At 39.3% G+C, this 143,495-nt stretch overlaps 1 protein-coding gene across 1 annotated transcript; it reads left to right on the forward strand.

The window, feature by feature from the left end:
* The first annotated feature begins 2,681 nt into the window (after positions 1-2,681).
* On the forward strand, positions 2,682-118,207 carry GLRA1 (glycine receptor alpha 1). Its single transcript, XM_070736734.1, has 11 exons — positions 2,682-2,828; positions 3,786-3,866; positions 10,749-10,858; positions 43,782-43,912; positions 75,036-75,103; positions 94,920-95,143; positions 99,530-99,612; positions 101,267-101,404; positions 104,605-104,819; positions 108,047-108,193; positions 117,917-118,207. Exons 1-11 carry the CDS (start codon positions 2,682-2,684, stop codon positions 118,205-118,207), a joined length of 1,635 nt encoding a protein of 544 aa, XP_070592835.1.
* The last annotated feature ends 25,288 nt before the right edge of the window (positions 118,208-143,495 follow it).

The following is a 143,495-nucleotide window of genomic DNA, read 5'->3' on the forward strand; positions in this document are numbered from 1 at the left end:
TCTTTCTCTCTTGTTTTCTTTCTCACACTCTTTCTCTCTCTTGTTCTCTCTCTCTTGCTATCTCTTTCTCTCCCCCTTTCTCTCTCTCTCTCTTTCTCACTTTCTCTCTATCTTGCTGTCTGTTGCTCTCACTCACTCTCATTCTCTCTCCGTTCTTCTCAGCAGAGGCTGGCGAAGGTGATATTCAATGTCGGGGGTGCACGGGCAGTTGCGTGCGCTCCCTATCTCCATACCAGCCCACTCAGAACATTCAAAATAAGAAAAGCCTTTGCCGGCGAAGGTTTTTCTTATTTTGAATGTTCCGAGTGGGCTGGTATGGAGATAGGGAGCGCGCACAACCGTCCGCATGCCCCTGACATTGAATATCTCCTTCGCCGGCCTCCGCTAAGAGAACGGCTGCCCCGCCTCTCCTGCAATCCCCTTGCTGAGATCCTGGGACGAAAGTGCTCTCGGCAAAGGGACTGTGAGATGGGCAGGGCGTGCATTCCAGGTGCGGGAGGAGCCGCGCCGAAAGGCAGGAGGCAGCAGAGGAGCAGAGGGAGTGGATCGGGTGGGCGAGGGGCAGCGCCAAAAGGCCGAGGGGGCCGGAGTCACCGTGGGGAGGCAGGGGCGGCCGCGGCTCCCTTCCCTTCTGCTGCCGTCACCTCCCCACCCCTGCCTCCCCCCATGGGCTGGCAGGGGGATGGGGAGCATGCAGCCGTGAAAAAGGGTGCACGGGGGGTATTGGGGGGGCGCGCGCGCATGCACACAGCTTTCAGGGAACAGTGCTCCCTGGTCCAAATAATAGAATTCCAATGTCTAAGCAGTATTCAAATGCCATGCCAATCATTAACTAATTTCTCTGTACTTTGTTTTCCCACTTTCTTTTTAGAATTGAGAAGGAGCAGCCATTTGTAGCATTAAAATGGGGTGATAGAACATCTTAGGAAATATTGGGGACTGGAGGTCTATTAACAGAATGTTTCTCCTTTGAACAACATATATCAGTGTTACCCTACTGTTCTGACCTAGGCTTCCTGATCAAATAATACAGCACAATCTGCATCCAAAACCCGCTTTTATTTTGAAGGCTGTGAATTATTATCGTTCCTAGGTGTAATAAATCCCAAAGTCCAACAACAATATTTCGGGGGAAAGCTGATAATCACACAAACATTTACCTTTCTTGACTAGACTAGACTAGACTAGACTAGACTAGACTAGAATAGAATAGAATAGATTAGAATAGAATAGAATAGAATAGAATAGATTAGAATAGAATAGAATTCTTTATTGGCCAAGGGTGATTGCACACACAAGGGATTTGTCTTTGGTGTGTATGCTCTTAGTGTACATAAAAGAAAATATAGATTTGTCAAGAATCATGTGATACAACACTTAATGATTGTCATCGGGGTCAAATAATCAATGAAGAAACAATCGATATTAATAAAAATCATAAGGATACAAGCAACAAGTTACAGTCATACAGTCTAAGTAGGAGGAAAAGAATGATAGGAATGATGAGAAAAAACTAGTAGAAATAGAAGTGCAGATTTAGTAAAAAGTTTGACAGTGTTGAAGGAATTATTTGTTTAGTAGAGTGATGGCATTCAGGAAAAAATGTTCTTATGTCTAGTTTGTTTATTTATTTATTTATTTTATTTATTAGATTTTTATGCGGCCTTCTCCTTAGACTCAGGGCGGCTTACAACATGTTAGCAATAGCACTTTTTAACAGAGCCAGGCTATTGCCCCCACAATCTGGGTCCTCATTTTACCTACCTCGGAAGGAGGGAAGGCTTGGTGTTGTCTTGGTGTGCAGTGCTCTGTAGCGACATTTTGAGGGTAGAAGTTGAAACAATTTGTGTCCAGATGTGAGGGGTCAGTAAATATTTTCACTGCCCTCTTTTTGACTCGTGCAGTATACAGGTCTTCAATGGAAGGCAGGTTGGCAGCAATTGTTTTTTCTGCAGTTCTGATTATCTTCTGAAGTCTCTGTCAATCTTGTTGTGTTGCAAAACCAAACCAGACAGTTTTACAGGTAAAGATGACAGACTGAATGATTCCTCTGTAGAACTGTATCAGCAGCTCCTTGGGCAGTTTGAGCTTCCTGAGTTGGCTCAGAAAGAACATTCTTTGTTGTGATTTTTTGATGATGTTTTTGATGTTAGGTGACCATTTTAAGTCTTGAGATATGATAGAACCTAGAAATTTGAAGGTCTCTACTGTTGATACTGTGTTGTCTAGTATTGTGGGAGGTGGAAGGATGGAAGGGTTTATCCTAAAGTCTACCACCATTTCTACGGTTTTGAGTGTGTTCAGTTCCAGATTGTTCTGGTCATACCTCCCGTCTGTATGCGGAATTCATCATTGTCTCGAATGAGTCCGATCACTGTTTTATCGACAAGCTGCCAAAGACCAATTAGCAAAGCAAAACAGAAACAAGGGGTCCAAGCTAAAACGGCACGAGTTGAAGAATGTGGCTTCCTGCGACAAGCACTTCAGTGTACTCCACTTATATAGTCTATGGAAGGGGCCAATTTTCTCCAAGCCTTGCTCCCGAGTACTCCTTCTCCTCTGTAACTGATCTTGCCTTCTGGCAGCTCTGTGCATGCACACATTGAGAACAGGCTCCCCCTGTTCCTCTGCCTCACTCATGTCAGCCTCTGGAGGCTCTTGAGTTAGCACAGACCTCCCAGATGGCCCGGGCTGGATCTCTGCCTATGGCACCACACCTTCTGCAGACTTCAGGCCAGGCCCATGTTCCTCCCCAGCCTCCTCGCTGTCCAATGCTGTTGCCAGCTCGGACCACAACACCTACCTTCAAAGCCTTGCCTACTGTTATGGTTGGCTCTGGCCCAGCTCCTGCCCCAAGGAATGTGGAGGTGGATGCAGGGGAAGCATCAACATGTCATAGGCCTGTTTTATTGCCGACAGAGGCAGGTAGTGCAGTTTCCTTGGACGAAGAAGAAGGTGGGGGTGAATTGGAAGACGGGGGGCTTGGCACACAGCCCAGTAAGCCAATCTCCATTATCTTCGATTGATTCGGATGAAGAAGTATTAGACCCACACATGCGCAGAATTATGCATAGAAAAGACCAATTGCAGAAATATTACAGGAGATAAGAGAGGCCACCTGTGTTTGGGTGGGGCTCCAGTAATTAGAGCTGCTGATATAAATAGCAGCGTGTTGGTTTGGCCGTTGTGGAAGATTATCTGATCGTTGTTCTTCAGGACTGTGCCTTGCTGTTTCAGGGCTTTGTTTGTTGATTTTTCACAACTTTGAAACCAAAGCAGAGCAAAGTGCATGTGTTTCACTTTGTGGAAGAAGGAGGGCTGTGACGTTTCTTCACAGCTGCTAGCTAAGTACTTAAAGACTGATTAAGGGGATTGTACAGACTACTGGGTTGTTTTGGGACAAGTGCTCTTTGCAATACAAAAAGCGTGCTTTGTTTCTTTTGAATTTTTGTAATAAAGAACATTGTTTTTGAACTTTCAAGCGTGTGTGTCTGAAATTTGTCCCCTTGAATTTTTGAGAGACTCTTATCATAGAGCCAGGCAGAACACCTACTAGACACAATTAAGACTTTTTTGCATGTAGGGGAAACATGACACTAATGAGGTGTGTAGTTTAGTCTGTGGTTAGAATTTTTATTGAAGTTGCAAGGCGCAATTAAAACATCTATGCAAAAAGTATTCTTGCTAGAAAATCTGCACGTGCTTAGAATTGCTGCAAGAGGAACCATTCCCAAATATATCTAAATGCTCCTTTGGTTTTTATGTTATTTGGTGTCCTTTTACAGATGAAACAATCCTGTGCAGCTCAGGAAATAACTGTTTGTAGAAATGAAATGATGCCTTTAGCAGCAGCTTCAGCTTTCAGGGTAAGTCAATTTGTGGTTTGCTAACCACCACCTCCCTCTCACATCCCTCTCCAGCTTATCAAATATCTGCATCCGTCTGACATCTGATCTAGTGGTGCAGGAGTTATTAAGAAGCCATTCTACATTCCTTGGATGCTCAAAGCCAGAGTACAACTTTCAGGAAAGCATTTCATTACCAGATGTTTGAAAGTAAACTCAAAATTGTATCCTAAAAATTGTTAAAATTACCACATAGTCTCCCAACTTTATTTAAAAAAAAAAAAAAAGCTTCATGCTTGTTTTCTTTTTCTCTTTTTTTAAATTATAAAATTAGCTCTCTCTTTTTTTTTTTGCACCTTCCATGGTATGTCTAAAAATCTTATATGGACACACCTGCTAATCAATTCCACCTTTTCCCCCTTATGGTTTTTGGATCTTTTGGAAATAAGGACATAGAAATTTTATTATTTGCTATCTGGGAATATATTAAGTTGCCTTGCATCAGCTATATATCTGCCTCAATTAGAACAGGAAGAAAAGCTGCAGCCATTAACATCATAGTAAAGAACTTGATTATCACAGATAGTTTTCTTCCATAGCATATATCAGTTATGACGAACCTTTTTTCCCTCAGGTGCTGAAAGTACATGCACACACACTATTGTGCCTGCATGAGTGCCCACACTCATAATTCAATTCCTGGGAAGGGCGAAAATGGCCTCCCCTGCCCCCCGGAGGCCCTCTGTAGGCCAGAAGCAGCCCATTTCCCAACTTGTGATGGGCCCAGTAGGCTCATTTTTCACACTCCCCAAGCTCCAGAGGAGCCTGGGGAGAGTTCCCTGGAGCCTGTGAGGGCAAAAACACCCTCCCCCTCCCAGAGGCCCTCCAGCAGCCAAAAACACCCTCCCAGAGCTTCGGTGCAAGCTGAAAATCAGCTGGCCGGTGCGCACATGCCATAGGTTCGCCATCACTGGCATATATGCATAGCTTGTGGCACACAAACTTTCCATCTAATTCCTTACTCCAAGTTCAGTTGGACTTTTCATATTAGATAAAATGATATTAAACTTAGCAGTGTTAAGACCGCCTTCTGCTGCATGAATCCCAGTGACAGGTTAGGTCCCACAGAGTTGGCCTCCTTCACGCATCCAACTAGACAATGTCACTTGGTGGCACCTAGGGGAAAAGGCTTCTCCTTGGGGGCTGTGGCCCTCTGGAATAAGCTCCCCCCAGAGATCCGTACTGCCCGCACTCTCCTTGCCTTCCGCAAGAGTCTTAAGACTCCTCTATGATGCCAGGCTTGGGGCGATTGGACTCTAGCCCCCTGGCTGATGAATGTTACGTATGGTTGTTGTTTGAGTGGGTATGACTGGTTTTTTTAATAGACTAGTACATTTAATTTTTTTAATTAATTGCAGTTAGACGATTACATTGTATTGTTCTTCTTTTTTATGTGTTGTAAGCATATACATTTAAAATAAATAAATAAATAAATAAATGAATGAATAAATAAATAAACAAATAAATAAGTAAATAAGTAAGTAAGTAAGTAAGTTTAGAAGAACCAACTTAACTTGATAGAAACCTATGTTTCTAATCTGCTATATAATATAATATATAATATATGGCTATATTTTTGAATGCATCCACTTTCCAAATTGCCCTCCTCCCCCCCCCCAAGAGATTCTGTGGGCTTTCATCTATGTTGTTCATCACTAACTACCGATTTGTTTGTTTGTTTGTTTGTTTGTTTGTTTGTTTGTTTGTTTGTTTGTTTGGATTTCTATGCCACCCTTTTCCGCAGACTCAGGGCATCTTACAAAATAAGGATAAAATACAGTACCAAATCTAGTGAGAGAAACCCAAACCTAAAACTATTATAATTTATGTAGGGTTTGTTTGATTTGTATGATTATTTTTATAAGGGTTTTTAACTGTTTTTTAACCATTGGATTTGTATACTGTGTATTTTCCTGTTGTGAGCCGGTCCGAGTCCTCGGATAGAGGTGGCATACAAATCTAATAAATTATTATTAATTGTCATTATTATTAAAACCTCAAAGATATAAAAACCAGACATGCACATTCATTCTAACTATAATCATATCCCTGACTACACTTATTCAGATTCCTAAGACAAGTTTATTTGACTACAAGATCCATGCATGAGATGAAAACAAATTAAACCAACTAGTATCCAGAAAGCTAATGCTATAGAACACAAGGTTCAAACTTGATCGTATCACAGGCCAGATCTGACGTATTGCGTCATTTTTTGCCTTTGTGGAGCTAGGGTGGACATGGCCCGCGCATGACATATCCAGCCCCTGAGCCACCAGTTTGACAGGCTTGCTATAAAATAAGGCCAAAAGAACATGGGCATTGTCACTAAAATTTCCAACTAAAAGCCATTCCTACAATGGTTATTTATTTACCCATACACTCTTTATTTGGCTCTTTAAATGAAGCTGTGTGCCCAGCCCCAGCTGACAATCCCACCCTCCCATCCTCCTCCGAAAGCAGCAGGGAGACTAGCACCGGCAGGAGTTGCAGGGGGCCATTTCCTCCCCCATCTTTTCTCAACCGCTGAGTGGCACCCGTTCATCTAGCTACCCAGCCTGAGGCAGGGAATGACCCAGGAAGGAGAGCACGGGAAACACGAAGCAAATTGTCACCCAAGAGAGCGACACTGGTGAGGTTGTAAGTCGAGGACTTAACAGTTCACTTAAACGATGGTGATCATTCAAGCTACTCCTACTCAGTCACATGGCCAGCAAGCCACTCCTAACCAGTCACATGATCATCAAGCCACACCCACAAAATAAGCCACACCCACAGTGCGGTAGTAAAAATTTTAGCTGCCCATTACTGCTTATTACAATGGGAACATGCCAGAGTTCCTGGGTCAGGTCACATCCTACTGGATCAGAAGGCTTTACTCATACCTGTAGTCCTTCTTGTCAGCACAGTGTAGATTAGTGAGCCCTCTTCTGTACATGGAAGGGGGGAATGTGTGTAGGGTTGTGCATAAGCATAAAGATCTGTATAGACATCTTATCAGGTATCATTGCAAGTAGCTGTGTGGCCAAAAGGTTAGCCCCCTTTGCCTTAGAGCACGTGCAAACAAAGTTCTACATCATGCATTTTGATTTAAAAAGACATAAAGATGAATAATGAATGGAGGATCAATCTGGGCTCTGTTTTCCCCCCCCCCCTTGTGATAGCTCCACTGCCACTGGATGTTGTACTTCTATTAATGAATGTCAAGATTATTTCAATTCAAGCCCAACTCCTTGTGACTTGGGGAATTAATTTGTCATTGCCTTATTCCAGAACATTTCTTCAAGCTTCCCATTTAGTCCATAGACCTACAAATTCCTGGTGGCCTCCAATTCAAGCATTGAACTATGTTTCTATTTTTAGTTTCCACTTTTAATTAAATTAAAGATAAAAAATTATTTTCTTATGAGATACAGGGAGGGGGACACAGAAATTGAAAGGTTGTACCTTCCAGATGGGCACTAATCATTTACAGCCAATCTTATGAAGAATTTGAAAACTGAAGTTTATTCACTTCAAAATAACCAATAATATCTAACGCCCAAGTTTACATCTATGACCGATAATCTACGATCTTTTTAGAAAGTTTCCCAGAAAGGAAATTGAACATGTAATAAAATGAAAATAGTTACTCCTACTGACATTTCTGACATACGCAGGCAAATTGCATATCACTATTCATACAGATAGATACATTAGTATGGTTAAAAATAGAACAATATAAGAAACAAAACTAAATTATAGAATGCGGTGAACAAATTTTAAAAAGCATAACCTTTCTACTTCTGAGAGTACACATTCTATAATCATGTGATTTCTTTTTTGAAAAAAAAGCAAATCTCCATTACACTTAGCTTTTATAAGTATTACAAGGTGTCATCAGAAAGTCATTTTGCTGTAAGCTTTAAAGTATGTCATTTCTAAGGATTTTCACAGAGCTGGATAAATATTCTTCAAAATCCACATTCATGAATGTAAGATTGGGGAAAAGAGACAGAATGTGCATATGTCATTGCCTGCCTGTTATATGTTTTATACCTGGTTACTATGAAAAATTCTGTTGAGTGTCCATGATAAATATGGTTGCAAAGCAAAGAGGTTAATAAAGAGAGAGAGAGATCCATTACATCTCTTATTCCAAGTTTACATCTTTGAGATTTTTTTATGAAAAGCCTGGAGAAGAAGGAAGCATTGCAGTGTATTTTATATTACCAGGTGGATAATCATTTCAATAGAATCTTTCCCTTGTAGATATCTTTTCTTGACATCCTCTTAGCCTCTGAAACAGTTTATAGCAGCAATTAAAACAAACAAAAATATCCCACCTTGTATGAGAACTTCTTACTCAATCCAGCCAACTTTAAGCATTTAACCCTAGATGATTTTAACAGGAGCAATTAACATTTAAATCTCTTCCTTTTTTAATTCAAGAACATCTACAATGCAGCATTTTGATATCTGTAATAGAATACTAAAAAGCATACAAATGTGATTATAACTTGAAAAGACTGTGGGTTGAAGCTGTAAGCATATTTGGGGAAAATCCTTTATTTTTAATCTCACTGGGGTTTAATTCTATTCATAGGAAGGAGGAAAGGATTAAATTGCATTACTTATGTATTTGAAATAAGCAGACAATAAGAAAGGACCTCTCTAATCTTGGCTTTCTCACTGATTTAATTCTTCCCCTTTGGCTGGATTTTTTTTTTTTTGCACATCTATGGACATTGGATTGGTATCCAGTTATGAAAAAAAAATATTGCTCACTACCAAAGATTCCTATTTCTGTTCAATTTAGTCATAAAAGCAAGTAACATGCGTGAACCTTCTTTCATGGAAGGTAACTTATTATCGGTGCCTAAACAAGTAGTATGATACCAACTAATAACACCAAGTACATTCAGTACGAACACAGCTCTCTCTGAACATGCAGGTACAACAGATGGATCATTCTATCATTCAATGATATAAAAAATCTCAGGGAGTGACTCTCTCTTTGTTGTATCGTAACATTTATTTAATGGTCAGGTGTGCAAATGGCTTCAGAGGAAAAGTTTCACGGCTATCTTTCAGATCTATAACCATCTGAGGCACCGAACTTGTGAAAATATTACCAGGCAAGGGAAGATGATTTCTAGCATAGCTAGCGTAGCAAACGTAGCAAGCGATAGCAGTTGAACCAAATCCTGTTCTAGCATCTCTATCCTTCCTCAAATTGAAGAGATAGTTTCAAAGAAGAGAGGCACAGGACCAACATCTGTTCTGAAAATTATTTCTTTTTTCGGCCAAAAAAATGTAAACGATCCTGAAGGCAAACGGAGGCAAAGTTGTTAGATTTTTATGTTCTTCTCAGACTCGAATGCTCTAAAAGAAAAATAAGAATTTTTATCGCCCGCCTTTTTTGTTTGCTTGTTTGTTCGTTTTAATTGTCTCTAGGATTTGGATAAACGGCGCGTTTTCAGAGTACTGATAATTGTGAAATGAAAGATGGTCACATTCAACTGACAAGCTCTTTCTTACCTCTCTTTCTCTCTGTGTGTGTGTGTGTGTAGTTTCCCAACTCCGTTCATGGGGAAATCAGGGGGAGGGACGACAAAAGAATAGGGGGGGAGGAAGGAAGGAACCAAAGAAAGAGTGGGAACGCGCGCGCCTGGCTTTGCAGCTGACGACTCGGTGCTCCTCTGTCCTAGGTGGGGGACGCGTTGAGAAAAAAAAGAGAGAAAGGAAGATACTTCAAAAGATGAAAAGGTGGGCTGATTTCCAAAAGGGATCAAAAAATAAAAAAGCCCGCCGGCGCTTTAAAGGTTAACTCCCTTCTCTGAATAACGAGCACTTGATACAAGCACAACAAAAGGTGGCTTTTCAAGCTCAGCGGCCAATGAAAGGAATTAGCGGGAGGAGCCAGGACGCTCCAGGGGTTGGCTTACGATGGGGTTTTCTTCGTGTTTTTTTCTAAGAAGCTTTTCCTCTCCCCCTCCTTCGCAGCCCCCTCCTCCTCCTCCTCCTCCTTAGTTTAATAAATTAATGCAGCAGGAAAGTCTGAGGATCCCGCGAATTCTATCGAGGAGAAGCGGGGAGGACGAGGCGAAAAATGGACCTGATGGAGAAGCAGCCGAGAGACTTGTCGCTTTTTCTGGCTCTCCGAGCCTAAAGGGGAACCGAAACCCATGAAACTTACCCTTTGCTTCCTTCCCCGCTTTAGCCATGAGCGATGGGACGCCGTCCCTGCAGCAATAATAACTTATTCGCGTGGGATAGATCCCTGGAGGAAGAAATCAAGGGCACCCAAAAAAACACCGGCCAGCGGGAAAACAACATCTCCGGAACAATGCAGCAAAATGCGGAGGATCGCGAATTCCTTTGGATATAACTGAAGGGGGGGGTAACCCTAAAAGACCGAGGAGATCAGCCCCTGGGTTTCTCTGCCCCCTCCACCCTACCCCACATGGCCAATTTATTCTCGTGGCATTCTGCATGGTCCAGACGCCCGGTGGGAGCGCTGGGGTTCCGCTGAAAGAAAGGGAGCTCTTCTCTTCTTTGCAGGAATCTGGTCGCTTTCAACGAGGCTGTTTTAACCCGGAGAGAGCAGCGCGGGAGTTTTAGAGGCCAATTTTTTTTCCTCTCCAAGGTGCTAGGACGTGGGGGAGGGGGGGCGGTTTGCTGTCCAGGGTCCTGAATTCCCGGCGCCTTCATCGGTTCCGAGCTCAGCGTCTTCCTCTCTTGCCCTGGCGTCTCTTATCTACGAGGATTGTATAGAAAATTTTAACAAAGAGGAAATTTCCACCATTTTACTCAGTCTGGCATTGATTGATTGATTATTACTATTCTTATTTTGTTGCTAAGTGCCCATTGGTTGTGCTGACTTTTGTGGACTACAAATCCATCCGATCTGAAAAAATGTGTAACCTCAATGCATTTGGAGTCTACTTTTGGGAGACCGTAGTATTCTTCAGGTAGGCTCTTTCCTAAACCACTCAGCTAGGGGTGTCTGGGTGTTGGAGATGCTATGCTGGATATGGTACGCTTGCCTTAGTTTCCCAAAACATTTCCAGGTTCTTCGTCTTGTTTATTCGTTGGTTGGAAGTTATATGTTTTGTTTGTTTCTAATTATTTAACTCTGAATAGACGGAGTTTTGACAGCTTTATGAGTTACTCGTTGTAATTAGCACTGCATTCTCTGCCTGTAACCGCAGTGCTGAAAACATCGAGTACTCAGACTGGTAAGAAAGCGACAACTAGCGGTGGCAGCAAGCATTTCACGCATCCTACCACAAATCGAAATCTTTCTTTTTCTGCCTTAAAGCATAGAGTTGCTGAAAGACGGGGCTGATCATAAGTTTAAAAGTTTTGATTACGCTTTAGTGGTTTATTTATAATGACATATTTAACAAAAACTGCTTTTTGTCAGGAGAATTGCCACAATTGCTCCTACTGAGCTCCGAAAACCAACCTGTACTGGTTCATTACAATATTTTTTTCACTTTTCAGAAACGTATGCAACTCCTACATAGAATTAAGACCCTTTTATTTCCGTGGCATGTACAAGTGGAGAAATGCATAGAAGATTGAAATCTCTGCATGTTTCTGATTAATCCATTAACTGTATGTGTTTGAACTGGCAGCAGAGCCACATGGTTCTCTTAAAAGTTCCTATTAAAGACACAGGGAGAAGGCAGAGTTACTATACAGGAATTAATATTATAATCTTATATTATGAAAATGCGAAGTGTCATCATCTGGCATTTGTGGATCTATATTTATTTCCCAAACTGCAAGCTTCATCAATCTTACAAATCATTTGCTCCGCATGACTAGAACATTTCATCTTCCATGTGTTTTGGAGGTGCAAAACTGGTTGTTTGATAAAGAATGCTGAATCATTGTATATATCTAGGTACATAAATAAACTACCCATAACCAAATACAAAAAAACCTACAAAAATTATTATTTCTTTCCTTCCTTCCTTCCTTCCTTCCTTCCTTCCTTCCTTCCTTCCTTCCATCCTTCCGCCTTAGCTTTTGAAAATTAATAAATTTGTTCCAATAATGTCAATATCAGTGCTTTCCCAATCTTCTAATGTAAAATATTTTAGATCTCTGGACCATCTAAGAGGTCAATAAAATATTTTAGATCTCTAGACCATCTAAGAGGTCAATTTACCAAGAAAATCCACATTACCAAAGGGCAAACATGAAGCATAAATTCTGCACTCAGTTATACTGCTGAAGTATTATTTACTCCAATAAGCTTTCGAGTGGCTTGTGTATAGAGTGCAATCTTAGTTCAAAACAAATATGTCTATGCTTTAGCACAATTCGCCAAATCTTTTTTTTAAAATAATTTTTATTAACAAATATACAAAACATAAAAATCAAAACAGAAGACAATTCGTGAAATCTTAATTGCTAGACTTTTCTTTGATTCTGGAAATTCAAATCTCCATACAGGATAGCAAACAAATATTATGGGTAGCTTTAGAATATATAATTATATATTAATAAGATTGGAATATAATTAAACTTTATAAAAGCATTATTTTAAATTTTGTCCACTAAGTATTAACAGGGACTTTGTCTTGTGGCAAATACTTTAGCAGCCAACAGAAAAACAGGAAAAAGTATGCAATTTCTCTCTCCTCATTTTATTGACTTATGAATTGCCTTTCTTTTCTATGGAACACGTGTGCAAAGACTCATTTCAAAACTAACTGATAATAGACATTTGTGGATCTATATTTATTTCCCAAACTGCAAGCTTCATCAATCTTACAAATCATTTGCTCCGCATGACTAGAACATTTCATCTTCCATGTGTTTTGGACCATATTTAGACTAAACACACATATACACATGTAGCAACTTTAATGTTGCTATGCTGCATAGAAACCAGGCCTTTCAATTATGTCTGTATTGATGCTTTCCCAATAGTCATCTTGACATAAGAAATTTGAAGCAAATTCTGCAAAAATTTCCAGAAGCAACAAATAGTCTTCTAAAGAAAACATTGCTGATTTTCAACATGTTGCTTGTTTGTCACCTATAATTCCAAATCTATATTTTATTCACAAATCACTTTTGATATTTTAGAATATTGGATTAAAGGAGATTTTGCAAACAACATGCGCTGTGGAATTAGTCAGTCAGTAATCCAATTGCCCATAATGGAACAGAAATATGTACTTAATTAAAAGCACTGAATGATTTTCAAAGCAGAGTTATTTGATACTGGAGTAAATGTCAGTATCACTTCAGTAGATAGCCTAAGAAAAATAAAAGGAGGATGGGGGAATGTATCCATAAATTACATGAAAAAGAAAACTAGGCTTCTGGTTAAACATAAGATATTCTGATAAGCTATTACTAAATTAACAGGGACAAATAACATCTGTTGTGTGATTGTAAATATTGTGACATTCCCAATATAATTTTTTTTGCATTTTATTCAAAGCAGTTCTGAAAGAATTTGCAGTTTATTCACAAGTGCCATTTAAATGAAACAATATATAATCAGTTTACATACCAATCTGTGTTGCTTTTAAAGCTTGAAACCATTCCAGCAAATACTTAAAATGGATTGTTGATGTTAAAAAAGAAAAGAAATAAACCAATTAATTTAGGTTAGCTAAAACATTAAGTTTGCTTACCAACAATGCTGTTGTATGTACTGTACATCCCTGCAAAATCTGGCTGTTTTTTTTTTAAACACACAAGAGTTTTGCTTTTTTCTGTCATTAAATGCAGTTTGTTAAGGACAGTAAATATAATATAGAGCTACATTACTGAATATCTGGGTATGTACACATGTAAACATACTCCTAAAGAAATATTTCTATTATGGTTTTCTATTTAAGAAACAAGTCCACAAGGTACACAGGCAAGAATGAACATGGGTTGTTGATATAGCCATTGTTTTAAAATTGATAACATTTTCCACATTTGCTGAATTTTCAAGGTTTTCAAAAATTATAGCAAAACATAATCAAAAACTAATATCTAAGCAATAGTTTTACAGGGCTATTTTATTGGAATGTACAACTTGGAATATTTTATTGGAATATACAACTTGGAATGTGCTGATGTTAAGATAATTAACATTTTGGCCAGGTTTTTAGTCTATTCAATTGGATTTGGTTTGAATATACCTTTAGGGACTGAAATAAAGTAAGTATAACTTTAGTTTGTTAGCTAGGTAAATTGACAAAACTAGGATTACAGATAAAGTACTATCTGAGGCTATGTAGTACTTTATATTTTAATGGAGGCTTTTGGGGGAGTGAGAGGAATTTGTTAATTTGTTAATTGGTAAATGTGTTCAATATGTTTAATTAATATTTTTCCACATCTTGTCAGTTTCTATTGCAAAATCATGATCTACAAAGTGTACAACTTTTTGTTGTCTTTGACAAGAGAGTTAAAGTAGTGGTGTATCATCCCCTATTTTAAAAAATATATATTTTTAAAAAAGCTAGAGTCACAAAATTGTGATATTGGATCACAAAATTAAAAGGGAGATTCAAATTTCTGTTCTTTTCATTTTCCCTCTGCAATGCCCAATAACACCATAGTGAAAGGATATGCTTCACTCTAAGACCATAACTTTTGTCAGGCTTTGGACATTTGTAGGAATAGCCGTGTCTATTCCAAAATGTGATGTCCCTTCATCAGGGATCAAGTTAAGATGGCTGTCATGACCACGTGATCAAAACCGCACTCTTTTTTTTAAACGCATGTGAGTCTGCGGAGAGGGGCGGCATATAAATCCAATAAATCTAATAAATCTAACTGCCATCTTGATATAGAGGCCCAAAGCCTGTTTGTCATTCTAGAATCCCTTTACATTGATTAGTTGCATGAAAGAATAACATAATGTGTAAACATCTTTATCTTCTTTTTTTTTAAGAGTTTTTATGGAAATATGTTCTCTACTTGTAAAAAAATATTTATTTTAAGAATCTTTTATGTAGCATTTATATAGTGTAATAGAACAGTAGTACATGACTGATACTAGGCTACAATGTTGCATTGGCATCTTGGCTTCTTCATTGGATCTATTACTTTTAAGAACACTGTTACGTTTTTCAGATAATCCAAGAAATGAAAATCAATAAATTCTTCAAATCAAGCTTGGAAATGAAATTAGTCCTAGATGGCCAAATTAATCACAAAGAATCATGGCATACTTCATATAATTATGACCTATTTCTATTTTAATTGCTGTTCGGTTTCTGAAAGATGTAAAAATGGTCAACCAATTTACTGAAAAGGCTTACTGAAAATCTCCCATTCTTTTTTCCCCCAGCAGCAACCATTTTACTGACTCTAGGATATTTACAGGCCTAACACTGCATTGCAATTCAAATTTTGGCACCAAGAACTAAGTAAATGATAGTTCTTCTTGAGGAACCATCCTTAGTTAAATATTAGTCATTTCAAAGCAAATGCCCAAAGCATCTTTATAAAAGGTAATGGCAATTTATAAATAAAAAATAAGAATGTACAGTATACTCTATCCTACTGCTTGGTACATCAAAAATTAAAATATTAGATATTGAGCCAAATGCTAATTTTTGAAGCATCAGTATAAAGTCTTATATTTGTTCATCGAAAGTGATCTTAAATAAATGTTCCAGCAAATTTCAATTTATAGATTTTTCTAGTTAGAGACTTAAACCTTTAGCCATATGTATAGTTTGGTGAGAATATTTCCAATTAAATTTATAGGCCTTGTTTTGTGCTAGGAGTGAAAGTTTAGTTGCTTTTAATGATAAGATATATTAATTATCTGTATTTGCTTTCACGGCAAACTAGTAATTATAACTTAAAGGAATTATTTCCCAAGACATGTTAAACATTAAAGCTGCAAATAGAATTCTACATATGCTTTTTTTGGAAATTAACTTCTAAGCTTCCTAGGATGCAACTATTTTGTATAATTTTTCCCCAGCTATGATTCAAGAAACCTAGACAAATTATAATATACCAAAAAGTATGGATAGAGCATGTACCGGTATGTAGTTTGTATAAGGTAGGATACCTAAATAATTACTCTTTATTCTATTTTCCAAAATTCTGTTAAATGTAAACCTATAGATATTTTACATATATCTGCAATGAGAAACCAGTATTTGCAAGACAACTACAAAAAAGCAAACTAAAGTTTATCATCACTGAGAATATTTAATTGACTAATTTTCCATCTTTTATTCATATAATATTCATAGTTCTTTTAAGCGTTCATAACTGCCAGGTTAGAATTGTAGAGGTATAGAGATTTTGCATAAAATTGTATCAACATGCCTGAATCTATATACAAACATTATTTGTGAAATTATTAGAAGTTATGTCTTAGAAAATGAGTGTTCTTAAGACAAATTTATTACAGAATATTTGCTATTAATGAATTCTAGGTTTTAGTGTATCATGCTTCCCTAAAGCTTGTGCACTCAACTTCATCCCATATATTTGTTTTTATTATCTCATCAACAAATATCAGCAAAGTCCTCTAGGTGCTGTCCCCAGAATCAATGTCTTATGGGGAAAAATACAGCATCTCAATAACTACAGAAAATAAGCCAAAAAACAATCTAGTAATTTTGACTAAAACATTTGACAATTGTGAAAATAAAGACTATGCCCACCTATTCAACCCGTACCAGAATTTTCTTCTCCAAAACTGCAGCACTAACATATTCTGGGAAAGTGTAATTGAGAAGGAAGGAAAGTGTTCTTTACTAATGCAGAGCAAAATGTGTTATGTACAGATCGTTGCTTGTTCAGGATTTTGCACTGAGTAAGCTGCTCACATAATGCTAAAGCATTACAGCATGTAAATATGTTATCTTGGCAGCAAGTAAAACTGCTTTGGTGCAAAGACATCTTGTTTGAAAACAAATGCTCTATGCTTTGCAAATCTCTTTAACAACACAAAAGGTTCAATATTTGTAGAACATCAGAAAGCTGGAAAGCGTGTGTGTCTTTTCAGACAAACAGACATATCATTCACCTCATTCTCAGAAAAGGAAAAGGGGGAAAAACAGTAAGCATTTGCTGACATGAAGATCATCACATATAAGGATAGTGGTTTTTTGCAGTGCCATTCATCACTGCCTGGTGCCTTGAGATGGAAACTGGAAGCAGCAACCAAAAATGCACAGAAATCAAATTAATCTCTAAATACGCTCTACATTTATTCAAATATGATCATAAATCTACCCCTGGTTACTGTGGAAATAAAAGTGTAAGTGTTGCTGCAGAAACCACTATTCATTCAATGATCCCGAATGGGAAAGATGGGCTAGATGAGAACATTTGCAGAAGAGGAAACTGATTCCATCTTGGAAGAAGAAATAATACATTTTGAGGTCAAGTATTCTAGATGTAAACTTTAGCATCACATTGCTATCTCTAGCCTGATGTCAAAATGCTTCAGAATATTTAATATATTAAATAAATGTAATAAATCAAACTGGAACTCATGTTGATTGATTCTTTAGATCAAATGCAAAATCAGTTCCTTGATCAAATTTCTTTTCTTTTTTCTTTTTGCCAAAAGCTCAGACAAATATTCACATTAAATCAGATCGCTGAAACCTTAAGGTCTTTCAAGGCCTTCTTGTGTCCAATATGTTACAATTGGAAGTACAGGAAATTAGGGAAACTTTGGAAGTATACATTCAATAACAAAACCAAGAGTTTCTTTTATATATCTGGACCGGGACTCATTGCTCACAGTCATTCATGCCCTCATCACCTCGAGGTTCGACTACTGTAATGCTCTCTACATGGGGCTACCTTTGAAAAGTGTTCGGAAACTTCAGATCGTGCAGAATGCAGCTGCGAGAGCAGTCATGGGCTTACCTAGGTATGCCCATGTTTCACCATCACTCCGCAGTCTGCATTGGCTGCCGATCAATTTCCGGTCACAATTCAAAGTGTTGGTTATGACCTTTAAAGCCCTTCATGGCACTGGACCAGAATATCTCCGGGACCGCCTCCTGCCGCACGAATCCCAGCAACCGATTAGGTCCCACAGAGTGGGCCTTCTCCGGGTCCCTTCAACTAAACAATGTCGGTTGGCGGGCCCCAGGGGAAGAGCCTTCTCTGTGGCGGCACCGGCTCTCTGGAACCAACTCCCCCCAGAGATTAGAACTGCCCCTACTCTTCCTGCCTTCCATAAACTCCTTAAAACCCACCTTTGCCGTCAGGCATGGGGGAATTGAAACACCTCCCCCGGGCTTGTTCAATTTTATACATGGTATGCTTGTGTGTGTGTCTGTTAGTATATGGGGTTCTTTTAAATCTTTAAATATTTTAAAGTTATTTGAATTATTTATGATTTGTTATATCTTGTTGTGAGCCGCCCCGAGTCTTCGGAGAGGGGCGGCATACAAATCTAAATAATAAATAAATAAAATAAATATCATTAAGTGGATTTAAGGTCACAAAAAAAATTTACTTGTAGCTTTTCTTTTTAAAAATAGACATGTCCATCACTTTAAGTGTCATGTCTTCTTCTGCACTTCTCCTTCATTGGTGGACCTAAATGGGGTTGTCTAACTGCTATCACAGCACCCACGTAGTAGAAAGGGGACACAGAGAGAATGCTGTCAACAATAGCCAGTGATGGGCTCCTACAGGCACGGTCAGGAACACAGTTCCGGTAGCAAAATTTGGAGCTCCACCCCAGAGCACCCAATTTGCACTGAAAGAGATTGAAACAAAATGCATAAGCCACACCTACAGTGTGGAAGTAAAAATTTTGGTAGCCCATCACTGGCAATAGGCATTTTATTTCAAATGAAGTCCAAGAGGATGTTCTGCTGTAAACACTGGAAGGAATTAAAAAGGTTAGTTCCATTCCTTCAAGATAGTTCAGTGGGCTGAGTGGGGACAAGAATCTTTAAATTCATACATTCAAATTTGTGGTTGGGGGGTGGTGGTGTTTATTTTGTCCCACCAATTGCTGAGAACAGGACTGTCATTTATTTAAAACACACAAAACTTCACTAAACCACTGCCTAATGTATAATTCTGTGGGATCTTCTGTTTTATACATTCCAACATCAATAAAATATGAACACAATATTACCATAAAATCAACAGTATGCCGCTTATTTCAAGGATATGTGACAGAATGTATTGGATTTCAAAGCAGTTGTATTTGTTACACGATTTCATGAAATCAAAAGCAAAGATTATGCATGCCAGAAATGATGACTGTTCAATATATAGTGAAATATAGATAAAATCCACCGCTTAGAAAAAGTATGACTCTTATCCAACTTTAACAAATGATTACACTCCCTTAGTTTCATTTTAAAAAATCTATTACAAGCTGCGACATTCATGTGGATATGTTATTAAAATGAAGAAATATAGTCATAATAATAGATACGTAAGGGGGAGTCAAGGGGCATATCAACACCAGAATGCAATAAATGAAATTCTTGCTATTGATTTGAGCGATTACAGTTCCCAGAATTTGCAATAGTGAAGTATTATCTGCAGATACTGTATTTCAGATTTCAGCTGCCATGATTCCCCATTCAGAAATGACCAATACATCTGGAAAGTCACAGCTTAAGAAAAGCTATCCAAAAATGGTATACTACAAAATAATAGCAATACTGAATAGTGCCTTAGAAAATTATTCCATTTCCTACTTTAGGGAAATTTGATAGTAAAGACAAGCCCACCGTGCTTCATATATACAACCCTCTTGGCATATGTTTCCTTAAAACCTACTCTGTCAAACATGCTAGAAACAAACCAGAAAAGCAATCATTGGTTGTTGGGCCAATTCCCAGTTCATTTTTCTTTCTTTTTTAGCACCCCTGAAGCTTGTAAGTAGCATAAATTTAAATCAGGAATTAGCCACAAATGTAATCCTGTTCACACATTTTGCTAAGCCAACACTGTGGTTAGTAAACCAGCAGCAAATTGAGTTTAAAACAAATGTTTACTATCCTAAAACACGAATTAAGGTTTATTTTGTGATGCTGTTCACACATCGTGCTGAGCAAGAAAAAAGGCTATATATAATATGCCGTTTTCACAGGGCAAATTTCAAAGCAGATCCCATCCAGGTTGATACCAAAAAAAGCAACACAAGAAGAAAAACTAGCTGAAGTTCAAGTAAAAATTCCATAAAGAGACACATTTCTACCCTAAGCGAACACGTGATATGGCACAAAGCAAAGAGATAGTTTGTAATTAATGCCATGGTCAGTTGCCTCCTATCAAGGTGATGACAGCAGAGCTCTCCCTGTATGGGCACGTTCATTAGAGAAATGAGAGAATAGCCAGGTGGCAGCAGCACTTAAGGTGATGTGGGACAGAAAGGACATCATGAATTATGGGCCTGAGATTTGGAAAAGCCAGGCTCCACTATCAGGCTATTCAGAGCAGTTGGTAGCAAGAAGCCTTACTCCTATGAAAAGGGCTTCTTTATTCTGGCCTTATGATACTAAGTCACCTTTGCATTATCTGACCTCGGTTAGTACTACTGCATGCCTAATTGGGTTTGGGCTCTTTTCTGGGTTTCTAAGAAGATTTAGCAGGAAGGAAGGTGGGTGATAGGAGGCTCCATTGGCACAAGCAACTTGCTGCAGACTCAAGCAGAGAGCTTCGTGCTTTTCTTTTCCAGGGTTTTAGTTTTGTAGTGGTTTCCTGCCGCAACAGCATAATAACTGTTTACCAGGCAAGGACAATTTGACATCGGCTATCAGAGAGAGCTTGCCCTCTCCTTCTGCCCTTGTGTATGGCCAGGGTGTCATGCCAGGATGGGACATCTCCACGGCATTTTCCTGGGGACCCAAGTGGTGTGGGTTTTTTTCAACTAAGCTCTTTTCTCAAATGCACAAAGATTTCATCTTTGGGTGACAAGCAGCTGCAGCGAGCTAAAGCAGGAAAGGAAGACAGCTCGAGTCATTCTGGTATTTGCATTCTCATGCTGCTCAGGATGTGGATTCAGCAAATGAGCTGTCTAAACCCTAAATGTGAAGTAGTGCCCCATTGTAGATTAATTTACCATTGTAAAAGCATCCTACCTATGATTTTTTTAAAAAAGAGGGATCCTCTGCCATTTTGGGACTGCAGATTAGTATTTGTGTGGTATTCCTGCGCATGTCCTTCCTCCTTGCAGCTCATTTATCATCAATGGTCCCTGCTATCTGTAAACTGACATCATCTCTTTATGTTTCATATAGAATTCAGCATCGTGCCTCCGTCAAGGCCTCTGACTTCGGGACTAAATATATTGGCTCAGGCAAATCCACAAACCCCTAAAATATGAGTCAGCAAATATGATTTCCCAAATCCCCTTCCTTTCAGGTTTTACATCTATGAAATGCGGTCATTTTTTCCTCTTTTTGACACAAAGGCATATAGAATTTTCTCTAGGCAGGTGCATGTTATGTGTGCGTGTTAAAACTGTGGGTACACCAATAGAGGGAGGGTATCTCAGATGCCTAAAGAACAAAATCTCCTTTATAGTAACAGAAGGCTATTCATTCAAAGGCAGTACACAACACACCCCAGAGCATTTAAAAATCTGCCTGGCTTGGTTTATAATTGAATTGCATACAAAATAAGGGCTACCCTGACTATTTTTAATATTTAACCTCTTATTCAACAAACTGTGCATGTTAAAGTCTGTTATTATTTATGCTGCAGAAGCCAAACTAGACCTGAAGCAATGCTAATACAAAATGTAGAAACAACACCCTGGAGAAAGTTTGAATGGACACCAGTTCTTGCAAAATGTAAAATGGTTTATGTAGAAGCCTCTACAGCAGAGGTGTCAAACTCGTGGTCCACGGTCCAGATATGTCACACACTCACCACACCCACACCCATTTTATCAAAGGGGGGGGGAGTTATGATATGTCATGTGACAACAACATAACACCACGAATTTGACACCCCTGCTCTAAAGATTAAAGCTGTCAGTTATTTGAAAATGTTGAATTAAAAATGCAGACATGGGGGAAAGATATGGTTGAATGGGTGATGCCCAAATAAATTATGCAGGTTAAGCTAAAGCTTTTAGGCACACACACAGAGGGGGGGGCAGGGGAAGGGAGACAAAAAAATCTGACAAGCTTAAGTGAATTAGGGGAAAAATAAGAGAAAACATATGTTGGATAGGAAGAGGGGAGGAGGGAGGAGGAGGCTTAAAAAAAACAAAGCAGCTGCAAATATTTTGAAATCAAGATAGCCAGGACTGTTTGTCAGATATTATTTTATTTCAAAGAGGAAAGCCGAGGTCCCTTTCTTTTTGCCCAGAAATGAGGCAGGTTGCCCATTCAGAAATATTTATACAGCCTGCCTCCATCCATTGTTTTTAAACTGGTTCCATTCTTCAAAGGAATTTCCCCAGAGACTATCAGAATGCTGATGTTTTAACATCATTTTAAAGCAACTTTACAAACAAATGTGATACAGATCTCTCCCTGGGGTATCATGATCTCTCTTGTAAGTGTGTGATTCTTCCTCTGGCTAGAATATGCATTTCTGAACCTATTTTGCATCTCATGAGTCTGGAGCTTCCATCATTTATTACACCAAAGTTCTTCACATCAATTTCTTCCAACCTGGTGTTTTCATGAGTCAGAACCGTCACTTATAAGGTAGAGATGCTACCCAGGAATAATTTGATCCATGCTACATCATTGTATGGGGAAGGAACTAAATGGGGTGAAAACTGCTATGTTTGCCATGATCTATGATTTCATCTTTTTAACCTATTGAAAATTGTACTTCTACGTGGGAGATTAGCATTTAAGGCAGTGATGGCGAACCTATGTGGTTGGTAAATCCACAGTAACTGAATTTAAACATGCCTCAGATAAACATATATCCATCCTAAGATAAAATACAGGAAATAGAATAAGGGCAGACAAGATGGACCATGAGGTCTTTTTCTGCCATCAATCTTCTATGTTTCTAGGTGACACATGGAGTCATATCTGAGGGTGTTGTGGTTGGCTCTGGCCCAGCTCCTGCCCCAGGGAATGGGGAGGTGGATGCAGGGGAAAATTCAACATGTCACAGGCCTGTGCTATTGCCGACAGAATCAGTTCAGAGTTTAGTTTCCTCGAACGAAGAAGAAGGTGGGAGTGTCTCGGCAGAGGAGGGCTTGGCACACAGCCCAGGCAGTCAATCTCCCTTATCTTCCATTGATTCAGATGATGACGTTTTGGACCCACACAAGCGCAGAATTATGTGTAGAAGAGACCAAGTAAGAATATATTACAGGAAATAAGGGAGGCCGCCTGTGTTTGGGTGGGGCTCCAGTAATTAGGGCTGCTGCTATAAATAGCAGCATGTGGGTTTGGCCGTTGTGGAAGAATATCTGATCGGAGTTCGTCAGGAATCTTGTGTTGATGGACTTTGTTGCTTTTTCACGCCTTTCAAACCAAAGCAGAGCAACGTGTGTGTGTGTGTCTCACTTCGTTGGAAGAAGAAGACATGTGAAGTTTCTTCACAGCTGCTAGCTAAGTACTTAATGACTGCTTAAGGGAAATTGTACAGACTACCCGGTTGTTTTGGGAAGAGTGCTCTGTGCAATACAAAAAGAGTGCTTTGTTTATTTTGAATTTTGTGATAAAGAACATTGTTTTGAATTTTCAAACGTGTGTGTGTCTGAAATTTGTACCCTTTAATTTTGGGGAGGCTCCTATCAGAGAGCCCAGCAGAACATGAGGGTATGTGAGGCATTACCCTATGTCAGCTCTAGCACGTATGTGTGCACTACCAAGCTGATTTTTGGTCTTCATTTCAGACATTTTTGCAATGGAAAATGGCTCAACAGGCCAACCGGATGTTTGTTTATAAACTTCTGGTTGGCCCATTGGGTTGTTTCTCACCCTCTCCAGGTTTCAGGAGGCTTTCCTGAACCCTTGGGCTGGTGAAAAACAGCCCAACAGGTCAACCACAAGTCCAGAGGCTTTAGTGATGCCTGTGCACATACGTAGGGGGCAGTGAGGGGATTGTGCGCATGCACAGGGGAAGCACAGGGGGTTCTGCACATGTGTGGGAGAAGACATTGCATTGTGGGTATCAGCACGTATGCACGCTATTGCACGCGCAAGTACCTTTTGGGCATCTGAGCAAAAAAAGGTTCACCATCACTGATTTAAGGTCTCCAAGCACATGTCTCTATTTGAAATAGGAAGGTTTAAATTAATTCATTTTATTAATAATTCCCATAATTTTGAAGAAAAAGCCATATAATTTACTCAGGGCTTTTACAAAGATGACTGACTTCCATAGATTCTTCTCTGTGTATTCATACGTAGCTGGAATTCATGCAAAATCTATATTGAACTAAACAAACCACTAGGATTACATAAACTGCAGCAGCTGTATGTACAATCTCCTCAAGCAAACACCTCCTGGTCAGCAGCTTTGCAGTGTCCTTTTGTGTTCTCGCTGTCTTCATGTGAAAATAACTTGCACAGACAAACAGGCTGTAAGTATGCTTAAGGTCAGAGCAGTAGACATCTTCTTCTGTTGCTGGATTGTTTCTGAATTTATCTCTGTCTTGGAAAAGAGAATAGCTAGATGAGACTTGAAATATTACAGCAATTAGTAACCCTAGTAAATAGATATTTACTGACAGTGACGACTACGTAACATCTTTTCATCACTCATCTCATCTCCTGTAGCTCAGATCTATTTGTAGACATGAATGTACTGAAGAAAGGGAATCCTGATTTTTGCTTTTTATATGCTTGATTAATCTTGCACTAGAAGAATAACTTATTTATCTGATCAATTTGTGATGTATTCAGCTGTCAAAAATAGCTACTCTATTCAAAACAACCACTGCCTAGATTCTGGCATGTACATTGGTGTGTATAGAATAAGTCAATGATATGCCAAATTCAGTGGCATTTACTGTTTAATTTATAAGTGAAGTATAATTTTAGCTTATATTAGTCACATAGTGGAAGAACGTCATCCATAGACTGATATAAAAATAGTACATTTTAATGTATAATTCCAAAATCAGATTGCAAAACCAATTTCATATAATGGCAATGAGTATTTCCAAATTAGAAATGTTAGCTTCTGTACATACCATGCCTGACATCTGCAAAGCATATTTTCCATACCTTCATGCAACAAATTCATAGGAGTTCTTGGAAAAGCATATGACTGCAGTTTATATTCATAAGTTTTCTCTTTTTTTAAAGGTATAGGGTAAAATATTGTGTTGGAATGTAATAGTTGTCTACTTTATGTACTTAGACTCTGTGGATTACAGATGACAATTTAGGGGTTTTTCAGTAAAAGTACATTAAGTCAATATTGTCATAGATCATGGATTTTACCAAATAGAACTATCAAATTCTGTTGGTTACTTAAAAATATTTGAGAGAGGTGTGGAATCTATCTATTCTCAACTAACAGAACTAGCCATCATTATACATTAGGTTAAATATAGAATCATAGAATTCCCAGGAACTACACAAGAGTCATTTTGTTCTCAATTTCAGCAACTTTAAGAGATGAAGACTTCAGTTCTCAGATATTTTCTAATTCCCTAGCCATGAAGTCCATTCCCTTGCTTGATGGGTGTATCCATCATATACCATCCCAGATAGTATGCTGTCTACCCTCTACTTGAACACATCCAGTGAAGAGTAGAAGCTTACTTCCTTTGTTTTCTCAGGTTATGTCTCTTAAATCTGCTCTTCTGTCTTTTGAATCCATTATTCTGTATTCTGGACTGTGAAACAATAGTCTTAAACCTTTTCTGTTCTAGTATTTGGACCCAAGATTGTTAAAGATAGAACTGAGCACCATATTGCTGTAGTGGTTAAGGCATAACTCCAGGCTGGAAATTGAGAGTCCAACACCAGCTGGGTGTCTTTGGGTCAGTCACTCTCTCTCAACCCTAGGAAGGAGACAACAGCATACCACTTCTGAAAAATTGCAGTACTTGTCCAGGGAGTCAACAGGAACGAGAAAAACAAAAGAAAAAGAAAAATGAAGCCTGAGTGCTTGGTTTTTTAAATTTCTTAATATTTTGAATTTTTATTTAGATTTTAGTTCAATGATTTTCAGCCTATTTTTCTAACCTATCAATATCATTTTGAATCTTACTTCTGTCTTCTATTTAGAAGACAGATATAGATATCCCATCCAATTTGATATCTGTAAATTTTCTAAGCCATTTCTTCATACATTGAAGAAGAATGGGACAACTCACCATGATCAACTCACTGCAACTAATTCACCATGACCAACTTGCTGTGGGACAACCCACTGCAGGACAATTTAACAATTCAATTCAATTGAATTGTCAATTGTCAGCTATTTTGGCCTGTTTAAATGTTAACTTCTTAATGCATGCATTTGGACATCCTCACATCTTATAATATACACTAATGTTCATAGACAATTATTGGCAAGACACAGTCAAAGTCTTGAATCAATTTCTTGTCTCACAGATTAGAGTGATGGACTTCAAATCACAGAATTTTCCATCAGTATGGATAATGTTTAACACTCCTAGAAGATACTTGGTTTGGAATGACTATGCTGAAGAGTTGATTTATTATAGGCAATCTCCTTGCACTAATAAGAAAACACAATTACATGTGTTTACATTTTGTACTCAAACAAAAAATCCCTTTAGCTTTTACTTTTACTGAAAACTACACAAAGTAACTGAGTGCTGAGTAAATTCCTGCTACCCTATTCCTGATTAAGTAGCAAACAAAAAGTCAAATTGTTTGGAAATTATGCTAATCTATCAAGCAACGTGGGAAGGAACTGGCTCTACTCAACTTCCAAAGTTGTATATGAATGAACTAAGAAAATTTCACATAAAAATTTAAGCATCTTCTCCAAAGTAATGACATTGAATCATCACATATATCCATGCCTTCTATAAGAATGTCTGAATTAAGTAGAACTTTATGTGCCAAGCTGTTTATGTGCTTCCTTCCACACATGCCAAAATCCTGATAGCATAGAGTTCTGGCTAGGGTAGAAGCTGGATCAATAAGCAATGGTAATTTTATGGAGTATGGAAATCAATCCCAAAACTTCATACAGAAAAAAACCCAAGTTCTTAGGAGACTTAAGAAATGTGTGATTTTGCTAAGACTTGCCAAGAATATCAAGAGTGGGTTAGTGGTGGGTTGCTCCCAGTTCAGACCGTTCGCCCATACCAGTGGTGGAAATTTGCCTCCGCTCAGTGAACTGGTAGCAATGAACATCTGGCCAAACCCCCTGAACTGGTCCTCTGGTCACCAGTCGTATAATGTGACTGGCAAGCAGAGAGTCATTTCTGCGTTGTGATGCAGGCAAAGTGCAAAATGTGCACTTCCGACGTGATGCAAACCGGTAGAGAAGGTAAGTAGAATCCACCCCTGCAGTGGGTGCTGAATATCCAACTGAGTCCAAAAGACTTGCAATGCACATAGAACAGATAATAAAATGGAAAACAGCAACCAACATGCACCCTGGTGATACAGTGGTTAGAATGTGGTATTGCAGGTAGCCTGGAGTTTGTTCTTAATGTAGTTCAAAGTTGATTCAGCCTTCCATCCTTTTGAGGTCTGTAAACCGAGGACCAGATTATTGGAGCCAATATGCTGACATTATAAACTGCCCAGAGAGTGCTCTAAAGTACTATGGGGACCAGTAGTAGTATTCACTTACCTTCGCTACCAGTTTTGACATGGGAGTGTTCATGCATAGTGCTTGTGTGCATGCATAGAACCTTCTGCGCATGTGTAGAGCTTCCATGATGATGTCCAGGTGGGTTGACAGAGCCTCCTGCCGCCACTGCTACTGGTGTGCCTGTACTGATCCGAACTGGTAGAATACCACCACTGAATGGGTGATATATAAGTTTAAGTGCTACTGCTATGAACCCAAATCTAAATATTCATTTCTGAAACAGTAGCTGGAGTCACTGAGCTACATAATATCAAGTAGAAATAATAAGCTCTTTGAAAATTAGAGGAAAGGTGACACAGTGACAATACTGCTCATCAGAAAATTTCTCCATGAAGATGCTCCATTTCTTAACAAGATAGCTGGTAATATCTGAAAGGTCATGGAATATTTAAAGATCAGTGAACAAAAAGCACGTTGGAATCCAAAGGGGCTTTTTTCCAAAAGGCAAGTAGACTTTGTTGGTTTTTCTTTGAAAACATTTTGGTTTTCATCCAAGAAATTTCTTCAGTTCATAACTGAAGAAACTTCTTGGGTGAGAAGTGAAAGGTTTTCAAAGAAAAAACCAAGAAAGTCTACTTGCCTTTTGGAAAAAAAGCCCCTTTGGGACCACCATGACTTGGATGATTGAAAATCTCCATAGACACTTGTTGGAAAAAGATCTCCACTTTCTGGGCTCTGTCTAGTGGGATCCACTTCTCTATTTATTAATCATACAATTTATAAATATGGTGTTTAAATTAATTAGTACTCATGTGAGTGGGCATTGCATAACAACCGATCAGAAAGAATGACATATATTCTAATTCCTGTCACTCTCAACCATTTCTATTGTTATTGTCAAGCAAGGTGAATTATAACCATTAGCTTCCATTAGCTCATTAGCTAAAGCAGTTCCCCACTGTCTACTCCTAAATGATTGGCTGGACGGAAAGATCATTACTTTTTATACCAAGGAAAAAAAGTTTTATTACTAGAGCATCTGGTTAATGAATTAAAAATTCACCTTAAAATGGGGCTTAAAACCTACAAAAAATAATATCAAGGTCTTGGAGCATTTTCATAGCGTCATTCAGCTGTATTGAAGCAATGTAAAATCTTGCAACATTTCAGTATTATTTATTTATTTGTTTATTTGATTTTTATGCCGCCCTTCTCCTTAGACTCAGGGCGGCTTACAACATGTTAGCAGTAGCATTTTTTAACAGAGCCAGCCTATTGCCCCCACAATCTGGGTCCTCATTTTACCCACCTTGGAAGGATGGAAGGCTGAGTCAACCTTGAGCCGGTGATGAGATTTGAACCGCTGACCTACAGATCTACAGTCAGCTTCAATGGCCTGCAGTACAGCACTCTACCTGCTGTGCCACCTGAGTAACAATGATGCTTGGATGACTCTATAGGACATTATGATTATTTCAAAACTAATAGCTCATAGGTGGGTTCCTTCTTCTAGACTTCCTGTCAAACATCAGCCACAATACTAATTACTGTTTTGAACAATATGTAGGTTGTATTACACAAATGGCTATTTTATATGTGAAATCATGACTGAAATATTTCTGCACCCATATTGGTTCTCACTTTCAGAAAGCTTCTCCTTAGTTTTAGGTTGTTTCTCTCTTTGTTCAGTTTACATCCATTGCGTCTTGTTTTTCCTCCTGGTGCTTTGAAAAATTAAATTAAATTAAATTAACAGATTAACCAAGTTGGAAGGGACTGCTAAATAGCAGTCCAATCTTTTCTTGAAAGTCTTGAGCGATGAGCAAGCTGCTCCATTGGTTGATTGTTCTCACTGTCATAAAGTTTCTCCTTATTTCTAGGTTGACGCTCTCTTGATCAATTTACATCCATTATTCCTTGCTTGGGAGAATAGCTTACTCCCATTTCTCTGTGACAGCCCCTCAAATATTGGAACACTGCTTGCTTGCGCCTTGGTACCCTCACTTTTTTCTCTTATTATTTTCTCTAGCTCTACCTCCTCCCTAAATAGTGCTTCTTTATTCTCCCTTTCATTCAGATATTTACATATTGCATTTATTTGTAGCCATCTTCCCTTACCCAGCCACCATTCCACTAGGAATTCAAGATCCCTCTCACAGTCACTTCTATTAAGCCTGGTTTCACCCAGTTTATATGTATACTTTTGGGATTTTTTACCTGTGTAGGACTTTACTTTTCCCTACATTGAATTTCATTTCCTTAGATAGGGCATTACATTAAATACATTGCCCCTCTTCTTTCTGGCAGCCCCTTAAAAGTCCGTTGCCTATCACACTTTTGGGCAAAGCATGTGAGCCATTTCCTCTTTTCAATGGTCCATGAAAGTACATCTATAGTATGTAGATAATAAAGTTGAAAAAAGGTGAACAACATTTTTATAGAACTATAGATACGTTGAGGCTGGGTGTGACAAGGAATAGCTGAGAAGGGAGAAGCCAGGTGAGGCACCACTTGATATAAGTGACATTGAGTTGGCCACACCCACACACAGTCACATGACCATCAAGTCGCACCCATAAAATAAATCATGCCCACTACCATTTTTTTCAACCGGTAGTAAAATTTTTAGAATCCAACCCCATAATAGTTTACAGCATCTTCATAGCACAACACAGCCATTATTAATATGAAATAAAGCTTGAATGCATAATTATTATTTTTGGAAAAAATGATAGTTATGGAAGAAACTATATATTGTTAGTGCAAAACTGACTTATATGTCTCTAGCAGGAAAATGACCTTTAGGAACTTATAAAGTACTTGGACTTTATTTTAGACAGCTGAAGCATGTGTTTACATCGTTTTTGTGAAGATCAAGAAACTTTAAAATGATTCATTTTGTCCCTGGCTTTTTACATGATTTTTTTTCTCCTGGTTATAGTTGCCATTTATAAATTTGGCCAGATAGTAAACCTTCTATGCCTTCTTTATCATAAATACCTCTCGGCAACCAACCCAAGCAATACCTGTTAATGGAAAATAAAATTTATTGACAATAACTATCATAATATCAAGTTGTGTGAATTCAAGCTTGAAATGGATAGCTGAAAAATATAAGTGGGTTTCCTTCCATTATTTTTGTAATAGAAAAAAAAGGAATAAATACTTTTTATCTGTCCTGAATTTGTCCCTGGGCTATTAAGTGATGCAATGTTGCTACCTGCATTTTCTAAAATGTAGCATAGCTCACTGTTTACAATAGATATGGTATTTCCTGCATTTAGCTTGTTCTTTAAAATGAGGCAAACATTTGGTAAATGCAGGTTCGCCTTTCCTGTACTTGCTTTTATCCTACTGATTAATTCTGAGGGATCAATTGTACTAGCCTGCAACTCCAGGGACTTTCAGAGAGTAACCTAATAGCCAGGCTATCTTTTGATTCTCCTGGACAACAGGATGAGACTAGAAAACACAATGAATCCAGTGTTTGCCTATGGTTGAAAGGAACAAAGCAGTCTTTATGGAAATGCTGAAATGCCAGAAACGTGGGTTCTACAGCAACCCGAGTCCTTTTTATTTCTTCCAAAACAACTTGAGTTAGGGCAGGATCATACCATTACTGAAGCTGGCACATATTTTTCCCCTCAGAGTCCAATCACTAGGTGTTCATTGCTAGCTATCTTCTAGCAATGTAAGAATACAGAAGGAAAAAGTATATAATAGCAAGAGTCAGATTTGATCTTACTGATTCAAATTCCAAGCCACGTACCATGACATTTGGGAGGGGGGAGACTATTTGAATTGGATTCAGAAATGAATTCTTAGGCCAGGAAAGAGAGAAATGACTAGCATGATAATATATCCATAATCCCAGAGTAAATATTGATGTAATACTTACAACTGTAACTATCATTTCACAGAAATAATATCCTTCTCAGAGACCTCCTGTTCCAGAAAATATGGTAGGCCTTTTTTTGAAGCAGGATAAGACTTTTCCTTCATATTTAAAGCCAAGTTGGTATTCTAGCTCTGTGATGGCAAACCTATGGCACACGTGCCACAGGTGGCACACAGAGCCATATTTGCCGGCACACAAGCTATTGCCCTAGCTCAGTTCCAACGCACATGTGTGCACCAGCCAGCTGATTTTCAGCTCATGTGAAGGGTCTGTAGGGTGTTTTCGGCCCTCCCCAGGCTCCAGTGAAGCCTCTGGAGCCTGGGGATAGCAAAGAATGGGCCTATTGGGCCCACCGGAAGTCAGGAAACAGGAAAGGGGGTAAGTGTGAATGCGGGGGCATTAAATGATGGGTGTGGGCATGCACACATGTTCAATAGTGAGTGCATGCACACTTTTGGCACTTGAGGGGAAAATAGGTTCGCCATCACTGTTCTAAGCACTTGCTTCCCACCCCTCCAAAAGTGTTTTAAAACATAGATCCGTATCTTGCTAAGGGATACAAATGTTTTATTTATTTATTTATTTTGTCCAATCCACAATGAGGGTATATATGAGGGTGTATATATAGTGGGTATATATCTATATACACATAGTAAAATACATGATGAAGGTTATAGAGGAGATGCTCATAGTAAAATATATCTAAGAAATAATAGAAAAGAAGGTATATTAATAGAACATATCAATGAAAGAATAGAAGAAGAGATATAGGAATAGAAGAAAGGTATAGGAGATATAGGAGAGCAATAGGACAGGGGACAGAAGGCACTCTAGTGCACTTGTACTCACCCCTTACTGACCTCTTAGGAATCTGGATAGGTCAACCGTAGGTAATCTAAGGGTAAAGTGTTGGGGGTTTGGGAATGACACTATGGAGTCCGGTAATGAGTTCCACGCTTCGACAATTCGGTTACTGAAGTCATATTTTTTACAGTCAAGTTTGGAGCAGTTAATATTAAGTTCAAATCTGTTGTGTGCTCTTGTGTTGTTGTGGTTGAAGGTGAAGGTGAAGTAGTCGCCCGACAGGCAGGACGTTGCAGCATATGATCTTGTGGGCAATACTTAGATCTTGCTTAAGGCGTCTTAGTTCTAAACTTTCTAGGCCCAGGATTGAAACTCTAGTCTCGTAGGGCATTCTATTTCAAGTGGAGGAGTGAAGGGCTCTTCTGGTGAAGTTGTTGTGAAGTTGTGACGGGATATTCTGCCTAGCTGGAGATTATAATACAATAGTTAACACAATAGCACTATTATAGCACTTAGACTTATAAACCACCTCACAGTGCTTTACAGCCCCCTCTAAGCAGTTTACAGAGTCACCATTTTGCCCCCAATAATCTGGATCCTCTTTTTTTTTTAATCAGCCTCAGAAGAATGGAAGGCTGAGTCAACCTTGAGCTGCTAAACTGCAGGCAACCAGCAGTCAGCTATTCACTGCAGTACTACATTCTAACCACTGCACTACCATGATTCTTGGTATGCACTTTCTCAAACCATTGGCTACCAATCCCCCAACCAGCACTTAATGACCCCCACCTGACATGACCTCCCCATGACAAGATCCAACACAAGACCCTCACTTGACACACCTACACCTGACCCATCATAAGATCCAACACAAGACCCTCACTTGACACACTCACACATCACGAGACCTACTGACCACACAAAGTCTTTATAAGCAGAAAAAAACAAACACATCCCTTAAACTACTGTGAAGATGTTACCTAGCCTGGTATCGAAACTTTCGGAAACCAGCCCACAAGCTCAGAGAACTAACATCCACCCTCGTCCTACACCTGAGCTACAGATACTCACCACCATCACCAACCTACCATCATGGCACATTGATCTCAGAACTGCTAGAGTGAGAAAGTATACTTGGTTTGGGGGCATGAGCACCTAGTGATAAAGATAGAAAATATGGACTCTTCCATATGTCTGGTGTTTTAATGGCTTCTTTATCATTCATAAATACACAGTATATACATTTTTTAAAAATTAATCATTTCTCGCCCTTATGGGTGATATGTCTCTTTCCCAATCTTGATCCTCTGTCCCAGAGGCCTGGGAGTTTGAGGGTTCCACACAGTATCTTAGCTGTTTCCAGTATTGCATTGGACAGAAAACTCTGAGATCATTCATTCATTCCTGTTCCTATAAACCATGGTTTATGAAACCATGATTTATGAAAGGACAGTGTTTACCTGCAAGTATAGCTCACACATAATGTATAACCTTAAATAATGTTAATTTAATGAGCTACCACAATTCTTTTTTGTACCTGCATAGGTTTCATTTGTAATTACAAAATTCAAATTATTAATTTAATAGTAAAGCTGAACTCAGCTGATTTTAATGTCTTCCTCATCCAAACATTTTGCCTGCAAAGCTCTTCCCCAATTCCACCTGCATCTATAGACCCTGGTATATTTTAATGTAGGCATAACTATAAATTCTATATAATTCACAGTACAGCATATAATATTCAATGGATGAAATGAAATGTGCTAGCGTACAACTAGAACTTTTTTACAAAGACAGAGTTGTGCTTGCTACAGATAAAGATGGCCACATGTAGGTGTCTTTACTATTCATAAGGAAATAGTTTGAATACCTACACTATTGGGAATTGCCTTTCTATAGACTTTCATTGCAAGCTAAAATCAATGCTGTACATACAGGAAGAAAAATATCTGTTTTTGCTTTGCCCTTTGCTTCAGCTCATGCATGCAGGATCTTTGGGATGTCTCCTTTTTTAAACAAACTCTTTATATTTTACTGCCTCATTCCCCATAGTCTTTCTATAGCCCATGGTTAATGAGAAGAAATCAGTATATTGCATTTTCTGGCATCTCATTGCTGAACTGGCAGGATTCTTTGGGCACCAACTCATTTGCTGTTAAATTGAATTTTTTCTCCTCCCGGCTCATTTCTATGCAGAATCTTTTTTGGAATACAGATTTATAGCCCACTATTGATTTCCTTTCTCCTCATTTACTCCTGAGCTTATACCAATTTTTAAACTAACCACAATATATTCCCCCAGACTGATCTAGAGAAGATAGTTGCTTTAAAAATATATATATACAAATACAGTGGTACCTCATGATACGAACTTAATTGGTTCCAGGAGGAGGTTCGTAAGGTGAAAAGTTCGTAAGATGAAACAATGTTTCCCATAGGAATCAATGTAAAAGCAAATAATGTGTGCAAATCCTTCAGGAAAATCCCAAACTTTAGAAGGTAGGAGAACAGAGGGCAGGGAGGAGCAGCTAAAGGGGGTGGGTGGAAGAAGCAAGGCTAGGCTAAAGGGTGAGTGGGAAGGAAGGAAGGCAAGGGGGGCGCCCCTCCCTTTTATTTCTTCAAAAGACACAGTTTCAGTGCCTTTGCAAGCACGTTGTTCTCTGCAAAATCTTTCCTACTCCAAGCAGCCCCTCCCTTTTCTTTCTTCAAAAAAGGGGGGGGAAAGAAACCCCTTCATCCCAGCAGCAGCTGCTTGGGTTCGTAAGGTGAAAATAGTTCGGAAGAAGAGGCAAAAAAATCTTAAACACCGGGTTCATATCTTGAAAAGTTTGTTAGAAGAGGCGTTCGTAAGATGAGGTACCACTGTACTTCCTTCATCCTCAATGTACTTAAATATATAACCTAGATTTTTTTAAATCTACGTTTCAATGCCACTACGCTCATTTTTTGTATTTCAAAATTAATCTAAACTGCATGCAATTTACAACAGATACCTTGCTTGAATCAGTAAGACATTTATAGTGTGTGTGTATGTGTGTGTAATTTTTTGTGGGAATGGCTTTGAAAGACAGGAGGAAGAGGAAATGTCTCAGAATGGGTCTTCCTAGTTTCTTGGGCTGTAAAGACTTGACTGTAAAAAATATGATTTCGGCAACCGAGTTGTCGAAGCATGGAACTCATTACATTGACTCAGTAGTGTCAACCCCTAACCCCCAACATTTTTCCCTTAGACTATCCATGATTGACCTCTCCAGGTTCCTTAGAGGTCAGTAAGGGGCATGCATAAGTGTGCCTTCTGTCCCCTGTCCAATTGTCTCTCCTTATCTCATTTATCTTTTCTTCCTTTCAAATTTGTTATACTTTTATATCTTTTCTTCTATTCGTTTCTTTAGTTATATTACTACATATCTATTCTCTTCAATGTGTATTATGTATTGGACTAAATCAGCGTTTCCCAACCGGTGTGCCGCGGCACAGTAGTGTGCCGCGAGACATGGCCAGGTGTGCCGCGAGAAGCTCAAGCTGGGCGGGGCGCTGCCGGCACCCCTGCCTGAGTGTCGTCCTGTGGATGGTCTTGGGCTTCACAGTCGCTTCCTGGTTCCCTCTCCTCCCACCGCCTGTGTCTCCCGCCGTCGCCTCCCACCAAGCCGTCGCCCGTTGCCATGGGTTCCTCGAGTGGGAGCTGCCGCTTCCTTCCGTCCAGCTCAGCCACGCTGCCATAGAAAGCACAGAGGTTATTGCCACCACTTCTGCCTCCACTCAGGGAGCCACCGTGGTCACCGCGCCTTTTCCTCTCCCTCAGCTCAACCACGGTGGCTCCCTGAGTGGAGGCAGAGGTGGCGGCAATAACCTCTGCACTTTCTACGGCAGCGTGGCTGGGCTGCCTGGAAGGAAGCGGCAGCTCCGAGGAATGAGGCGCTGGCAGTAGACACAGGCGGAGTGAGGAGAGGGAACCAGGAAGCCACCGTAAAGCCCAAGACCAGCCACAGGACGACCTTCAGCCAGGGGCACCGGGACCGCGCGCAGCCATGGTGGGAGCAGCATGAGGTAGCAACGAGGCGCGAGGACAAGCAGGCAGCTTGGCGGAGGGGAAGCGCTGAGGGGCTCTCCTCCTTCCCCACCCCCGCGCTTCTCTCCCGCCCTGGCTTTCGCTTCGCCCCATGATTTCCCCGCAATTTCATCCAGGCCACCTCTTGCCTCCTTTTGAACTGCGGGGAAATCTGCGGGCAAAGCAAAAGCCAGGGCGGGAGAGAAGCGCGGGGGGTGGGGAAGGAGGAGAGCCCCTCAGCGCTTCCCCTCCGCCAAGCTGCCTGCTTGTCCTCGCGCCTTGTTGCTACCTCCTGCCTTTTTCCAGGGGCCTTTGGAAGGCACCCAGGGAAGGGGGGGGATTGGGGGTGGCTGCATCGGCTTCTCGTCCTCCTCATCCGGCTGCTAATGCCCGCCCGGCCCCTCTTGCAGTCCCTTCACGGAGCGCTTTTGTCCCAGGCTGTCAGCGAAAGGGCTGCAGGACAGGCGGGGCAGGCGTTCTTCTCACAGCTGAGGCAGAATTTGGAATGTCGGGGGGGGGTGCGTCGGGGGGGGTGCTCCACATCCCCCTGCCACCCAGAACATTTAAAATAAGAAAAACCTTCACCGGCCTCCGCAGAGAAGAAAGGAAGAGAGAGAAAGAGAGACAGAGCAAGAGAGACATAGCAAGAGAGGCAGAGAGAGAGAGAAAGAGAAAGAGAGAGAAAGAGAGCTAGCAAGAGAGAGAGAAAGAGACAGAGAAAGAGAGACAGAGAGAGAGAAAGAGAGAAAGAAAGAGAGAGAATGAAAGAGAGATAGCAAGAGAGGCAGAGAGAGCAAGGGAGAGAGAAAGACATATAGGGAGGGAAGGAGGGAGAGAGAAAGAGAGCAAAAAAGAGAGGAAGAAAGAAAGAGGGATGGAGAGAGAGAAAGAAGGGAAGGAAGGAAGAGAGGGAAAGAGTGAGGGAGAAATAGAGCGAAATGGAGGAAGATTTTTTTTTGTCAAAACATTTCTTTAGCCACCCCCCCCACCCCCCCGTTCAGTGTTCCCCAGGATTTTGAAAATATGAATAATGTGCCGCGGCTCAAAAAAGGTTGGGAAACACTGGACTAAATAAATAAATAAAATAAAATAAAAAAGACAATGGGAGAAAAATGTACTTCCAGTCTTACAAGACTTATGTCAGCCTTGTGAGATAGTCCAGATAAGATGCACACCCAGAAGCACTAGCTTTACTTTATTGTAAGGTTATATTAAAAGACATTTGCAAATCTGAAACTACCCTTCTCTCCCAGTCACTTTTACAGCCAAAGAAATTAGTGAGGATCCTTTCTGAAACATTTGCCACATCCACATTCCTTTTGTGGGCTAAGCTGCCTCCTATCCAGCAGTGGGTTGCTATCAGTACAGCCGAGTTCTACAAATCGGTAGTGGGGGCAGCAGGCTCTGCGTACTCATCCCACAAGCCTCTGTGCATGTGCAGAAGTGTCGCACGTGTGTGCACCTACACACACACACACACATACACAAACCAATAGTGACAGGATTTGCAACTCATTACTGCTCTTATCCAAACATTGGCCTGGCTCTGGCAATTCCCCGTCTCCAAAAATTATCTCCATACCCTATTGCAATGTGCACATGTGATATTTGTAATTTATTTCTGACCAATGTATTTCTCTAAGCAATGTGTTTGCATTTTCTGGGTGATTGACATGTGTAGGAAAACTCTGGCCAGCAAGATAGACCTATGTGTCATTGGAAATACCTAACTTCTCAGAGAATCATTGACTTGAAGATTGAATGCAGACTCCATTGAAAGGCTACTGTTATTCTGTCACCATGAAAATGCATGAGTCCTCTGGAGAAATAAAACTTGGTAAAATGATTTTCAATGAGAAATAAATGGAGTCATTCGAGAGGGGGAAAGACTCTCTGTGAAAGAGCAATACAACCGAAATAAGATTTCACATAATGTCTGGTTTTGAATCTCATCTTTCAGAATATTATTTTGGTGGAATGAAAAAAAAAGTTCAAAGGAGAAGGTGAGGAATAACTCAAAATGCTTAGTTGAAAACCAGAGGGATCTTGGTGCCTTAGTGGACCATCAGTTAATTATGAGCCAGCAGTGTTCGGTACATGCCAAAAAAGCAGAGGTACAGCATCAAGATTACAAAAAGTGATAGTACCAGTTTATATTGCACTGGTAAGGCCACACTCTGAATACTATGCATTGTTCTGGTCTCCATGATACAAAAACGATGCTGAGACCCAAGAAAAAGTGCAGAGAAGAGAAACGAGATGTTAGAGGGACTAAGGGCTAATCTGCAGGATCAGCGGTTAAGGGAACTAAACATATCTACCCTAATAAAGAGAAGGATTGGGAGTCTGTCTTCTAGTATTTGAGAGACACTCATGGGGAGAAGAGAGTTGGCTTATTCTCCAAAGCACCTGAGGACAGGACAAGAAGCAATGGGTGAAATATTGTAATGAGAGATCCAAGCTGGGACTAAGGAGAAATTTCCTGACACTGAGAGCAATTAATCAATGGAACAGCTTTCCTCCCAGAGTTGTGGTTGTCCTTCACTGGAGTTCTTCAAAGAAAAGATTGGACAGCCATTTGTCTATTTATTATTTATTATTTAGATTTTTAGACCGCCCTTCTCCGGAGACTCAGGAATATGCAATGAAGTCTCCTTACCTTGGGCAGAGGATTGGTCTAGAAGACTTCCAAGATCCTTCAAGCCCTATGATTCTATGATTTTATTTCCAAGAGATAAACTAAAATGCTCATGAATGTTAAGGGACTCAAATGCAAAGCTTTCAGATTGATGTTCCTTAACATTTCTGAGTATTATATTTGGCCTGTGTTATTTGAGCTTGGTAGAATTTGCTTATCTGTTTCATATGGCATTTGTGCTTTTCAATCACTCATAACTATAATCTCAGAATATAAACAATCGCTTTACTCCAATAAGAGGCTTCCATTCCTTCAGGCTGGAAAACTATATGAAAGTTCCCGAATGTCATCAAATCGAGTAAACATTTTCAAAATAGTTAATAGTTAATTTATTATTTTTTAAAAAGTATTCTCCAAGTGCATTGTGTTTGTTTTCAATAGCAGAAATGTTTTACACACTTAGAAGTATTATTCTAAGTTTAGGAATGGGATGTGTATGGAAGCCGAGGAGGAACTGAAAGTTATTTCCGATGATATTTTGTTTCAGGGTTGTTTATTTCCCTGAAAGAATAAACAAGGCCCTTCACATATGCACCCCAATTTCTCTCTACCTATCTACCAAACAAACAAACAAACAGCTTTCCATTTAGGTTCATAAACATTTGATGTGGTCTGTTGTCTTCTTTGCAGTTGCTTCTCTTCTACCCTTTCTAGGATTCTGTTTGCATAGCGAGCCACATTTTGTGGTGGCACAGTGGTTACTTCTGCTGACTGCCAGCTGGCAGAATTTGGCGGTTCAAATATCACCAGGCTCAATGTTGACTCAGCCTTCCATCCTTCCGAGGTCAGTAAAATGAAGACCCAGATTGTTGGGGGCAATATGCTGACTCTGTAAATTGTTTACAGAGTAGTAAAGTACTGTGAAGTGGTATATAAGTTTAAGTGCTAGTGCTATTTTAGTTTAGTGGCTTTCCAGTGGCCAGGTCACATAGTTTTGTTGTTGCTGTTGTCTTCTGATGATTACAAGGCCTGTGATACTTGGATGGTACTGCAGCAGACAGAATCAAAACTTCCTACCTGTTTGTGAGAAAATATGGAACCAAGAGCCTATATCCCTGAATTTATTTTGCCCCTTAAACTCCCAGTGAGGAAACTGCCCCATGTTTTAAAGAGCTCCCTCTTCACCAAACAAATGGCAAAAACTGCTGCATAATTATGATGATTTTCTGATGACAATAAAAGGAATATTCCAGATCACATTCAGCCCCCCAATTTCCTTGTTTTTGAATGTTTTGGGGACCTAGAAAATTAGGTTCTAATAGCAATAGCATTTAGACATATGTGCTTTACAGTCTTCTCTAAATGGTTTACAAAGTCAGCATATTGTACCCAACAATCTGGGTCCTCGTTTTACCAACTTGGAAGGATAGAAGGCTGAGTCAATCTTGAGCTGATTAGGATCAAACTCCTGGCTGTGGGAGGCGTGCACTTTAGCCAATACTGCACTTTAGCAATTATGCCACCATGGCTCAATAAGTTTGTTGTGTGACACAACTGGAAAAAGAGGTCCCTATAGGTAACCACATGATGACATCCTCCGTCTTCTCATGAGAGGGGGCAGGAAGAGGGAAAGAGAGAGAGATCTTCTTGTTAATAATCTACATCAGTCAGATGCATTTCAATCCCTATATTTTAGTGTCAAGGAAGATCAGAAAGACTTCACCATCATGGCTTCTGGTGGTGACTATCTTAGCAGTACATGCTGTGGGAACGGGCTCCAGATCCACAGCATGAATTTCTGCAGTCAGGAGCCCATTTGGGGTATGACAGATCCCAAAAACATTTGGAAATTTGTGGGGAACATTCTGGAGAGTTAGCCAGTGTGAAGTAGACACCCATTCACTCAGCTGAACGCCCCCCCCCCCAATCATCTGGAGAAAACATGCTTATTTGACAGGCCCAGAGTAAAGACAGCCACATGGCAGGAAGCAGAAGTTGGTCTTCTAGACCAGCTATAAAAGACTTCCAAGGTCCTTCAATTCTATGGTTAAATGCAAAGTTTTCAAATTGATGTTCCTTACCATCAGAATAAACTAAATTGTCAAAACCATTCTCACGAAGTGAAACTTCGTGAGAATGACAACAAAGAAGTAAGTTGTGTGCTAAGATTGAAACTCTAAAGATGAGTAAGTGGCATTTGCTAACATTGGAGCTGAAATTGAAATAAGAATTGACAGCACACAAATGCAAAGGAAAAGAAACAGCAATGGAGAAGTCAGAGTAAAAGCGGTGGGATGAATTACCTTGGATTTCTTTTTGCTATAAACTTTTTATGCATTCTTCTATTGGGAAATTAGAAGCTCTGTGGCTTTAAACTTTAAATGTGGTGAGAAGTGGAACTAAATGCTAAAGATGGAAGTACTAATAAATGAAAGTGTTACACTTATGGAAGAGATGCCATTAAAGAAAATGGATTTCAAACAGCTTAGAGAGAAAGAAAGAAAAATCTACAGAACTGGACTTGAGGATAAATTTGATATCGGACTTTTTGCTTTGGATCTAAAGATTTAAAAGACAACTTTTATTACAAAAGAGGAAGGAATGTTTGACTAGAAGAAAGACAAATTAAACTAACTGTTAGATATAATGGAAGAGACAGTATTGCTGATAGGTGACTAAGCAAAATTTTTGTTGCAAGTAATAGGATTCTGATTGACATTAACTAAGAAAAAAACTGATAAGTATTATGTTTTCTTAGATCTTTTCTTTTTACTTCTATGTGCTGTTTCAAATATATTATATATCTTTCCAAATATTATTGTAATTGTTATAGAATTAGTTTGTTACAGAAAAATTATTTTACCAATTTAGTCATAAGAAATTAATTAAAGTCATAGAAAAATATTATACTACATGATGTCATATACCACCAGTAAGACAAGTTAAGTGTTAGAAATAATAAAGTAGAATGACTGATAAAAATAAATGTGTGTAGCAGTAAGGTAAAAGGGGTATGAGATATTATAACATATAAAAATTTGATATATGAGTAATACTTGAGATAAAGTTGTACAAAGTTTAAAAATGACAAGTATAAATGTAATAACAAAAATAGGGAAGAAAACAACATTAAACCCAGCTGTAACTTCACCTACCACCCATGGACAAAGATCAATTGAGACAATGTTGGGACTGAGAAAACAAGTTCAATGATCAATATGCAGACCATGCAAGAAACTATAGCAAAGACATAAGAATCCATAAATAACACACAGGAAACTATAACAAATAACCACAGAGACCAAAATTGATCATGTAGAAATTAAAATAGAGATGGGAGAAATGAAAGGAGTTATAAAAATATAAATGATAAAATTAAAAACATTCAAAAGAATAGAAAATGAACATAAAATAGAAATAGTGGAAACAAAAATGGAACAGACAAGTAAGAAAGTAGAGCAGAAATTAACAACAGTTAACAAAGGGCTTGAAGAGTCCAAAATATTCTTAGAGGTCGAGAGGGTTTCCTACCACCTAAGATTCCAAAACATTCAAGAAGAGAAAGAAGAAAAAGTAAATGATGCAAATTAGCAAACAGGACATGATGAGAGATATAGATGAGACCTACAAAGTCTACACGAATTATGCAAGGTGACACAGATTACCAAAAAAAATAATAAGTGAGACCCACTACTGAGTCACATATAGTATGAAAAGTTATAAGGAAAGTTGCTGCCAAATTATGAATATACAGTGGTACCTCTACTTAAGAACGCCTCTACTTAAGAACTTTTCTAGATAAGAACCGGGTGTTCAACATTTTTTTGCCTCTTCTTAGGAACCATTTTCTACTTAAGAACCTGAGCCCAGAAAAAATTCCCAGAAAATTTGAGAGCCCAGCCAGTTTCCTGCCATTCTCAGGCTTTTCTGGGCTGCCAGAGGAGCCTTTTGGAGGTGCTTAAAGAGGCTTTGGCAGTCCAGAGTGAACAAAGCATTTTCCTTTCTCTGGCTGCTTGGAGGGGGAATAAACCTCTGCCAGCACCCAGAGAAAAGAAACTCTTCCTTTGCTCTGCGTAGCCCAGAGTGAACTGAGTGTTTCCCTTTCTTTGGGCGCTTGGAGAGGGAATAAACCACTTTGCTGTGGTGACTCCCTCACGCTGCCTCCCATACACCTGGCACAAGGTTGCCTCCCAGAGCATCTAGGTGCAGAAAGGCAAAAGGGGGCACTTCACCCTAGCATTTTTTAAAACTCTACAATTCAAGCTTTTCTACATGCAAATCAATTGGAAAACTAAATGCCTTTGTTGTGTTGCTTTTAATATGATTGGACAGAGGCAGAGGCCTTCAATTCTTCTGAGAGGGGTGGCATACAAATCTAATACATTATTATTATTAGTATTATTATATCTGCTGAACAAAACTGCATTGGCGACAGGAAGCTAGTAAACACTCACCTCCATTCAGTTGCCCAGAATCCATCCCACAAGGGATTATGGGGCTGTTATAAAGAAAAGATAATAGATGCTCCATAACAGAACAAGGGCAATCTTGATGTTTCCTCACTAAAGTAAGAATCCAAAATTAACATCTCTGATTTGGTGAAAGGCTTTCCCTTGCTCAATCCTACGTAGCAACCTACATTCAGGAATGTTTGCACTAAACAAATAATTATTTGCAGGACATCATTAGCAATTGACAAAGATATCCATAAGGACTTGTAAAAGGCCTTGTATTGGCTACAAAGAATGCTAGCTTCAATTCCTACAGCATAGGACAAAATGTATAAGTCTGAGAAGAGTAGATGGGCTACTAATTCAATCTTTGCTTGCTCTCTTCTTTTTGGCTCAGCCTCGCCGCTTCCAAAGAAACTGGGGCAGCAGCTCGATCCGCTCCTAAACTTATGTCCCCTTCAGATTTCCTGGATAAATTGATGGGAAGGACGTCAGGATACGATGCCAGAATCAGGCCTAATTTTAAAGGTATGCAGCCTCCTCCCCCCCTCAATTGCATTCCCTTTTATTTGGACTAGAGCATGATTCAAAAGTTTCTTAAGATTAGCTGCTTTGTGTCAGACCTTAACATTATACTACATTTCCTGCCAAGTAACAACTTTGTGTTTTATTCTCATTCCTCCTTTCAGTGCATGCATGGGATGATGCAGACTAGATGGACAGCAGTAGCTGAAAGATAGAAGCAGGAGACTGGGATAATTTAAACCCGGGAATACTGCCTGGAAAGTCCAAACACTTGCCTGCAATAAAAACACGATCATTGATTTGCAATAGTAGACAACCAACATTTCGTTCGCGGAGAGGGGCGGCATACAAAACTAAATAATAAATAAAATAAATAAATAAATTTTAAACAGAAATTTTACCCGAGCTTCCTCTTTGCCAAGAAAGGTGAGGCAAGGAGAAAAATAGCACTTAAAATGGGGGTCCCCACTTGTAAAGTAGGCTGCCAAAAGATCCTTGCATTTTATTTATTTATTTGTTTTGTCAAGTACATATTGGTGATATACAAATATATAATAATATATTGGCTGCCGATCAGTTTCCGGTCACAATTCAAAGTGTTGGTCATAACCTTTAAAGCCCTACATGGCATTGGACCAGAATACCTCCAGAACCGCCTGCTACCACACGAATCCCAGCGGCCGATAAGATCCCAAAGAGTTGGCCTTCTCCGGGTCCCGTCGACAAAACAATGTCGTCTGGCGGGCCCCAGGGGAAGAGCCTTCTCTGTGGCGGCCCCGGCCCTCTGGAATCAACTCCCCCCGGAGATTAGAATTGCTCCCACCCTCCTTGTCTTCTGTAAACTACTTAAGACCCACCTATACCGCCAGGCATGGGGGATTTGAGACACCTTTCCCCCAGGCTTATTATAATTTATGTTTGGTATGTATGTGTTGTTTGGTTTTTAATTATGGTAGGGTTTTTAGTTTTTAAAAAAATATTAGATTTGTGCCTGTATAATACTGTTTTTATCGTGTTGTGAGCCGCCCCGAGTCTTCGGAGAGGGGCGGCATACAAATCTAATAAATTATTATTATTATTATTATTATTATTATTATTATTATTATTATTATTATTATGTGCATGATACTAGTAAAAGAGAAACATTAGGACAGGGGATGGAAGGCACTCTGGTGCACTTATGAACGTTTCTTTGTTTGTAAAAAACTGTAACCATAAAAAGAAGAAAATCTATTTTGGGGGGGGTCACAGTTGCTTCCAGGAAAAAGCATGTTTAATTAATGAAAGAAATGATTATGTTATTCTCTGTTTAACAAATGTCTCCTGACCACCTTTTCTTACATGGCCCATTCCAAAACTACTGGACTGCAGCTCAGAGAATTTTAGCCAGTGTACTGGAGAAATGTACAAATAGAAAACAGAAAAGCTGAATATAAATCAAGTGGTTTGAAAAATAGTTGGTAAACTAAAAGGGGCTAAACAACGTCCTCTATCTCTTGTATCATGAGTCATAATCAGAACTGTCCTATTGCCTTTAAATCACTGGATACAAAGTGGCCATCCATGGGATAAATATATTCAAATCCATGCATTTTTATGGAAAGTGAACATGAGATGGTTCTTGATTGCTTTAAAACGTAAATTGAACAAAATCCTCCAGCAAATATGTTCCATTACATTACATTCAATGTCATCTCCAGAAAAATACATGCAAAATTACAACCGAAGAGTATATGTAGGATTACATTCTGTCTTCAAAAGAAGGTGCTTTGAAAGCAATTGCCAAGATGTTACTAATTCTGAATATCGGCTTTTTGTCTTTTACTGTTAACTAATTCCTTACGTTTCAATATATTAAAGGTGGATTCACTAACTTACAGAACAGAATATATAATCCAACATAACTGAAGTTTAATCAGTTTATAGAAACACCCTGGAGCAGTGATGGCGAACCTATGGCACAGATGCCACAGGTATCACATGGGGCCATATCTGCTGGCACGTGAGTCATTGCCCTGGCTCAGTTCCAACGTGTATGTGTGTGCTGGCCAGCTGATTTTTGGCTCACACAGAGGCTCTGAGATGGCATTTTTGGTTTCCAGAGAGCCTCCGGGGGGGATGGGGAGGGCATTTGTATCCTCCCCTGGCTCCAGGAAAGCCTTTGGAGCCTGGAGAGGGTGAAACACAAAGCTACTGGGCCCACCAGAAGTTGGGAAACAGGCCATTTCTGGCCTCCAGAGGGCCTTTGGGGGGTGGGGGAAGCTGTTTTCACCCTCCCCAGGCATTGGATTATGGGTGTGGGCACTCGTGTATATGTGATAGCACACACGCATGCTCTTTTGGCACCCAAGGGAAAAAAGGTTCACCATCACTGCCCTAGGGATAGGCTGAGTGTGATCGCAGTAAACCCAACCCCACCAAAAAATAATCAATTAAAAATTTCCCTTTGTCCAAAACTATATCTTGCTAATTCTACTATCAATTTTATTCATTTAACTATAGACTTTCATATAACAAATGTCTTGGGGTTAGCCTGAAGTTGAGAGTTCCATTTCTTTATTTGCACATTAACATAAATTGATTTAATTTCTACTGGCATTCCATAAATATAAAGTATTTACATCTTAAATAAATAGTTTATTTCAAACCTTTTTCTCTTCTGGAGAAGAAATAGTTGGCTGAAAACAGGTTCACTGTTTGAGTGGACCAAGTTTTCAATCATTCATTTCTGGACAAAGAGAGGAATTGATATTGCCCATAAGTGCTCCAGACAGTTTCTTCTCATGAGGAGATTGCAAGACACCAGCCTCTGGCAACAGGGCCACCATCAGGAATTTTGGGGCCCCATACAGCCTAAGTGTCTGGCCCCCCCCGGCCATTTTAAAACTACTGCCCCCCAAATCCCGTGCCATGCCCACCATGGCCACACACCCTGGGCAAGCCCTCCCCCGGCCCTCTGAGGTCAAACACAGCCCTGATGTGGCCCTCAATGAAATTGAGTTTGACACCCCTGGCCTAGAGGCTAAATCCTATGAACAAGGGCTTAGAGAATGAGTATATTTAGCTCAATAAATAGAAAACTGAGGGGGAATATAATAGTAGTTTCCCAATCCTTAAAGGGCTGCCACAGAGCAGATGGCATCTATTTATTCTCCATGCCACCTGAAGGTAGTACAAGAAGCAATGGGCGGAACCTCACCAAGAAGAAATGCAATCTGGAAATAAGGAAAAACTTGGGACTGGGCGGCATAGAAATAAAAAATAAATAAATAAATCCCTTGTTTTTTATTAAAAGAAATTAATAGAAACATAGAAACATAGAAGACTGATGGCAGAAAAAGACCTCATGGTCCATCTAGTCTGCCCTTATACTATTTCCTGTATTTTATCTTAGGATGGATATATGTTTATCCCAGGCATGTTTAAATTCAGTTACTGTGGATTTACCAACCACGTCTGCTGGAAGTTTGTTCCAAGCATCTACTACTCTTTCAGTGAAATAATGTTTTCTCAGGTTGCTTTTGATCTTTCCCCCAACTAACTTCAGATTGTGTCCCCTTGTCCTTTTTTTTTTTTTTTTTTTTTTACAATTTTTTTATTATTTTTCATAAAACAGACATACAGACGTACAAACATTAAACATAAAATGGGGATGTATTTCCCCGCTTCTTTTGAAAGTATACATTCAAATAGAAAAAAGAATACATAATCAAACATTTGTTAAATGTTAAAAAGTCTAGTAAAAAATTTTCAAATCTTAAATGCAATATTAGTACGGTATAAGTAAAAATGCTTAATATGTTATTTATGTGTAATATATTCATCTAATCAAACATTCAAACAAATCTCGATTACTAAACATACATAAAACAAAAATTTTAATATATCGCTTATGAATAAACTACTATATGAAAATCATCAACAAATACATCTAATATTGTTATTACCTAAATAAAAACAGATCTATCTCTTATTTTTTCTTATCTAACCATTTATATATGTTGTTCCATGTTTCATAAAATTTTGTATCTTCTTGATCGTTTAATCGTCTTGTCATCATATCCATTTCGGCGCAATCTAATATTTTAGCTATAACTTCTTCTTTCTTGGGGATTTCCTCCCCCTTCCAGTTTTGCGCATATATTATTCTAGCCGCAGTTAATATGTGTATGATTAAGTAAAGAGTTTCCTTCTTATAAGTCTGATTAGTAATTCCTAATAAGTAAAATTCCGGGGTGTTATCTATGTCATATTTTAATATTTCTTTTAATATCTTCTCAATCATCTTCCAATAAGTTTTAGCTTTGCTACATGTCCACCATTGATGGTAATAAGTTCCTATATCCTTCTTGCATTTCCAACACAGTGGGGATGTTTTAGGAAACATTTTAGCTATCCTGTTTGGTGGAAGGTGCCATCTATAAAACATTTTAATTTGGTTTTCTTTTAATGAAACTGACTTGGTCATTTTCCAATTATTAATCCAGACTTTTTCCCAAGTATCTATATCTATTTCCTTACCTATATTTCTGCACCATCTTATCATGGTATCTTTTAGAGTCAACTCTATATTTTTGTGAGCGATAAGAAATTTATATATTTTCCCTATCATTTTTACTGAATTATTAATAATTAAATGACTTAGCAAATTCTTACTTTTATTAAAAGTGTAAAGAGTTATATCCTTCTGGTATCTGGATCGAATCTGGGCATAATGCCACCAATCTATTATTATCCCTTCTTCTTGTAGTTTATTCCTAGGCTTTAGCTTCATCTGATCATTTAATAATTCTTTATATCTATAAAATATTTTCGTGTCTTTTATAGATTTTGGATGTGTTATTGCTTCTAGGGGGGCTATCCATTCTGGAACATTTAAGAAGTGATTTTTCTTTATGTCCTTCCAAACCTCTAGTAAATACTTCCTTAATGTGTGTCTTTTAAAATATGAGTGATTTTTTCCCTTGTCATACCATATAAATGCATGCCAACCCAGCATAAGATCATGTCCTTCTAAATTTAATATTCTTTTATTCTCTAAGGTTATCCAATCTTTAATCCATGTTAAGGCGGCGGCCTGATAATATAATTTCCAGTTTGGAAGACCAAATCCTCCTCTTTCTTTAATGTCTTCCAAACAGTTTATTTTTATCCTTGCTTTTTTCCCTTGCCATATAAATTTTTTAACTAAGTTTGTCAAAGTTTTAAAGAAAGTTCCCCCTGGGTTTATTGGAATTACCTGGAAGAGAAATAAAACCTTAGGCAGAATATTCATCTTGATTGTGGCAATTCTTCCTAAAAATGATATTTTCAGGTTATTCCATGTTTCTAAATCTTTTTTAATTTCTGATAATAATTTTATGTAATTATCATTTTTTAAAGTTATTGTTTTCGCTGTTAAATTTATTCCTAAATATTTTACTTTCTTTACGGTTTTTATTCCAGAAATATTTTCTAATTTAGTTTCTTGTATTTTATTCATATTTTTGGTTAAGAAAGAAGTTTTGCTTTTATTTATCTTTAAACCTGCTACCTTTCCGTATTGTTCAATAGTTTGCAATAAAGAAGGAACAGTTGTTATCGGTTCTTCAATTATAAACGTTAAGTCATCTGCAAAAGCTTGGAGTTTGTAAGTTTCGTCTCCTATAGTTAAACCTTTTATTTCGGAATCCGCTCTTATTTTAATTAATAAAGTTTCAAGTGTCATAATAAATAACAATGGTGATATAGGACATCCTTGACGAACTCCCTTGTTTATATCAAGTGCTTGTAGTTGGTTATTATTTAATATTATTTTAGTCGTTTGTTTTGAGTATATAGTATCTATTAAATTAACAAATTTTGAGCCAAATCTCATTTTGTTTAATTGCATTTTTATAAATGTCCAGTTAACGTTGTCAAAGGCCTTTTGAGCATCTAAGAACATTAAGGATGCTGTCTTATCTGGGTGTTGTTCATAGTATTCTAATGTGTTTATTACTGTTCTAAGGTTATTTTTAATTTGTCGCCCTGGTAGAAATCCATTTTGGTCTTGATGTATTATTCCATTTATAATTCTTTTAAGTCTATCTGCATAAATGGCAATAAATATTTTATAATCTACATTTAATAAAGATATGGGTCTATAATTTTTGATTTTTAGTGGGTCAGTGCCGGATTTGTGTATTAAAGTTGTCAGCGATTCTGACCAAGATTTCGGAATTTTACCCTCAAGTCTACATAAATTAAAAATTTCTAACATATAGTTTCTTACTACTGCCCCCCAAATCCCGTGCCATGCCCACCATGGCCACACACCCTGGGCAAGCCCTCCCCCGGCCCTCTGAGGTCAAACACAGCCCTGATGTGGCCCTCAATGAAATTGAGTTTGACACCCCTGGCCTAGAGGCTAAATCCTATGAACAAGGGCTTAGAGAATGAGTATATTTAGCTCAATAAATAGAAAACTGAGGGGGAATATAATAGTAGTTTCCCAATCCTTAAAGGGCTGCCACAGAGCAGATGGCATCTATTTATTCTCCATGCCACCTGAAGGTAGTACAAGAAGCAATGGGCGGAACCTCACCAAGAAGAAATGCAATCTGGAAATAAGGAAAAACTTGGGACTGGGCGGCATAGAAATAAAAAATAAATAAATAAATCCCTTGTTTTTTATTAAAAGAAATTAATAGAAACATAGAAACATAGAAGACTGATGGCAGAAAAAGACCTCATGGTCCATCTAGTCTGCCCTTATACTATTTCCTGTATTTTATCTTAGGATGGATATATGTTTATCCCAGGCATGTTTAAATTCAGTTACTGTGGATTTACCAACCACGTCTGCTGGAAGTTTGTTCCAAGCATCTACTACTCTTTCAGTGAAATAATGTTTTCTCAGGTTGCTTTTGATCTTTCCCCCAACTAACTTCAGATTGTGTCCCCTTGTCCTTGTGTTCACTTTCCTATTAAAAACACTTCTCTCCTGGACCTTATTTAACCCTTTAACATATTTAAATGTTTCGATCATGTCCCCCCTTTTCCTTCTGTCCTCCAGACTATACAGATTGAGTTCATGAAGTCTTTCCTGATACGTTTTATGCTTAAGACCTTCCACCATTCTTGTAGCCCGTCTTTGGACCCGTTCAATTTTGTCAATAATAATTTAAAAAAACCAAAATCCATTACTATTAAAACTAAAACAACCAGCAAAACTATTAATAAAAACAGGTGAGGGCTGGGTTTTTTTCTCTGTTATTATTTAAGTGCTTTTACCATATGCTTTAAATCAAGAATCACTTCTCTCTCTGTTTCTCTCTCTTTTCTGTCATTCTCTTCCTCAATCATTTTCTCATTTCTTTTTTTCTCCCCTTTTTTCTATAATTTCTCTCTCTCTTCCTTCCACTCTTCTCTCTCTCTCTTTCTTCCTCTCTCATCTCTTTCTTTCTTTCTCTTTCTCTTTCTCTTTCTCTCTCTTGCTTTCTTTCTCTTTCTCTCACTCTCTTCCTTCCTCTCTCATCTCTTTCTTTCTTTCTCTATCTTGCTTTCTTCCTCTCTCTCACTCTCTTCCTTCCTCTCTCTTTCTCTCTCTCTCTCTTTCTCTATCTTGCTTTCTTCCTCTCTCTCTCTTCCTTCCTCTCTCATCTCTTACTTTCTTTCTCTCTCTCTTTCTCTATCTTGCTTTCTCCCTCTCTCTCCCTCTTCCTTCCTCTCTCATCTCTCTCTTTTCTTTCTCTCTCTTTCTCTATCTCTCCCCCTCTTTCTCTCTCTCGCTTTTTCTCACTTTCACCCTCTTGTTTTCTTTCTCTCTCTCTCTTTTGCTTTCTCTCTCACACTCTTTCTCTCTCTTGTTCTCTTTCTCTTGCTATCTCTTTCTCTCCCCCTATTTCTCTCTCTCTCTCTCTCTCTCACTTTCTCTCTATCTTGTTCTCCGGAGGCTGGCGAAAGTAATTTTCAATTACTTTCAATTGTAATTTTCAATTACAATCAACCTATCTCTCCTTCCTTCCTTTCCCCCCTCCCTCTTTTCCTTTCCTTCCTTCCCTTCCCCTTTCTCCTTCTTTCCCTTCTTCCTTCATTCCAACCAACCTATCTCTTCTTCCTGTTTCCTTCTCCTCCCTCTTCCCGTTCCTTCCCCTCCGTCTTTCCCTTCCTTCTCTCCCTATTTTTCCTTCCTTCCTTCCCTTCTGTGTCCTCCCGGCCCTCTCTTCCCCTCCCCTCCCCTCCCTTTCCCCAATGAGGGCAGCCCATAGAGTCACACCCATCCCGGGCCAAGTTACAAGAGGCGCAGCCGGGCGGGGAGCGCCCCACTCGCTTCGTTTCCACGGAAGGGCTCAGTCGGGAGCCCGCTGGTCAGGACTCGGTCGCCGCCACCAGGAATCCAGGAAACCAGGGTCAGGGGTCTCTGGGGTGTCGCACCGGGACGGCGCCTGGAATGTCGGGCGCCCGGGCTGACGCGCGCTCTCCCCATCCCCTGCTGCCAGCCCAACCCGGAAAATTAAAAGTAAGAAAAACCTTCGCTCTTACTTTGAATGCTCCGGGCATGCTAGCAGGGAGATGGAGAGAGCGCGGTGGCCCCTGCTGTGAGAATGCCTGCAGGAAGAGAGGCGGAACGGACGGGCGGGCGAGGGCAGCGGCGAGTAGCCACGGGGGTGCGAGGGGGCTAGAGGCGTGGGGGGTGGGGGCGGCCGTGGCTTCGTGCGCGCCCTTGGAAAAGGGTGCGCAGGGGGGCTTTTGGGGGACGCTGGCGCACGCGTGCAAAGCCTACAACTTGCGCTTGTGTTAAATTTTGTTTCTTTCCTAAGCAGCCTTCTGTGTAAAAAAATCCATTTGGGAACGAGTCGTTCCCAAATGGATTTTTTTACACAGAAGGCTGCTTAGGAAAGAAACAAAATTTAACACAAGTGCAAGTTGCAACCGCCACCCCGAAGGGGCTCCTACCTTCGCCGCACGCTTTACTCTGGGACTGGAGGACCGCGTTGCCAAAGGCTCCGTCGGGGCTTCGAGTCCTGCCTCGCGAGGGCCAGAGGGCACGCCTTTTTCACTGGTGAGGCAGGCAGCCGGCAAGAGAGGGCCGGTACTGCGCATGTGCGATGGCGGGCAAAACCGGGGGGCCCTCATGGCCGGGCCCGGTACACCACTCCCAGTAGTACCGCCCTATTGGCGGCCCTGTCTGGCAAGCTTAGAGCACAAAGGTTGATTAAAATTTTAATTTTAAAAAGTGACAAGCCAACTAAAGATCCAGATAAATTTGAAATGAAATTAACTATAAAGAATTCTTACAGGGGGAAATGATTTTGTTTTGAATTCTTTTGAACTATAAGGAATTAAATATTAAACTGAAGAAGAACACTGAAACTTAATTTACAAATACAAAATAAGCCAATTTAATTAAACAGTGGATATAATGAAAGATATTTTTGAGCAATAGACTCAGAAGTTAATTTTTCAAGTGTCTATCTCTATAGACATATTGTGTTAAAAGGATGATATGGAAGAGAAACAAGTTTTACCTGACAAAATTGAGACTACTTTTAAAATTGAGCTAAAAATTACAGGTTACAAAAATGACATGGCAAAAGATATTACAAATCCAATTAAAACAAGCATACAAATCCAATTAATTAATACATAAAATAAATTACACTGGACATCCAAAAGGCTAATGCCTTAATAATTAAAAGAGATATACAAATAACAAAACAAGAAAGTAACTTGGATAATTTTCCTATATTAAATTTATAAGAGAGACTTGTTAAAGTTTTGAAGAATTTTGTAAGAAGGAACAAAATAAAAATGAAAACAAGTTTTAGATCATCCTGAATATTTGAAGAGTCTAATGACCACAATATTTAGAAATAAAAAAGAGGGAATATAGTGTTCATTTATATCATCAAGGCTAAAATAGATATGCTGTTATCTCTGGTAACCCTTAATGGACTTTTGTCAACATCAGGACTAAAATGACTAAGTTTTAAGGATTTAATAACCTTCCTGTGTCTCTGTTACCATATGGATTGCAATAATATGGGAATTAAACTATTTAATTAAACAATTAAACTGAGCTGTCCCTAGAAATCAGTTGAAAATGCTCTTATTTTAAACAAAAATTCACCCAAATTCATGCACATCTATCTACAAGTGATCATCTTTTATGTTTTCACATTCATTACTGTAATATATATGCACATGAAACAAAGAGGAATTTCTCAAAAAAAAAATAAGGGGAACACTTAAACAACACAATATAACTCCAAGTAAATTAAACTTCTGTGAAATCAAACTGTCCACTTAGGAAGCAACACTGATTGACAATTAATTTCACATGCTGTAGTGCACATTCAACTTTGTACAGAATAAAGTATTCAATGAGAATATTTGGGTGGCTGAAACGGGCATGAGCCAACGCTAAACTCGTTGTATGCACTTACATACTTCATGCATCACCTTAAAAATAAGCCATTGTGTAATATTAGCATTCCCAGTTAGTAATGGGGATTTTGGACTAAGAGATCAAAGAAGAGATGATTTTCAGATGGTGTGCCTCTCATCTGCCCCTCTAGCAAATCTATCCGGGATGATCTCATAGCCTGTGAAAATGTTTATCTTTTGAAATTCATGCAACAGCAGCTCCATCAGATTTGGACAATCTGTCTACATTCTGTCAGCACAAACATCCAAGCAAGGTCAGCCAAAAGAGCTGTTTTGAATGTGAACACTTTTTCAACACAGTGTGAAATCTCATCTGATAGGTAATATATCTGATAAGGGAAGCTAGCCAGTTGATGTTGTACTGTCTAAATGCACCTTTTATTGCCAAGATCAATCAGGATGCCCAGAGGGACCACTGTAGAAATCTCATGTGAAAGAATTAATACTATTTTCTGAGACTTCACTGTCCTAGAATGGACTAAATAGAAACAATACTTTCTATCCATAGCTAAATGCCTATGAGATTCTCAGTCATCCAGGTCATGATTGTCCCACACTTTTTTTTTCAAGAGGCAATTGAACTTTCTGTTTTTTTCTTTGAAGACATTTTGCTTCTCATCCAAGAAGCTTCTTCAATTCTGAAAGTACAGCTGCCTCTTGAAAAAAGCATCTTTGGAATACATTCTATGATTTAATATATCAATTTTTTAAAAAGCAATGTTATTCTTGAGCTACCAAACTTTAAAGTAATTGGTGCTCTTTGAACTTGATTGTAGGTACAGTGATACCTTGTCTTACGAACTTAATTGGTTCTGGGACGAGGTTTGTAAGGTGAATAGTTTGTAAGACAAAACAATGTTTCCCATAGGAATCAATGGAAAAGTTATTAGGTTAGGTTAGGTTAGGTTAGGTTAGGTTTATTGGATTTATATGCCGCCCCTCTCCGCAAACTCGGGGCGGCTCACAACAATAATAAAAAACAGTACAGTACACAATACCAAATCCAATGCCCACCCATCCAGTTCCAATTTAAATTAATAATCTCATAAAAAACAGTATATATAAAAAACAGGCACACAGTCAATCAATCAACAAAACAACATGGGCAAGGGGGAGGTGTTTTAGTTCCCCCATGCCTGACGGCAAGCCCCAAACTCACCCCTTTTGCCAGCCGAAGCGCCCATTTTTGCTCTGCTGAGATAACCCTGTGGCTCCACTCCATGGGAAACCCCACCTCTGGACTTCCGTCTTTTTGCGATGCTGCAGGCGAATCCCAGCAGGGGAATTCCAATAGCGCAAAAACAGGTGCTTCACTGGCAACGGAAGTCCGGAGGTGGGGTTTCCCAGCAAGGGGAGCCTCAGCGAAATTGCAGCATTGCAAAAACATGTCATCAAAACCCCACCTCCGGACTTCCATGTTTTTGTGATGCTGCGATTTTGCTGAGGCTCCCCTCACTGGGAAACCCCACCTCTGGACTTCCATTGCCAGCCAAAGCACCCATTTTCGTGCTGGTGGGATTCCCCTGCTGGGATTCCCCTGCAGCATTGCAAAAACACGGAAGTCCGGAGGTGAGATTTCCCATGGAGGGGAGCCTCAGGGGAATCCCAGCAGTGCAAAAACGGGTGGCTTCGCTGGCAACAGAAGTCCGGAGGCGGGCATCCCAGTGGTGGCAGCTTGGGTTTGTAAGGTGAAAATAGTTTGGAAGAAGAGGCAAAAAAATCTTAAACCTCGGGTTTGTAAGATGAGGTATCACTGTATTTCATTACCCACATAAGTAACATAATCACTGTTAGAGAAGTGTGTCTCTGTTTATATGCAGTAGCTTGCCATATCAGCATTGCTGGGGTCTATGGTTTTCTTCTTTGTAGTTGCTTGATTGGCGTATTGTTTTCTGCTTAGTTATTTTTGTGATATTAATCCCTACTTATTTGGGAGTTGGAGAGGTGGTGTTCTGGTCTTTTAGTTTTCTTCTTAGCTTTATTGCCTTTTTTTTAATGGTGTATAAATATGGTTTGTCTCTATATGTCTATTGATGACTGAATGCCAGGTTTTCAGGAATACCCTAGCATTTTTTTTATTTAGTTTGATCTAGGTTGCTCAGATTTCTATTTGAAAACTATGGTTGAGTCTTCAAATGTCTTGTGAGATTAAGGAGTTTTCATCATTTCTTCTTCTTGCTCATAAAGACCAGAAAAGGATGCCCAGGATACAATAAAACTGGACTTCCCTGAAGCCATTTTGAAGTTTTTGAGGAAAGCATAAAAGGTGGTTATTCATTGTGAATTTTCCTCATGCAGCCAGTCACGAAAGAGTTTTTGGCTCAAGCATTGTTCTTAACATGTCTGTTTCTCTTTAGCATTCTAACACTAATACTAAGTGTTAGTTACTACTACTATTCTAACACTAAGTAACATTTGTCACATTAAAAAATGCTTGGGTGGAACTACTTTTGCCTTTTGTTTGTTTGTTTGTTTGTTTATCTATCTATCTATCTATCTATCTATTTATTGATTTGATTTGATTTGATTTGATTTGATTTGATTTGATTTGTATGCCGCCCCTCTCCATGAACTCGGGGCGGCTAACAACAGTGGTAACAACAGCATGTGACAATCCAATACTAAAAACAGCTAAAAACCCTTGTTATAAAACCAATCATACATACAAACATACCATGCATAAATTGTAGAAGCCTAGGGAGAAAGAATATCTCAGTCCCCCCATGCCTGATGGCAGAGGTGGGTTTTAAGGAACTTACGAAAAGCAAGAAGGGTGGAGGCTATTCTAATCTCTGGGGGGAGTTGGTTTCAGAGGGCCGGGGCCGCCAGAGAGAAGGCTCTTCCCCTGGGTCCCGCCAAACGGCATTGTTTAGTTGACGGGACCAGGAGAAGGCCCACTCTGTGGGACCTAACTGGTCTCTGGGATTCGTGTGGCAGAAGGCGGTCCTGGAGATAATCTGGTCCGGTGCCATGAAGGGCTTCATAGGTCATAACCAACACTTTGAATTGTGACCGGAAACTGATCGGCAACCAATGCAGACTGCGGAGTGTTGGTGTAACATGGGCAAATTTAGGAAAGCCCATGATTGCTCTCGCAGCTGCATTCTGCACGATCTGAAGTTTCCGAACATTTTTCAAAGGTCACCCCATGTAGAGAGCATTACAGTAGTCGAGCCTCGAGGTGATGAGGGTATGAGTGACTGTTTGTGAGGAGTCATAGGTTGACTTCAATGTTACTACCTTGTGGGGTGCCCTCTGCTATTCAATATCTACATGAAACCACTGGGTGAGATCATCCAGGGGCATGGGGTGAGGTATCATCAGTATGCTGATGATACCCAGTTGTACATCTCCACCCCATGTCCAGTCAACGAAGCAGTGGAAGTGATGTGCCGGTGCCTGGAGGCTGTTGGGGTCTGAATGGGTGTCAATAGACTCAAACTCAACCCTGATAAGATGGAGTGGCTGTGGGTTCTGCCTCCCAGGGACAATTCCATCTGTCCGTCCATAACCCTGGTGGGGGGAATTATTGACCCCCTCAGAGAGGGTCCACAACTTGCCTCCTCAATCCACAGCTCACATTAGAGAACCATCTAATGTGGGGCATTTGCCCAGGTTCGCCTGGTGCACCAGTTACGGCCCTATCTGGACCGGGACTCACTGCTCACAGTCACTCATGCCCTCATCACCTAGAGGTTCGACTACTGTAATGCTCTATACAAGGGGCTACCTTTGAAAATTGTTCAGAAATTTCAGATCATGCAGAATGCAGCTGCAAGAGCAATCATGGGCTTACTTTTTGCATTTTGCATTTTTTGAATTAAAGGAGGAGGGGCAGATACTACTGGCTGTAAGAGACAATTTTATTGGCAGTTTGTGTTCAAGCAGAGACAAATCAGATTAGGCTGGGGCAGGATTAGACTGGGAAGGATAAAAGGCAGGAAAAAGCCATTTTAATTTGCACTTTCAGAGCACAGAGAAGGAGAGAGGAAGGTAGTGCTTTTTACTTTTTGCATTTTGCATTTTTTGAATTCAAGGAGGAGGGGCAGATACTACTGGCTGTAAGAGACAATTTTATTGGCAGTTTGTGTTCAAGCACAGACAAATCAGATTAGGCTGGGGCAGGATTAGACTGGGAAGGATAAAAGGCAGGAAAAAGCCATTTTAATTTGCACTTTCAGATCACAGAGAAGGAGAGAGGAAGGTAGTGGCCCGCGCGCCTAACAGCGCGCGAATCATACAACTATAAACCAAAATCAGCAAAGTTTGGTAGCAATAGGAGTTGTTGATTTTCTTGCTAAGTACTTGTATTTCAATACATTGTTAAGATGACTGGCTTGGTGCAGTGTAACACTTGTTTGGCTGTTGTCTTCCGTAGTGCCTTGTGGAACTTGGGGTACTGCCCTCTTTGCATAAGGACATCTAGGTTAGATGGCGAGATCTCTAGATTGCAGTCCTTAGTTTGTAGCTTGCAGTCAGAAGTCAAAAGATTGTCCCAGCCACGTGCTGTAATGCATCCATGTGTCCAGCCTCCACTTCCACAGCGCCCCCCGAGGAGGAGGGCTGTGTGGACAACTGTTGGTTCAGGAAGATTGCGTGCAGTTGAGCAAAAACATAGCAATTTTGGTCTCTCTGTATCGAATTCCTGTAATGTTCTTGCGGATTTAAATAGTAAGGATGTTGGAGATATTAGCAAGGTCCCTCAGGCAGAGAATGAGGGGATGTTCAAAGGGGAAGTTGTCATAAATATCACCAAACCATCAAGTGCAGTTAGTAGAAATAAAAAGAGGACACATTTTCTTGTGGGTGATTCGACTGTTAGAGGTGTTGATTTGGGACAGAGCAAAGATGTGGTGAAGGTGCTGAGGTGTCTCCCAGGGGCCACTGCCAGCAGGGACAGAAGGCGGATTACAAACATTGTCAAGGCTGTGAGTAAAGGTAATAACGTTGATGTGGTGGTGCATCTTGGCACAAATGATTTGTCCCAGAGAAATGTTAATGTAGTAAAAAGAGATTTTCAATGTCTTAGTGTGGAGCTGGGTAAAATAACCGATTCAGTGACTTTCTCAGAGGTGTTACCGGTTTGTGGCCAAGAGGATAAAACAACGTGTATCAGAGAGTTTAATGTGTGGTTAAGGCAGTGGTGTAAAGCCAAAGGTTTTGGCTATGTAAGTCATGATGTCAGTAGGTAGTCTAATAGGGAGTTGTTTAAGAGGGATGGTTTGCATCCATCATACAGAGGTACCCAGGTACTCGGTGAGGAATTCAGAACTTTTTTGGACAGGCATTTAAACTAGGTAAAGGGGACAGAGATGTAACTGATGTGGGTGATTTCTGTCCCCGACCAATGAGGATAAAGCAGGTTTTGGAAGCTTATGAAAAGGGAGCTGCAAATAAAATGGATGTAGTTGTTGATGATAAGGGGCAAACTAATAATGAAAATAATGTTCTTCGGGTAATGTGCACGAATGCTCAAAGCTTGAACAACAAGCTCTGTGAATTAATGGCCATAATATCTAGAGATAATTTGGACCTGGTTGCCATAACTGAGACATGGTTTAATGATTCTAATGAATGGGAAATATCCATACCAGGATATACACTGTATAGGAAGGATAGAATAGAGAGAAGGGGAGGTGGAGTAGCCATTTATGTTAAAGAAAGTCTAAAAACAACACTAATTCAAAATACATGTCAAGATCTAGAGACTCTCTGGATTTGCATGCAAAATAAAGAAGGTTCTGTCATTAGAATTGGGGTGATCTATAGGCCTCCAGGGCAATCCAAGGAATATGACAACAAGATGGTGGATGAAATTACCCAAATGGCACTAAAGGGAGATATTGTGGTTATGGTTGATTTCAACATGCCTGATGTTGACTGGAATATCCCCAGTGCCCTTACATGCAAAAGTAAGAATATAGTAGAGGCCTTTACAGGAGCAGCTCTGGCACAGCTGGTTAAGACACCAACTAGAGGGGAGAATAATCTAGATTTAGTTTTTACGAATGAGAATTGGGTTTCAGAGGTCAAGGTTAGGGATATAGCATTGCTTCCAGCTGTACGGATTCAGCTCCAGTGATCTTAGAAGCCTATGTCTTAGAAGAACTTGAATGATTAAAGACAAATAAGGCAATGGGTCCAGATGGCATCCACCCCAGAGTTCTTAAAGAACTCAGATCTGTCATTACTACCCCCTGACTGATTTGTTTAACCAATCCTTGTTAACAGGAGAATTTCCTGAGGATTGGAGAATGGCCAGTGTTGTGCCTATTCACAAGAAGGGCAATAGAGAAGAAGCTGGTAACTACAGGCCAGTTAGCTTGACATCAGTTGTAGTTAAAATGATGGAGACTCTACTCAAAAAGAGGATAAATCAGCACCTAAAAAACAATAACTTATTGGACCCAAATCAGCATGGCTTTACTGAAGGCAAATCATGTCAGACTAATCTCATTGATTTCTTTGACTATGTCACAAAGGTGTTGGATGAAGGTGGTGCCGTGGATATTGCCTACCTGGACTTCAGTAAAGCCTTTGATATGGTTCCACATAAAGAGATGATAGATAAATTAGTGAAGATTGGACTTAATCCCTGGATAGTTCAATGGATTATTGTTAATGGCGAGTATACTGAGCAGAGTCAGGTTACGAGCGGTGTGCCACAAGGGTCTGTTCTGGGTCCTATTCTTTTTAATATGTTTGTGAGTGACATAGGGGAAGGTCTGGTAGCCTTACTAGATAAATAGTCAAAGCAATGGAAACTGCAGTTTAATGTTTCCAAATGTAAAATAATGCACTTGGGGAAAAGGAATCCTCAATCTGAGTATTGCATTGGCAGTTCTGTGTTAGCAAAAACCTCAGAAGAGAAGGATTTAGGGGTAGTGATTTCTGACAGTCTCAATGTGGGTGAACAGTGCAGTCAGGCGGTAGGGAAAGCAAGTAGGATGCTTGGCTGCATAGCTAGAGGTATAAAAAGCAGGAAGAGGGAGATTATGATCCCGCTATATAGAATGCTGGTGAGACCACATTTGGAATACTGTGTTCAGTTCTGGAGACCTCACCTACAAAAAGATATTGACAAAATTGAATGGGTCCAAAGACGGGCTACAAGAATGGTGGAAGGTCTTAAGCATAAAACGTATCAGGAAAGACTTAATGAACTCAATCTGTATAGTCTGGAGGACAGAAGGAAAAGGGGGGACATGATCGAAACATTTAAATATATTAAAGGGTTAAATAAGGTCCAGGAGGGAAGTGTTTTTAATAGGAAAGTGAACACAAGAACAAGGGGACACAATCTGAGGTTATTTGGGGGAAAGATCAAAAGCAACATGAGAAAATATTATTTTACTGAAAGAGTAGTAGATCCTTGGAACAAACTTCCAGCAGACATTGTAGATAAATCCACAGTAACTGAATTTAAACATGCCTGGGATAAACATATATCCATCCTAAGATAAAATGCAGAAAATAGTATAAAGGCAGACTAGATGGACCATGAGGTCTTTTTCTGCCGTCAGACTTCTATGTTTCTATGTTTCCCTAGGTATGCCAACACTCCGCAGTCTGCATTGGTTGCTGATCAGTTTCTGGTCACAATTCAAAGTGTTGGTTATGACCTATAAAGCCCTTCATGGCACCAGACCAGAATATCTCCAGGACCACCTTCTGCCTCACAAATCCCAGTGACTGGTTAGGTCCCACAGAGTTGGCCTTCTCTGGGTCCCATCAACTAAACAATGTCGTTTGGCAGGACCATGGGGAAGAGCCTTCTCTGTGGCAGCCCCGACCCTCTGGAACGAGCTCCCCCCAGAGATTAGAACTGCCCCCACCCTCCTTGCCTTTCATAAACTACTTAAAACCCACCTCTGCCATCAGGCATGGGAGAATTGAGACATCTCCCCCGGGTCTATACAGTTTATGTATGGTATGTTTGTGTGTATGTTTGCTTTTAATAATGGGATTTTAAGTGTTTTTTAATTATTAGATTTGTTGTACATTGTTTTACTGTTGCTGTGAGCCACCCTGAGTCTGCGGAGAAGGGCGGCATACAAATCTAATAAATAATAATAATAATAATAATAATAATAATAATAATAATAATAATATCTTAGGCTTTATTCTGCAACATACTGTATACATCACCCCTGCAGAGCAGATCATACATCTACTTTTGTCCATGATATGGCAAACAGCCATACATCATTTCTCTGTTTTATCTGTTTGTTCCTTGGTAACAAACCCCTTGCAGAGCACAGTCAAAGGAGCAAAATTCACACGAACTTCCTTGAATAAATATTAACACCAAGAATTAGGTGTTCGGAGTACTGAATGTTGATAAATAACATGGGAACCCTCCAGCTCTTATTTATTGGCAAGCTCATTAAACTCATGTCTCTTTGAAGCTTTTTTAATGTCTTTTTTTCTCAGTTGTTTACAAAATGTTCTGAGAATCCCTTACTTTGATAAATCTGCAGTGACTTCTCCCACCTGCTGATTATTTGTGATAGAGACATGTTCTTTTTCAGCCTGGTCTCTCATATTTGAAGTTGGGAAAGAAAGGTTATTCATTCTTCAAGCGGGTGAGGTTAAGATAGAAAAGTAGACCAGTGTATGCTTGAATATATTCTTTTTCCAGAAGGAACCTTGAGAACAAATGGTAAGACCTGCTGTAAATTGGCTTGTTTTTATGGCCTGATTTTATAATGCACACTTCTCAGTACTAGGAGGAACAAAAAAAGAAGTATGCCAAACACATAATTTCAAAGTGCTATTCACCATTGCATTTACTTCTCCAATCTAATTGCAAACGTGCATGTTTCATTAAATGTAAAAATCAGCACGTCTCAGTGTCTTGTGGCAGGTAATGAAAGATAAATATAAAATTAAGCTGAAACCTAATGAAATAATTCAGTAAAATGGAAATAAAATTCCAAAGCATGGCAATCTCCCTCTCCCTCCCTATTTCTTTCTCCCTCTCCCTCTCTCTCGCTCTCTCCGTCTATCTCTGTCTCTCTGTCTCTCTTTCTGTCTCTGTCTCTGTCTTTCTCTCTGTCTCTGTCTCTCTGTCTCTGTCTCTCTCTGTCTCTGTCTCTGTCTCTGTCTCTGTCTCTCTCTCTCTCTCTCTCTCTCTCTCTCTCTCTCTCTCTCTCTCTCAATAAACAGCTATAAATTCTTAGTGTTTTTCAAGTCCATTACAGAAACCACAAGTATAAGTTCCGTATAACTGAATCTGGAAACTTATCTACTAGATTCATATATTCAACAGTAGCTTTGATAGGTGCCACTGCAGTCATAGGCAGCGACAATAATTTATAGTTTTCAAGCATGGGGTTGAATTTAGAGTTACTCTCCTCTAATTTCACCAAGCTACTGCAGATAAAAGGGAACACAGATTGTGCTTCTCTTGGCCTGGAAAAAGCATATTGCCTCAATGAAAAGCAATGCATCCACAAAAAGAACCAGGAGGGCATAATTCAAGTGAATCTATGCAGAAGTATATTTTCATGGAATCACATTTATAACAATGATTGCAACCAAAACAGATATGGCAACTGTTCCATAATAGTATGCCATTTTGCGAGAACAACCAAAATTCTACTTATACCCACTACCCCCACAACATCTTTTTATTTTTATTTTATTTTATTGGAATCTCCTTATGAATTCCCTTGTTTTGCTGTCAATTTCTTACATATTCATCCCTAATGCCTTTTTGTCCTTATTGCTTATCAGTTCAGTCAGTGGGCTCCTGGGAGGCAAGAAATATATTAAAATTGCATTTAAATAGTCTTCTGAGTTAAAAATAAGGTAACGGAAAGCACATTTATAAAATGCAAAGAATCACAGAACCCATGGATAACTCTTTTCAAAGCTGTGCCTTTCTCTAATAAGTACTACTGAAAGATGCTTCTTGTACAATGTGGCTCAAGGAAAATCTTCAACTATTATTGAATTAGCAGTTACCAATAGAGGGAATGATTTTAATGAGAGAAATTTCAATATTTTTCTCCCATGAAAGAGATGAAACTTTTTATAGATAAATTCAAGGCCAATCAATAGTTCTGTGGAAGTTTAAATTCATTTCTTCCAAGTTCAGCTTTATCGATGTTGCCTTATCTTTGAAAATCCATAATTATGAAACAAAGGCATGTGGATGTCTTATAAACAAAATATATAAGATCCTCTGAGATAAAAAAATCTATTTTAAAAAAGCCAAATAAACTTGAGAAAACTTTTCCTATATCTGCGCATATAGCCCAAAGAAATTAAACTTTAATATTTAATGAAATGTATACATTTTCCCCTTTGCTGAAAGCAGCTGCATTGTAATTTCATCCAAGATAATTTAATTTCAGATTTATTTCAAGGAACTCCTCATGGGGGCAGTTTACTGACTTCATCTGTCACAAATAAATCAGTATCCAATTCATATGAAAGTCACAGAAGAAGCTTTGCAGAGCTTAGAGATATACGCCTCTGAGCATATTATTCAAATGAATGGATCAATAAGTCACTGTGGCAGTTTAATTGTCTACAGTCAAATGAAAATAAAATCATGATTCCACTGAGTTTCTTTCTTTCTTTCTTTCTTTTCTTTTCTTTTCTTTCTTTCTCTCTTTCAGTAAAAATATCTGGGTTGATCCAAAGATGCTTTTCAAAAGGCAACTAGAATTTCTTGATTGTTTTTTGCCTTTGAAGATGTTTTGTTTCCTTAACAATCATCTGGTTTTAGCACTCTGGGTGTCCATTGTTCTCCAGCATACAAAGTACTAAGGAATATAACTGTTAGTAAGAAAGCTGAGATGGCGCAGTGGTTAGAGTGCAGTATTGCAGGCTACTTCAGCTGACTGTTAGTTGCAGTTTGGCAGTTCAAATCTCATCGGCTCAAGATTGTTGGGGGGAAAACTCTGTAAACTGTTTAGAGAGGGCTGTAAAAAGCACTATGAAGCAGTATATAAGTCTAAGCACTATTGCTACTGCTAGGGAATCCTTTCATTCCCTACTATTCAGCCAGAAATGAAGAAGCTTCTTGGATGAAGCTTCTTCCCCTCCTCCCCACAAAACAAAAATAATTATTTTCGGACTGAAATTTTAAAAAAATTAAAGCAAGGAAGAGGACATACATTATTAGTTGTTCACTTTGGATTGGTTTGTCCAAAAACAGGTAATCATTATCAGCTTTTAAAGATCAAAGGGCATGGACCACAGGTCAGATTCAGCTGGTTCTCAACCATTCACCCATTAGTAAATTACTTGTGCAATTTGAAGAACCAGTTAAAAATAAAGTGCAAGGCAGGGTTTTTTCCTCTCTCTCCTTTCAGTTAACAGCTCCATTTAACAGTTGCAGCTGGAATAGAGCCGATACACATTGAATCAAGTCAATAAGCAACAGAAACTGACAGGATTAGGACAAGGAAACACATCAATCACTCTTCCAGGGATGGGATTAACCTCTTCCCTTCAGGGAGAAGGGCAAGATTACAAACATTTTCATTATAAACAGTATTAAGTAACAATTCTGTGATCAACTGATACTTCCTGGAGTTTCCCAACAGCTTTTATAGCTGCTGCAGTGTTGGCTACTTTTTGTTTCTTGCTGGGGAAAAAGATACAGGAGAGGACAACGATGCAGCTTGATTATATAGGCTGTGAATTTAACACATCTGTGGTCTAGCCGGCTATATTGCTTCTGCTGTGAAGCACTCAATTTAGAACATAGAGAACATAGAATAATATAGTTGGAAGGGTTAATGGCTTTTGGCAGCATGCTCAGACTTTCAATTAGCCTGAGCAGCTGCTCTTAGTTTACCTCTCAGCTCTGTGTTTGCTTTGACTTTTTTTTTAAAAAGGAAATAGCTGTTTTAAGTTTTCTGCATTGTTTTACTGGCTCCTGGCACTTACCTTTTGGGGTGTACTTCCCTCACTCTTTTTAAAAGCCTCTAGTGATGGAACACCAATAACTTCTGGAGGCAAGCTATTCCATTGATTGATTTGTCTCACCCTTAGGAAATTTCTCTTTAGTCCTAGGTTGCAACTCTCTTTGGGTAGTATCTGTTGTGGTTCAGCCTGAGCCAGATCCAAGATCAGCTGCGTCTCTGCTGGCTCCATGCCCAGGGGAGGCTGAGAGTGGAGAGGAGAGTTCTTTGCCGCCAGACAGGGGAGATAGCAGTCAGGAAAGTGACGAGGAAAAAAGGCCTGGGAGCCCTGGGGAAGGGCTATCTCAAGCAAGTAGCTTGGATTCTCTGGAGTCACTGGATGACGAAGCACAAGCTATCATTAGTATGCCACAGAGACGCATAGATCAAAGGAGAAATCAACTGAATAGATATTATCAGTGTTGAATGAGGAACACCAGGGGGCTGGGTGTGGTCCTCATTAGCAGGGAAGGGTTTATAAGGCAGGCAAACCCTTTCAGCAGCGTGGAGTGTTATCAAAGTGGAGTTGCTGTTATCTGCATTTTCTCTCAGCGTTTTTGTTCCTGGCTCGTGGCCCAGCAGTCTTGAAGACCCATGGGAGGTTGGTGTCTGTTAGCAACAGCCTCATTTGGCATTGAGGATCCTGTGTTTATGTATGAACAATTGCCTTCGTGTATCTATTTGGAGTTCCAGTGCTTTCCTGACTTGTAAGGACATTTTCTGTTGGCTTCTTTTCTCTTTACCATTATAAAACTGTGTTTGGATTCAACCAGTGTGTCTGGCTTATCTTTTTGGGTTGGTCATAGCTTCCGGAGTGACCCAGACAGAACAATATCCATCCATTGTTTCTTGTTGTGCCTTTGGAAAATAGATTGACTCCCTCATTTTTGTAGTATCCCCTCAAATTTCCTGACGGAACAATTAATCATTGGAACAACTTGCCTCCAGAAGTTGTAAATGTTTCAACACTAGAAGTTTTTAAGAAGAGATTGGATAATAATTTATCTGAAGTAGTGTAGGATTTCCTGCCTAAGCAGGGGGTTGAACTAGAAGACCTCCAAGCTCCTTTCCAACTCTGTTATTCTATTCTATTCTAAATATAGGAACAGTGCTATTTTATTATGCTATTTTATTGTGAGTTGGACTAAGGAGAAATTTCCTATGGGTGAGACCAATCAACTTGACCATTCCCACTATGATCCCCAAGCCACGATCATCAAGCTATGGCCACAGAACAGGTAGTAAAAAAAATTGAATCCTACAACTTGTATGTGCTCTGGTGCACAACATCCTGTCTAGAACGTGCTCTGGTTCAACTACAATTCCAAGAATCAATGATGGGAGGAAATGTTAAAGCAGTCTGGAATGGTGATGTATGTATATGGAGTTCCAGTTCTTCACAGCTTCTAGTCAGCTGTAACTGAAACGTAGCAAGAAGGGCGGCAAGGTTGGAGTCACATGCTACTTATTTCCCTTATTTGACATGACAGCATCCTAAAGTAGGAAGCATGTAGAAGACGTTCAACTGGCAATTTAAAATCATTTTGAATAGAATTTATATCACTATTGGGGGAAAGAACAAAAAAAACTTCCTTTATTATAATCGATGCAGCTCTTGGCTTCCAGAGACAATCACTTCCAAATAGCCGTACTTAGTAAAAACACTGAAGCATGGTGAAGTTTATTTACTGTGTAAGTTTTGCCAAGCAAAAGCAATGAGACATATTAGTTCTTGTTCAGACCTGCAGGATCTCAGAAGATCCTTTTAAAGAAAATCATTAGCTATGTTAGCTCACAAAACCTTCTAGCCTGTAGCTGAAATGAACACTATACCATTGTCAAAGCTTTGTTGAACAATGTGACATTGGTTCATTAGTGTAGCTTAATTGGACATGAAAGTGAGATGCGGGATATGCATACAATAAAATAGACTAGTCGAACCTTTATTAAAAGAGAAGAGAAAGAGAAAAGAGAAAGGAAATGCAGAATGCTGTATGTAATAATTATATCAAACTCATATGATCTGAAATTATGCTTAGTGCATATGATTTCACTTTTTACCCATGTAGTTTTGGACTAAGACTTGGGTCTTAGAGCAGCCCAAGTGTATTGGATTCAAGTGTAATGCTGGACAATCTTTGTCTGACTGTATGCATCTATTGCTACTGGGGAGTCTAAATCAATAATGGCATCAAAGTCACACTGACTAGAATCAATGTTATCCTCAAACTGCCTAAGCTACTTACTAGAGAAGAACTTTATGTCTTCTAATTTAACATCCCATGATCCAGATGTTGTCTTTCATAAGCCTTCAGAGAAAAGATCTAGCACAACGCACATCCACAGCAGGTGGATAGGGCGTTGGTCAGTTTACCACACTCAGGACCACAAAATAAGTGTGTTACTACAATGCTTTAATTTATCTTATTTATTTACTGCACAAGATACTTCTGATTTCTTGAGTCAAGAAAAATGCCAAATAGAAGCTTCAGGACAGGAAAGTAGCACATGTAGCATAGGCATATTGAAACAAGGTTATGTGAAGCAGAAATTAGTGAATCAAAGTTTATGGATTGCAATTTTAGTATAAAGTAAGCTAAATTTAGTATAGTAGACCATGCATAATTGACATATATGAATATATATCTGAAGAAATCAATAATAAAAGTCAATACCGGTAGATGTTTGTTGATTAGTTGACATGGATCCAGCAATATCATTGTAAAGACAAACTGAGTATGAAATGGAATTGGGTTTTCCCCCTTTAATACAGTATATACATTTATTTCACTAGGATCTCTTGCTCAGATTGAGATACTAGAATTCAATTTGTATTACTTAACTTCAATACCACAAATTCTTCTTATATACCCGACCCATAGAAATAGCAATGAATGGGAGAAATGTACATTATGGCAGTATATTAACGAGAACAAGTTTTCTTAAATGTAGTAACACTAACTCCTCCCAATTATTTAAATAGTTCTACTCCAAACATGATTAAGTCAGGTTTTAACTCAGCTTCCTTTTCTTAAATAGGACACTGCTACATTTCAGATTATACTTTTACAGATCATGTTAAAATTGATGTGGCTTTCTGGAAGTATACTTATTTTCTACTATTTAAAAGAAGATACAATAGTACTGAACCTCTTCAGATCAAGCATTTATTTTAAAAAAGCTTCTTCATTTTGTTAAGTTGTCTAGAACAATAATAAAGCAATCTTATTTCTTAAACTAATTATTTGAACATTCTATAGGCATTTATAGTTATTGACTTATAATTATTGACTTACCTCCTTGCAGCAATCAACAGCCAGTTTCAGCACAGTCTGATTAGCACAAGAAAATAAAATTCTACCTTGCCTCTCCCTGCCAGCAATTTGCCTCCATACAGTTTTAGCTTAACTTTCTTTTTACCTGCAGCTTCAATCAATCAACTAAGGGGCAGGAGGCATATAATCAGTGGCTTGTGCTAATCAGGCTCTGGGCTACTTGCTGCAAGGAGGTAAATTGGTGGAAGGCAGAGGTCAAAGAGTGGGGGTGGCTGGGTGGAGCTACATTCAGTGTATTATTTCTTTAATTGGACTTTTATGCCGCCCCTCTCTGAGGGCTCAGGGTGGCTTACAACATATAATGGAACAATATATATTGTCCTAAATCCAATTAATTTAAATTTATAATCTAAAAAACCCCCAAACCAAAGAAAGACAGTCATTCCCATTCAATCAACGTACTCTCAACACATTCATCGGCCAGGAGGCTAGAGTCTAGTGGCTCCAAGCCTGGTGGCATAGATGAGTCTTAAGACTCTTGCAGAAGGCGAGGAGGGTGGGGGCAGTACAAATCTCTGGGAGGAGCTGATTCCAGAGGCCCTGAGGCCCCACAGAGAAGGCTCTTCCCCTGGGCCCCACCAAACTATATTGTCTAGTTGACGGGACCTGGAGAAGGCCGACTCTGTAGGAGCTAACTGGTCACTGGGACTCATGTGGCATAAGGTAGTTCCATAATTATTCTGGCCTGATGCCCTGTAGGGCTTTATAGGTCTTAACCAACACTTTGAATTGCATCCGGAAACCAATTGGCAGCCAATGCAGTCCACTGAGTGCTGGAGAGATATGTGCATGTCTGGGCAGGCCTATGACTGCTCACACGGCTGTGTTCTGCACAATTTGCAGTTTCCGAACGCTCTTTGAAGGTACCCCATGTAGAGAGCATTGCAGTAGTCAAACCTCGAGGTGATAAGTATAAGACGCACCCACATTTTCACCCTCTTTTGGGGGGTAAAAAGGTGTTCCTTATACTCTGAAAAATATGGTAGCTACTATTTTATAGTTTTAATCTTCTTGTCAAATAAATTACTGTCCAATTTTCCTTTCTTTCTCATTTCTCTGTAGTCATGGGGAGCCTTTGCCTTTAAAACCGATTTATCTTCCATCTGCTGGATAAATGGAAGCTTTGCAATCCATGCCCAATTGAATCTCTCCCTTTCCTTAATTAAATTATTGGTTTCACCAAATTAGTGCAGATTCTTTTATAACGATTTTTTGTTAGTTCTGGAAATCTCTGTATCAAGATAATGTTTCTGTTGGCCTGCTTTATCATTCTGATGCCTAACTGTGCTGTGTTGTCCTTTCTTGAATATGGCTTTGTAATAATTAGTTTTCAGACAGTTTTTTTGTTTGATTGGCACATGCTTGAGGATTGCTGTAGAATTAACATCCTTTCCTCTCTGCTTGATTTTAGATTGCATCTATTATTTTTTTCTAAATAAAGTGATACCTCATCTTACAAACTTAATTGGTTCCAGGATGAGGTTTGTAAGGTGAAAAGTTTGTAAGACGAAACAATGTTTCCCATAGGAATCAATGGAAAAGCGATTAATGCGTGCAAGCCCAAAACTCACCCCTTTTGCCAGCCAAAGTGCCCATTTTTGTGCTGCTGAGATTCCCCTGAGGCTGCCCTCCATGGGAAACCCCACCTCCGGACTTCCGTGTTTTTGTGATGCTGCAGGGGAATACCAGAGCATACTCATTTCCAGAGCATTTTGCAGCATTGCAAAAACACGGAAGTCCTCAAAACCCCACCTCTGGACTTCCATGTTTTTGTGATGCTGCGATTTCACTGAGGCTCTCCTCGCTGGGAAACCCCATCTCCAAACTTCCATTGCCAGCAAAGCACCCATTTTTGCACTGCTGGGATTCCCCTGCAGCATCACAAAAACACGGAAGTCCAGAGGTGGTGTTTCCATGGAGGGGAGCCTCAGGGGAATCCCAGCAGCACAAAAACAGGTGTTTCGCTGGCAACAGAAGTCTGTAGGCTGGGCATCCCAGTGGCGGCAGCTTGGGTTTGTAAGGTGAAAATAGTTTGTAAGAAGAGGCAAAAAAATCTTAAACCCTGGGTTTGTATCTCGAAAAATTTGTATGACGAGGGGTTGTAAGATGAGGTATCACTGTATATTGTTACAAAATGTAAGTTGGAATCCTCTCATTTCCAGAGCATTCACCACAGTTTCAAAACATTCTGAGAGTCTAACATGAGTTCAATTAAAACTGCCTTGGGTAGAATCACCCCTCGGACCTCTAGCTGGCATGATATTTCCATCCTCTAGCTTCTAGCATAAATAAGCTCTCTACTTCTTTGCCTTTTATTACAGAAAACCACAAAAAAGTGTACTTTCACAAAATGATATACTTTTTCTCATGTCATTTGCTCTGCCCCCTCTGTATTTCTATTATTTCTTACACTTTTGAATTCTGTGGTTTACTGCAAAACAGATTATTCAAAAATAATAACCTTCTTCTTCTCCTCCTTCTTCATCAGCTTCTCTTTCTTGGTCTTCTATTAATAGTGATACCTATTCTTTCTTCCTTCCTTCCTTCCTTCCTTCCTTTGTTTTATATGGTTCCCATCTTCTTATCCAAAGAATCATATAGGATTCTTTTCTATGCACCTGGCCTGCAGGTGTGAATTGACCTTTTGATTCCATCAAGAAATCCTCAAGGAACCTAGACAATCAGCTGGAACTGTTTCCTGGCAAGCCCTTTAAAGCCAGACAGATCTGCGCTCACCCTTTTCCCCTTCATGTTCAGTCAGCCATATCCTGGTCCTGAATATAGATTGATACATTATCCTTACTGAATGTTGCAGTCTGCCACTGCTATTTGCAAAGATTTATTTATATTTGGGCTAGATTTGCTGGCTTGTTTAATTCTGTCATCTTTCCAAGGTAGACAGCCAAGAAATAACAGATACTAAAACAAAAAGGAAATCAAGCGAATCTCGATGCGGCACTTTTCTGATCATTTTGGTTACTAGACATTCAAGCTTTTGACTTGAATTGTCATTTCCTCTTGGGACCTCTTCAGCTGCTTCCCAGCTTTGATACCCTTTGTTTGTCTTTTATTGGAAAGGACATGTAGAGTTTTCTGAATCCTTTTGTCCACTGGGTCTTTGTGATCTAAAGTCAAGGAGCTGAAAGGGTTTAAATGATGTTACTATGAAGAAAGAGGCCCCAATTTACCCATTGAGCCTTCCCATTCCCAACGAAAGGTTAGTCTGTAAAGGAAACAAAGATCAGGAAGGAAGATGCGAATCAGTACAATGTCTTTACTATATCATGTTGGATCAAATTCAATCTTCATCAGATAGGTTCAGTTCTGGAGACCTCACCTACAAAAAGATATTGACAAAATTGAACGGGTCCAAAGACGGGCTACAAGAATGGTGGAAGGTCTTAAGCATAAAACGTATCAGGAGAGACTTAATGAACTCAATCTGTATAGTCTGGAGGACAGAAGGAAAAGGGGGGACATGATCGAAACATTTAAATATGTTAAAGGGTTAAATAAGGTTCAGGAGGGAAGTGTTTTTAATAGGAAAGTGAACACAAGAACAAGGGAACACAATCTGAAGTTAGTTGGGGGAAAGATCAAAAGCAACATGAGAAAATATTATTTTACTGAAAGTGTAGTAGATCCTTGGAACAAACTTCCAGCAGACATTGTAGATAAATCCACAGTAACTGAATTTAAACATGCCTGGGATAAACATATATCCATCCTAAGATAAAATACAGAAAATTGTTCTGTCGGGCTCTCTGATAGAATCCTCCCAAAAATTCACAGGTACAAATTTCAGACACACACACATTTGAAAATTCAAAACAATGTTCTTTATAATGAAAATTCACTTAAACCAAGCCCTCTTTTGGTATAGCAAAGAGCTCTCATCTCCAAACAAACTGGTAATTTGTACAAGTCCCTTATCAGTTCTGTGATACTTATCTTGCAGCTGTGAGGCAATTCACAGTCCTTCTTCTTTCACAAAGTGAAACACACTTTTGCTCTGGTTTAGTTTCAAAGCGGGGAAAAATCAGCACACAAAAAGTCAAAGTCAGTAAAGCAGTCACGCAACACAACGATCAGATAATCCTCCACAATGGCCAAACCCACAGGCTGCTATTTATAGCAGCCTCACTAATTATCACAGCCCCACCCAACCACAGGTGGCCTCATTTTCTTTGATAATAATCTCTCAGTTGTTGTTGCCTATGCATCGCTCTCCGCATGCGTGGCTGTATCATTAACTCTTGTTTTGAATCCAAGGAGGAGCTAGATAATTGATCTCCTTCTGAGCTGTCTGCCACACTCTCCTCCTCCCTGTCACTCATGTCTTCTTGGTCAGAGGAGCCTTCATCAGCAGATTCCACCGGGGGCAAAACAGGCCTGCAGCATGTGGATGTCTCCCCCACATCCACAATCCTTGGGGCAGGAGCAGGGCTAGAGCTAATCACAACAAAAATGTATAAGGGCAGACTAGATGGACCATGAGGTCTTTTTCTGCCGTCAGACTTCTATGTTTCTATGTTTCTAGATAAATATATAGGAAAGAATGGTAGTGATGGCAAAGTAAGAAAAATAACTCTGTGTCCTATAAAGCCTTCTGTGCATAGCTCTTTCTACGTAAGGATCTCCCTTAGTCTTTAAATAGCATGCTAGAGGCATGTTCCCAAAAACTAGGTGGGAACAATGCAATTAAGCAAGTGGGGCCAAGGGGGAAAAAGCCAGCAACTTTATTCAATTTTAATTAAGTTTAAATACTAGAAGAAAATTCATGACAATAAGAGCTGTCAAGCAGTAGAATAAGCTATCTCATTATATGTTTTGTTATATTGGAGGTGTTCAAATAGAGGGCCATGTCTCCAAAATGCCTTAGTAGATGTTCCACTGGATTAGATGACCTCTAAGATATGTCTGACTCAAAACTCTATGGATCTATGAACTAGAGTTAATGTTCTTTCTATACAATTAATATATTGCTTCTTCTGTCAAATTAAAATCACATTTGCCTTCCTCCCAATCAAAGTTTTTTTTTACAGTGTAGCAACTTCCAACTTCCAATTAAGTGCATAATGAAAAATATGGTTACAATATGGTTCCTATGTCAAATCACCATACAACTAGGCTTGGGTGCACAGATTATAAGTATGTGGACTTTATGTATAAAAAGCCAGTGGTGAGGCCAAGACTCAGTGATCCTCAGTTTTCATGCGTTATAAAAAATTGTTTGCGGGACATTAGGGAGTCTTCACAAACTACAAAACTGATAAGGAGATACTGTAGACGAATGTTACCAAGTGAAAGATTTATTACCATTGTAACTTATACTAGGGCAATGGATTCAGTAAAAGACAACTGTACTTGTCAACTGTACTTTAATTCAATTGTAATAGTCTACTGTTCTTTGATGGATTGATACCCAATAGATGCTATCAGCCTTTATTTGTTTTACAGGCCCGCCAGTGAATGTGACCTGCAATATTTTCATCAACAGCTTTGGATCTATTGCAGAGACAACAATGGTAAGTAGAATGAAGCATGTCATCTGTGCAAACTTCCCAAGTCAACACTGACATTTAACTTATTATGCCCTTAAAATACGTTACTGATTACCTTTTCCCATCCTTTTCCCCCCCCTTTGGTCAGCCATGAATTCAAAGCTGTACTTTTACTGAGAGGATGAGACCAACATTTTAACTGAAAGTAGAGGGAATCAACTTGTCCACTCAGCCGCAGATTAAGTTGATTTCTGGATTGCTTCAGAATCTATGTTATTTCACAGATTAGTACTAGAAAACCACCGATTTACAGTCATGTCCTATAATCTGGTTCTCCAACCAGACAAAAATGGAAAATTCCAACTTCAAAAAATGCTACAGATTCAGGGTCTTCAGAGTATGTTCAAGTTAATACAAACCCAGCTAATCCTTGTCCTTTACACCAGGGATCTCCAATCTTGGCAGCTTTACGACTTGTGGACTTCAACTCCCAGAATTCCTCGGACAGCACATGCTGGCTGAAGAATTCTTGGAGTTGAAGTCCACAAGACATAAAGTTGCCAAGGTTGGAGATCCCTGGTTTTCACTATATTCAGGGGTGGGCTGCTGCCCAGATGAGGGGAACGCAGTGGGATAGCGAAAACGGAGTTCCAACCCAGAGCACCCAATTTGCACTGAAAGATGTTGAAAGAAAATGCAGGGTGTCCTGCATAAGCCACGCCCACATTGTGTTAGTAAAGACTATATAGTACAGTTGAGGTAGTCTTCAACTTATGATGACAACTGAGCCCAGCATTTCTGTTACTAATCGAAACATTTGTTCAGTGAATATTGCCTTATTTTATGATCTTTCTTGCCAAAATTATTAAGTGAATCACTGCAGTTGTTAAGTTAGTGACATGGTTGATAAATGAATCTGGCTTCCCCATTGACTTTGCTCATCAGAATGTTGTAAAAGTGATCATGTGACCCTTGGACTCTGCAACCATCATAAATATGAGTCAGCTGACAAGCATCCAAATTTTGATCATGTGACCATGGAGATATTGTCATGTGGGAAACGATCACTTTTTCAGTACCATTGTAACTTTGAACAGTCACTGTTGTAGCTCGAGCACTACCTGTATATCAAGTATATACTGATAATAACATTCTGTGCCATTATTTCAGCTTGGCACAGGGACATGATTGTAATGGTTCATATGGTTAACATTTTGGCATTGTGCATCAATTTGGGTGTGGCACATAAAATTCCATGGACCCATTATTAAAGTATAAAAGGAAGGCAGAAACCCAAGTATTTACATCATTGAATCATGAAGCTGATATTATTATCATTTTTAGAAGGAATTCACACATACATACACACACACACACTTACTTTTTAAGATTTGTTTTAACTGAAATTCAATTAAAGAATTATTTGTTTTAGCCGTGGAAATAAGGAGCCATGTTGAACTATTTTAGCATTCTGAAAGACTTGTTTTGAAGTAGAAAATTGCATTATCAGGTCATTTTTGAAGAAAAACAAAGAGACAGCTTTCTGAGCAGTCTGATGGCTCTACTTTAGTTTTGGGAACATTGTACAAATACTTATCCTCTTGGGTTGAAATTTACCAAGTTATTATAATTTCCCTTTTTTATTTGAAAAGATTATTAAAATGCCAGTGTTGGGAATTTTAGCTTGCACATAAGACATTAAAGTTGACATTTAAAGATGCTGGAGACCATCTATTTGCAGCACACAACGTGGTAGGTTTTATTATATTACCATGTAAAGGTCTAATGAGTTCGCCATTACAAAAGGGGATAATAAATGCAGGATAGAGCACAAAGACTATAAATACAGGAGAGATTGTCAAGAGATACAAGAAAGAGAATTCTGAAAAGCAAATCTATATTCCTCAAACATTAGGGAGCATAAGAGGGCAAATTACACAGAAGATACATAGAATTTTTGAGGATGAGGATTCCAATGGTACAATTCACAAAATAAGCAACAAAGAAAGGACTTAGACTTTATACATCCATCCATATATCTGTCTAGGTGGGAGATATCTATGTAATGGTTCTGAGCAGTAAAGGTGTCTTAATGGTCTTAATGTAGTACTATATCAACATGTTTTCATTCTTTGTATCAAATTAATTACTGCAATGAATTCTACATAGGGATCTCCTTGAAAATCATCTAGAAACTGCAGGTGGTGCAAAACACAGCAGTAGAGGCAGTTTTGGTTGCCCTAAGAATCTGCATGAAAACTGCATTGGGTACAATATTGATAGCTCTTCACAGCATGGATCCAGGTTACCTGAGGAACCGTGTCATCCCAGTTAACAATGGCATGTAGACTTATATACCACTTCACAGTGTTTACAGCCCTCTCCAAGGGTTTTACAGAGTCAGCATATTGCCTCCAACAATCTGGGTCCTCATTTTATCCACCTTGGAAGGATGGAAGGCTGTGTCAACCTTGAGCCTGGTGAGATTCGAACTTTCAGGCAGGCAGGAGTAATCTGCAGTACTGCATTCTAACCAGGGATGGGTTCTAATGTACCTCACTGCCAGTTTGCTTCCTCCTGTGGTGTGTGGGCACGCTTCATGGGCAGTGCCAAAAAAAATTCAAAAAACCCACTAAAACAATATGGCGACTGCATGCACAGTGCCAGAAACTCGGCTTCTGGGCATGCTCAGAAGAAAATTTTAAAAAATTTAAAATATTTTAAAAGATGGCAACCCCCACAGACCAGCACCAGCCAAACTGGTTCTATGACACCATCATGACATCACCAGTGGGTTACTACCGGTTCGAGCAAACTGGTCCAAACCTGGAGGAACCCACCTATGATTCTAACCATTGTGCCACCTTGGTTTTCACAAATTACATCAACTCGTCCCACTTGGAGAGGCAGGAGTAGCTTGTTGCTCACTCTATCAATGAAAAAACTTTGACAGATAGGGTCTAGGAAAAGAGTCTTCTCTACTGTTGCTTCTGTCCTATAAAACATCTCCTGCCCTACCCCCACCCCAAGATGAAGTTGGTCCCTCCCTCTGTGACTTACTCAAAGAGTGTTAAGAACTGGTTCTGTCAGCTAGTATGTAGATCTGAGAATGGGACACAACCAGGGGTGGGCAGCAGGCAGGACGAGGTGGAATACAGTTCCACCAGTGTAAATTTATTTATTTATTGATTGATTTGATTTGTATACTGCCCCTCACCAAGGATTTGGGGCAGCTCACAACATAAATTAAGCTGTGTGCCCAGCTCCAGCTGACCATCCCACCCTCCCATCTTCCTCCTCCTCCTCGGAAAGCAGCAGGGAGACCAACACTGGCAGGAGTTGCAGGGGGCCCATTTCCTCCCCCCTCTTCTCTCAACAGCTGATTGGCACCCATTCACCTAGATACCCAGCCTGAGGCAGGGGGCAATCCAGGAAGGAGAGCGCAGGAAACACAAAGCAAATTGTCACCCCAGAGAGCAACACTGATGAGGTTGTAAGTCGAGGACTTAACAGTTCCCTTGAACAATGTCACATGACCATCAAGCCAAACCAACAAAATAAGCCACACCCATAGGGTGGCAGTAAAAATTTGGGCTGCCCATTACTGGACACAACCCTGTGGGTGGCTGGTGCCTTGAGGGTGCTCTCTCTGTCTTTTAAACTTATTTCTGTTCTGTTTGTAGATTTCATTATTTTTTACTTGTAAACCACCCAAAGTCACTTCAACAATGAAATGGGTGGTATATAAATAATAAACAAAATGTTCTTAGGGATAAATATGTAGATATTGGTTGCTGGTCAGTTGCTAGATGCTTTGCTCTAACTACCTAAATGATGATTGTTACTTACTGCAGTGCAGTGAATGTTAACTACTAAATCGTGTTTTGGAAGATGCAGCTAAGTGCTATTCCTTGTAGTTTGCCATCCCTCCCACCCCCTGTTATTATTATCTATTCATCCAACAAATATCACAGTCTTTAGACTGGGTATTTTTTGATGATTCAGTTTCTAACTGTGAGTTTAAGAATCACTTCCCCAAACAAGTGTGGGGGGAAAAATCCATTAAATTTTATTAAAGCTAGCTTTCTTGTGTTTTGGCCAATCAATTTATATATTTGCCAATGATAAATGTCAACTCACTGCTACCTTGAGTGAAATCTGAAGACAACTGCAAGGGAGGGGAATCTTATCTTTACTAATAATTGCAATGGAAGGAAAGACAACTGAAATTCATCCTGTGTGATCGTTGAGTGCCTGGCTGCCAGCGATGCAAGCTGTTACCATAAGTGAGGCCAAGTAGCTTCATTGCTCAATGGTGTATAGGTAATGAATGCCCAATTTGTCCAATACCATGAAAGCTGTGCAAGACGACACTTAGTGTCAGTTCCTATCAAGGAGGACTCTGCACGTAAAACCACCGATTGAGATCCAACACCGCAAACAGAATGCAATCAAACCATTATAAAAGTCATTTGGACTAGAGGTCTAGCATTCGGCATCATACACATTTCATAAATCTTACCAGCACTGATATTAAGATGATTGTACTATTGTTCCAAGCACTTTCTGCATGCTGCTGTACAATCATGCAAATACAAGCAACTGTGTCCTCTTCACCGACGATGTAAAACTCTTCAACACCACCGATAACACAACTACTCTCCAAAAAGACCTGAACTCTGTTTCTGAGTGGTCTAACATATAGAAACTCCAAATCTCAACTAGAAAATGCTGTGTCCTACACATTGGGAAAAAGAATCTGAACTCCAAATACGAACTGAATAATCAAATTATCACAGATAACCCCCACTCGGTTAAAGACCTCGGTATACTAATAACAAAAGATTTAAGTGCCAAAGCCCACTGCAACAACATAGCCAAGAAGGCTTCAAGAGTGGTAAACCTAATCCTACGTAGTTTCTGCTCTGGCAATCTCACACTACTTACCAGATCTTACAAAACTTTCGCCAGACCTATCCTCAAGTACAGCTCATCTGTTTGGAACCCATATCATATCTCAGACATTAACACCCTTGAAAATGTCCAAAGATACTTCACCAGAAGAGCCCTTCAATCCTCCACTTGAAACAGAATACCCTACGAGACTAGATTTTCAATCCTGGGCCTATAAAGCCTAGAACTAAGACGCCTTAAACAAGATCTAAGTATTGCCTACAAGATTATATATTGCAATGTCCTGCCTGCCAGCGACTACTTCAGCATCAACCATAACAACACAAGAGCACACAACAGTTTTAAACTTAATATTAAGTGCTCCAAACTTGACTGTAACCGAGTTGTCGAAGCGTGGAACTCATTACCGGACTCCATAGTGTCATCCCCAAACCCCCAACACTTTACCCTTGGATTATCCACGGCTGACCTATCCAAATTCCTAAGAGGTCAGTAAGGGGTGAGTACAAGTGCACTAGAGTGCCTTCCGTCCCCTGTCCTATTGCTCTCCTATATCTCCTATACCTTTCTTCTATTCCTATATCTCTTCTTCTATTCTTCCATTGATATGTTTTATTCCTATATCTTCTCTTCTCTTCTTTCTTAGATATATTTTACTATGAGTATATCCTCTATAACCTTCATCATGTATTTTACTATGTGTATATCCACTAAAACCCTCATTGTGTATTGGAGAAAATCAATAAATAAAATAAAATAAATAAATAAATAGTATTGATACTACAATCCTCTATTTTGATTAAATGTTATTTAAAGGAGTATTCTGAAATATGGTGGTCAGGAACACCAAAAAGCAGCCTTTTTTGATGGAATACCCAGGTTACAGGAAGTTGTCTGGTAGCACTTTTTCAGGCTAATAAAAGCCATAAAGCTTAGAAACATAAAAACATAGAAGACTGATGGCAGAAAAAGACCTCATCGTCCATCTAGTCTGCCCTTATACTATTTCCTGTATTTTATCTTACAATGGATATATGTTTATCCCAGGCATGTTTAAATTCAGTTACTGTGGATTTACCAACCACGTCTGCTGGAAGTTTGTTCCAAGGATCTACTACTCTTTCAGTAAAATAATATTTTCTCACGTTGCTTTTGATCTTTCCCCCAACTAACTTCAGATTGTGTCCCCTTGTTCTTGTGTTCACTTTCCTATTAAAAAAAATAATCCTATTAAGCTTTGTAAAGCTTAAGACTTTTACTAAAAGCCTTTTATTTTTTTAAAAAAAATAATTTTTATTTACAAATTTACCAAATGTTGGCTGTCAATAGAGCCAGCCGTAGGAGGGGAGGGGTGACAAAATAGATTCGTCTTTTGAAGTTTCGTGTGTGTTCTGTACATTGTTTAGATGTAAATGTATTGTCAGTTGTTATTGTTTTAATGTATATGTATGTATTTTACTAAAAGTCTTTTAGTAAGCTTTTAATTTAATAAAATTTGTTAGTCAGAAATGATGCTACTAGGCACCTTCTGTTTTTTTGGCATCAACATGGCTCTCCCGTTAGAATGCCTAAAGAGGGGGCCTCTAAAATCAAGATGGCATGCTTACCTGTTGATGACTAATACAATAGTAGCACTAAGGCAAGCGTGGTAGAATATAGATAGTAGATAGATAACAGATTATGGGGAAATCTCAAGGCTCTAGGATAGTTTGGGGAGTTATAACAAAGAAATTCCCTGAGGAAGGCAATGTGAAACACAATCAGTAGGCACTAGTGTATAGTATAATCTTGTCACAATTTAGTTATTTTATTTTGTTTGTTTGTTTTCTCCAATGCACAATAATACACAATGAAGGTTATAGAGGATATATACGAGTAGAATGTATCAAAAAGAGTATAGAAGAGAAATATAGGAGTAAAATATAACTGGAGAGAATAGCAGAAAATATAAGAGATAAAAGAGATATAATAGATAGATGATGGATAGAAGAGATAGAAGAGAAGATATATGAGATATAAGAGAGACTATAGGACAGGGGACGGTAGGCACTCTGGTGCACTTATGTACATCCCTTACTGACCTCTTAGGAACCTGGTGAGGTCAACCGTATATAGTCTAAGGGTAAAGTGTTGGGGGTTAGGGGATGATACTACAGAGTCCGGTAGTGAGTTCCACGCTTCAACAACTCGATTGCTAAAGTCATATTTTTTACAGTCAAGTTTGGCGCAGTTAATATTAAGCTTGAATCTGTTGTGTGCTCTTATGTTGTTGTGGTTGATCACTCATACCTCGGTCATTCCCCTTTTGGATTGCTGCAATGTTCTCCACATGGGGCTGCCCTTGAAGATCACCCAGAAACGTCAACTGATATAGAATGCACAATAAAGAGGGCCTTTAGATTTGCCCACCTGTTGCGCAAGCTGCAATGGCATCCAGTGTCTTTCTGGGTGCTGTTCAATGTGCTGGTCATCATCTTTAAGGCCTACATGGCCCAGGACCAGGTTAACTGTGGTACAACCTTCCCCTAAGGACATCTAAATGTCCTACCAAATTAGGTAGGGCTGGCATGCTCCTAGTCCCTTTCCTTAAATATTCCTATCTTATGGGAACTAGGAAGTGTGCTTTTTCCATAGTAGCATTTGTTCTATGGAACACTCTTCCATCTGAGATTTGGCAGGCCACCGCCTTTGTATAAATCTTTGAAGATCTGGTTTTTCCCTCAAGTGCTAGGATAAAGTGAGGTGACTGCATTTCAGAAGTTTGACTTTTGTTTTTAGTGTATGTAGTTTTTATAATTTTAGTATCACTTTTATGCTGCTTTAATTTTTGACTAGGAGCTGGCCAGAGCTGATTATAAGCTGGTTATAAGATAGCTATATAAATATTTTAAATAAAATAAATAAATAAACCTTTCAAGCCCTTCATGGCATCGGACCAGAATATCTCCGAGACCGCCTCCTGCCGCACGAATCCCAGCGACCGATTAGGTCCCACAGAGTGGGCCTTCTCCGGGTCCCGTCAACCAAACAATGCCGGTTGGCGGGTCCCAGGGGAAGAGCCTTCTCTGTGGCGGCACCGGCTCTCTGGAACCAGCTCCCCCCAGAGATTAGAATTGCCCCTACTCTTCCTGCCTTCCGAAAACTCCTCAAAACCCACCTTTGTCGTCAGGCATGGGGAAACTAAACATCTCCCCTGGGCACGTTAATTTATGCATGGTATGCTTGTGTGTGTGTCTGTTATCATATGGGGTTTCTTTTCTTAAATCGTTAAATTTTAATTAATTGGATTGTTGTGACTGTTTTTACATGTTGTGAGCCGCCCCGAGTCTTCGGAGAGGGGCGGCATACAAGTCCAACAAATAAATAAATAAATAAATAAATAAACTCAATTTGGTTTTTTACCTGACCAAAATGTTCTAAGGTTCCTGCTATGTTTCTATTATATAAAGTTTAGAAGCAGAAAGCCAGGATGAAAAAAGTTATGAATGCAGTATATGCAACATGTAAAGAGATGAGTCATGTAGAATTAGTAATATCCAGCCTGAAATAATAAAAAGACCTTTAACCAATTCAAAGTCAGGAGATAGAAAACAATTTTTAAAGATTCTGCATTGACATTTGGTATCCTCATTCAGCAGTGCCCTTATGTGATCTGTAGATATTATGGATGGCTTTGTGATCTATGGATATATCTCTTTAAATAGATGAAAGTCATCCACATTATAACTCTTGGGGGAACTGTAATACAAATGCTGTTCTAAAAAGGGTAATAGAGGGAACTCAAGAAAGTAGAGCCCAGATGTAAATTAATTGAAAAATCATAGCGTTCATATAATTTCACAATCAAATACAAAGTATTGTTTGTAAACAGGATATATTAAAAATGTCATATTCCAACTTGGGATCAGAAGTTTTCCCTTGATTTATTTATTTATTATTTATTTATTCATTTGTCCAATAGACAAATACATAGGAAGAAAAATAGACATGTAGTAATATATATAAGGGTAAAAGTGAACTTAGAGGAGATGATATATGAAAGAAAGAAAATATATATGATAAGTGAGAGAAAGGAAAGACAATTGGACAGGGGACGAAAGGCACACCAGTGCACTTATGTACGCCCCTTACTGGCCTCTTAGAAACCTGGAGAGGTCAATCGTGGAGGGTCTAAGGGAGAAATGTTGGGGGTTAGGAGTTGACACAATTGAGTCCGGTAATGAGTTTCACGCTTCGATAACTCGATTGTTGAAATCATATTTTTTACAGTCAAGTTTGGAGCAGTTTGTATTAAGTTTGAATCTGTTGCGTGCTCTTGCGTTGTTGCGGTTGAAGCTGAAGTAGTCATTGACCAGTAGGACGTTGCAGCATATGATCTTGTGGACAATACTCAAATCGTGTTTTAGGCACCGTAGTTCTAGGCTTTCTAGGCCCAGGATTGCTAGTCTATTTTCGTAGGATATTCTGTTTCGAGTGGAGGAGTGAAGGGCTCTTCTGGTGAAATATCTTTGGATATTTTCAAGGGTGTTGATGTCTGTGATGTGGTATGGGTTCCAGAAAAGATGAGCAGTAGTCTAGGATGGGTCTGGCAAAAGTTTTGTTGTCTCCCTAATTGACATTTTCTTTGCAATACCTAGTAAATTATTATTACTTTCTACTTCTACCGCAGTGCAAATACATAGGTTGAATTAAAGAGAGGTACGTTCCATCAGATGGCCAAAGTCAACAGAACTCTTGAAAGATAAGCGACAGCCTTACGAAATCCTGCCACCTTATAGTATCCCAAGCATCACGTTTTTGTAGCCAATTTGACTATTTTTTTAAAGCTGATGCTTGTGAGACAGTATAAATTATTATAGTATCACTTTCGAAAATGTAAAATACAGGGCGACAGTTGGTGTGTAAGAAGGAAGTGATTTGGAAAACATTTCTCTGCCAACCATGCACTAATTTTTGCACTCAAAGGCACAACAATATTTGTACAAGTAAGACTTGTTTATTTGTTCCTTTATTGTTAAAAGCATACAAAAGAGATGGGAAGACCTGCTCCAGCTGTGTCCATCTATTCTTGACTTTTCCCCACTGCAGGACAGCTCTAAACTGAAACTGACAATTTTCAACTAAATTGCAAAGACATTGAGGGTACTGCCAGATTATGATTTTTGGACCAGTTTAGATTTGGCATTGGACCTGGCTGATCCAATCATTTCAAGAGCTGAGTTGTCTTTTTTTTTCCTGGCTCTTCATTAATTTATTTAAACCAGGATCAAATTTTGTCTTTTCTTCTGCTAAGTTTGAGTGTATGGGTGGCCTACCAACCTACCGGTAGGAATTCTTTTCTTTTTTGGCTCCTGTGAGCTATTTCATTTTTAGCCAATTTTCAAGCTAATTACTTGAAAAAATATCCACGCATTCTAAAAATCTGCAGCCCAACTTAGCCTCTGCTGAACAGGAGGGAGAACTCTAGTCCATTCCACTTCCATTCTCTACTGCCTACAAGCAAATCAGTCAGGGCTGCATATTGAAATGGAATTCCTGCAGCCTGATGGCATCAGAACTGCCCCCACCCTCCTTGTCTTTCGTAAATTGCTTAAGACCCACCTGTATTGCCAGACATGGGGGAATTGAGACACCTCCCCCAGGCTTATATAATTTTTGTATGGTATACTTGTGTTGTATGATTTTTAATGATGGGATTTTTTAGATTTTTTTAAATATTAGATTTGTTACATTGTTATATTATTATTATTCTTGTTGTGAGCCGCCCCGTGTCTGCGGAGAGGGGCGGCATACAAATCAAATAAATTATTATTATTATTATTGCTTAGATTTCATCTCACAAGAAAATCTGCATATATGCCTCTGAACATGCTATTAGGAAAACATAGGAATTAAAACCGTCTTCTACCGCACGAATCCAAGTGGCCGATAAGGTCCCACAGAGTTGGCCTTCTCCGGGTCCCGTCGACCAAGCAATGTCATTTGGCGGGCCCCAGGGGAAGAGCCTTCTCTGTGGTGGCCCCGGCCCTCTGGAATCAACTCCCCCTGGAGATTAGAACAGCCCTCACCCTCCTTGTCTTTCGCAAGTTACTCAAGACCCACCTATATCACCAGGCATGGGGGAATTAAGACATCTCCCCCAGGCTTTCTTATATTTTATGTTTGGTATGTATGTGTTGTATGGTTTTTAAATTGTTGGGGGTTTTTAATATAATTTCAGTATTAGATTTGTTCCATTATTATACTGTTTTTATTATTGTTGTGAGCCGCCCCAAGTCTTCAGAGAGGGGCGGCATGCAAATCTAATAAATTGAATTGAATTTAATTGAATATCTATTTTTATGTATATTTGTCTCTCTATCTGTCTGATTTATCTCCACCTTATAAATTGCATTTGGGCTTTCTCACAATAGCACATAGCTAGCCTTAGCTCTGAACAAATCTGAATGAAATAATATTTGGATGGAGAACTACCTAGAAATCCTAAAACAGTAGATTAGATTGGAAAATTTAAAGAAGAATAACCCAAAAGAAGAACATAGCAAACTATTTCCATGTTGTTGCCAAGAAAACGGAATACAGTGGTACCTCTACTTAAGAACTTAATTCGTTCCATGACCAGGTTCTTAAGTAGAAAAGTTTGTAAGTAGAAGCAATTTTTCCCATAGGAATCAATGTAAAAGCAAACAATACGTGCAAAACCATTAGGAAAGAAATAAAAGCTCGGAATTTGGGTGGGAGGAGGAAGAAGAAAAGGAGGAGGACAGTTGCTTCCCAGAGCGAAGGGAGCGTTTCTTTTCTCTGGGCGCTGGCAGAGGTTTATTCCCTCTCCAAGCGCCCAGAGAAAGGAAAATGCTTTGTTCACTCTGCCCTGCCAAAGCCTCCTTAAGCGCCACCAAAAGGCTCCTCTGGCAGCCCAGAAAATTCCAAGATGGCTGGGACTAAAGGGGGAATGGCAGGAAACTGGCCAGGCCTTTGTGTCACCCTCAAATTTCCTGGGAAATTTTTCCAGGCTCGGGTTCTCAAGTAGAAAATGGTTCTTAAGAAGAGGCAAAAAAATCTTGAATACCCGATTCTTATCTAGAAAGGTTATTAAGTAGAGGCGTTCTTAAGTAGAGGTACCACTGTATATTCATAATTTGGCAGCAACTTTCCTTATAACTTTTCATACTATGTGTGACTCAATTGTGGGTCTCACTTACCTTTGCTGCCGATTTGGGAAAGGGAGCAAACAGGTTAGCTCATGCACACATATTTTGAGCACACTTGCCGCTTCTGCACATGTGCAGAGCAAATTTTATGATGTCTTGGTGTGAGGACAGAGCCTCCCACTGCCACCCACTACTAGTTCACCTGAACTGGTAGCAACCCACCGCTGGTGTGATTGCTGTTAAAAGACTCTTTAAAAAGATGTAAGAACAACCCAATTTCACTGATTCATGAAAAAAAAAAACCTGAATGTTTGTTATTGGCTATGTCCCATTAAATTCCTTCTTCTGCATACCTTAACTTCTCACCATATGAAGCAATATGTTTCCTTGTCCATTTAGACTGAGTTCTCAAAGCAAGCAAGCCATTCTTCTGTTATTTCAGTACGAAACAATAACATGAACCGTTCCACATGTATATTGAATTCTAATATAAGGATGTCTAGGAACATCTTTTTTTTTCCAATCAGAATGTTACCACAATCTAATCCACATTTCCATTCCTAAAGAAGCCTAAGTTGTCCTTAACTATTTCAGTCAAGAAGAAGCTATTCCTTCCATATCCCAATACAAGTTTTACCTTGAATACAAGGTCATGCACTCCACCAAGAGCACAGAATATCTGTAACTCATGGTTGAACCATGGGGTTCTTTGTGGTCTCTGAGCTTGTTTGTTTGAGAAGTTTCATTACCCAACCAGATAACATTATCAATGCAAGAGGATCCTCCAGAACCAGATCACGCCCTAGTTGCTCTGAAACAAAGGGGGAAAACAAAGCTTGGGGGATCCACTAGTTTTTCCATTTTATGTCTTGTACATTATAAATTGTCAGGGTTCCAAATAGCATCCAAAATTAAATCAGAGTCTGAGGCAAAGTATTCCTCAAAGTTCCACTTCATTAACAGAGCCACATTGACACATCTGGTTGAACCCCAAATCTGAACTCCCTCAGGTTTCATCACCCAGTTGAAAGTTCAAGCCCTTGTCATCACACACCCCAAGTCCATCATGTTGACCAATTTTCAACTGCCAGCCTGGAGAATTCACCCATCTCCTTCCGTGTAGGTGAAGGAGTGCAGAGACAAAGAATGACCTTGACTATCTAGAAAGAATTTGTTATGGCTGTATATATACAGCCCTCATGCAATTCCCCCTCCCAATTTAATAATAATAATTTATTAGATTTGTATGCCGCCCCTCTCCGAAGACTCAGGGATTTCCTACAGTAAAGAATACATATTAAAATAGTATTAAGGGTGGCAGGCCAAAGACCCTAACTAAAATGGCTTTGGTCTAATATAAATAAGGGAAGTACCATTTATCAGCATAGTGCCTGGGATGTCATAGGGATTATTAATCAGAGCAGCAAATTTTTGCTGGCTGAAGAATCAGTTGGTAGCATTTTTATCTGGCTAGAAGGAAGAACTATGTCCTGGCATCTTTATTATAATATACATTTATTTCGTGTCTCACGTGAAATCAGCACAAGAACAAAACTGATCTGCCAGATCTTAGCAATTAGAATTAAATAAGCAAAATAGTGTTTTGCTTTTAGGCATTAGATCAATTACATTGATTTTCACTGACTGTAGCCATCACCGATTTTCACTAACAAAAAAAGTGAGGGTGGGAGATCCATTTTGATTTGTTTGAGTAGCTGTCAGCAGAGATTTTTATTTATTTATTTATTTATTTATTTATTGTTTGTTTGTTTGTTTGTTTGTTTGTTTGTTTGTTTGTTTGGATTTATCTGCCGCCCAACTCCAATAGGACTCTGGGCGAATTACAGTCATGAGAATAAATACCAACAATGTAAAAGAAACAAGAACAATAAATATAAAACAGTATAAAATACATTGTAACCCTAAAAAGCCATACATACTCTTTCATTCATGATCCCAGGCCCACCAGAAAAGTCAGGTCTTGATGGCTTTCCTGAAGACTGAGCGAGTCTACGGAGAGGGGCAGCATACAAATCTAATAAATAAATACAAATCTAATGAATAAGACTGACAGGGTAGGGATAATACGGATCTTCAGAGGCAATTGGTTCCAAACTGGTGGAGCTGCCACAGAGAAGGCCCTTCCCTGAGGCCTTGCCAGCCAACATTTTTTGGCAGACAGGATCAGGTAAGGGCCGCACTTACCTTTTCCTACCAGATCGATCCTACAGGCTGGCGCAGGTGCATGGGTGGGCAGTGGCAGGCATGTGCACCCCTGCATGAGATTTTACTCTGGCGCATGCGCAGAAGCAAAGAAATCAGCGAAAATCACCAGAATCTCACACAAGGATGTTCGCACGTGCGAGATTTCAACAATTTTCATACATTTCTTTGCCTATGTGGATGCGCAGAAGCAAACAAAGGCTTAAAAACGCTGAACTCTCATACTGGGTCCATTAGGCACTTGGGGCAGAACCACCTAATTGATTCCCTAGGTGAAGGATTGACAACTTAAAGTCCAGCCTCAGCAGGAAATGATCTGACCATGACAAGGGAGAGATGTCTATACCCCTTAGCATCAGATCAGACTTCCACTGCTCTGAGAGAAACACTAGGACAAGTGTGTGTTTCCCCCTATGAGTTGGACCCTCAGTTATCTGGGTCAGGTCCATGGTTGTCATGGAAGTCATGAACTCCTGTTCTGCCCTGAGGATTAAAATCCCCTAGGACCATGAGCCTGGGGAACTCTACCGCCAGCTCAGCAACCGCCTCAAGCAGCGCAGGCAGGGCTGTTGCAATGTAGCTGGGAGTCAGGTGCATTAGCAACAAGCCTACCTGAATCCCTAGGTCCAATCTTAAAAAAAGCGACTCACATCTGATGATCTCGGGTGCAGGGATCCTGTGAGGACTAAGGGTCTTTTGGGCAATAATTGCCACTCTTCCACCCCTTCCCTGGTGTCACGGCTGGTGCAGGACCTAAAATACATCTGGGCACATCTCCGAGAAAGGAACACCCCCCTCGTGGCCCAGCAAGATCTCAGTTATGCATGCCAGGTCTGCCTCCTCCTTTTACCTTTTCTAGGTTTTCCCATATTTTTCTAACATGACTTCTAACCTCTGCAGCTGATTAGTTGTACATAAGATTGATCTCATTATTAGTTGTTTTCAGCAACTGAACCATTATCTGAGAGACCTAAAACCTTTAGGAAGAAGAAATGGCTAATTAACTGGAACATGAAAACATGAGTTTGTACTCACTCCTTACTCCTTGTAAGTAGCAAAGAATATAATTTTCTTCATACCTCTTCAACTGGAGATGAGGAGCTGTCAGTAGGAAGAAATTAGGCAGTGCCCCTTGGACTGATGTTTAGAATGAAATGAGACCTCAGAATTTTATCAGAAATGCCAGATATATACTAAATGTGAAATTATTTGCCAATTGAGTTTCAAACATACATTCTGGAAACAAGTACCTTTGCATAATGCCTTCCTCGTTTCTTCAAAAAGGTCCATTCTTTTTAAAATACTGTATAAGATGGTTGTACTATTTCATTTCTGGACTTAACCTGAAGGGAAAATGTCATAGCTTTGTTTGCATTAGAAGCATCTTTGTTCAATATTGTATCTCTTGTTATTGCAATTACTAGATAACTGCCAAATGAGATGCAAACTGATTCTGAAAATATCTAATCACCCCGTCATCCTTTCCTTGTTTTCAGGATTTGGATACATTTCCAAGTCTGCCTTAGAGAATCCCTTTCTTAAGCAATCACAAAGTTCTTTTCCCAATCTGATCTAGTACTCCACAAACTAAAAAATTTAAATGTTTCCCAAATAGACAGTAATTCTAAAGGCCCATTGACTTACATAAAGAGAAAAAAAACAATGAGCAAGTTCTATATTAGTTAGCAATGAGCACATGTGTCATTTTTTTTGATCCCCACCTTTCCTTTATCATCAGCTTCTGATTCACTGTCTCAGGTCCTCCCAAAGAAGAGATGTACTAAACAAGACACATAAATCCTGATCCTAACAATTAATTTGGTCAATGGTAGTGGAAATGGTTTACGACTTGGCATTCCTCAAACCCATCAAAAATGCAAATTAAGGAAAGGACAGTAAGGTTTATTGCCTCTTTTTTGTTTATTAAATACCACCTGCTTCTTTTCTCCTCTGAGGCCTGAGGAGGAAAGGGACAGATGGCAGAAAAGAGTTCCTGGGCAGACAAAGGAAGCCAAAGATACCACCCATTGTCCAGGATAAAAGATTTTGGCTTCACCTGGCTTGGAGATGCTCAAGGGAGTTGTAAAGACATGAAGCAGACATCATTCTCGGTGAGACAAGCTCCAATTAAATTATGGAACAAGCCTATAAAATTTGCAGCACTGTCTGGTTTTGCAGTTGGATGGAGGAACCCCATAAACTAGTGGGCTATTTAGTAGCCTCTTAAACAAGCCAATAACAGTCATTAGGGAGGCATTGCCATGGAACAAAGGGTGGGGCGACCAGATGGGGTTATCAGGCATCTTTGTGACTAAGCAGAAGTTACGATTCTTGTTTCATCCAAATGTTACTTGCTTTGTCTCGATTTGTTACTTTAAACTCTCATCTGCTCGCAACAGAATATCTTATTCCACCAGATTTTAAATTTTGGGTTTAGATAGTCTAGAACTTCATTGCCTTCCATCTGACCTAAATGTAGTTCATACAATCCCACCTACTACAATGTCCTACCTGTCGATGCTTTCTTCAGCTTCAACCACAACAATACACAAGCACACTATTCATTCAAACTCAATGTAAACCGCTCCAAACTTGACTGCAGAAAATACGACTTCAACAACAGAGTGATCAATGCCTGGAAATCATTATCTGACTCTGTGGTTTCCTCCCCAAACCCCAAAAACCTTAACTTTAGACTATCTACAGTTGACCTCACCCCATTCCTAAGAGATCTATAAGGTGTTTTCAAAAGTACACCATTGTGCCTAGTGTCCCTGTCCTATTGTCCTATACAGTATTGCCTAATTTACCTGTACCTACTTTGCTGATGTTTATGTTTATACCAATACCTACTATCTTGTACATGTTTGACAAATAAAAATAAATAAATAAATCAGGCTCAGATCTAGATTATACTGACAAACAGAGCGGTAGGCAGAGAGGAGTCATGCCTAGATGACCACAGTAGCTGTTCCACCTGACAACCAGAAAAAGCAGCATGAATAAGCACAATGCAGGCTACAGACATAAAGTATAGCCAACCACAAATCAAGTCCAAGCAAACAGAGTAATAATTTGCAGGCAGTAAAAGATACCAAAGCATTCACAGATTTGTACCCAGGTGAGTTGTTTTGCATGTACTGTACCATCAAAATCTCTACCCAAACTTCACTAGAGATAATTTGGAACTAATATTCTGGGGCAGGACTTGCTGCTCCTAAAAGATTTTCCCTTACAGGTTGTCATGTGCTTCTACATCTGGATCAGATGCATCTACCAGGCATCACTCAGGAAGGTTCTGGTGTTACTAGCTTAGTTTATGGAATCATGGGAGTCCTCATTTTGCTTTAATCTTGGACAGGAGTTCATCCACAGAGACCATGACAAGCTGCGTCTAAATGCTTTTAAAAAATTCAACAAATTGTTGCACACACTGATCCAAATACTTTTGAGAATATAATATCCAGCACCTGACATTCAGATACATATTACCTCTGAATTCTGAGGTTCGGTGTAGGTTAAAGTTCTGCTTACACATCTTCAGAGAGAGGAAGTGATTTAGAAACAATGCACAGGGTTTTGTATGCAGAATTTCGTACACTGAACTTTTGATACCACTACTTGCTGCTCTCTGACCTTCGCCGTTTGCTTGAAGATGTTTAATTTTCTGACTAGGTCTATGGAGGTTTGCTCCTGTCAGGTGCAAGAAATCAGGAACCAGGAAAGAATTCAAAAATACCACAAATTCATTTCATGCTACCTATACATAAGAATCTGAACTACTTTTATTACTTTTATTTTTATTAGTTTGCAGATAGTCAAGGCAAATTAGCACCAGTAAAGAATCAATGGACTTCAAGGGGGGTTAGGTCTTTTACAGGTGCATAGACGCTTCAGAGTAATGATGTATTTGACCCCACACTTAGGCTCAACCTGGTCAGCTCCTACATCTTCCTGTCTGTTTAGAGTATTTTGCCTTACCAATGTTGACGGATATGTTCTTGCTAATTCTTTGAATATGATATTGTTTTCTGTGTGATTGCCTGATGTAAGTCCTCATTTATCTGAGTTATTGGAGAGGATGAGTTCGTATACCTTGTTTCCTTTTTAATATTTTAAAAATTATTTATTTTTATTAGTTTGCAGATGTGGTTTATTTCTAAGTATCTATTGACTGCTGATGTATCTGATGCCAAGTTTCCAGGAATTCCCTAGTGTTTGTGGATTTAGTTTGGACTGGGATTCCCAGTTTCCCAGTTAAAATATTTCATAAACCATATGGAGCTACATATACTGTCTTCTGCTGAAACCTCTACTTATTATTGTTGTCATTTTCAAAAACTGGAAAAGACTTCTTCTGAACCACAAATATTTGTGGCTAATCAGAGTAAATTGTTTATTTATAGTAGGCAGCTTCCCAAAATGTAATGCCACGGGCTTGTCTTCTTCCAAACAGGAATCATGTCTAAAATGATTATTAACAGTGAGTTAACCAAATGCATGGATAGTATTGGCCAAAACAGTGTCTCTGAACTGGATTGCCCTGTATTTGTGCACCAGACAAGATTCACAAGAAGTGGAAGAGAGAATGATGGAGGACTCTGTCAAAAAGTCAGGATCAGCAGCAGCTTCAAATAGAATTGGAAAAACTCCAGTATGAATGTCAACACCCCAAAAATAGACCCCAGTTGAGTTTGTTACAAGTCTGGAGGGAACAGAATTTTCAATGTCACTTTTTAAAGGAAAGCTTTGTTCATTTCATGCAAAACAGATAAATTTCTTCTTTGAGAAAATTATTCTCCTCCCTTGCTGGGAGGAGAAGAATTTAGTTTTCAGTGCTAATCTTTTCTTACAGAAGTTTTGGTCATGCAGCTCATTCATTCTGCAAGTCAAGTCGTTTCCTTCTTCAGTGACTTACCCTTTTCTTGATTGTAGAAAGTCAATCCCATCGAAAAGGTGGGGTTAAGGGTAACTTTTTCATAAAGCTTCTTTTGAAGGTGTAAAATTACATAGTAAATTTAAAGGGGCGCACTTCAAAGAAATCTTTAGAAATTATTGTACTTAACATGTATTACTGTATGCTTAAGGATTCAATGACATAGTCCTTTCAAGCGCCATTGTGCACCTTGAACATGTCATCGTTAGTGTAATTTTGAAAGAGGATGATTGATCAGGGCCTGAATAATGCTTTCTTCACTTGAATGCACCCCAGAACTGGCTTGCCCTAGGATGGCCCTAGCAGTTCTGCATGAAGCAGGTGTTATAGACTACAGCTGGTTGCCCTGTGCTGAACCTCTTGGCTATAGAGTTAAAAATAAATATAGTCCTCTGTCAAATATCATCAGCAGGGAAACTCTCGGAAGAAGAGAAAGATCCAATTGGTAGTGAAGTCCTCATATGTATGTGAGAGGAGGGGGCTGCTCATTCACCCTAAGCAGTCTTTTGCTATCCTTAATGCTGCACTGAGCTTTGTGGATTACAGTGGGGGGTTTTTTCCAGAGAGCTTTCTTTGGGCATTCACAAATCCTTTCGCTTTTCTTTCTTCCATGCAGGATTACAGAGTGAACATTTTCCTGCGGCAGCAATGGAATGATCCCAGGCTAGCCTACAATGAATATCCAGATGATTCCCTAGATTTGGACCCATCCATGTTGGATTCCATCTGGAAACCTGATCTGTTCTTTGCTAATGAGAAAGGAGCTCACTTCCACGAGATCACTACAGATAATAAGCTCCTGCGGATCTCCAAAAGTGGCAATGTCCTATACAGTATCAGGTATGTTTCCTTTTAACAGAAGATAACAAAATAGTATAACCCTCTATTCAGGCAGGAAACCCTATACAATTTCAGACAAATGGTTGCCCAGTCTCTATTTTTAAACTTCCAGTGTTGGAGCATTCACAATTTTTGGAGGTAAGTTGTTCCACTGTCTAATTGTTCTAACTGTCAGGAAATTTCTCCTTAGTTCTAAGTTGGTTCTTTGTTTGATTAGTTTCCATCCATTGTTTCTTGACCCACCTTCAGTTTCTTTAGAGAATAACTTGATTCCCTCTTCTTTGTGGCAACACGTGATATGTGTTCCAATATACAGTACTCCTTTTTTTCATCAAATTAGACATACCCAATTCCAGCAACTGTTCTTCACAAGTTTTAGCCTCCCCTCTGCACTCTTGCTAGAGTCTCAACATCCCTTCTACATTGTGGCAACCAAAACCAAATGCAGTATTACAAATGTGCCCTTTCCAAGGCATTCTAAATTGATATTAACATTTAGAAACATAGAAACATAGAAGATTGACGGCAGAAAAAGGCCTTATGATCCATCTAGTCTGCCCTTATACTATTTCTTGTATTTTATCTTAGGATGGATATATGTTTATTCCAGGCATGTTTAAATTCAGTTACTGTGGATTTACCGACGACGTCTGCTGGAAGTTTGTTCCAAGCATCTACTACCCTTTCAGTAAAATAATATTTTCTCATGTTACTTCTAATCTTTCCCCCAACTAACCTCAGATTGTGCCGCCTTGTTCTTGTGTTAACTTTCCTATTGAAAACACTTCTCTCCTGGACCTTATTTGACCCTGTGCATCACATGATCTTGATTCTATCCCTCTGTTAATGCAGCCTAGGACTGTGTTGGCTTTTGTAAATAAGATATATAGGTACTCCTCAAAATGAGATGACAGCTGAGTCCCAAATTTATGTTGCTAAATGAGAAATTGGTTAAGTGAGTTTTCCCCCATTTTACCACTTTTTTTGGTGTAGTTGTTAAAAGAATCACGGCAGTTGCTAAGTTAGTAACATGTTTATTAAATTAATCTGGCTTCCTCATTGACTTTGCTTGTCAGAAGGTCACAAAAGGTGATCACATGACCCAGGGACATTGACACTGTCATAAATGTGAAACAGTTGCCAAGCATCTGGATTTTGATCCCCTGACTAGTGGGATGCTGCAACTGTAAAAAGTATGATAAATGATCATAAGTCACCTTTTTCAGTGGCACTGTAACTTTAAATCGTCATTAAACAAATGCTTGTAAGATGAGGGCTACCTATACAGTCTATCGTGTCCTAAATAAAATCCAAGCTTGAGGCTCATCATCCAACCAAATGTGTTTATATTTGACGTAAACTGCAAAGAAGTACATGAAGTATAATTATAGTTAGGTTATTAAGTTTTAATTAATTTAGAGTATCTACTTGGAAGCAAACTGAAAGTACATTATTCCTTTAATATTTTAAGCGGTATCCCATTTTGTCAGTTCCAAATCCTTTCTCAATAATTGTTCAGTATAATTAAATGCCCTTGACATCAATACAATAATGTGGTGTATATCAGAGGTGGGTTCCTCCCGGTTTGGACTGGTTGACCCAAAAAGGTGGCAACCCATTGGTGACATCACTAACACAGTTTGGTCAGTGCCGGTCGGTGGGTGCCGCCATCTTTGGGGGGGGATTTGTGGACGGAGGGGTTGAACTTTTTCCATGTTGTTGTCTTCTGTACATACAGATCTGGTTCTGTGTGTACTTGGAAGTGAGCCCTCCAGTTCCTGGGTTTATACAGACCTTTATTGCTTTTTCCGAAGCTCAGCTGATCAGCCCCACAGTTGTTTTTCGTGATAATTTCCTTGTTTGCAATGTGGAAAGGCTTGAATGCAACTACTGAGCATGCACTGCAGCTAATTTGCATGAAGGGACGCACAAGTGCATGCAAATGTAGTGGAGTGTGCATACACATAGAACATGCACTTCCATCACAATGCGAACCAGTGGGTAAGGTTAGTAGAATCCACTCTTGGTGTATATGTATTAAAAATTAGGCAGAGTTGTATTTATAGTTATACACTGAAGACTCCACTCCACTTTCTGTACAGGAGAAGGTTTTATAAAGCAATCAGCTATGGAATCAGCATTAGTCTGATCCTATAAGATGCTTTTTACATTTACAAAAACCCTCCGTAGTTATATCCATATCTACTTAGAAAGAAAGGCCTGCTAGGTTCAATTATAAAGATAAAGGTAATGATTCCTCTTGCACAGATGTGCTAGTCATTCCCAACTCTAGGGGGCAGTGCTCATCTTCATTACAAAGCCGAAAAGCCAGCGCTGTCCAAAGTCGTCTCCATGTTCATGTAGCCAGCATGATTAAAAGTCAAAGGCACAGAGAACGCTTTTACCTTCCCACCAAAGTGGTCCCTATTTTTCTACTTGCATTTTGTATGTGCTTTCAAACTGCTAGGTTGGCACAAGCTGGGACAAGTGACGGGATCTCACCCCATTATGCAGCACTAGGGATTTGAATGGCCAAATGGCCAACCTTTCTGATCGACAACCTCAGTGTCTTAGCCACTGAGCCATCACATCCCTGGGTTCAATTATATTTCTCCCCAAATATGCATTTAGAGATTTTTAGCCATAGTCACACTCATCGAGTGTGGGTTAATTAGGTCCTTCGTATTTCAAAATTCCAAGTATATCCCATTGCTTTATAACTGACACTTCAGTAAATTGCACTACTAAAATAATCAGCCATGCAAGGCAGACGAAAGACCATTTCTATCCCATACAATAGAAATTCTCTGACAGTCTGGCACAGTTGGAGAAAGTATAAATGAATCTTCCCTGCACTGGCCTATTACAGTCTAAAAGATGTTCAAGCTCACTTTTCTTTGTTTTCAGGGGATTTTATTTTTTATTTTTTTTTTAAAGCAAGAAATGACAAATCACATAATGGGACCAGAAAGATCTGGCTTTTTTCCTCCATCATTTCTTAACACAGTAATTTCTGGGTCATTGGATTTCAAATTTATGGTATGTGAACTGCAGTAAGTGGACTCATATTAATTTAGAAATAATCCATTCTAGACACCTCCAAACCTTACTTTGTCCTTTGCTGAGAGAATGTAATTAGGAACATGTACTTTTCTTGTTACATGCGGTAAAGAACGTACTGGCACCCTCTTCTTTTTTTAATTTTATTTTATGAACTTGGATTCTGTTTGCATATTTCAGCTTGCTGAAGCCTGGCAGTATAATCCCAGAGTACAAAGGGGTCATTCCCACTGGAACTCCTGGCTCATGTTATAAATGTCCTCCTCCTGGGCCCAAGAAACAAAACAAATAACATTATAATACAGAAAGAAAAAAGGAGACAGCTTCAGTTCAAACATCAGACACCAGACAGCGTAACACCCACTAAAGCTCATAGCCAGAGTTTAGGGAATTTGAATTTGAAATGTTTTCCAACTAACAAGAGTAACTATTAAAGTAACTGCCAATAAAGGTGACCTTCCATTTATTGTTTTAGTCAAAAAGGTAAGAGTGAACACATCAGTAAGTGTTCTCATATGCTATTTGAAAAGTACAGTGGTACCTCTACTTAAGAACGCCTCTACTTAAGAACTTTTCTAGATAAGAACCGGGTGTTCAAAATTTTGTTGCCTCTTCTTAAGAGCCATTTTCTTCTTAAGAACCCGAGCCCCCACATTCCCCCAGTATGATTTTGCTTCCTGTGCACATGCACAGGAAGCATAATTGTGCAGAAATCTCACAGGGAGGGGAGTGCGCACAGGATTTTAGAAATCTCACAAACACGAGTGTCCTCTCATGAGATTTTGCTTCTGTGCATGCACAGGAAGCATAAAATACAAATAAATTAAAGAAAAAAGATGGTGGCACCTAAAGGACTGGTACCGGAGCAGTCATGCACAAATTGCAGAATCTGGCAGCCACTACCAGTGCGCAGTCGCCTACCTCACTGGTAGCAACCCATCCCTGGGCATGCCCTATAGGCATGCACTTGGCGTATGAGTGCTGGCACAGTAGCAAAAATGCAAAGGGGGGGGGATTTAAAACAAAGCCAAAAAAAAAGAAGATGGCAACCACATGCACAGAGCCAGATTTTGGCTTCTGTGCATGCTCAGCAGGAAAAATAAAATTAAAAAATCAGGAAAAAAAATCCTTTTTTTAAAAAAAATGGTTGTGCCCACGGACTAGCATTGACCAATCTAGTTTGGTAATATCATCATGATGTCACCAGCGGGCCTCTACCAGTTCGAGTGAATCAGTCTGAACCAGGAGGAACCTACCACTGCACTGGATTGTTATTCCTAAACTATAAATGGCTAAAACTAAGTCTCTTTTCTCTTCCCTTCACAGAATAACCCTGACTCTGGCTTGCCCCATGGATCTAAAGAACTTCCCTATGGATGTCCAGACATGTATTATGCAACTAGAGAGCTGTGAGTCTTGAGGTTTCTTCTCTAAAAAGTTGCCACCCTCCACGGGAGCAAGTATGGTTACTCATATACATGCCACATCATATTTTCAGCTCCTATTTATCCCTCATTTATTGTAGAGAGTGTGGAGGGAAGGAAAAAAAGTATTAGAGACACTTCTGTCTTCTGTGGAATGAGGGTAGATAGGTGGATGAGGGTAGATAGCATTTAGCAATAGCATTTTATATTATTATTATTATTATTATTATTATTATTATTATTATTATTATTATTACTATTACTACTGCTAATAATAATAATAATAATAATAATAATAATAATAATAATAATAATAATAATTTATTAGATTTGTATGCCGCCCCTCTCCAAAGAATCAGGGCGGCTCACAGCAATAATAAAAACAATGTTACAGCGAAACAAATCTAATATTAAAAAAGAAAGCATATAAAACCCTATCATATTTTTTTTTAAAAAGAAACCAAACAACACATACATACCAAACATAAAATATAAAAGCCTGGGGGAAGGTGTCTCAACTCCCCCATGCCTGGCGATAAAGATGGGTCTTGAGTAGTTTGCAAAAGACATTATTATTATTATTATTATTATTATTATTATTATTATTATTATTATTTATTAGATTCGTATGCTGCCCTTCTCTGGAGATTCAGGGCAGCTCACAAAATACAATATAAACAATGCAACAATAAATCTAATGAATTAAAAATTACAACTAAAATCCTAATATATTAAAATCAGTCAGCCAATTCATTCACAACCACACATCACATTTAGTAAACGGGGGGGGGGGGGGGGCTTGATCTAATTGCCCCATGCCTGGTGACATAAGTGAGTCTTAAGACTCTTGCGAAAGGTGAGGAGGGGGGGGCAGTGCGAGTCTCTGGAGGGAGCTGATTCCAGTTCACCACTTCACAGTGCTTTACAGCCCTCTCTAAGAGGTTTACAAAGTCAGCATATTGCCCCCAACAATTTGTGTCTTCATTTTACCCACCTCAGAAGGATGGTAGGCTGAGTTTACCCTGAGCCTGGTGAGATTTGAACTGCCAAATTGCAAGCAGCCAGCAGTCGGCAGAAGTAGCCTACAGTACTACACTGATGTGACACCAAAAGTCTTAGAAGCTTATTATCAAGTTATAATATGACAGAAGGAGGAGATTATTAAATGTAGTAAACTCAGTTTTGCTCTGGCCTCATCCACAATTCTTTCCATTGTGTCCTTTGGAATGTCATTAAAAAGCCAAACACATTATTTTGAATTGTTTGTTGTTGTTATTTTTGTATTTTTCTATTGTATTGTCTTACTTTCTTTTGATATATGTATTTTTTTCTTTTAAAAAGAAACTTAACAAAAACTATTTTAATTTAAAAAAATAAAAAATAAAAATCCAAATGTATCCTTTGGACTAATAAATATTATATACTCTTTTACATTGGATAAGGGGAAGATAGAACAAATTGGAGTTGCTGAGTTTTTCCATTCTAGTGTGGCTTTACCAGCCCTATGCACACAATACCAGTAGCTTGTAGTTTGTAGTTTTAGTAAAAACTAGTCTGTACTTCTCCTGTCATTCATTGATGCCCAGTGACGATCCATTCTAATCCATGCTGATTTTCTTTCCTGCTTTGGCCTCCACAGTTGGTTATACAATGAATGATCTGATATTTGAGTGGCAAGAGAAAGGAGCAGTGCAAGTTGCCGATGGATTAACCCTGCCACAATTCCTCCTGAAGGAAGAAAAAGACTTGCGCTACTGCACAAAACATTACAACACAGGTTAGTGATGTCATATCCACATTAAGTATTTCTCCATGGAAATTGTTAAGACAACAAGATTCTCATTCAGTCTTTTCAATCAGCCATCTACCATCGAGTTAGCAATACTTCTAATACAGCACAGCTACAGTGGCTGATATGTTACAGAGGAAGATTTTTTCTGAATAGACTACCTTTTTCATGTAAATTCTAGGAGACTTTTGATTTCCCTGTTTCATTTCTTAAATTCGATTCAATTCAATTCAATTTATTAGATTTGTATGCCACCCCTCTCCGAAGACTCGGGGCGGCTCACAACAACAATAAAAACAATATTCTAAATATGTCAGGTCTATAAATTATTGCATATATTCTTGTGTGTGTGTGTTAACATATTTTTTCCTGATAGCGAAAATGAAAGGAGACTAGTATAGATCTATTTCAGGCTATTTAGCTCCTATCAGCTAGCCATACCATTACTGGGATTTGAACCTGGTAGCCTGCCTATAAGGAGATATATATCCATATGCAAACAAACATACATATATACATATATAAACATACATACATACGTAGATTGTTCTGAGTTCGGGTTTTGCCCCGTGTAATATTTTGAATGTCTATGCGACGTTTCGGTGAAATCACATTCACCATCATCAGGCTGAAGTTGTTAGCTTCATGCTGCTGTAAATATAGTTTAAACTATATTTACAGCAGCACGAAGCTAACAACTTCAGCCTGATGATGGTGAATGTGATTTCACCGAAACGTCGCATAGACATTCAAAATATTACACAGGGCAAAACCCGAACTCAGAACAATCTACACACATATACCCATGAAAATCTACGAAAACAAATACATACATACATATACACATGTGTGTGTGTGTGTGTGTGTATAAACCATACTCAAAGCAGCACGAAGCCAATAACTTCAGCTTGATGATGTGAATGTGATTTCGCCAAAATGTCGCAAAAACACTCAAAATACAGTGATCCCTCGAGTATCGCGAGGGTTCGGTTCCAAGACCCCTCGCGATAATCGATTTTTCGCGATGTAGGGTTGCGGAAGTAAAAACACCATCTGCGCATGCGCGCCCTTTTTTTCATGGCCGCACATGCGCAGATGGTGGAGTTTGCGTGGGCGGCGGGCGGCACCCAGGGAAGGTTCCTTCGGCCGCCCAGCAGCTGATCTGCTCCGCAGCGCGGCAGCAGCGAGGAGCCGAAGATGGGGTTTCCCCGTTGCCCGGGCAAAGGGGAAACCCTATCTTCGGCTCCTCGCTGCTGCCACGCTGCGGAGCAGATCAGCTGCTGGGCAGCCGAAGGAACCTTCCCTGGGTCTTCCCGCTGCCCAGGCAAAGGGGAAACCCCAAGATCGCTTGCCGCTTGCCCGTCACCCGCCCGCCCGGCTGCTCGCTTGCCGCTTGCCTGTTCACCCGCCCGCCCAGCTGCTCGCTTGCCGCTTGCCCGTCACCCGCCCACCCAGCCGCTCGCTTGCCGCTTGCCGCTTGCCCGTTCACCCGCCCGCCCGGCTGCTCGTTTGCCGCTTGCCGCTTGCCCATCACCCGCCCACCCAGCCGCTCGCTTGCCGCTTGCCCGTTCACCCGCCTGCCCGGCTGCTCGCTTGCCACTCGAGAGCAAGAGGGGGACAGATAGAGAAAGAGAGAGAAGGAAAGAAAGAGATGAGGGAGGGAGGAAGAGAGTGTGAGAGAGGAAGAAGCAAGATAGAGAAAGAGAGAGAGAAAGAAAGATGAGAAAGGAAAGGAGTGACGTCATCGGGTGGAAAAATCGCGATATAGCGTTTCGCGAAGATTGAGATCGCGAAAATCGAGGGATCACTGTATTACACAGGGCAAAACCCAAACTCACAACAATCTACATACTGTAGATACACGCACACACACACATTCTCTCTCTGTCTCTGTCTCTCTGTCTGTGTCTGTGTCTGTGTGTCTCTCTGTCTCTGTATCTGTCTGTCTGTCTCTCTCTTCAAATTCCAGTAAGGGTATGGCTACCTGACGAGGGCAAATAAGCTCAAAATAAATCTATAGTAGTCTCCCTTCCTTTTCATTATCAGCAAAAATATGTTACATACATACATACATTCATGCTACAAAAATATTATATTAATAATAAGAGCAATAGCACCTAGACGTCTGTAGAATAGAATAGAATAGAATAGAATAGAATAGAATAGAATAGAATTTTATTGGCCAAGTGTGATTGGACACACAAGGAATTTGTCTTGGTGCATATACTCTCAGCATACATAAAAGAAAAAGATACATTTGTCAAGAATCGTGTGGTACAACATTTAATGATTGTCATAGCGGTCAAATCAGCAATGAAGAAACAATCAATATTAATAAAAATCTTAGGATACAAGCAACAAGTTACAGTCATACAGTCCTCAGTGGGAGGAAAAGGATGATAGGAATGATGAGAAAAACTAGTAGAAGTAGAAGTGCAAATTTAGTAAAAAGTCTGACAGTGTTGAGGGAATTATTTGTTTAGTAGAGTGATGGCTTTCGGGGAAAAAACTGTTCTTGTGTCTAGTTGTTTTGGTGTGCAGTGCTCTGTAGCAACGTTTTGAGGGTAGTTTGTGTCCAGGATGCGAGGGGTCAGTAAATATTTTCCCCGCCCTCTTTTTGACTCGTGCAGTATACAGGTCCTCAATGGAAGGCAGGTTGGCAGCAATTGTTTTTTCTGCAGTTCTGATTGTCCTCTGAAGTCTGTGTCGGTCCTGTTGGGTTGCAGTACCAAACCAGACAGTTATAGAGGTGCAGATGACAGACTCAATGATTCCTCTGTACAGTTTCACAGTCCTCTCTAAGTGGTTTGTAGCATCAGCATATTGCCCCCAACAATCTGGTCCTCATTTTATTGACCTTGGAAGGACGGAAGGCTGAGTCAACCCTGAGCCACTCAGAATTGAACCTCCTGGAAGGAGCAATATGTTAGCCCTGCAGTATTATTAAGAAATTAGAATAAAAAATAAAGCTTGGAATTTAAAAATAAATGAACAACTTTTACCATAACATAAAGCATGTTATGATGAATCCCAGAGAAATCTCAGATGTGGCACAGTCCTAAATGTTTGTCCAGGCTTAGGAAGAACATGATCATTGCAAAAAGAATTGTCTAATGTTAAGAAAGAAATTTGTTCATGGTGGGTCTTCCTTAAGGTTCATTGTTAATGTAGGTTTCTGTAATTCCTAGGCAAATTCACTTGCATAGAAGCTCGTTTTCATCTCGAGAGGCAGATGGGTTACTACTTGATCCAGATGTATATTCCCAGCCTGCTGATTGTAATTCTTTCCTGGATCTCTTTCTGGATCAATATGGATGCTGCACCTGCCCGAGTCGGTCTGGGTATCACTACAGTGCTCACAATGACCACACAAAGTTCTGGTTCTCGAGCATCTTTGCCCAAGGTAACAAATTGACCTTATAAAGAGCCAATGTTGAACCCTCTGTGCTGGAATGAAGTTCAAAAAATTGAGAGCAGCAATTCAAAGGATTTGGAAGAGATGATAGCAAAACTCCCTGCAAAGAACCTTAGAACAGTGATTCTCAACCCTTTTGGGGGTCAAATGACTGTTTCACAGGGGTCACCTAAAAGCATGAGAAAAGACAAATTTCCCATGGTGTTAGGAATTAAAGCTTCTATTCTGGCACCTTGGAACATGTTTTTACAATCTGACCAATCAGGCATTTACAGTGGGGTTGTCCCTCTGACCTTCCTGCCAATCAGCTTAAAGCTCTATTGGGAAAATTGGCACTAGACTTATGGTTGGGAGTCACCACAACATGAGGAACTGTATTAAGGGGTTGCGGCATTAGAAAGGTTGAGAACCACTGCCTTAGAAGAACCATTCCCAGCTAAAGTAGAAAATATTCATCAAAGCTGAAAATCACATACAGTGATACCTCGTCTTACAAATGCCTCGTCATACAAGCTTTTCGAGATACAAACTATTTTCACCTTAAAAAACCCACTGCTGCCACTGGGATGCCCCGCCTCTGGACTTCCATTGCCAGCAAAGCACCCGTTTTTGCGCTGCTGGGATTCCCCTGAGGCTCCCCTCCATGGGAAACCCCACCTCCAGACTTCCGTGTTTTTGTGATGCTGCAGGGGAATCCCAGCAGGGCAAAAATGGGTGCTTCACTGGCAACGGAAGTCCGGAGGTGGGGTTTCCTAGCGAGGGGAATCTCAGTGAAATCGCAGCATCACAAAAACACAGAAGTCTGGAGGTGGGGTTTCAAGGACTTCAGTGTTTTTGCGATGCTGCGATTTCACTGATGCTCCCTTCGCTGGGAAACCCCACCTCTGGACTTCCGTTGCCAGCGAAGCGCTTGTTTTTGCGATGCTGGGATTTCCCTGCGGAGATTCCCCTGCAGCATCGCAAAAACACAGAAGCCTGGAGGTGGGGTTTCCCATGGAGGGGAGCCTCAGGGGAATCCCAGCAGCGCAAAAACGGGCTCTTTGGCTGGCAAAGGGGGTGAATTTTGGGCTTGCACGCATTAATCGCTTTTCCATTGATTCCTATGGGAAACATTGTTTCATCTTACAAGCTTTTCACCTTAAGAACCTCGTCCCAGAACCAATTAAGTTTGTAATACAAGGTATCACTGTATTGGATAATACCTTAAAGACATTTACTATGTAGTCTTCTATCCAATTCTAGCATATGGGCATATCTCCCCCTTTTTAAGGTTTTAAATGTGTATTTAATTTACATGAAATTGATCTGGAATTATTTCAATGCCCTATTTAGCATTTAGCCTTGCTTGCACAATTGTCAATAGGAAAACAGCAGGAATATCCTAGCAACCTTCATAACACTAAACCCATAATTTATATATGTAGTAGGAAAAAAAAGCATTAGAAAGATGTAGCACAATTTGTTGCTTATTTGTTTTCATTTGTATTCATAAGATGCCTAAAGTTAAAAATATGCTCCCTTGAGATTACTAAATACAATTTATTTGGGAGTAAGAGCAGGAAGAGAAACAGGAAAAAAAACTGTTTAAACAGATACAGAAGATTATAATTTGGAAAATACAATCACTATGTTTTATAAAACATAGGGTTGGGGTTTTTTTCAAATATTACAATATTAAACGGCAACTGGGCTTTCTTGGGATTTTTAAAAGACGTTTCCCTTCTGGTGCAATGAGCTCCTTTAATTGAGAAGCTTCTTGGATGAGAAGAGAAATATCTTCAAAGAAAACCAAGAAAAGAAAAGAAAAACAAGAAAGTCCAGTTACCTTTTAAAAAAGCACCTTAGGGAGAGCCATGACCCGGATGACAGAGAATCTCCATAGATACTAAAATATAATTTCCAGTTGTATTATAAAATTAAATTACTGTGCTTTTAGAACAATTGCATTTATGAACCATGTTATTTAGAAAGGATTACTAGTTAAATAATATTCATCGAACAGATTATAATACTAGTTTCTTCTTCCTTCGCTGAGTCTACTGGCAAGTTCTCATTAATCATTATTTTTGCGAGAAAGACAGGAAGCATGTTCTGTATATTTATAAGAGAATAAGAGCAATCTCTGGAAATGGATTTTAAAAAATGTTTTGTTTTGTGGGGTTCTTGGTGCTCCCTGACCTTGATGGTTTTCCTGCAGACATTTCATTCTCAAACTAGGTAACATCATCAGGTTTTTATTCACTTTCTACTCTGCCACCATCTTGTTAAGGAAACTTTTCTAATAATACTCTTTTAAGAACTCACTCCCTTATGGTCATATCAAATGTTTTAGTTTCATCCCCATATAGTTAAAAACATATTGATCTAATTAGCATCCCGATCTCTTCACCAAATGGTGTGCAAATAAAGTAACTCAAGCACAATTCCTCATTGCTCCATGGATATTTCCATGTATCCTTAGCAACAATACAAAATGGTTTGCCATTTGCTTCTTCCAAAAAAAAATATGTCCCAGTCCAGTGTGAGAAATGTGTCCTAAAACTCTTCCCATCTACCCCAATCTGCTTAGCTTTCAAAGCAAGATAGGGTCAGCCGGGAGCTACCATTTGAGGATAAAAAGGGGGCTCTCAATCTTCCTAATAGTAATTATATGGTATGATCGAGAGTTTTCCTACAATGAGATTTAAGGTTCTAAAAATAAATACAAGAGCAATATCAGAGAAAATGGGTTTTTCTCCCCTCCCCCCCTTTCATTTGCAACAAAAATAAAAATAGTTAAGAAGCAATTGTGTAAATGTGAATCACGGTATAATGAATTGGACTATACATGCAAAAGCTCATGCAATCATAAATGTGTCAACAGAGAAGGTGAAATGACAGATATAAAGCCAGTGTCCAGACAAAACAAGCCTTGATTTATAACTATGAGTTTCTGAACTTACAAAGCCAAAAGCAAATATATTACTATTATGGCAAAGTAATATATTTGAATCCAGGCAACAGGTTACGATTTCAACTACCCATAGTGAAGCTTAGTGATTACTATATGTAAAGGGCAGTGGAGAGTTTACACCAAAGGGCAATGATTGTCAAGGACAGAGTGGTGTATTTTGAGTAAGGCCTGCTGGAGAATTTGGAATGTATTGTGCTGATCTTGGTAGAGAGCGTTTGAATGATACACTGCTAAGAAAATTGCATATACTTTCCTCTATCAGGTCTCCTATGTTAAAGCCATTGACATCTGGATGGCTGTGTGCCTGCTGTTTGTGTTCTCAGCTCTTCTAGAGTATGCTGCTGTTAACTTTGTGTCCCGGCAGCACAAAGAACTACTCAGGTTCAGAAGAAAAAGGAGGCACCACAAGGTAAGCATTATACAAGTCAAGACAAGTATTGTACGTTGAGCACAGCTGAAAGAGATGGGTTGCAACACAAAGTCATCTGGTCAAAAAGGATACTGGGACCACTGCATTGGGCAGGTGTAGTTTTAGCATGCCAGCTATAAGTTGAATAGTATAATGTTTGAAGAGAGATTTGCTCTTCACAAGCTGCTGCTTCTGCCATCGCCAACTATTTGGAAGCCAGAGTGAAATAATTCACTTGAGTACAGAATCAATCAATACACTCACATATTTACAGACATCCATCACTCCTCTTCAAATATGAAGCCTCTCACTGAGGTCAGTAGATACCTTTTAAAGCTGTTCACTCTATAAAGGATAAAGCACCACCTCTAATGACTGATAACATGCAGTCTTGGGCACAGAGGAAGTTGGGTGATAAAAAGCAAGTTTGAGAAGAGAAAAGGCCAGTTCGATTGCTGCTCCTCTGACATTCAGCTTGCTCTCCCAATTGATCCCAACATTTTAATTTTGCCAATTCAATAATCTATCTCTGAAATAGAAGTTCTCTTATTCAAGTGTGTGCATTGCTCCACATACAATGACATCATTCATGGTTCATGCTGCTGGTTTCCTTGGGTGAGAGGCAAGGACACTTGTCAAGTCACATCACTGATGAGCCACTTCCATATATCCTAAAGGTAGGTGAAACTTACTGTCTCACAGATCAAATGTCCTATTACATTAATTTTTTTCTATTATATTTATCTGACTTAATGGATTTTGCCAATGACTGACTTCAAGCTGAGCAAGATGAATTTAGAAAGCTTTCCCTCTCTGTGCCACTTCTGCTGAAGTTTTTATGATGGCAAAAAGTATTTAAGAGACAGGTGTACTAAGTGTGATCTTCTGCAAGATGTCGCAGTAAAAGGATAATCTAGGGGAATTTGTTTTCCTTTTTTGACATTCTAAGCAAAATAAAATAGGAAGTTGCAGGTTTAGTGTAACCAAAGCTAATAGAAAATATTTCACAGGAAAAACGGGGAAAGGATATATTTTTCTTCTTTCCCATTCCCCTTAAATCTTTCTCTCCTGTTTTTAAAGGATCAAGCATTAGTTGATGGTAAAAACAGCTGGCTAGGAAGGTTTTTACTCAATAAAATATATGGAGTGACAAGTCCTGGCAGCCATCCTTTCCCTCCCAAGGGTCTTCCTGTAAGTTGCTGGGGACCAAAAGAGCTCATCTCTTTCTCCCTCCCCTTTTTATAAGCCACTTCCTTTCCTCTCTCACCAATTATTGGGTGATGCCTCCACATTCCAGATGTACATTCAGATCTGTGAGCTCCAAATCTGATAACTCTCAACCAAAAACCAGAGGATTGAAAACCACAAATCTAGAAGGCATCAAAATTAGAAAATGTTCATAGTCTTGAAGAATGCCTAGGACAGTGATGGCGAACTTTTTTTGGCTCTGGTGTCAAAAAGGTGCACGCACGTGATAGCATGTGTGCGGGTTCCCATGCCCATAATGCAATGCCCTCCTGCATGCATGTACACAAACCCCCCACGCACTTTACCCAAGCATGCACACAGGCTTCACTGAAACTTCCCCACTTCCGGTAAGCCCATCGGGCAGTTTTTCACTCTCTCCAGGGTTTAGGAAAGCCTCCTGAAGCCTGGGGATGTCTAAAAATGTCCCAACAGGCCAATCAGAAGTTCAGAAACAAAACGGAAGTGAAGCTGCCCTACTACTTACCTTCAGATAGTTGCAACCAGGCCTCGCACACTTTGGCCCATTTCTTCTGCAGTCAGGAAGGCTTTTCTGAAGTCCTGTGCAGCTGATAACAGAGCTCCAGATCGATCTTCAGGAGGCTTTACTGAAGCCTGGGGAGAGCGAAAACAGCCGAAAAGAAGGCCGAAAATCAGCTGACCAACACATGCATGTGCACTGGAGCTGACATACAGCAACGCCTTTCATGTCCTCAGATATGGTTCCGCGTGCCATCTGTGGCATACCTGCCATAGGCTCACCATCACTGGCGTAGGAATATTGTGAACATATAGACACTAGTAATTTCTTTTTGGCTAGCTTCAGAGAAAAAAAATCCAGCATTTTAGCAACCAATTAGAAGAAATCCTTTGAATAAAACTGTAACATAATGTTGTAATAGCAGTACATTCTGTTTGATTCAAAAGTGATTACTCACTAAACGTGCATAGAAAATATGTTACAGAATAAGTAGAAGAAACCATTTCTGAAGAAACCTTAGGTGGTCATCCCAAATTGATTTACCACCATCACTGCATTATCCAGCTCACGATTTTTTACGTGGCTGTTATGTGCTAGACCAGTGTTTTTCAACCAGTGTGCCGAGGCACACTAGTGTGCCGTGAGACATGGTCAGGTGTGCCGCAAAGCTCAGAGAGAGAAAGAAAACAAGAGAGAGAGAAAGAAAGAGAGAGAGAGAGAGAAAGAGCAAGAGGGAGAGAAAGAAAACAAGAGAGAGAGAAAGAGAGAGAGAGAAAGAAAGATCAAGAGGGAGAGAAAGCAAGCAAGCAAGAGAGAGAGAAAGAAAGAAAGAGAGAGAAAAAGAAAGAGAACGAGAGAGAAAGAAAGCAAGAGAGAGCAAGAGAGAAAGAAAGAAAGAGAAAGAGAGAGGGAGGGAGGGAAGGTGGGAGAGAGAAAGACATAGAGGGAGGTAGGGAGGGAGAGAGAAAGAGAGCAAAAAAGAGGAAAGAAGGAAGAGAAAAAGAAAGTGGGATGGAGAGAGAGAGAAAAAAAGAGGAAGGGAGAGAAAGAGGGAGGGAGAGAGAAATAGAGCGAAAGGGAGGAAGAGAGAGAGAGAGAATTTTCTTGTCCAAACTTTTTTTAGCCGCCCCCCCCCCTCAATGTGCCCCATGGTTTTGTAAATCTAAACAATGTGCCGCGGCTCAAAAAAGGTTGAAAATCACTGTGCTAGACAATAACATGGGCAGACACAAAATGGCTGCACACTGTTTGCGGAGAGAGGCAGTTCATGAAGGTAAATTTAAGCAAATAAAAATCTTATCTACATGAGGGGAAAAGGGCTGTATTAAAGTCTTCTTCTGACCAAGTTATGTTCATGGAGCTCCTATCTGTATACAGCAATGACCAGATCAGGGAGTGAGGTGACTCACATGGTTAGAAGGCCGGGTTGATGATCTGCCATCTGCTGCACCCTGCATAATTCAATACCCAACTTACAAAATTCATATGAGGACAACATCTTTATTAACCATCCCAAACAAGATTATAATCAGCAAAAAGAATGACTTGCAGAACGAGTTTAGGAACTTCCAAGGAGGATTTTTACAATGGACAATTATGGTTCCATTAAAGACCTCAATATTTAACAATATATTGTGTCCTTCTCCCTTTTTTATGTTTAGGAACGTTCTAGACAGGCTAATCCTGGAGAAACATGTAGGCCAGTGATGGCGAACCTTTTTATCCTCGGGTGCCAAAAGAGCGTGTGCAGGTGCTATCGTGCATGTACAAGTGCCCACACCCATAATTCAAAGCTTTGGGAGGGCAAAAAAAGCTTCCCTCGGTTTCCCCACCACCACCACCCGGCCCTCTGGAGGCCAGAAGCAGCCTGTTTCCCAACTTTTGGTGGGCCCAGTAGGCTAATGTTTCACCCTCTCAATGCTCCAAAACACCCTCCCCCATCCCCCCGGAGGCTCTCTGGAAGCCAAAAATGCCCTTCCAGAGCTTCTGTGTGAGCCAAAAATCAGCTGGCCAGCACACACAGGCACCTTGGAGCTAAGCTAGGGCAAAAAGGTCCAAAGATACTTCACCAGAAGAGCCCTTCACTCCTCCACTTGAAACAGAATACCCTACGAGACTAGACTTTCAATCCTGGGCCTAGAAAGCTTAGAACTAAAATGCCTTAAACATGATCTAAGTATTGCCCACAAGATTATATGCTGCAACATCCTGCCTGTCGGCGACTACTTCAGCTTCAACCACAACAACACAAGAGCACACAACAGATTTAAACTTAATATTAACCACTCCAAACTTGACTGTAAAAAATATGACTTCGGTAACCGAGTTGTCGAAGCGTGGAACTCATTTCCAGACTCCATAGTGTCATCCCCAAACCACCAAAACTTTACCCTTAGATTATCTATGGTTGACCTATCCAGATTCCTAAGAGGGGTGAGTACAAGTGCACTAGAATGCCTTCCGTCCCCTGTCCTATTGCTCTCCTATGAGTATATCCTCTATAACCTTCATTGTGTATTTTACTATGTGTATATCCAATAAAACCCTCATTGTGTATTGGACAAAATCAATAAATAAATAATAAATAAATGGCTCACATGCCAGCAGATATGGTTCCACGTGCCACCTATGGCAACAGTGCCATAGGTTTGCCATCACTGATATAGGCTCACTAGCAGGCTATTAACAAAAGCTCATTAGCTGCGGCTGCTACTCTCTAAGAAAAGCCCTCTGTCTTGAATCAGCATAAATGCTAGCAGTGGAAAAATGGACAAGAAGCCATCAAATGGACCACTGGGTGGTTTTATTTCCTTTGCGGAACTTCACAAGTGGAGCTTAGAAAGTTGAGGGGTAATTGCATTTTAACTGCACCAGAGCCAGACTTCCTAAACTTGTCACTGCCTTGACAAGGATGAACTTAAGGAAGCCCAGGACTGAATTTCTGTGTTGAGATGTAGGACAGTCTCAGTGGGGAATTTATCACTACAGTCCACTGTAATAAGTAGATTCCCATCCAGCAAGGAAAGTACATTTCTTCTTTTGTGTTACTGCCCCCTGCTGGCAAAAGCAGAGGATTTTATTTTATTTTAAATTGTGTGAAGGGCAGGTAAACGCAATGTCCCTTCCCGTCTGTACCTTTTCTTAACTCCCCACTTCATTTTTTTCAGTAGGTGATAATTTTCACCACCCCATCCCCCTCCTAAATTAAAATGGCAAAAGTCAATTCACAATTTGATAACCCACATTCTTCTGTGTCACTGTAATCTAAATGTGGCCGTTTAATAAATTGGAATGTTTTTTCTTAGCTTGATAACAAAATTGAAGAAATAATAGTTGGATGACCCCTTGACTTCCTTTTACCCTTAACTTGATTGAGGACACACATTATCCTTGCATTAAAATCCTTGCAAAGGAATAAATAATTATATATATACAGTATATAATACTCATTTTCCATCGGTTCCCTAGGAAGAGAAATAGTAGGGGGTGGAAAGCACTCCTAGAAACAGGGAATAATATTTTAAGTATTAAAAGTTGTTATTTCTTTTCCCTAGTATTTGAAGGTTGAGTTCCATTATGATTAACTAACAGAGTTAGGGAGAATACAAAACAATGGTAGAAAATGTTACAGACAACACTGATAACATTTTCTTCCAATATAATGGACACAAAACCTTGAAAAGCACCAAAAATATTAGATTGTCCAAGAGAACATTTCAGAAAAGCTTTTGTCTCATTCAATAGGGGGCAACTGCCGAATCTTAACATTTGTTATTGAATAAAAAGTTACTTCTTGAAATACAGTGGTACCTCTGCTTAAGAACTTAATTCGTTCCATGACTAGGTTCTTAAGTAGAAAAGTTTGTAAGCAGAAGCAATTTTTCCCATAGGAATCAATGTAAAAGCAAATAATGCAGGCAAACCCATTAGGAAAGAATTAAAAGCTCGGAATTTAGGTGGGAGGAGGAGGAGAAATAAGAGGAGGAGGACAGTCGCTGCCGAAGGAAGAAGGTGAGGTGAGGGGAATCAAAAAAATTCAAAGCTTTAAGGCTTTAAAAAAAAGAACTCTGAGACGGCGAGGAGGAGCACGCGCCTCCCATACACCCAGTGTAAGGCTGCCTCCCATCCACTGCGCCAGAGAGAGAAATCCAGGCGGGCAAGAGGGGAGAACCTCCCGCTTCTTTGACCGAAAGGCGGCTGCTGCTGCTGCTATCTGCTTCCTCTTCCTTCCCATGCTGAAGGGCTTCCCTCTCCTCTCATTCGCTCGCTTTGTAGACAACGCCTTTCCTTCACTGTGGTGACTCCTCGGTTTGGCTGAAGCCGAGTTGATCCGGCCGGAGCAAAGTACCCCTTTTTGCCTTTCCATGCCCAGACAGTCCGGGAGGCAACCTCATGCTGGGTGTATGGGAGGCAGCGCAAGGGAGCCACCACAGCGAAATGGTGTATTCCCTCTTCAAGCACCCAGAGAAAGGAAAATGCTTCATTTGCTCAGGAGTGCCAAAGCCTCCTTAAGCACCACCAAAAGTCTCCTCTTTCTGGCAGCCCAGAAAAGATGGACAGGATTAAAGGGAGAATGGCAGGAAACTGGCCAGACCTTCGTGCCGCTCTCAAATTTCCTGGGAAATTTTTCCAGGCTCAGGTTCTTAAGTAGAAAATGGTTTTTGAGAAGAGGCAAAAAAAATCTTGAACACCTGGTTCTTATCTAGAAAAGTTCTTAAGTAGAGGCATTCTTAAGTAGAGGTACCACTGTATGGGAATCTTTCCAAAGCAATCCATGTCCCAGTACTTAAATGTGTCTCAGATAGCACTTTGAATCCCAGCTTTCAGACATTTGCCAATTGAAACAAATGGATTAAAGTATCATCCATGGTTCCTTGCATTGTGTTCCTTGCTGTGTAAAGGGAGGGAATGGGTAGTTTTAAAAAAAGAGGTTGGTTGGCTCTTGAGAGTGCTAGCACCAGAAGGAACTGCAGGCCCACAACATATTGTTACGGACTCATAAACCTATCTGCTTCTGAGACAACTGACACGTATTTGTCAGGTAAGCCCCATGCTTTGCAGCTAATGCTAGATTATTCAAAACTTCATACAGCATTATTTGTTCAAGCTATCAATGCGCTCCCAACAACATTCATACATCCCTGCTTTAAATGTGTGGCTGTACAGTATGAAAAGTGAGGCCATTCTTAAAAGATATTCTACAAAGAAAAGCTTGAAAAGAGCCATATATAAAAATCCGGCTGTACCACTCAGAAATAAAGTCGACAAGAAGAAGTAACTAATGGCCATGAGAAATAAGAACACTTTTTATTCTGAAATACCTGTACTCTAGAGTTACAATTGGGAAAAATTGCATTTCATCCAGGAATGTATATATTCCAACATGATGTAGTTATTGCTATTGAACACCCCCCAAAAAATAAAAGCTGATATTTAAGGCAAGAATTGGTGGAGTTTTTCAGTATTCTTTATTAAGCATCCTTCCATTGCCCAACTCAAGCCCAATGGGCATTTTTTTTCTTTTGATTTAGTAAATAGTTTCTTCCCAGCAACTCTATTTATGAAACAAAAATAATTCCTTACTCTTGAGTCTCTTTTGCGATCTGCACAAATTGCACAAATCCACAAATAATTTTAATACTGCTTTTTAATTTTAATTAGTACTAAAAGGAAGAAAAGAATTAAATTACTGCCTGACAAGTATCGCCTCTTACGTTCTCACAATTCATTAAAGCCTTGAATAGTCCAGAATTGTTTTTATTGTTTGGACTAAGTAGAGTTTCTCTTACTCACTCCTAGGTTCTGTCTAGTTGTATGTACATGTTTATTTTCCTATACCAGACAGCAGCAGTGAAATCTATTTACCTAACTCAGAAGTGCACACTTCAAGGCTTTTCGGCCTGTTTTTGAGGAATTTGTTTGGCCCTTTTTTTTAAAAAACATCCTGAAAAAAAATCCTCAAAAACGGCCTGGAAAAAGACTTGAAAACATCCTCCAAAAAATCCTCAAAAACAGCCCTCCAAAAGCCTAGAAAATGGCCCCCAAACCCCTCAAAGCAGCCCCCCAAAACTCCTCAAAAATGGCCCAAACAAAGCCTTGGAAACAGCTGAAAAAAGGCTTCGAAATGGGTGAAAAAAGCCCCCAAAATGGGCTGAAAAAAGGCCTGGAAAAGGTCTCCAGATTCCCTCTAAATATGCATCTGACATTTTGTTTCTCATCCAAAAACCTTCAGTTCAGAACTGAAAACTTTGAAAATATTTATATTCTCATCCCAAAAGCTTCTTCAGTTCTGAACTGAGGCTTTTTAGCAAAACATTTTTGATGAAAAAAACCCAAAAAACATCTGCCTGCTTTTTGGAAAAGCACCTTTGAGACAACCATGACCTGGATTATTGAGAATGTCCATAGACAACTGGGAACATTACTCAAAACCAGTGGCACAGTTTCTTGTTGTTTTGTGGTGGAAAATATGAATTTAAAAAGGTGATGGTATAACTCAAATTTACTATTTATTTAGCCGCCCTTCTCAACCAACTCAGGGTGGCGTACAGCATAATAAATACAATACAATACAATGTGTAGAAATCTAATTATTAAAAAATACTACAAAAATAAGAAAATTTCTTTAAAAACCCATCTATCCCAACACAGTCATCCACATTCATCCAATCCAATCACTCACAGCATCAGCCGGGGCCAACCTCACCACTCGCGGCCCCCATGCCCACCAGCAGAGATAGGTCTTCAAAGTTTTGCAAAAGACCAGGAGGAAGGGGGCTGCATGTATCGTTCATTCTAAAGGACCAGGCCACCACAGAGAAGGCTCCTCCCTAGGTCCTGCCAGATGACATTGTCTGGCCAGGACTTGGAGAAGGCCAACTCTATGGGACCTAACCGGTTGCTGGGATGCATGAAGCAGAAGATGGTCCAATAGATAATCTGGTTCTAAGCCATGTAGAGCTTTGTAGGACATAACCAACACTTTGAATTGTGCCTGGAGACCAATCAGCAACTCTTGATGATAAAAATATTTTTTCTCTCCCCAGCCTGGCCCTTCACCTCTTCTAATACTGCCACTGTTGTTGGGTCCATCCACCTTCCTAGTCATCTTCTTCCTCTCTCTCTTTTTCTATTTTCCTGGACTTTTCCAGGATAGCCTGAATGCCATTCGGTAAAAATAATGGAGTGCCCACCTATGGAAACACCTCCTCTCCCAAAACACAGAGACAAGTTCAAATCACAGCCCTGCTTCCATGCATGATATGAACCTGCCCATCTTATCTCTTTATTGCAAACCCGGGAGCCTTTCCCTCCTAGCTTCAAAAAGTTAAATACATTCGCTAGCTGCTTCAAAAGTGCCTCATCCCATTTTTGGTTTGTAGAAAGCAACATGGAAAAAGGAGCCCCAAGAACAGGGGTCTCCAAACTCTGTCACTTTAAAACTTGTGGACTTCAACTCCCAGAATTCCACAGCTAGCAAAGCTGGCTGGGGAATTCTGGGAATTGAAGTCCACAAGTTTTAAAGTGTCCAGGTTTGGAGGCTCCTGCCCAAGAACATCCTGAAGGGAGGGAAGGCAGTTTCACTGTCAAACTAATCCCTCACATGGATATCTTTTAAACAATGAGCCTTTCTGCTAAAAGTCCATGCAACTCTGTAGCAGCATTGATGGGATGACTTTGACTGGAAGAGTTCCATGGAGCCCCCTCCTTCTGGGCGAGCCAAATGTAAAGAAGGTCAGGATGGGGAGGAGGGGCAGAAGCAAAACAGGGGATATCCGGTTAAGGAAATAGAGGGATTCATGGGCCAAATGGGTCCCCTGCTTTGCCTCTGTGCATTCAACTGCACCCATCTATAAGGCTGATCTCTCCGAGGAAGGGCTGTCCTTCACAACCAAAGCATCGGTGCATGTCCCCAGTTCCTGGCAGTGAGCCTTATAGTCAGGGTGCACTGCCTATATCTTATTTTTAAGTAGAGCCCTATGTTTAATATATTTCAGGAGGATGACACTGGAGAAGGCCGGTTCAATTTTTCCGCCTACGGGATGGGACCCGCCTGCCTGCAAGCCAAGGATGGCATCTCAGTCAAAGGAGCCAACAACAACAATACCGCCAACCCAGCGCCGCCCCCTTCCAAATCTGCCGACGAGATGCGCAAGCTTTTCGTCCAGCGAGCCAAGAAAATAGACAAGGTCTCGCGGATCGCCTTCCCCATGGTTTTCCTCATCTTCAACATTTTCTACTGGATCATCTACAAGATTGTCCGAAGGGAAGATGTCCACAAGCCATGAGTGGGAGGGGTTCGTATGCACAGTTCCAGCGGGATAGATGAGTGTGACGAAGGCAAGATAAGTGGTTACTCTATACACACCATGTGCAATAGCAATGCAGTGATGCATGAATTTAAGAATGTGGCAATATCTATTTTAAAAAAACAAGTGGGTGACTTTTAAAAATATTATACGAACTGAGGGATAATAGGGGGTGGGTGGGCAACGGGATGAAAGCTTTCAAAAAAAAACAACCCCCAACTTGAGGTGGGGAGAGTACAAGAAAGGCAAGCTATTTTACAGTGCAACAAGATTTCGGATTGCTACAGCAGCAGTCCAAGCAGTGTAATATATTAAATATATATTCATGCTTAACTATAATGCAAAAACAGAAGAAAAAAAAAAGAAAACCTTTTTTAGCCTATTAACAGCTTAGATTCTAAAGCCAATGGAATGATTCGTGATTCCATGTGCCGAGAGGATTGCAATTACGCTTCAACAAAACTCTTGCTCTATAAGGCCATACCAATTCCAAGCAAGCACCCAGAGGAAAAGAAAAAAAATATCAGAAAAGAGAGAGAGAGAAAGCAGACAATGGTGAACCGATCCCATGCTGCTCCCGTATAGTTTGAAGATGGAATGAGTTGTCTTGAGGGATTTTAAAAGATCAAAACTCCACTGGAAGGGTCTGAAGAGTGCTGCATATTGAAAAGCAGTCACTTTACAACTGAAGCAAATCCTTTTGTTTGGAAAAACGATTGCAAGGAAGAATGCTTTAAAAAAAAATCAATCCATGGAAACCGTCTAAAATTATGATCCATAGTCTCTTTGGGAAAAAGATGAAAAAATCAAGAAGGGGGAAAAGGTGTAAAACATTGGCTAAAGGCAGAGAGGTGTCTTTCAAACATAAATGCCCAATCACAACTCATTCCTATTGACTTCTGTTGGATTTTCCCAAGATCACAAAGCTTCAAAACACATGTGTAATTTTGGAAGAATCTTGCCATATTTCTTCAGGTGACACTAACACCAAACAAGTAGCGACTATGAGAGTTAAGGCTTTAAACGTAAAGAAAGTATTTCTGCACAGCAGGCAAGAGGAAGAAATTATGCAAGTGTATGTAAATTAAAAAAAAAACACAGAAAAGTAATTGAAAATCTGGGGAGGGTTAATGGGGCAGAACAATATATATATAGTAATAGATAGAAAAGATAACCATTATTTTCTAACATTTCATAGCATAAGTAATATTCAAGTGGGATTGCTAGCCCAACTATATTTTTGTAATTCTCTTCGGTGCTGCAATGAACTTTCATGGGTAGGGAGACACAAATGAGATTCTTCTGAACTCCCCTGCAATTTGGCAGTTGTGGGTGTTTTCTGCTCCCTACTGACCCGGTAATACAAATTGCAGAGGAGGTGAAACAGTCATCAAAGTTTACATGAACTGGGGAACTGACAAGCTCCACAGGAAAAGTTGAAACTGATGTTGAAGCCCTTAATTAGTAGCTGTATGCTTCGTGCCCCAGGTGGGGATGGATGAGCAGAAACAGGAAGTGTGTGTGTGAGAGTGTGTGTGTGTATATATGTGTGTGTGCGCGCGTCTGTCTGTGTTGTCTCTGTGTGTAAGTAGCATATATATGAATATGTATAAGTAATTTCCCAATATTTGCACTTTAGAAAGTTGTTGTTAAAAAGAGAGATTGAGAGTCAACAAGTAGAAAGACAATCAGCCCGTATTCAAATACTAGAGCATCGTGACCAGATCAGCACATTTCCCAAGTTAAGGCAGCAGAACAATATACTGTATAAGTTTTGTAAGGAATGCCACTGTTTTTCATAGCCAACAATGCGAGGGCACCGTGGATGCATACATACAGATAGGTCTACCTGTCTCTAGACCTACATTGCACTTTTAAACTTATATTTATTTGCTTGGACTATAAACTATATATGGCACCTTTAAGCACTGATTTATATGCCTAGATATAAATGATATATGGTTCAGTTAAAATGTGCATTATAAATTATAATCATACCTTGTGCTTTTGCTAGAGAAAACCTCAGTTAAATCTCGCGTGTGTCACCGATGTCATAACTGTGGAGGCATCAGAGAAACATTGGGTAAAGATTTTCGCAAAATATTTGACTCAACTTATTTATAATGCCAAGCATTTCCAGAACTGGGGCATTCTTAATAAAGCAAATAAATCTCAGTTTTTAACTGCATAATCTTGGCCAGCCAATCTGTGGGTTTTGAAAGAAATTATTAGCTCTGAGGGCACTAAGAACTCAAAATAAATTATTCTAATTTAAAAATTATCTGTATATATTAGATACCTGAACTTCTGGCCAACGTATGGAGGCATATTTATCAAAGTCCTGATAAGCTCCATCTAATTAGTCTTCCCTAACCTGCTGATATAATCTGTTGCTTTCTAAAATTCCCAGGCATTAGCCAAATTGACCAGGGATATTAAGATTTGCAATTCTAACCAAAAAAAAAGCTGTTGTAAAAAAGGGGGGGTACTTTCTAGTCAGGACTGATGCAAGTAGACAGGAGAAAGATTCAGAAAGTTTCAAATTTCACTTTGGGACAATGGCCTTTAAGGGTCCAATAGCTATAGAAATACCTTCCAGTCCAAGTGTTTACACTTAAGATTTCATTACCAACCTTCAAGCACAGTGCAATATAGTTGCCCAAATAGCCTTGAAGCCCATACATAATAGTTAGAATATCGAAATTGTTGAACAAAATAGAAAGCTGTTCTGTAGGATTAGAAGCAAATCAACTAATTCTTCCTTATATTTCAGCCTTCATCCTGAAAATTATTTTTACTCTAGTCAAGAAGAAAATAATCTTTTCCAAACTATCACACATCTCCCTTTCTGTTTTGATGTATCGATTTTAAATCCCAGTAAATTTCCCATAAAATTACATTGGTTGGAAAGGCTCACTAATTCCACTTATTAATGGTCACTATATCTAATAAATCCATCTGTCCATATGCACACAAATATATTGGCTGCAGTCTTCCGTTCTAGCTAACTTGGGTGTAGTCTTTAAACATCACTTTCCTAAATTTAGGAAATAAAATGTGTTGTCTGGGAATTACAAATTTATCCTGAAAGTCTCTTCTCCTCTTTAAGACTGGCTGGTTGGTTGGTTGAAGTTATGCACTATCAAGCACTTTGTATATTTAAAAATCTTGAAAAGATTTTCCTTTCTCTTTTTTTTTCTGCACAAGGCACAAAATATGCCAAGAAATACCACTGGCACTTTTTTCGCCCCAAACCATAAAAACCTGGTAAAATCAGTTTAGATCATTAACAGTTGAGGTTTAGATTGCTGAAACTTTGAGGAGAAAGCATGGTTTGGGAATATCTTTAAAATATCTGCGGTCTATGTCCTCTTAAAAGTTGAGGGATGTTAAAACTGGTGGCCCGCAGACCAAATGCATCACACACAGGCCATGCCCATGCCAACTCCACAAAAGCAAAAACCCAGTGTGATATGTCACATGGCACGATCGAGTTTGACACCTGTGATATAAAGTCATGCTATAGCATTAGCAGACTTTTGTCTTTCATATTAATCCTTCAACTGGGAGATTTCCTTTCTTTTCATTTGCAAAGCTTTCTAAGAAAGCCTGCATACAAATGGACACACACATTGACCCCTTTGGAATTCAAAGCAAGGTAGTTCCAATCCAAAGTCTATAATTTGTGCCTTGTCTCAGTCCCGCAGCTGCCCTTGAGTTTAGCTGAAGTAGACTCAGTATCTTGTACTTGTTTAATGCTACAGAGCAAATGGAGGAATTAATGCTACAGAGCAAATGCAGGAGCACACTAAACAGATACAGTATTCTATTCCTCCTCTTTCCCTTCTACTCCAACATTTTCCCATTCCTGTTTCCTTCCTTCTTTGCTTGCTTCCTTGCTTCCTTCCTTCCTTCCTTCCTTCCTTCCTTCCTTCCTTCCTTCCTTCCTTGCTTCCTTGCTTCCTTCCTTGCTTCCTTCCCTCCTTGCTTGCTTCCTTCTTTGCTTCCTTCCCTCCTTGCTTCCTTCCTTGCTTCCTTGCTTCCTTCCTTGCTTCCTTCCTTGCTTCCTTCCTTGCTTCCTTGCTTCCTTCCTTGCTTCCTTCCTTGCTTCCTTGCTTGCTTGCTTCCTTCCTTGCTTCCTTGCTTCCTTGCTTGCTTGCTTGCTTGCTTGCTTGCTTGCTTGCTTGCTTGCTTGCTTGCTTGCTTGCTTGCTTGCTTGCTTGCTTGCTTGCTTGCTTGCTTGCTTGCTTGCTTGCTTGCTTGCTTGCTTGCTTGCTTCCTTCCTTCCTTCCTTCCTTCCTTCCTTCCTTCCTTCCTTCCTTCCATCCTTCCACCTGCTTGGGCTTCACTTTGGAGTGGATGTTACAAACCAAGATCCCTTAAACGAATTCAGAGTATCCAGAGTATCCAGAGTAGGTTTTCATTCCTCACAGTGATTTCTGTGCCTGGAGGAAGAAAGGTGCCATACCTAAATTGAGATGAGATATATGGTGTAATCTCCTTGGACCATTGCAATTTTCCATATTTATAGCAGAAGACTTGAATCCCCCTAAAGATCTGGAGAAGGCCAGTAGAGAAAGCTCTGCTACAATATCCACATATCTGAAGGGAGCCAAGTTTCTTTCAAGTAACTCCTGGTGACTTTGTGAATGTGATCGTGCTGTTTTCTTGATAGTATTACAGAAGTGATTTATTAAGTGTTATGTTTACACTGTTATAGAACATTCTTTCTGGAGTGTTTTTGAGTACTAACCAAAGCCATAGTTTCCAAGATGAATTGGGTGCCTCAAATGGCATATGGTTTTAATAAAAAGCCCCATGCCCAAGTATTGTTTTAATTATTATGAATTAAATTATTATCTGGACTGGGTAGAGTATGAGAATGAATGTTCATCACTCTACTGGCTGACAGTTAGTTTGACCTATAAAGCCTGCTTGGCTACCTGCGGGATTGTCTTTGCCAGTAGTGACAGCCTGCCTTGTGTGCTCAGGCATAAATGATGATCTGGGACACATTTAAGGAAGAAGGCCTCAAAGGCAGAATTTTCCGAGGTGGTTCATATGTCCAGAAGGCCCTGCATTTGTAGAATTTATGAAGCAGGTGAAATGTTTCTGTTTTGCTGGCTTACGGAGCTGGGATTATGCCTTTCAGTATCTGTTCTTTTTATTAACTGTTTTTTATGACCAGTTAACAAAGAGCTACTCAACATGTATGAAATGTATGCAAATTTATGCAAAAATTATTATCCTCTGTCATCACTCTACTACAATGAAAACTGTAGTCTAACCTATTGAAAGGTGTCACTTACATTTGGGGGCAATATCCCCAGGGATATTGCATTGCAACAGAAGTGCACATTTTCCATGCGAGTGCTACCAGCGAGAACTGGTTCGGGGGCATGAACAGCCAGCCATTTCTGCCAGTTCAGCAAGGGAGTAAAAATTTCTGCCAGTCCAAACTGACGGCAACCCACCACTGAGTATCCCCCCAAAATTATTGGGATCAGATACCCATCTAAATTCCAGAAATGGTAGGTTTTGATCTGAGGAAAGATAGTGAAGCTGACTGAAACATATTATCTGGAAAACCCAATTTCCTCTTTAAAATGTCCAGAGTATTGGAGTTCACAATGTCCCCTGGTAGGTTTATTTATTTATTTGTTTATTTATTATTTAGATTTGTATGCCGCCCCTCTCCGAAGACTCGGGGCGGCTCACAACAAGATATAACAAATCATAAATAATTCAAATAACTTTAAAATATTTAAAGATTTAAAAGGAACCCCATATACTAACAGACACACACACAAGCATACCATGTATAAAATTGAACAAGCCCGGGGGAGGTGTTTCAATTCCCCCATGCCTGACGGCAAAGGTGGGTTTTAAGGAGTTTACGGAAGGCAGGAAGAGTAGGGGCAGTTCTAATCTCTGGGGGGAGTTGGTTCCAGAGAGCCGGTGCCGCCACAGAGAAGGCTCTTCCCCTGGGCCCGCCAACCGACATTGTTTAGTTGACGGGACCCGGAGAAGGCCCACTCTGTGGGACCTAATCGGCCACTGGGATTCGTGCGGCAGGAGGCGGTCCCGGAGATATTCTGGTCCAGTGCCATGAAGGGCTTTAAAGGTCATAACCAATACTTTGAATTGTGACCAGAAATTGATCGGCAGCCAATGCAGACTGCGGAGTGATAGTGAAACATGGGCATACCTAGGTAAGCCCATGACTGCTCTCGCAGCTGCATTCTGCACGATCTGAAGTTTCCGAACACTTTTCAAAGGTAGCCCCATGTAGAGAGCATTACAGTAGTCGAACCTCAAGGTGATGAGGGTTGTTCCATTGGTTGATCGTTCTGACCATCAGAACTTCCTGATGGTCAGAACGATCCACCAGTGGAACAACCTACCAGCGGACGTTGTGAACTCCAATACTCTGGACATTTTTAAGAGGAAATTGGACTGCCATTTGGCTAGGATGCTATAGGGTTCCTGCTTAGGTAGGGGGTTGGACTTGATGACCTGCATGGTCCCTTCCAACTCTAACAATAAATAAAATAAATAAAATAAAATAAATAAAAAATCTAGTTTTCAATGAAAGAGGCTCAGTCAGGATCAAGATTGCCAACCTCCTATATTAGCCAACTTTGTTATTTAGAACTTCAAATCTAGATTGCTTTTGAATTGGAAAAGAAGGAGACATAGATCCTTGGATAAGTGGTTAGGCTACATAAGCAACAGAGGAATGAGGGTAGGATGTGCAGAGCAGGGGTGGGTTCCACTTATTTTCTCTATCAGTTCGCATTACGTTGGAAGTCACATTGGGAAAATTACTGTCTGCACATGTGCAGAAGCCTTTGTCCATGTGCAGAAGGTATTTTGCTAGCCGCTTTCAAGAAGCGGCAACCGGAGAACCAGTTTGGGGGTGTGGCCAGTCAGCCATTAGGTAGCTGGATATGAGTACTCCAAGATCTTTGACAGAGTGAGGGTCATCTACAAGTTCGTTTCCTCCAAGTTTGTATTTTGTATTCTGATTCTTTTTGCCAATGTGTAGCCAATTGCCAATTGTTAGCTGAGATTTGAAGTTGCCAGTTGTTTGACCATTCTGCTACATGATCATGGTCTTTTTGAAGGGTAGCAGCAGGGTCGGTGGCATTAAATAGTTTAACATCAGCAGCAAAGTGAACAGTGTTACTTATAATACTGTATGATCACAAAGATCCTTTATGTAGAGTATGAAGAATGTTGGCCCTAGAACACTGCCTTGAGGGACACCACTGTTGACAGGAGCAGGAATTGATATGGCACTTCCTATTTTGACCACTTGTTGTCTGTTAGACAGGAACGTGGTTATCCAATCATGTAGGGGTTCAGAGATGCCACAGGGTTTTAGTTTCAGAAGTACTTTGTCGTGTACTACTGAATCAAAGCCTTTACAAAGGTCTACGTAAATTGTGTCTATTGTTTTACCTTGATTAAGTTGAATGATCCATATGTTTTTGCAGTGTAAGAGTTGCAGATTACAGAATATTTTTTCCTGAAACCAAATTGTTTGATGGAGAGTAGGTTAGTAGCTTCTAAGTGGAGTGTAATGGATTGGTTTATGATTGATTTCATGACTTTACAGGTGATGCAACCCAAAGAGATTGATATTCATGATATTTTTCTTCCTTTGCCCCATTTTTAAGAAATGGGGAATGAAGGAAAGAAAGATGAAAGGGAAGGGAAGGGAAGGATTTCCGATGTCCTAGCTAGCTTCCTACAAACACTCTCAATGGGAAACCCAGCAGAAAGTTGGAACTCATCTTTGTTCCTGCTGCTTTTTTGCTCACCCATGATCATTCTGTTTCTCATTAAGGTAAGGAAATATCTCTGAAACAATGACCCAATGAAGCATGGTTTGTCTATATTATTATTATTAACTGTGGCCTTCAGAATGAGTTTTTGTGGTACAGATCCACAGCTGCCTTTCTTGTGAGATCTGATTGGGATGAGCTAATGTAAGCAGAAAAAAAATGTCTCTCAGATAACCCAGCCCCATGTAATGAAGGAGTTAAAAATTAATGTCCATTTCCAACTATCCAGATTTGAAGATCAGAGACTCTTATTTTCTTTTATGCTTTGGGTTTTCTCATGAAAAAAATTGTAGAAAACACATTAGATACAAGCAATCAGTGCAACATAAGGTGCTTATTTTTATGATACCACACATTTAGTACATAAATCTGCTACATAACTGGAGATGCCCAACACTATAAGCTTAGATAAATCATTTGGATCATCTTAGACTATTATTGTTTATGTCCCAGATTGATCAAGTTAGCTAAAGCATTTTTCCCTCCAGCAAAATTTAGAAGGCAGAGCACAGAGGCTCAGCACTTTGAATGCAATCATTCTTTGTTAGCCAATTGATTTTTTTTGTCTTCCTTTACAGCTTGTTCTGTCCTTTTTGTGAAAGAATGTTGTGCAACTTCCTAAAGAACAAGGAGACCAACTTGTTCTATTTGTTAGAAAGAGAGACAAGGTTAATAGAAAGGAATTGATAACTAGAACCCGTTTTGTTATGAAGCTGGGAATGATAAGATTTACATTCCAGAGCATTTCAAAGGCATCAGATTTGAGGTCGGACAGGATCCCCATAAATGATTTATGGCATCTTCCAGAATCATCCAACCGTTGTTAAACCAATATAGCAATTATAAGGACAGGCTTTATATCACCTCAACAATGGCTTAGTAGTGGTACAATCTATGATCTAGCACGAGGATGGGAGAGGGTGGGATGCACAGTGGTTCCATCTATTTCACAGGTTATTAGTACAGATATTCTGAGACTTATCATACTCTGTTATTAATAAATTGTTCACTTTCATTCTCCTTTATTGGATTTGCTTCAACCCTAATTCTATGGAAGCTTTAGAACATTTTGCTACCAGAGTTACAGTTTAAAAGCATCTTACATGTATGATATACTTATAGGAAAAATAGCGAAGATGCTATATTTTATATCTCAGATGTGCACTTAAATATTCTTCATACAACTACAAAATTCAGAAATGTCTATTAAAGAGCCCAATTTATTCAGATGCTTCTTTTACATTAAAATGACACTTTGGAGAAGCAACAACGTTGGAGGCTATTTCATTGAATCCATAGCAGAAACCCAACGTTTTTACAGCAAACAAAAAGAATTTAGGTGGAACAGTGAAAGCCTTTTATCTTCTCTCTGCTAAGCTAAAAAAAAAAAAAGCCAAACCATATTTCTACAAAATACCATCAATGTCTATAATGTACCATCAAAGCCACAGTAATGCCATGTGTGTCAATATATCCTTGTGAATTTCTCTCTCAACAATCACATACCACCTCCCCCCCCCTTCCAGATGTTCATATTTGTATTTATATGCAAGATTTATATAGCACCCATTTTGAAGAATACAACGCTGGGTGACTTATAATAATTATAAAACTATACAATACTACATTTAATCAACACATTGTCAATAATTGCCCTTGTGGTTGAAAAGAAAGTTAAGGTGATGCTACTGGTTTCTCTGTTAGCTTTCTATAGAATAGAATAGAATAGAATAGAATAGAACAGAACAGAACAGAACAGAATTCTTTATTGGCCAAGTGTGATTGGACACACAAGGAATTTGTCTTTGGTGCATATGTTCTCACTGTACATAAAAGAAAAGATACATTTCTCAAGAATCATGAGGTGCAACACTTTTAAGATAGGGTACAAAGAAGCAATCAGTAAACAATCCATATTAATATAATTCATAAGGATACAAGCATTAAGTAACAGTCATACAGTCATAAATGGGAGGAGATGGCTAACAGGAACAATGGGAAGACTAATAGTAATGCAGCCTTAGTGAATAGTTTGACAATGGTGAGGGAATTATTTGTTTAGCAGAGTGATGGCATTCAGGGAAAAAACTGTTCTTGTGTCTAGTTGTCTTGATGTACAGTGCTCTATTGCCTTGTAAGGAGGTGGTCTTGGTAATATGTTTCTGAAAGGAATGGAAACAGAATTGGGGTGCTGATGTTAACTGAATAGTTGAGAAAAAGCTGTTGTTGAGAAAAATGTCTTAGCAGAACATGACAGAAAAAATTCTTCCTGTTGATTACTGCATTGTTCTCTATTTGGTTATCAACAGTTCCCAGTAAAATAAAAATCCTTCAGTCCTTAAGTCAACATGAGACCAAAATTTAATCAATCCAACATGAGACCAAAATTTAATCAATCCATATTCAAACCAGTCAATATTTCTCAACAATAATGCTTATTTTAGAAAATATTCCATGTGATGTTTTATGGGAATTTAAAGAGTCCACAATACCATTTTTTTAAAGCATGAGAGTACCATAAGCAAACATTTGGAGAAAACTGGGTTGATTTTCTCTGGAGAAACACAATTTGTTCTAACCTACAGACTTTCCTTGCTGCTTTGATACTTTAGACATGATTCACACCTTGTTAAGAATAATGAGTTGTCCTTGGTTAGCAAAGTTCAACTTCGCTGTGACAGGACAAATTGCCCCAATGAACTTGGAATGATACAATGGTCTCAAGGTTAAAGGATTTTTTCCCCTGTAAATCAAAATCAGGCTCGGTGTCATGTAGACAATGAGAGACAGAAAGGACACGAAAGAGTGAAATCAATGGTTGATTTAAAAATAGATCATAATTTTGGAAGAACAGACAGAAACTTGATGAAGTTGCTACAAGCTAAGATCGGGATATCCAACCTTGGCAACTTTACGACTGAGGAATTCTGGGAGTTGAAGTCCATAAGTCGTAAAGTTGCCAAAATTGGAGATCTGTGATCTAAGATGGTCTTTCTCCTTACTAGGACAGAAGATAAGCCAGTAGATCTAAAAGTAGAGAAACAAGCTGCATGAGAGAGAATAGAGGGAAGGAATGAAACATTTTTAAGACATCTTCTCATTCACAGACTGAATACAAGTGTATAGTTTGTTAAGTGAGGGTCACAGTAAATATTAAATATGGTGTAAATAGAGAAAATAAGTATGTGGCTGGAAAATTCCTGCCCCTTTTCCCCATCTTTTCACAACCATGCACCTAGAAGCATCAAAGAACAGAACTATTCATTAATGAACATTAATCAGGACTTATTCCTCTGGCTTCTTCTGTAAAGAAAAAACACTGAGTCTCATTTCTTCATGTCACATTTAACTTATCTAGCCAAAAAGGATGACACTGTAATGAGCAAAAGGAATAACTTTAATGAATGGGACCTATCCCCATCCTCTACACCAGTGTTTCCCAACCTTGGCAACTTGAAGATATTTGGACTTCAACTCCCAGAATTCCACAGCTAACGAATGCTGGCTGGGGAATTCTGGGAGTTGAAGACCAGATATCTTCAAGTTGCCAAGGTTGGGAAACACTGCTCTACACACACATAATTTCTCTACTGACATAATCAAATACTGCCTTTGGTGTGAGTACTGTGTATCTGTCAGTCTTTCAAGCAGACCCAGCTAGGAAACCATGCAAGTTATGCAAACTAATACTATTTTCATTGCAAGGTTATAGTAATAGAACCTGACAAGTCTGAATGTACTTCTCTCTCCTTTCTCTTTATGTTCATGAGAAATAGAGAAGTCTTATTTGAGATGCTTACTTGGGTTCAGCTCAGGGGTGGGCAGCAGGCAGGATGGGGTGGAACGCAGCTCTAGCTGACCAGCGGCAGTCACTTCCTGAATTACCAGACTCGGCTCAGCTCTCCTTTTTTCTCCTGCTGCTGCTGCTGTGTCTGTGCTCCTTGCTTTTTTTCTCTTTCCTTCTTCCTGGCCTCGGATGAGCTTTCCTCTCTCCTGCCCAGCTCCCCTCCAGCCTTTCGCAGCCAGCTCCTGAGGCCAGGAAAGAGGAAAAAAGCAAGGAGCGTGCAGCATCAGCAGCAGGGGGGAAAAGGAGAGCTGAACTGAGCCAAGCCGAGCAATACCAAAGCGGTCTGGGCTGCGGTCTTTTTCCCCTTGCGAAGCCCTCACTCCACCCAAAGGTGAGATGAAAAGGCATTGTGCGGCAATAATAGCCTTGTAACTCTCCCTCGGCTTTCTGACATTTTTAAATGCTCCTTCTCAGAAAGTGGCAGGGAGACCAGCACCGGCAGGAGTTGCAGGGGGCTCTTTTCCTCCCCATCTTTTCTCAACAATTGATCGGCACCCATTCGCCTAGCTACCCAGCCTGAGGCAGAGGGCGACCCACGAAGGAGAGTGCAGGAAACGCAAAGCAAATTGTCACCTCAGCGAACGACACCGGTGAAGTTGTAAGTCGAGGACTTAACAGTCCGCTTGAACTATGATGATCGTTCAAGCCATTCCCATCTGGTCACATGGCTGGCAAGCCACTCCTACCCAGTCACATGACCATCAAGCCACACCCACAAAATAAGCCACACCCACAGTGTCGCAGTAAAATTTTTGACTGCCCAATACTGGTTCAGCTCAAGGGTGAATTCAGCAGATTGGAGAACCAGTAGTGGAAATTTTGAGTAGTTTGGAGAATACCACCTCTGGCTAGTGGAGCGGGGTGGGGTGGGAATGTAGATTTTGCAATATCCTTCCCCCAGGAGTGGAGAGGGAATGAGTATCCTTCCACTGGAGTGGGGTGAGAATGGAGATTTTGCAGGATCCTTCCCCTGCCATGCCCACCAAGCCACATCCCACCAAGCCACACCATGCCCACAGAATCGGTAGGGATTTTTTTTGAATTTCACCCCTGGTTCAGCTTCAGCCTCAGAGTTCTTTTATCTGACTATTGTCTTGGTTGTGGCTCTCCCAGGAAAGGATTGGTATTATTTTTAGTAATGAATTTATTAAATGTACATGATAAAAAAATCTAAACTAGAGACTTGCCTTCCTGGAGTGTAACTAAAAATAGTCACTGAGAATAATGAAGAATATTTTCAAGGCCAATTTTTCTTCTTTTTCCCAAGCAAATGATTTCTTTATTATAAATGATTATACATCTTGGTGGTTTAATTTCATCTGCTTTTTATTTCTTTAAATACTGACTTCATTTTTAATGAATTATTAGTACAACTGAACATCACCATCTATTTTTGTTATCTGTATCAGGAATTGCCACAATAAAAACATAATTAAATGTAACATAAATATCATAAATTAGTAAATCAACGTGTGTTCAGAATATACATGTTAATCCAAGTGTTAAGAGTTAGAAAATGCTATTTATAGATACTGAATTAATACATTTTACCTATTATAAACCCAAGGGGAAAAAATCAAAGTCCTTTCCTATAATTATTTTAATGCTACTCCACTGTTTGCTGTTTAATAAATTATTAAAAATATAATCAATGATTATATTCTATGTCATCTCCACTCAATTGTGGAGTTTGGCTGTCATGAAAATTAAACCTCCTTTTAACTTATTTAAGTATATGCTGAATCATCTGTGTACTCTGCCAAGTATTTAAATTAAGAGACCTTTTAGCTATATGCAACGATTAGTAGCTTACATATTTGTTCCTGATGCTTTCAATTTATTCATTTTTAATATGCCCTTGTAGCATTGGGAACAACCGTAAAAAGCATTTCACCTAATATTTATCAATAGATTCATATTTCCCATTTTAAAAAATTAGTACCACATATAAAATTTATTTTTGTTTGAGTAGAAAGGCATCATTTTTATTGAGTCTTGAGGTCCTCAGTGCTACCATGAATTGATGCATTGCATATTTCTATATAGAGCTGCTCTATTCATTTTTAAGCCTACATTTTAGATTAGATTAGATTAGAATAGGAATAGAATAGAATAGGAATAGAATGGAATAGAATAGATTAGAATAGAATAGGAATAGAATAGAATAGGAATAGAATAGAATAGAATAGAATACTTTATTGGCCAAATGTATTTGGGCACACAAGGAATTTGTCTTTCACCAGATCTTCTGTATCCAATAGGATATTATACATTATATTATTAATTGTAAGTATTTTTGCTATGTTCATTGTTATATCTTCTTTTCCAATTACAAGTAATACTTTATTTTGATTTATTTATTTTTTGTTATGTAGCCCATGATATTGACATTGATATCGGATTTCCTTGCTGCTTAAACTACTCTCTGAAATGTCTCCTACAAAAATTGTCCTGTTTTTGCTTTAATAAGAATCCAATCATGCGCTTAATGGCTTTCTTCAGATTTAGCTCTCTCTTTCAACAAGGTGGCTATTAGCTATCCAAAGGAATTTATTTGGAATAATTAATTCATACATTCCACATCTTCATGGTTTTTATTATTATTATTATTTTTTTGTTTTCATTTGAGAAGTTCATTAAAGGATCTCTTGACTTTTATTCCTTCAATGTATTAGACTATTACCTGCTACAGATCAGCATCCTTTAGATTAAAACATATTCCAATAGGTATTCTGGAGATTGAACATGGATAGCAATAAGCTGGTATAGATCTCATCAGAATGGATGCTATGTATATTTTCCAATGACAACCCAATCAGATTTGAGTTGCCAGTCGAAAATGAATTATAAAATGATTCCTTTAATTATTTGTCTGGAAGAAATCACCAATGAATTTAGTGAGACTTAGCTTGCAATAAATAAGCATAGGGTTGCATTATCAGGAAGTTTATGGCTTGAATCAGATTTAAATATGTATATTCTGCGATATGTTCAAGTCAAGAAAAAGCATATAACACTTTTTGTGTTCAGTTATGACCAAAAAAACTTCCTGGAGAAATCTTCAGGGTTGTTCTTCATTTGAAACAACCATTGAGACAACAAAACAAGTCTTCGCTTTCTAACCCACTTTCACAGCTGTCCATACTGAAGGCAAGTTGTGACATTGTGATGCAAACTCTGCCTCTTGCATATTTGTATGCAACTTTGTAATGCCAGTATAAAAAGGCAGAACTGGTAAGTTTTTATGACACATATTTCATACTTTTGGTGTCATCTTGACTCCTAATAACTTACTCCACATTTATTTAGAATAGTAGCAAAACACAAGTAATCTTCAATGATTACTTCCTAGGAAATTTATGAAAAATGTAATGATCAAACATATTAAGCTTCCATTTCCAGATTTTAAAAAAATGATTATTTGTCTGTATTTTCTCCTCCAAATTGTAATTGTTGTTGGTAGCCACATCCAAAATATTCACCAGAAACTATGGCATGATAAGGATTAAATTATGAAGAAACAATGAATTCTAACAAAAATGGACAGCAGGTTAAAATTTGGTATTTATGGATTTTTGATCTTGTAGTATAATTCTGAAAGACCCAAAACAGCCCAGTGGTTGGCATCTAACTATGCAAGATACACAAATGTCATTGACTAAATTCAATTCAAAATACACAGAAACTGTACCACGTACAGACAAATTATACAGACCACTGCTACACACATTAAAAAATACATTCCACTGACATTCTAGGAGGTTGCCAATCCTGGGTTGAAGGAGATTGAAAGCCAAAAGAGATTGCTAATACAAAATGGTTGATTTCTTGCAACTACCTTTGTTAGTTTTAACTGAGCGCTAAGGGGACCTTGATTTGTTATAGCATGGCATGCAGAGAGCTGTGGTAAGGTAATTGAAGCCTGATGCCACAATTGTGCAAACTTAGGCCTTATTTCAGAGCTGGGTCAGGGAGAAGATGCTAAGAGAGAGGGTGAGAACAGAGTTGCACGTGCCATATTATCTATCTCAGTATTTATAAACTTGGTGACTTTAACATGTGTGGACTTCAACTCCCAGAATATCCCAGCCAATCTGGGGGACTACATTAGGCCAATTTTTAAGATAATCCATTGGAACTGGGAAACCCTCTCTCACAAAGAAGCCATAGAGTTCAACCTTGTGTTTTAACTTCTTCAGGTGAACAATATTATAACTTTCAAATTCAGTCATATAATTTTATTTAATTTGATTTATTAGATTTATGAGCCACCCAACTCCATTTGGACTCTGGGCAGTGTACAACATATAATTTACTCTGTAGTTTGTGGCAGTCTAATACACTTGCAGAAATAGACTATTTTACTATATTTGGCCTGACTGTAAATTTTTTATTTCTATATTTGGTGAGGGGAAATGAGGCGGGGGGGTTAATTTGAAACAGACTAGCTACTTATCCAGAAGTTCTTTTCAGTAGCATAAAACAAATGAAGTCAGGCTGTTTATTTTATACATCAAATTGGTTTTTAGGGAGAATCTTTTGAAATTTGGAGACAAGGGATATGTCGCAGGATATTGCATGTAAAAATAGCTAAATGTGAAAAATAATACAAAAGCTCTTTCAATAGCAACAGTCTTGCTGAAATGCCACATTTTATTGCTTTTATTTACACAACTCACAGCACCAATGTTTGGATCATAAATATAAATATAATATATTTTTATTGTTGTTAGCCGCTCCGAGTCTGCGGAGAGGGGCGGCATACAAATCTGATTAATAAATAAATAAATAAAATAAATCTCATCTTAACCATGAAAAAGCAAATCCAGTTTACTGGTGACTAGAAATGGGCACATGCTACGGAAGAAATGCCAGTAGCACATGACACTGCATTGATAGTGCACGTTTCACAGAGGCTGAAAGAGTTGTTGCTGATACCATGAAAGCAACTCATTTAAGCCAATGCCTGGTTTGACTGTCAACATGCCTCCTTCACACTTGCACAAGCAGTAAAACGGGTCTTGTTCTTTTCCCATGAGTGATGCCATACTGCAAAAACAAACAACTGTACAGTATTGGTTGGGAACATTATGTGGATCTGCCCTACATAGAAAACTATTGATCCATCATAAGTATATGCATGCTATTGCCCTACTCATACTGCAGTCAGAGTTCGAGTCACTCAGATTGCTTCCATGCCACTGAGTGTGTGGAAAGTGGACAGAGGTGGTGATGGGGAAGAGCATAATCTGTTGACGATGAGCAGAGACTCAATAATGCTTATACCAGTACTATAAATCTTGCCTCTTATAATAATTGTTATTGGACTAGCAATCAATTGTATCCATTTCTTTTTGAAATGCCCATCGTTTTATTTAGGCTACAATCATATGAATATTGAAGACATGCACTTTAGGAGGAACTTCCTCAACCGACAGACCTTCCAAAAATGTGAAATGCAGTATTTGAGAAAGAGATTCTGCCCATTGTTTTTTAAGGAGTGAGGAACTGCTCTGTATTTTCTATGTGAAATTTGTAATTTATGTGTCCATTGGTATGGCCTTAATGCTCCATTAAGGATGTGTTTTCCTATATCGGATCCCGAGTGCAAAGCAACCGTTTCCTTAAGAGTAAACATTTCTACATCATGTTATAACTGTAACATATATGAAATACAGCTTGCATGAACACAGGAAAAAGAATACTTTCCGATGTCAACTGCAAATTATTTTTTTGGCTTGTAAAAATAAATTTTAAGAGGGGAAAATTATCTATTTCAGCAATCTGAAGATGGGATGTAAATTTCTGTTAAGTGTATATAGAAATATATTTATTCAATCATACATTCATGCCAATTCAAATTAAAAACAAAAATAAACATTTTCTGACATTTTGTTTGTGTAGTGTGTTACTGTACTATAAAGCACAGGGATTCCAGGTTGCAAACTGTATAGGGTGGACAGGAGAAGGAGAAATGGTGGCGGTGTGGCCTTGTACATAAATGAGGAGTTAGAATCTCGTGAACTTGAAATTCAAGAAAATTCAAACTCACCCACAGAAACATTGTGGATAAAAATCCCAGGACAGAAAACTAATCTGACATTAGGGATCTGCTATCGCCCTCCCAACCAAACTCCAGAGGCAGATTGCTATTTGGAAAATGAATTTAAGGAGGCCTCAAAAAGAAATAGGGTGGTCATAATGGGGGACTATCCCCGAATAGATTGGGTAAAATCTTGTTCTACACATGAGGGGCAAGTTAGCTGTGTGAAATTGCTGAATTTCTAGCTAAAATATATACGGTAATGTTTCTCTAAGATCAGGCACTATACTTGAGGATTGGAGGGAGGCAAATGTAATGTAAATCTTCAAGAAAGGATCCAGAGGTGATCCAGGAAATTATAAACCAGTCAGTTCCAGGCAAAGTGATGGAAACCATTATTAAAGATAAAATTACTGGGCACATAGAAAAACAGGAATTGCTGAAAGAAAATCAACATGGTTTCTGCAAAGGCAAATCATGTCTAACTTGTTAGAATTCTTTGAGGGTGTAAATTAGCACATATTGCATATCTTTCAAACGGGTTTTGACAAAGTCCCTAACCAAAAACTCCTAAAAAAGCTCTTCAGCCACGGAATTAGAGGACAGGTCTTGTCCTGGATTGGTAACTGGCTAAATTGTAGGAAGCAAAGGGTGGCAATAAATGGACAATTCTCTGGATGGAAAGAAGTGAGAAGTGGTGTACCCCAAGGTTCAGTTTTGGGACCTTTACTTTTAAATTTATTTATTAATGATCTGGATGTAGAATAGTGAGGTAGCAAATTTTGCTGACAACACTAAATTGTTCCGGGTAGTGAATAGTGAAACTGATTGTTGGGAGCTCCAGAAAGATCTCTCGAAATTGAGCGAGTGGGCAACCAAGTGGCAAATGCATTTTATCCTAAATAAGTGCAAAGTTATGCATATCGGGGCAAAGAACTACCAACTGATGGGGACAAAGCTTTCTCAGACAACCCAAGAAAGGGATCTTGGGGTTTTGGTGGACAGCTCAATGAAGATGTCAATCCAGCGCGCAGCAGCAGTAAAAAAAACAAATGCCATGCTTTGCATGATTAGGAAGGGAATTGAAAATAGGTCGGCGAGGGTTGTATTTCTTCTGTACAAATCGATGGTGAGACCACACGTGGAGTACTGTGTACAGTTCTGGTCACTGCACCTCAAGGATATAATGGAACTGGAAAAGGTGCAAAAAAGGGGCAACAAGAATGATCAAAGAAATGGAGCACCTCCCTTATGAAACCAGGTTGCAACGCCTTGGTCTCTTCAGCCTTGAAAGACGGCATTTAAGGGGTTACTTGATCAAAGTGTATAAAATCATGCATGGGATAGAAAAGGTGGATAGGGAAAAATTCTTTGAGAAGAGGTCGTGACAGCTGTCAGCCTGGATAGCTTCAAGGCAGGATTAGACAGCTTCATGGATGCCAAGTGTTATTGAAACAGATGTCCAAGTGCCGCCTCTATGTTGGATGAGGCAAGCAGGATTTCCTTGGGTACCATTTGTTTGGGGTCAAAGGAAAGAGAGAAGGGAAAAAAGAAAAATCATTCCCTATATAGAATGTTTAAAATGCAGCAATAATGTCAAAGGCAATGGAATTCAATGGATAGCAGATTTTAAAAGGAATTGCCTCCAGACAAACACAAAAGAAGCCTGGTGGGTCCCTAAGGAGTTAGGTGAGCTTCAACACCATCCTCAGTGTGATGTGTACCTGCCACTCACCCACCTTAATTTCTTTACAGAATAGTCTCTCTTTGTGTGTGTCACTCTCTCTTCCCCCCCGCCCCCCAATTTAAGAATCTCAAAACCTGTCATTTAAATAAGCAACCAATATGCTAGGAATTCAGCACTTTGATTTCCCCAACTCCAGAGAACATCATAGCAAATTGGAGCCAAGCACCAGACTAGAAACCAGGAAACATGAGTTCTAGTCCCGCCTTAGGCATGAAAGCCAGTTGGGTGAGAGTCTCTCTCCCTTTCCTCCCACACCCACCTCACAGGATTGTTATTGTAGAGAAAGCAAAAGGAGACAGGGCTACCACATATGTTTACAACCTTGAGTTATTTATACAAAGAAAGATGGGTTAGCCTGGTTAAGTTAGCCTGGTTTAAAATCAGCCATCAAACAGGTTGGAGGGCTAAAATAAAAATCTACCACTGTATCATTCAAAAATGTCAGGGAAAATCTGAAGGGAACAGAATCATATGTTTCATAGAAGATTGTGGTTTGAGAGGCCTACACCCATTCCAGTTGCCAGTGAAAAGATCTAGTAAAGACATGACACAGATGCTCACTTTGGACAGACAATGAGCAGGCCTTCTAAGGCCCACAGGCTGAATCACTATATTGCTCCATTGAAAGCTGGTCCTCCCTTATTGAAAGACTAGCTTCTTGAAGTCTTCTAAACATGCTTCATTCCAAGTAATCAACTCCAAACCTTCACAAGGGTTGAAATGCTTTGAAATGTACTGACATGTATTGTTAATCATCATCACATGTAAACCCTGAGGGTCTTCAACTGTGTCCCCCACCAATTCTAATTACATTCCATTAGTTGAATGTATTGCGCATCTGCTTTTCTTCAGTAACATGGTTAGCGTCTTGCATCACAATAAGTTTCTTTCTTTTAATACAAGAATCCATTTTCAGTTCTATAAAGCCTTCAATGTATTTTCAGCAGCTTCTATAATAGCAGACAGATTATGCAGTATGTGGAATTTTTGATGTTATTAGATACAGAAATTTCAAAGGCTCAACTCATGTGATTAAGCAATTCATAAAAATGTATCGAGTTTGACTTGCAGAGGGTGATATGAAGGATAGTCTCTTGAATGTCAGAATGACATCAATAAAATCTGTGACCTGGGATTTGATATAGAGTAGCAAGACTTCAACAAATTCCTCAGGAGCATCCTATGATTCAATTAACTCTCCCTAAATAAGATTTCAGATCCAGCCTAAATACAATTACTTTATCCCTCTCAAGATTGTTTATAGAAATTATATTAACTGGATTCTAATTATAATAAAAATTATATTACACTCATTAATATTACAAAATCATCTTCAAAAGTATGAATATTAAAATACTAAAATTTAATCATTCATATTGCTACCTTTATTTAAAATTTTAATATGTTTATGGCTAAGATTTCCGTGTAATGCACAAAACAACGATCAACAATTATTACCTCAGAATTTATCTAGATTCTCTTCAGCACAACAGATGCATTTCAGAAAACAAATTCTACAATAAATGAAAAGGTAACTGGAAAAACATTGTTCCTCTTGAGAACATTTTATGACAAGCGAGACCGAAAACATTTTCTACATTTTAAAATATGAATAAGCTCATACGATAGTCCTAGTGCAAAATATAGAATCTGTCTGTGCTGGAGTTTATGAAAGAAAGCAATCTATTATTCTTTTCATTCCTAAGACAACAAAATAAAAGGACAATCTGTTTCATACATTCTTAAGTTACTTCTAATGCTTATGTCATCTTTCCCAGATCAGGTTTTTAAAATAAAGCGTGGTAGAATTGCTGCAAGACATGAGGACAAAGCCATCCTCAGTAGGTAATGATGATCAGAGGAGTCTGCTATAAGCATGTTATAATCTATAATTATGTTGATCATAAATAAATTGCATATGCATCACAGTGTCACTATTATTATTATTATTATTATTATTATTATTATTATTATTATTATTATACTTGTATGCCGCCCCTCTCTATAGACTAAGTAGAAATAGAACTCTGTTTAAAATAAATAAATAAATAAGGTATTCTACCTTGTCTCTTCAGAGTTTTATCCTCTCAACCCACGTTTGGCAAACAGGCTATTCCTGGCTATTCCAAAATAAGCTCTATGAATAGTGATCCCAATTGGCTCTAGTGTGGTTATCAACACCTGAATTACTACTTTTTAAAGATTTAATTCCACACAAATCAATGCAAATCTCTCACTTCTGATTTCTAAAGTAATGTTCCCATACTTGAATTCACTTTTTGATATTAGCATGTAATGTGACTGGTAATGGAAAGCCAGTTATACAAATTATTTTGCTGCAAGATCAGCCTTTCTTGCCCTTCATTTTATAAATTCTTATATTCCTGAAATTATCAAGAAGCATGTGGACATCTAAAGCTATTAGCTAATGCTTACTAGCCCCATGCCACACTGACCAATGTACTGTTATTTTCAGATCATTTTAATTTAGATTGTGTTGGAAGTAGAAATGTTCACTATTTTGTTCTTCTGTTCAATGATGTCTGATTCTCAAAGTCTACTTGCACAAGTCCTTGCCATTTTCCTAGCAACATTTTTCAGAAATGGTTTGCCATTGCCTCCTTCCTTGAGCTGAAAGTGATTGGCCCAAGGTTATACAGCTGGCTTTTGTGCCTAAGGTGACAGTAGAATTCACAACCCTTAGTTTTTACATCCACACCACCAGAGCTGTCAAACTCCTGTCCCATGGGCTGGATGCGTCAAGTGCTGGCCACACCCACACCGTTTAGCAAAGCAGGGGGAAGTCCCGATATGTCACGTGACACTGCCACAACATGAGTTTGACACTCTTGCACTACACGAAACTGGCTCTTTACAAAATTTAGACCAAGGATCAATTCTCCTGGCTGTTTTCTCTTCCCATCACTAGCAATGGAAAAATCAACTACTGTCCTTAACACAGGTGGCCAGGCTGGGACAATTATGGGAACGGGATGATTGTTTATCACCATTCAGAAAAACATGGGTTTGGTAGTTTTCTGAAAGATCACTAAACCTACATTACGCATAAAATATCTTGAATCTGGAGCAGCAAGAAGACAAGATGTTTTAATTTGGAACCCACTTTGTATATATTATAAGGAAAACTTGCTTTGCTTCACATACCCTTGGGGAAATGTAACTGCATTGTACAGCAAATGAAGAATAATAGCTATTATTATCCTCAGGCAAACAGGGATTATATTGAGGAAATTGCAATCAACTGCTCATTTTTTATCAAGACTTTGTGACTGAAAAACAAAACCAGTCACGTCTAACAGCAGATATATATTGATACTTATAAAAGCAGCCCCTTGCCACTTTCCTGAATTGGACCTTCTGGAGGAAGGGATGTTGTGCCCATTGGTTTTTTAAAAATGGTTTAATAAATATACTGCTCAAAAAAATAAAGGGAACACTCAAATAACACACCTTAGATCTGAATGAATTAAATATTCTCATTGAATACTTTCTTCTATACAAAGTTGAATGTGCATAACAGCATGTGTTGCTTCCCTAAGTGGACAGTCTGATTTCACAGGTTTGATTTACTTGGATTTGTATTGTGTTGTTTAAGTGTTCCCTATATTTTTTTGAGCAATATATACGTCAGAATGGATGAATTGAGTTCTGAAAGATCTGAGGGCACACATATTCTGTTTTCAGATCACAATTTGACAAGCATTGAATGCTGAGCTTCCCTAAAGTGGTTTCATTTCCCACCTGTGAATGTGGATCTAGCTGGCAAGTCATTTTGGAATTTAAAGTCTAGATATCCTAGTGTTCTGTATTTTGCTCGCATGGAACAGTCATGTGTTGGGACTAGCATTCCAAAGATCTTGGCTACATGGCAAATCAGAACTGTAGGGTGAGCCATGAGGAAGATGGACCTGGAGAAGAATATGTGCTGAGGATATGTGGATTCCCAGTCATTTGTAGGAAAAGAACTAGGCAACTTCCATTCCTGAGAAAGCACTTTAAGCCTGCAGCCCTACTTACATTTCCTTGGAAGTAAACCCTATGGGATTTAATAGGGATCTTCTAAGGAGACTTGCACATGTTGGGGTTATCTTTGGAATAAATTATAATGTAATTTAGGCTAGGCAAGATTGGTTCAGCATAAATGAAATCTGAAAGGTTAGCTGGGTGATACTTGCCTGTTATCTGTATATCCTTTTGGCCTGTGGCACTTCTATGGAATAGCTAGCATTCTATAGGATGGCCATTGCCTCTTGTAGATTGGACCTTCCTATTCTCCTATATGTAACTTGAGAAGTGGTAATTGAGTCCAGGAAGTTGTCAGTACATTTTACAGAGGTGGGATTCACTTACCTTCCCCTACCAGCGAAAGTGGTTTACGAGTAAATACATGCAAGCCTGAAGAAATATCACAAGGGATATCATTAATCTCAAAAATAATTTAGTACTGGAGGATACTTTCTCCTAACCTAAATATTCAAGATGATCTAAAGCGAAATCAGGGGGATAACCAAAAGAATGTGATTAACTTCACCAAGTATGGGATAAACGTTTATGTACAACAAAGGGGTTTCTAAAAATCTAAAATTCTGAGCTATAATTAGATGCAATTATTGAATTACTGGAAAGAAAACAAAAATCACATTTCATTTATTTAGTCCACAGAAAATTATCATAGCAGTTCACTAAACCACATTTTATTTCAAGAGGAAAGTTTTGAAAACTCAGGATCAATAAAGGAAATTTCAAGAGAAAGTAGTCCAGAGTCAAACAGATTCTAGAATTTTTAAAGAACAGTTAACATATAAATGTCTGTAAAATGTACTATAGTCCATTGGCATAGATACTAAAGGCTGTCTTCAAAAACTGGAAGGCTTGTTGAAACTACAAAAAAATAAAATTTAACTAACCAAACCAATGGAAATTTAGAATAGATGCAAAAAGGCTGAGTACAACTAATCAGACCTTTAAATATATCAGAAGTCAGCAACCTGACTAGAATGGTAATTAGAAAATTGGATAAAGAATTACTTAATAAGGAGATTGCAGAGAAATATTTTGTCTTCCTTCATTACTTACCAAGTAAGGCCTTTGCCAAAACTGGTTGGTTTCCAGTAAGGATTATAGAAAATTCTACAAACAAAGAACTGAGGATCTAGGGTTGGGTTTGGCTTATTTAAAGAAAGGATAAAACAAATCTAAAGGGCAATGAAGCAATTAGTTTTGAAATATTTCTTCTTTTTCATAATGTCTGATTGTCTACAAGACAGGAAAGTAGCCAACCCAACTCTGAGCAGGCATACCTTTGTACTCTGTTCACAAGTTAGGGCTGAGCAAAGAGTTTACAATCTACCCCAAATTTAATACATCGGTTGGAAAAATAACTGGCAGTTCCAACAAGTTATCTCCAAATTTTAGGAATATGCAGTAATATTGCCCAAATATAAGCAAAAACTAATAGTTCACATTTAATACAGTATTAGTTCAGCAATATGGATAGTAAACATGTCTTGTGATGGAAAGCACAGTAAAAGATTAAATAATTTGTGCATACAGGGAGAAAGACAAAACTGAACACATTGAACACATCTAGTTCATATAGATTACAATATTATTCAAGAATCAATAAAGATGTAAAAAGGAGCAAGGAAAGTGATCAAGGAAAGCACAAATATCATACAAGGAAATGTTAGAATGTGGTACTACTTGGGTGGCAGAATGCAGGGAAAGGAGACGGGGAAGACACCAGGTTTGTTTAAAAT

The sequence above is a fragment of the Erythrolamprus reginae genome, chromosome 2, assembly GCF_031021105.1.
Source record: "Erythrolamprus reginae isolate rEryReg1 chromosome 2, rEryReg1.hap1, whole genome shotgun sequence".
Classification (NCBI taxonomy): Eukaryota; Metazoa; Chordata; class Lepidosauria; order Squamata; family Dipsadidae; genus Erythrolamprus; species Erythrolamprus reginae.

Coding starts and splice junctions, on each gene's coding strand:
- GLRA1 (XM_070736734.1), top strand. CDS start 2,682: ATGGCCCGGGCTGGATCTCTGCCTATGGCACCACACCTTCTGCAGACT. Junction 95,144..99,529: donor AATGTCCTATACAGTATCAG/GTATGTTTCCTT, acceptor TTCCCTTCACAG/AATAACCCTGACTCTGGCTT. Junction 108,194..117,916: donor GAAAAAGGAGGCACCACAAG/GTAAGCATTATA, acceptor AATATATTTCAG/GAGGATGACACTGGAGAAGG.